At 36.8% G+C, this 144001-nt stretch overlaps 4 protein-coding genes across 5 annotated transcripts; 1 reads left to right on the forward strand and 3 right to left on the reverse strand.

Moving 5' to 3' along the window:
* Positions 1-268: 268 nt before the first annotated feature.
* On the forward strand, positions 269-50002 carry rims4 (regulating synaptic membrane exocytosis 4). 2 transcript variants are annotated; one of them, XM_084128386.1, is made up of 7 exons: positions 269-316; positions 9562-9663; positions 33250-33388; positions 41865-41977; positions 42684-42785; positions 43143-43282; positions 45490-50002. In XM_084128386.1, the coding sequence occupies exons 2-7, from the start codon at positions 9654-9656 to the stop codon at positions 45706-45708; spliced, it is 723 nt and encodes a 240-aa protein (XP_083984512.1). In that variant the 5' UTR covers positions 269-316; positions 9562-9653; the 3' UTR covers positions 45709-50002. The 2 variants fall into 2 exon arrangements, with proteins under 2 accessions (XP_083984512.1, XP_083984511.1); XM_084128385.1 differs by lacking the exons at positions 269-316; positions 9562-9663 and adding an exon at positions 14863-15672.
* Positions 50003-51010: 1008 nt separating this feature from the next.
* abraa (actin binding Rho activating protein a) lies at positions 51011-55655 on the reverse strand. Its single transcript, XM_084128701.1, has 2 exons — positions 54854-55655; positions 51011-52195 (listed from the first exon to the last, which is right to left on the reverse strand). The coding sequence occupies exons 1-2, from the start codon at positions 55454-55456 to the stop codon at positions 51758-51760; spliced, it is 1041 nt and encodes a 346-aa protein (XP_083984827.1). The 5' UTR covers positions 55457-55655; the 3' UTR covers positions 51011-51757.
* A 14394-nt stretch (positions 55656-70049) lies between these two features.
* angpt4 (angiopoietin 4) lies at positions 70050-105824 on the reverse strand. Its single transcript, XM_084129005.1, has 9 exons — positions 105109-105824; positions 82573-82722; positions 81887-82008; positions 78800-79032; positions 74774-74886; positions 74547-74648; positions 73071-73237; positions 72824-72954; positions 70050-70345 (listed from the first exon to the last, which is right to left on the reverse strand). Exons 1-9 carry the CDS (start codon positions 105412-105414, stop codon positions 70185-70187), a joined length of 1485 nt encoding a protein of 494 aa, XP_083985131.1. The 5' UTR covers positions 105415-105824; the 3' UTR covers positions 70050-70184.
* A 24566-nt stretch (positions 105825-130390) lies between these two features.
* On the reverse strand, positions 130391-143624 carry rspo4 (R-spondin 4; the record flags this gene model as incomplete). Its single annotated transcript, XM_084129653.1, has 5 exons — positions 130391-130482; positions 137034-137231; positions 139203-139340; positions 139717-139899; positions 143519-143624. 5 exons carry the CDS (start codon positions 143622-143624, stop codon positions 130391-130393), a joined length of 717 nt encoding a protein of 238 aa, XP_083985779.1.
* Between the last annotated feature and the right edge of the window lie 377 nt (positions 143625-144001).

Genomic DNA, 144001 nt, shown 5'->3' on the forward strand with positions numbered 1-144001 from the left:
AGACCCTTATTCATCGTCTGGTATCGTTTAAAGCCCTTTGAAGCTGCACTTAAACTGTCATTTGGACCTTCTACCGTTTGGGTCCCAATAGAATCCATTACATGGGGGGAAATCCTGGAATGTTTTCATCAAAAACCTTAATTTCTTTGCGACTGAAGAAAGAAAGACATGGACATCTTGGATGACATGGGGGTGAGTAAATTATCAGCAAAAGTTTGTTTGAAAGTGAACTTCTCCTTTAAGCAAGAAGTTGTCATGTGACGAATCTGCATTTTGGCGGATAACAGACCAAGGGATGTCTGTTTTGAAGCAGAGGGTGAGTAATTTTTCACTTTTTTATGTGCTTTATAAAAGCCTACTTTCAAATATCGCGTTTATAAAGCATTTTCAACGTGTTTATTGTAAAGTTTAACGCATAAAAGACCCAGCTCAGCTCAGCCCTAACAATTTGCGTGTGATCTATCCTTTTGCAGTCTATGGATGTATCTCGTTGCCATTGCTGCTCTCTGTAGTCATAGTGTGTGAATATGTAGGTTTACTACATAAAAGTTAAATGTGCTTAATAGAGACTGACCAAAGCCTGACCAAGGTCGGATGTCACGCTTCCTATGCCCATGATGCAAAGCTTCAATGCAAGCGTGGTTTCACGTAACCAACAACTCAACATACGCACTGCATTCTCAGCATTACCTCAAGAGGTGCTATAGCAGGCATGGGCATTACCGGTAGTGCACTTTAAAGTGCAAACTGTCAATTTGTTTTCAGATCAGCTTGTTTCGTTACAGAATAACTACTTGAATCATGCAAAAAAAAAAATTTTTTTATATATCTAGCTAGCTAAATAGTAGCACATCTGGTTAAATGACATTGATCCAAGGAGTGCACACAGTCTATGTATGTTTGTGTACTTGTTTCTGGCCTAAGAAAGAAAGAAGATAGATCGATCGATCAATAGATAATAATCTATATAATATTTAAAAATAAATAATATAATTCTAATAAATTAAATTTAGCAACATTTGTGGAACACAAGAGCACAGAAAGAATAATAATAAATAAATAAAAATCAAATGAATAATAAAAAAAGAGCAGCTTCCGGCTGAAGACGTTTCTAGAGATGTGAAGGGGGAAAGATGGTGCTGATGAGAGTGGTGCTAGAGGAGGTCAGTGGCTCTCAAAGACGAACCATTGTCAAATGAGACCAGACTAAAACATCTGCACCTCAGACAGCAACAAACAAAACCACAGTTTCTCCTCCCTACTTTGCTTTTCACTATCACCAACATGAAGAGCGAGACCAAGAGAGTGCTCGACCTTTACTGTAGACAGCCAGTGTAAGCGCAAATTACACCGGAATGATTTATGTTAGCTCCTCTCCCAAATCCCACAACATCAGCAAGTGCTCAACATCCAGATGCAGCCGTACCTCTCCCTCTCTTTCTCTCGCTTCCTTCTACTGTTCCACCGTTCCACCAAAGATGTCACAAGGACACATCGGCAGAGACATCCTCATTTCGTTCTGCTTGAGAATTGTGTCTCCTGGGTACCTATTTAATTACTTTGCGCTGTTTGATGACAAGAAACACACACACACCAGCTACCTGATTGCAAGGTGATGACCTCTGTAAATGTTGAAGGTAATGGCAGAGAGGGAGGGGAAACAGTTAAAAAACAATGCTCATGTAATTTATCCATCATCAACCCTTTATTAATTGATTATTATTAGGACAGAAAGAACTGTTCCCTCTATTTTTGTGGGCGTTGATCTTCGGGACACACTGTGAGGGTAGAAACTTTGGGAAAGGCTATTCCTTCTCAGTGTTATTTTAGTATTATTTATTATAGTATTTATTAATATTAGGCAACTTTAAGTTAAGTTTTTCCATTTAATAATTTATATTTTTATTTCAGCTTTATTTCAATTACCGAAAAGATTTTTAATAGTTAACAATAATAGGACAGCAATTTCTGCAGTATATAGGTTTACTACAATGTGAGTATATAATACAGGAGACTGCGTGGGATGCTGTATCCCACAATGCAATGCACCCAACTTGACCTTCCCTTTCCATTGTGGCCAATAATATCTGCTAAAGCCAAGTTATTTTTTAGCACATTGTGCAAAATATGACAATCAAAAGGATCAATAATTCAAAATAACCATTTTAGATGCCACTCACAAAATAATCCTGACAGAAATGTAGCAGAATAATGTTTTAAATTTATATCATTGCATAACGCATTCTGTTATGCATACTGTTTAAAAATAAAAAGCAGTCGACCTGCTCCGAGCGGGATCCGTTAAATTTCCCCCTCCAAACTTCACTCCCATCTGTGTCACGCCACCAAATGTAACCGGTCCTACTCGACACGCTCCGAGAGGGATTCGAACTGGCGTCTGCGGCATGGAAGGCGGGCGTGCTAACAAGGACGCTAAAGACCGTAGTAGTCTCTTGCGTCAGTCGCTAGTGCACCTCTTGAGGCCAGGGGAGTGAGGTTTACTAGCTCTTACTAGCTTGCCTCGGTTACACATACAGCAATATGTAGTAAGCAATAGGCAGTTATTTGATTCTGAACATATTACTCTTGCTATTTCTGACATATTAAGATATAGGAGAAATAATTAAGATATAGGAGTGGAATAGTAGTATGCTATTTCAAATTAAGTCATACTATAAAGATTTGAATGGTTTACCAATGCATTTCAGATGTGCGGCCATGTTGTACACACTCAATGTGTAAAATATTTTATTACTCTGTAACAAACCTGAAGAGAGCGATAATTCTGTGCCATTAAACCAGATGTGCTAATCAGGTATATTCTCAATTAAATTGACGAAATTAGGACGAATTTAAGGGCTATGTTCCGCTCCCTCAAATCATTGAAATTCGGCATGCATTTAGAAACCAAACTCAGTTAAACGATAAAAAAAAAGCCTGTTGAGTTGTTCAAAAGTCTTTCAAAGTTAACATTGATCAATTTATTTTCTATAAATAAACACATTTCAATTAATTGAAAATAATTAATATTAATATTTATTTATCAATGTGTCAATGGTCATTTACTAATATTACCATGAAAAGAAAATTTGTTTGGTACTTTCTTGGGTCCAACTTGCATTCTGAGTCCAAAGTTGAAACAGAATGTGAGAGTGAAGTCAGCTCGCTTCACAAATGTGTTATCCACAGGATGTGAAAGCTGCTGCTGCTGTCCTGTGGTGCGGTGTGTCTCAGCAAGTGGCGCACTGATTGCACATGTAAACACACAGGTGGTCTGGGCCTATTTTGGAGCAACTCACATTAGAGCTCGATAAAGACTGATTTTGCTCAACATTATGACAGAACACGCTGTGTCCATTTCTGCACAGATTCACTCATATTACTACATCACACCTGTGCACTTGGGCATAATCAGTGTTGCAATAGTGACTTTTCAGACCCCATTATCGGCTTTTTTCGAATCTAGTGACTTTTTGGTGGTTTGCTGGTTAACACGTCAATCACTCCGTCGCCTGACAGAAAATATGTAAATGAGAACATCTTTATTGGACATTTGCCAATATATTATATTATAATACAGTACGTGAGCATGAATTAGGAGAGAAAACGCATTGCATAATCTAGCAACATTTAGCAAGTTTTTGAGCAGGCTTTAGCTACTTTCCATTGAAAATAGTTGGCGACACTGGACATAATATACATGCTAAACCTTAAAGTGCCCTTATTCAGATATTACCTTTAATGTAGAGTGTAATATAGATGTTTGTAAATGTAAAAATGTCTGCACAGTTTTAAAGATCAAAGTGCACAACAAATAAAGGTATTGTCTCCTAAAAGAAAGAATCAAATCAGAACTGACTGTAACGAGTCGTCAGCGATCCCAGTCTCACTTCCTGTTGCATACCTATGCAACGTAATAAATTTGCATAATCCTAGCCTATTGTCTTCATTGGCTGCCCACGAATGACATCTACTTTGCCCAGCCCTCAAACACTGTAGTTGTAGCTGAGACTGGAAGAGTTTGGTTCATGTTGTCGACATGTCGAGAAGACGATGTTTTCAGCGCTGCGAATCCACTTTGCCTCCACTTCAAAAACATGAGGACTCGTACTGGAATTGATACGAAAAAAATGAAGCCATCGTTACTGTTTGTATCACTGTGTATTAAGTGCTGAGGAAGCCTCCAACACTTGCAGTAAGTGGTAGACCAATCACAACAGACTTGGCCATCTGACCAATCAGAGAAGAGTAGGCTCTCGGTAACGAAGGGTTTAGAACAAAACCGTTTTCGGACTCTTTGAGAAATGTGATGTGCAATATATAATATGAGAAAATTAGTGTTTTTTCTAATTTATTTTTTACCTTTGATGCATGTAAATCTATTAGGAGACCTCCAAAACAAAATGAGGAACCTTTAAAATAGCATAATAGGGCAACTTTAACTTCTGTCATCATTTATTCACCCCAATGTCATTCTAAACCTGTATGACTTTCTTTTTTTGTGTGGATACAAAGTCTTCTTTTTGTCCATACGATGAAAGTCAGTGAGGTATGCAGTCATTGTCTGGCTTCACAATAAGCTGATGTTTCATAGTTATCAGTGTTTTGTTGCACATATATAAACTCACTCATTGACTAATCTCCAGACTGTTGTATAACCCAGTCTGAGTTCAGTGTAGGACGTGTTTAAATAGGCCGACTCGAAGGAGACTCTCTCGTGTGGCAACCAATGTCCTAAAAGTGGGACCGTTTTTAGAGCAGGAGCTGCTACAGTTTTACATAGAGTAAATCAGTGTGTGGCTCTGCAGCTCCTTCCCAGCATTCAGACTATCAGCAGCCTAGGAAACAACACAAATAACAGACACCAGGAGTAAACGGGTGAGATTACATCTGTGCATGTTGCTCAACTCACACAGCCATCAACATAACAAGATTAGAGGATTAGATTATCATAAAAAATCATGGTAAAGCCAACAGGATTCTGAATTAAGCAGTGTTTCAGTAACTGAAATGATGCGGGTCTAAACAAAAAAAGCTGTTGCATAATAAACATCTGGAAAAATAAGGAAGAAAAGGATTTGATGGACTAAGAAATAGAGATAATTGTGGTTTTATAATTAAAAAGAACTATAAATAACAACTTTTTTTCAACTTTTAAATTTGTTCTATATTAAGTCACATTTAAAAAAGAAAAATTATAAACTAAACTAAGATTGAAATAAACATTTCAATATTTATTATAATATTCACATTATTTATAGAATTTATTTAATGAATTATATAAAAAAATAAAAAAAATAAAAATTATGAACTGTCCATCAATCGTAATTTCACAAAAATTAACAAAAATGCAAAAAGACAAACAAACATGGTAATTTTCAGGACAACCAAAATATTTGTCCATAATAAAGTTAGAAATTAGAATACATAAGTTACCAAGAAGTCAGCATGTATCAACGGTGTTATTAAAAAGCTGGAGATGAAACGAGAAAAATAAAATAACTGACAGCCTAAGAGGGTTTTTATCTGTCGAGACATCGGGACGCTGACAACACAGAGAGGATGTTTATTTTAATGGCAGCCCATTTACTGAAGAGGGTGTAATTTTAATGGATCCTGTCAAAATGCATCAGATCTGGTTTGATTTGGATTTTAAGGATATCAGAAAAACATATTTTCTTGACTTTTGCATTAAAAAGCTGGACTTGGTGCGAGCTGTGGTAGGCTAGTATGTTCAGTAGGCAGACTGGCTAAGAATAGCTTTCAATTTGGGATAATTTATTAACCATGAATTGGTTCAGTTTGGCATCTTGGATGAGATGATCTGTGACATTACACCTCCTGCTGTGTGCATATACATTAAACACCTGAAATTACCTAAATGTACAGCTCTAAATGTCACACAGCCTGAGACGGACTATCGATGTTGGTCTCTTGCTTTCACTTCCTGTAGAGAGCACCCGTCTGTTTCTTGTTTACGGGCATCAGTCAGCCATGGTCATGATTGTGGGTTCATGTCTATCAAATCAACAGCTACAGATTACCAAAGTCTTTTTTTAGATAGACACGACTAATGCAAGTTTGGCACTAAAATATTTGGCTAAAATCAATATAAGTTTTAGTAGTTATAATATAGATAATATAGTGATAAAAAAAAAAACTTTTGGGTGAACTATCCCTTTAAGATGCCAAAAGCAGGCTCACCAGGGAATTACATAAATCTGTGGAATTAATCCCAGTTCTTACCTCAGTAGGTTTGCGTGCATGTGTAAATCAGAAATTTTGTGGCGACCCACGTTGCATTACAACAAATATTTGTCATAAACTGAAGTTAAATGCCAAAACGAAAGGGGAAGTCAGCATATTAGGAAAACGAGAGACGGTGAGATAGAAAATGAGAGATAAACGTGTGGCACTATGTTGATATTAAAAGCTGTTAGAGGGATTGGCCCTTGGACACAGCTCTTTGTAAATCCGATAAGTGGATTTTGCAATACTGTGATAGACCGAGTGTTTTTGCTTGGTTGGTAAAATGACGAGATCAAGCAAAGCTTCAATACGACATGCCCCAAAAAAGAACCAGACAATCACTTGGGTTTGTGTGTGTGTGGCACTTTTCACAGCAAGGGCCTCTTTTTTTTTTAATCAAATAACCATATATTTACCGTAATTACCTTTATCGAAGTACTATTAAGTAATTAAAGTTTAAAAAGCTTTGGCAAACCATGGGCGCTCTGGACTGAGATGCTGGTGGCTGACAATGAGTCTGCAAAATTAAAAGTGTTATGGCCCACATCAGCATGACCTGGATGTCAGTTGAGCTCCACTTTTACAAGTTGCCTTCAGAGTAAGACAGTATGTTAATAAAAAATGCAGACAATTGGACCATAAAATATAGGGCATCCACACTGCGGCGCTCCACAGGAAAGAAATACCACAAATGAGATCTCTTTAATATCTCAGTTGTTTCTCCTTGGCAGCAAATATAGTTTTTTTTTTTTACCAATGGCCTGATTTTTCACCTGAGAAAAAGACCCCAGTAATCTCAAATGTGTTTCCAATACAACGGTTCTTTATTGGCATTGGTGGTTCCATGAAGGACCTTTGACATCAATGGAACCTTTCCATTCCACTAAAGGTTCTTTAGAGTGGAAAAAGTTTCTTTAGATTTTTAACATGTTCTTCACACTAAGAAAAAAACTGTTCACTGAAAGGTTCTTTTATGGGGAATCCAAAATGGTTCTTCAATGGCATCACTGCAAAATCCCCCTTTTAGGAACCTTTATTTTTACGAGTGTAGAGTTTCGAAGAGATCTCAAAAATGTGCTCAGCTTCACAAAGATACTAAACTAGTCTGCATTTGAGATAAATAAGGTAAAAGTTTTCTTTCAAATATACATTCTGACAGGATAATAGTGGAGGATGTGTTTGTACAGGAGGCCAGTGTGCTGAAAAATGAAAAAATAAATAAAGATCCCATATGTTGTGTGCTCTCCTAGCAGGAAAAAGCTATTGCTTCCAGAGGAAGGCATCAACTGAACAAAATGAATAAAGGGAAATATAATACCCTATCGTGATCATGACATCATATATCATGAATTGGCTCTTAAACAATATGACTGACCAGAAAGAAACCACCAATAATCACCAATAGAGGCTGCAGCTGTAGTCACAAAAATCAAATCATTATGTCAAAATTGATCCTATTCGCTTCATTTGTTGATAAATTATATGATAAACATCCATAGGCTGTTATATTCTATAACTAGAAGTAATAACACTCTGATTCGGTTGATTTAGTAACCGCTCATGGATTCAGTGAAGGATTCGTAACACTGATTCAAACAGTGACTCCTGAGTTCAAGTGTCTACTAAGTTATTGGCTGCATCCAAAATCGCATACTCTCTTGAGTAGGTACTTATTTTGAACAAGTATTTACTTCACGACTGCTAAAAAAGTACATTCTATATAGTATGAATGAGTGTGTGTAGTAGCCTACGAATGTAATCCAGACATATTACATTCGCCATGTTGTCATTATCATGTGACCAACCAGCGCCCGTTGTGTTACTTCACTGTCGATCACAAATCCTCTCCTGTGGCCTCATGGGATTGTAAAGTGTCCATCGTATACGAACTTCAGAATCTCGCTGGAAGTAGGTCATCTTGATACTCTTTTATTAGTACTTTGAATTCAGACATACTTTTATCACATACTGTTTCTCGCCTACTATAGTAGGGAAGTATACGATTTTGGATGCAGCCATTCAATAACAAGTTAAAATAACCGGTTCATAAGAGTCATTTGTTCTTGAATCAGACTCGAACCAATTGAACTGAATGCTTCTCAAAATGATTCACTGTTTCGAAGCTCTCGAAACGCTGTGGACATCTGCTGGTTAAAGCAGTGTAAATGCAACGAGAACACCGCAAAAAATGTCATGTTCAACAAAACAATAGTAAGTGTTTTCATTAAAGTGCTATCTATAATATCAGTAAAAATCAAATCTTTAAATCATTTTTATAATATAGTCCTTTATTGATCTGACGACAGAAAAAAGTTTTGCTGATTTTTTTACAAATCTTGATCCAAAACAAAAGATTCGCAAAGGACTTGAAGCTTCATGGCGCCGTTTTTTCACTAGTATAAAATCGTTCTTGGGATTTTAGGAATCTATATCGATTAAGTTCAAATGAAGTTCACAATTGCCATGTTACTGTACAGTATTTTGTAAGTGTATTATTTGGAATAGCCACCCTTATATCTGGAGTGCACCTTAAAATGCTGTTCAGGTTGGCTCTTTGAGTTACAATAGTCTAAAATGAGGAAAATTGGTAAATTTTTTTTGGGGGGGGGTTGATGAACTTGTACAGATCTTCAATAATATCTATAATATGTGACCCTGGATCACAAAACCAGTCACATGTCGCATGGGTATATTTGTGGCAATAGCCAACAATACATTGTATGGGTCAAAATTATCGATTTTTCTTTTATACCAAAAATCCTTAGGATATTAAGTAAAGATCGTGTTCCATGAAGATATTTAGTAAATTTCCTACCGTAAATAAATAAAACATTTATTTTTGCGAGTGAATGCAGCACAATCGTGAACATAAATGGACAACTTTAAAGGCGATTTTATCAATGTTTTGATTTTTTTGCACCCTCAGATTCCAGATATTCAAATAATTGTATCTCGGCCAAATACTTTCCTATCCTAACAAACCATACATCAACGGAAAGCTTATTTATTCAGCTTTCAGATGACGTATAAATATCAATTTTAAAAAATTGACCAATGTGACTGGTTTTGTGGTCCAGGGTCACATATAATAGAGCAAGAGGGTTTCCGGGCATCACAGAAACACATTACAATGGTAATTCTCTTTTGGAATATCACACCATGATAATGGGTTTCTGCAGAAGGGGCTTTGAACAGAAGGGGTGTCAACTGTTTCAAGTACATGTTGTTTGTTTCTTGGAGGGAGAGAACAATCCTCTTCCTCCCGTATGTTGTCTCCTTCTAACACGAACTTGTGTTCACTTTTACTCCCAGCATCTGTCAGGTTTCATTGATGTCTCGCACTTAAGATGTCATCACCGTGAGACGGCCCCTTTCCCCTGGGTCCTGCTGGTAGGAGGAACAACATGGTAAAAGGTCAGTGAAGCACTGAACAAGAACCAACTCAACTGCCATTGGCTACGATACGAGACCACTCTTAATACACACACACACACGTAATGGTTTTTATACTGTCTATTCTATCCCCTTACACTAACCCTACCCATCACAGAAAACTTCAACTTGAATTTCAATTAATTTTAAGCCATTTGGTTTAAACCATGTTTATGTTCTAATACCCATGTCATTATACACATTTGTGTTCTCATAAACCATATATACAAGAACGCACACACACACACACAGCAAACTTCAGGGATGTGATTCTTCCGGATTAATCCGGAACTCCGGTTATTTCGGCCTAAAATCATGACCCACATGAATCATGCAGATCAGTAATAAAAACAAATAATTTCAAGTAATGCATGTTTGTGCAATTTTGTTACACTGTTTCAGGCCTCTTGTGGGATCAGGTTCAAGTTCATGGACCAAAACCGTTCTCTGTAATGATTTGTAGAAGTTTGAGTGGAGTTTTATTTACTGAATGAGATTGATCGGTATTGGAAGCACAGCTGTTTTATTTACAGAACTACAGAATAGCACTTATCGCTCTTACATTTTTCCCAGAGATGTTAAGACTTAATGTTAAGTTTTGTATTACTAGAAATAAATTATAGCTGTTAAACATATTTCCATTTGTCACGCTTCACAGTTCCTGGTAGTTCATGCAGTAAATGGCTGATTCAGGTGTTTGAAAAAACTAAAAGTGCTTCACACTGGGTCTTATAAAAATTCCTGCCTTTTTCACTCGCACAATAACATCCCTGAAACTTGCACTATTCAGAATATCTTTTTTTTTTTTTTCATTTATTTATGTATTCTCTTTTCATGGTAATGCAACACGAAATGCCACAACAACAATCCAACAAACACAACAAAAATACATTCCATGACAAGAACTCCTTATAAACTCCTACCCCATTCTTATATTAAGAAAGTTACAAATTAGATGGCCTCACCGACATGACAAAAAAATAACAACGCCAAAAAAGAACAAAATAGCCCAGACCAGATGTAATCTACTTTCAATTTTAACAATTTTAACAATTTTATTTATTTTTATTTTATTTTTTATTATTAATTCTGCTTACACAACACTAAACAAACAAAAACAACAATGATGCAGTGATGACAACTCTGGCAACGAAAACAACGACGAGACCATCATAGTTGTTATAGTTTTAACAATTTTCACATTCATCTTTGTACAAGTTAAGTATCTTCTGTTTATACTTATATTTAAATTGAAGTATATTTGAACAACATTTTAAATCATTTTCTAGAAACGTCCATTTTTCACACCAGAAACTGAAACACACATTTGTTTGAGGGTATTTCCAGCAAAAGGTTGTTTAAAGTCATTATTTCTTCTGCTTGTCTCACTATTTACAATAAAAAGGGTTTGCAGTCCATGCGATAACAGGCAGTGTTTTGCTTTATGAACAACTAATAAAGTTTGTAAAGCAACCAAGTCCTTCAATTTGAGTAGTCCTGATCTCAGAAACAGTCCTGTAGTATGTTCTCTTGGAGCAACTCCATTAATTGTTCTTATAGCCCTTTTCTGCAAAATAAATAAGGGCATTAAATTAGTGAAATAAGAATTACCCCATACCTCCAAACAATACATCAAATATGGCAAAATAAAGGAACAATATAGGATTCTCATTGCCTTATAATTTAACATAAACTTTACTTTACTCAAAACGGCAATGTTTTTACAAATTTTATTTCTTACATAAGCTATGTGTGACTTCCATTAAAATTTTTCATCAATGAGTACTCCTAAAAACCTAAATTCTGACACTCTCTCAATAGTTATTCCATTTAAAGTCAAACGAACATTATCAGGGCATTTTTGATTTGTAAACAACATAAATTTTGTTTTACTTAAGTTTAACGACAGTTTATTTTTATTAATCCATTTCTGAAGTAGGACCAATTCTTGTTCAATAGTTTTCATTAATATTTTTAAGTTCTTCCCCGATACAAAAAAATTAGTATCGTCCGCAAAAAGAACAAAACGTAAAATCTTTGATTCATCACAGAGATCATTAATATATAAAGTAAATAATTTAGGCCCCAGCACAGAGCCTTGAGGGACTCCACACTGTATTGTTTCCAACTTAGATTCATGGCCTATATACTCTACATATTGTTGTCTATTTTCTAAGTAACTAATAATCCAGTTTAATACTACACCTCTAATTCCATATGTCTGTAATCTAGATAAAAATATACCATGATCAAGAGTGTCGAAGGCCTCATACATAATAAATTACTTCATAATATCTCATACAATAAATTACTTTATTAGTCTCTGGTTCAGTGATGGTATCAGATGGAGGTTCCTTGATACTCCAAGGCAATGTTATGTTAGCATGATTTATTATTAATATTATAATTTTTAGAATTAGCTTTTATTTTACATTTTTGGTAATTTTGTTATGTGCTTTTGTCACTTTTTTTTTAGCTTTAAGTTATTTTTATTTCAATTTTAGTAATTTTAGTATTACAACTTATTTTTTAGTTAGCTGTCAAAACAACATTAAATTTTTTCATCTAATATTTATATTTATATTTTATTTTATTTCAGCTTTATCACTGCTCCAAGATACTTCCAAGATTACTATGGTACATGTTCAAAGCTAATGGCAGTATCATGTTACTTTTTGGTACTTTGTTTTGTGTAGTGACTAAATAATTACCTTTGTAAAACCTTACTGTGACAGTACCATGGTACAGTGTGATAATACTGTGGTACTCATTGTACATCATTGTAATCTGTGGTATTTGTTAAGTCAAACATCTACCCAAAACACCTTAGCAACATCTCCCTTGCAACTGCATAGCAGTGTGCTGACAGACACTCAGACAACCTTAGAAACACCCAGAACAATCCAGCAACCACAAAGCAACATGAACTACAAATCTGTCTTAAAATTTTAAAATATAGTAAATAAATGAGGGTTATCATACAATCTGATGAACTTTGGCAACCCTGCTGAGGCTAAACCATACATAAATCTATTCAAAAACTGACAGGATGCACTTTGAGAGAGGCAGAGATTGTCAGCATTGGTTATGAGGCGTTCATAACTATGAGTGATGCTTCTGCGTTTATTATTTGCAGTAGAGCTGTGATTGTTCATTGAGGTGGCACAGGTGACATTTTCAGCCCTTGCACACACACACACACACACACACACACACACACACACACACACTTAGCCTCTCTTGCCAGACACACAGAAGAAAAAATGCGTCTTTAACAGAAGATGACTGTTCTCAGCTAGCAGTGTCATTCTTTTATTCCGCTTCTTAAAGGTACAATACAATACAGCGGAAGCCCACGGGTGCTGTCAATGGCTATGTTTAAATTACCAATCATCAGAGGTTATTCTCTAACAAATGTAGTGGTTTCACTGTCATTTTGTTGCTATTTACTTCAATCCACAACATACAATGATTGAGTCAAATGCAACAGGCCTGTTCATGGATGCGGTTTCTACCATTCCTCAGTTTATAAAAACAAATAAAAGGTAGCCTACAAATAAAACAGGTAAACCTGGTAAATTTCACATAGAGCATAATGAAGATATTTCACTGGAACTTGGCCTTTATTTCATTGTTTTTTTCTTTTCTTTATGCATATATTCATTTTCAGTGTCAATTACCATTTTTTTGTGTATTCAGCTAATAACTGTTGTTTTAGCACTTAGCGTCATTTAGTCATTTTTTATGTAAAACCATAATAGAGGCTACTAGTTATTATACCATGGTCTGGGTGAATACTCGATTCTGATTGGCTGCAGGGTGTCCATTAAAAAGTGATAGAGGACACCTAGTAAATAAACAGTCAGGCGTAACCAGGGAAACCAAGTTATTGTTTGTAAAAACTTTAGATTTCGATTGTAAAACTAATTAAAATATAAACTAATATTTTAAAAATGTGTTATTTGGCAAGTGACCATGGTATAAGCGGGTTAATGCCCTTCGAGGTGTCCATTGTCAGGTATTAATGGACTTCGGCAGAGGCAACGCCGTCGTCCATAATACCTGACAAAGGACACCTCGAAGGGCATTAACCCTTACTTATAAGACCATGAAGATAGAGGGGTAGCAAGCATAATATTAACTAAATTTAACAAAAATAATTATTAATGAAAATAAACCATTATTTTTTATAACCTTTATAACACCATTAAGGTTCTTTATTGCACTTACAAAGCATGATTCTTTATGGAACCTTATAAAAAGGGTTCTGCTATTGTTACAAGCCGAAGAACCCTAATCTGGTTCTGTTTAGAACCATTTTTCTTAAGTCTATTCACATCAAACATACTAGGAATGGATGTTAATATAAATAACTCACAACACATAATTTCAAACCTAGAAAAGAAGTCTCACTAAAGTAGATGGTTTAGAAAAATATACAGCTCAAATAACCAGTAATTTTTGTTATTTTATTATTGATATAAAATTATAGTATTTATTAATAGTTTGAATTAGCTTTAATATTAAAATGATGTGCTTTCATCAGTTTTATTAGTTTCTGTTTTTCTATTTAGCTTTGATTTATTTTATTTTTAATTTTAGCTTTAGTAATGTTGGTACTTCAACTTATTTTATTTCAGCTACTTGCCTAGGCAAGTTTTTCATCAAATATTTTTTCTTACTTAATTGAAATTAAGCTTAAATAAACTAAAATGAATAGTTTTAAAACTAGTTAGCAAATAACATTGTGTGTGTGTGTAAGAATTAAGTGCAGAAATAAAATAAAAAATTTACAAACTGGTGGATGAGTAAAAATGTTGTATTAACAATTTATTATTTAAATGTATTATTGTCAATAAAAACATTTACATGAATTATTCAGGAAAAAATATATACTCTTTGATCTGTGAATTTTTTTTTTGGGGGGGTGGGGGTGGTGTTAGAGTACTTATTTAGACATTCATATTCAAAACATTATTGATTTGATACATCTTAATAAATAGCCAACTGTTGCAGTTTTTTGTGAATGCGTGTGATTTACTCTTGCAAAAACATTTGGCAATCAAACCATGTCTGAAATCTTCCAGCTTTCAGTTCACCGTGTTAGCTAAAGAGAGAGCAAGCCGGTCGATGTCTGTGAACGGATGAAAGATATTCACAGTTATTGTGCCTGTAGACTGTGGCCACGCCCATATCCAGGCATCTGGCCTGTGATTGGCCAGTATCCTGAATCCCAGCAGCAGCTCTTGGGTGCCTCCTCCCCCTTTTTGTCTCCACAAAGAGCTCAGCGCTGAATGAAGTGAATCAGCCTCAGACTGCTAGAATAGTAAGAACCTTTTCTCCCTGTCTGTCTCTCTCTCTCTCTCCGTCTGTCTCTTCAATCCCATCTCTCCTCTCTCTCTCTCTCTCTCTCTCTCTCTCTGTCCATTTGTCCACCTCTCTCTCTCTCTCACACACGGCATTATATGCTATCCATCCATCCATCCATCTATCCAGTGCACAGCCCGGTGAGGGATCAGCTAGACAGAAAAGCAACAGATCATGTTCTCTGAAGCAGATCCAGGACAGCTCTGATACATCAGCTTCTGAGATGAGACTCCATCCGTCCTAATTCTCTGTCCTGAAGACCTGGACAGAAACAAAACAAAACAAGGACTTTGCAGACACCAAAAGAAGTCTGGACATTATATCTTCACAGGATTCTTGAACCCAAACCAGGTCCACAGGGACGTACGAGGGTGCTTTGGGGTTTGTTTTTCTCTCTTGTTCGTGGCTGGCGAAGGGGCCGGTGAAAGTTAGCCAAGACGCCGCGTGCCGTGCTCCGCGTGAAGAATGCCCAGGCACGCCTGCCCAAGCCTGCGGACACGGCGCCGGCACCCACGTCGGGCCTTTACATGGAGCGCTCACAGAGTCGCATCAGCCTGTCCGCATCCTTTGAGGCCCTGGCCATCTACTTCCCCTGCATGAACTCCTTCGATGAGGACGATGGCGGTGAGTGGATGTATATGTGTGTCCGAGGATGTGGGTTTGCTTTTTTCCAAACTGTGACACCTGGAAGTTAGGGTTAGGGTCGAGAGTTTGAGGTTATCGGTTGGCTACTGGTTAAGAAAATGTGGCTTTGTGGTTCAAGATCTGAGCTGGAAGCGAAATGAGGTTATGGGTTCGAACCCCACAAGACTTTTATGTGGGATAGTTCCAGACTGATCTCTTGAGAAAATTTTACTATTTTACAAGGTGCCGATTTCGTATATGAATTTGATTTATATGGAAACATACAAGTTTTAGAAAAATGTAAGCATGAAGGTCCACCCCTAAACATAACCGTCAGTGGGGCGTAGGCAGGTCGTTAAAAAACATATGAATAAAACTGTATGAATTATCCACCAATTCACCAAAATGTACAGTAGTTACAAATTGCCATGAGCTTGTGTTTGATAGTTCATTCAGAAATGCACATTATTTCATCATTTCAAACCTGTATGAATTATAAGCTATTTTAAAGAGTGTTTCAGCTGTTTTTCTCTATACAATCAAAGATCCATTTGGGTCCAAAACAACATGGGACCCTATTGACTTTCATTCTATGGACAAGAAAAAAACAGATACATTTTGAAAATATCTTCTTTTGTGTTCAACAGAACAAATGAGGTCATACGGGTTTGAAATGACATGAGGGTGAGTAAATGATAGTTAAACTAACTCTTTAAGCAACACACCACATACTCCAGATAGTACGCTTTGGATAAAAGTGTCTTAAATCACAAGTTGGGTGTCTTCAACCCATATATCCTAGATAATAATGGTTATTCTGTGGTTTTGTGAATCATTTGGGTCATTAATGCAGCATTTAATTTTGTACAAAATGACGCTCAGTTTCTTTGCCAGTCTTGGGTTGTTTGCAAGCCCCCAAACTTTTGAAAAATGTGGCCACATGCGTGGTTTGGGTGTATGGCCGTGTCAACTTGCTCATTTTGCATATGCAATAAAGAAAACGGTGTGGTTGCTTATTTGAGTGGCGTTTGAAATCCGAATCTTAAATCTGAAATGGTAAAAAAAAAAAAAATTATACTTATGCTGAATACATGCATATGCACACACAAAACGCTTCCTTCAGCCGGCATTCTAATCAGAGGTTTTTTATTAATGAAGACATTTAATCACTGCGTTGAAACTCAAATGCTAATATAGCTCTGATCTTCTCTGGGTACGGCTGTGGCTCATTTCAAAGAACGTCTGATTGCAGGTTAATGTCTGTCTCAAATCCATCACCAGACATCATGGTGTTTAATTTAGCTCTCATTAGAAATGTTCCGACTGCTCGGTGTGCTACTTACTGAGTGTTTTAGGTTTGCAATTTTGCATAATTTCCCAAGTGCTTTTAGTCTAGGCATGCTATAAATCTCTCTCGCTGCCCCTGTGTGCTCTCCTCCTTTCTTGATCACCCTCATTTCCTTGTTTGCTGTCCACTCACCCAAAAAACCTTTTACATAGCCGCCGTCTATCCGAGACATCCACACACCCACCCATGCTCACTTTCTCTCTCTACCCTCGCCCTGATTACAGATTACTCTGCAGGAGAGAGACTAGTATTGACATGAAAAGATTGTGCCTAGATGATCATCTTCTTCGTTCAACATGTGCGCATCACACTCAAACAAACACACGCACGCTACAAAAACAGTGCACACTTATAGCACTAGTAACATGCACTCATATGTATCTTCAATTTTCACTTTACTCTAAGGGTGTGTTCACACTTGGCATGTTTGGTTGGATTAAAACGAACCCTGGTGCGATTTCTCTGTTAGTGCGGTTCAGTTTAATAAGTGTGAACGCTGCCATCCGAACCCTGTTGTGCACTAAACAAGCGGACCGAGAACACTGAAAAGATGAGTCTCACTCCGCTTACAAACGAACTCTGGTGCGGTTCGAATTAAATATGAACGCAATACGGACCAAAGACATGTAAACAAACCAAAAACAGGACATGATGTCACAAGATGCGACCCTAAAAAGGACAGAATGCTCAGGTATACCTGTTTTTTTCTCATCATAGTCTTGATGTTGCCCATCACATTTCAGCACAGACATCAGAACCGCATCTCATCACAGCAGATCTGTGTTTGTGTGTGTGACGGAGGGATTCCTGCCACTGTTTTGACTCCTTTACACATTTTATAAGCTCCTCACGAGTTCTCAGCAGGTCTAAATACCATCATATGTAGCTACACACATACAACGAGCCCTGAACACAGCATTGTTTTTAATGTTCAGTAAGTTCCGTCGCTAAATACACGTAATATAAGCCGACCAATCAGGTTCCTGTGCCTTTAAGATCGGTATCTTTAGGTTAGGTGTTAAAATGCTAATGTGAACGCTAATCGGTCCAGAACTAAATATTTTTTACGTTTTTTTGGTTTGGACCAACGAAACAAAGCGAACCGAACTACAAGAGTGGAAATATTAGTCTATAAAATATTGCATACATGATAATTGAGATCAATTTAGGTTGAATTATACGCATCAAATTATACACTGTACTGTACATTCGTATGACCTCTGCTGTCTTGCGTTTGAATTATTAGCGTATTCTATTGGTTTTAGACATATAGGCCTGTCATTTAACTAATCAGCTCACCACATCTCCTTTTTATGCTGATACATTCTTGCCTAAATCAACTTAATCAATGCAAATCGCACTAATGAATATGCTAATTACTGGAACACAAACGACACATTGCAAGTGCTTTAGTTTAACACCTATTGCTGAATGTCAGATGACTGCAAATGCAGTGGTGATTTGTAACAAACAAGACTGGTTTTCTTTGATTTTTGATATTTGAAACACCATTTGGGTCTGTTTGCCATCATTTAAATCTGTTGTTTATGAACATGGAGATTGACAAGTTTTCTTCAAAAGGAGGAGAAAATGCTGAACAAATGCAGTAACAAATGAACTCGCCAGTGATTTCGTAATAACACCCATTACTCACTGCTCAAACCCCGGGACATTTCTGACCACAAATATAGAAGCTAAATTATCTAGTGGAAAAAAATGAACTACCGCATGATATTAATGCTCTTCAGACGGATACATTTATCAGAAGAATGAGGGGAGTTAATGATGTCTTTGTGAGTCCATGTCAGAGAACTGCTGAAGGGTCCTTTGGTTGTGTTGTTTTCACATCTCAAGTTCTGCAACTGATCTGATACTTTAGAAATTCAAGGGTGATATTGCAATAAATGAACATGATGCTTTCTCAAAAGGCTCATACTGAAACAGATGTATAAAACCGAAGCTATCAGAGAGGCGACTGCTGGAGTCTGCAGGCTAATAGATCTTTTAAATAATGAGCCATTAATGACTACAATTCACTCTTTAACTAGACAGCTGTGTTCTCATCTTTGTTCTATCATTATGCACCCAAACTAACACATGTCCTAACCAGGCACAACACAAGATAGACTAAAGCAATAAGAGTAATTTACAATGGTTTATACCACAGGGCTGTTGAATCCTTGAATCTGATCGGTTGATAAACGTTCTAAGGTGTGCAATTATTATCAGGGAAATGCACGGCTAAAGTAGTTCCTGGCAGGTCTTGACCGCATTACAGTTCCATATCACTTCACCAAATGATTTCAGATATTTCAAGGTCCTTACAGACTACAACAGCGAAAGAACCAAAACTCACAACGACACTGACCAAGCAAATAAATATATTTAACAATAGGATAAAAACTGCCACAAAATTAAGTTTTTTTTATGTACGGAAAGCACACTCTCTCCCACTCAAACACTCACACATACAGTACAGACACAGAAACGTGTTGTCAGCACTGCTCTGACAATTTTGTCAATAAAATAGTTTAACAGCTTAAAAGCAACACAAAGCTACGTGTTGTTCTTGGAGAAGATAAACTTACAGTTTCGCTATTATTAGAGACGCTGCTGCCGAACATTGTTGACATGCACAGACTCGGGTAATTCACACACACTCTCTCTCTCTCTCTGTATAACTGCATTAATATGCTATTAGTGGCTCAAGTCTCTGTTACTAGCTCTCAAATTATGTTTTGGAATTAGCACTGGAGGCTTGGGAATAGATGTGCAATAAATTATTCCTACACACAAGAGCGATTCGTCATCATCAATTATTCTTTACTTTGAATGCGGCTCAACCAATCAGAATTAAGGACCGGAACTATCCGTTTTATAAAGTTTTTTTTTTTTTTTGCAATGTAGTATTTGCCTGTTCTTACTAAAAGTGAAAATGTGACTGAATTTTTTTTATTCTATTTTTTTTATTATTTATATTTATTTAATTTTATTGTAAGTTTTTACTAAAACCCTCTAGGCTTTTTGGTATTTGTATAGTTGCATTTTGTGGTATTCTATCTAATACGCTAATAAAAAATAGACCACTATTAAATGTAATTCAATAAAAGGCACATAGGTGGCATTGAACAGGGGAGTCATTACGTGACAAATGTGTTACCCTACAGTTATGTGGATTTCACGTATTTTTTGCATTTTTGCTTTCAGTGAGGGTGAAAAAAAAAATTGCTGGAAACTTTTGTTGCATCCCATCTGGTCATGAAATGGCATCAAACTGCACATATCGTGAAGAAATCACCTAGAAAAACCTGCATAGAAAAAAAAGATTTTTCAAGGAAAAATACAAATGTAAGTTCTGTGTGATCACAGACATAATTGAACTACGACTTCTGGGACACTTATTTTGCATATAATATTTTTGATATGGGTTATCCTACAGTTTCGTGGACTTCTAAGCATTTTTGCGTTCAGTGTGGGTAAAAAAAAAAACATGCTGGAATCTTTTTGCATCAAACTGCACGCATCTTGAAGAAATGATCTAGAATAACCTGCCTAAGCAAAAGAAACATACAACATACAAAATAAAGGCTAAAAAGACATTTTTGGGTATTTTTCGTGGTAAAATACAAATATATGTGCTGTGTGATCATGGAAATAATTGCGATATTACTTAATCGGGTACGTTTATTTTGCATATAATATTTTTGATTAGTGTCCTTTCAAACTTAAACCACTCAAAGTAAAAGTTTCAGTGGTCAGTCTGACCTCACCCTATGCTTTTTTCTTCATTCTGTGTTCAGATTTAATCTAACAGCCACACAAGGGGGATCAACACCTATATAACACACTCGCTCTCCAGCCACGTCGACACGAAGGGCCCGAAGCCTTTGCGACACACATCAGACCCAACGTTGCCTCCCACCGCTTGTCTTGGCGCATTCAGACTTCATCTTTCATATCCTGTTTGCTGTTAACGCTGTTTGATGCAATGTGTACCAAAAATCCCAAAGCACAACATGTCTCGCTCCCCCCTCCACCAGCACAGGAACAAATCTCAACCGAGGAAAAGCGAAACGCCTTGAAGTCTCGAGGCTTATTAACCCTCCTACACTGACAGGTCTTGCATTGATGCTGCTGCTCAAAATAACTCGCAAACAAACACACACGCCATCAGCGAGATGTCATATGGCGGCAGGCGCACATTCTGTTGCATAAGAGCGTAGTGAATCAAGGACAGAGGAAAAGATAGGAGGAGGTCAGGATGATTGATACTCGTAGCATCCGTCTCCAATGTGCATGTGTGTCCGTGTTTATGAGATTTAATGGTGACATTGATTATCAGCATGTCTTTGGTTTTAAAACCAGGTGAAGGATGATGGGTGAAGATATATATATATTTTAAAATCCGAGTCACACATGTGCGTCAGAGAAACAAGCGCTGTTTGAACTTATATTATTGCGGTAGCTCTTTATATTTCTATGGCATCATTGTCGAAGAGTAATTAGCTGGTGAAGTGGGTTTACTTATTGGAGAGTTAATGAAAGATATCATGAGCATTGTAAAGTTTGAGGCGGATGTCATAACAAATGTCAGTAGACCGGGAAGATTTTAAAACGAGCGGTTCATTCATAAATCCGTAAGATCTTACCTTCATGCTGAGGGAATATAAACAGGTTGCATAAACTGCTTAGACTATTCTTACAAGTGAGTCATCAAAATAATTTTTTTAAGACACTTCATAACTTTCATAACACTTCATAAAGTCAGTTACATAAAAACGTAGATTGGTGCGTCTCAATCAGTGCACAAATTCAGGCACTGGAAAGGACAGTAAGGACCCTGGCTCACTACACATTGGGACACTAGCTCCCTGGTTTTCACAGTGCATTGTGGGACAAAGTTTCAGTGCACTGGAAGGATTTTCCGATTGAGACAGCCCTTAAAATGTCAGACTCCCTGATCAGTGCCCTGACTACTAAACTTGGGAGCTGATTGAGACGCACCCCAGGTGTTGTGCCGAATCCTGTGAACCACCGAATTATGTGACCTTAGTAGGCACTGTATTGAGCTAATCCAACCTACACCTAATCCCAATCCTAATCCTAACTCTACCATCACTACAGTGCTTACTAGGGTAGGTCACTTAATTCAGTCACACTACACCGGCAAAAACGTCCCGAGTCCTTCACATACAAATCAGTCTACAGTCTTTCATAGACAAGTCAGGAAAGGTCTCGTTTTTGAAGTTTCGTTACAAGCTGTTCACACATTGGCAATAAAAAAAGCGATTAATACATGACAATTCTTATATACAGCCCCTTTAAATAACTGTTTTCTGTTAGATTTTAAAATGTTATTTCAACTAAAGTTGGATTTTCAACATCCAGTCTTCATTGTGCAATGTGTTGCCAAATCTAAATCTTATAACAGACAAAAATAATAATAAATGGTTAAACAAAACAAAAAATGCATGTTTACTTGGAGTAACTTGTTTAAAACTACACAAATTTTGGTGTATTATATATTTTTAAGCTCCAAAACATGTACTACTACAAATTACACAGCTTATTTAAGGTAGGGTAAGCTATTTCAGAGAGGCTAGCAATAGCGAGCTAGCTTTGAAAACATGAGATCCCACCCTCCCTTCAGAGCGTCTCCAAAGCCGCGTCTCCTTCAAAACACTTGAACGTGCACAGCAGAGTCTGCAAAGCGGCACGAGATGAGAGACGGTGTTAAATTACCTCATGCCTCAAAGCACATAACATAATAATGAACGTAAACAACTTACAGATCTCTTACTTGTACCACCTGATTTATTTCGGCATTAATAGTGTTGACATAGAAACGCATAAATCCGAGTCTGAAGTAGAACGTCTCAAGTTGTCATCTCGTAATTACGGTCACAACATGGAGTGAGCGCAGCATAAACTGGTTGTTTTGGTTCAGGAGGAACTGTAAAAGCAACCCTATATTTTCTGGCAAATTTACTATAGACTTGCATTGAAGGAGCCATATTTAGATTAGAAACCAGAATATTTCTGGAAGCACAGAGACTTGTGCTTGGGTTGTTTGACTTGAGCCTGTGAGCAACACTCTAGCAACCACCTAACAAGGCACCAAAAACCACCTTAAACATCTTAGCATCAAGGTTTGCATGATAAAGAACTACTCACGTTTCTTCAGAAAATGTAAAAATGTAGTTTCATTTCTTACTTTTTAACAGCCTTTTATTTATTTATTTTTTATGCAATAATATCTCAATCGGGTCTCATTCAAGTGGGTCTGGTTAAAGACAATCTGAAGTGGCATCACTTTATTAAATGTTATGCGCTTTTGAAAATGTCACGAAACAATTTTTTATGGTAGAGATTGCATGTCTGTTTCCAATGCACAAGTTCAATTATTTAGAAAATGTCAGTGTGATAAGTGTGCAGTAGTGGATTCACATCAGTCCATATGCGCTGGTGTGTGTCTGTGTAGCGGACTTAAATCAATGGCTGCTGAAGTAATATTCGATTCCCAGCAATCATGCACAGGTGAGAAAGCAATCTGTTGTTTTTTCCCAAGTGTAAAAGAGAAAAAAGTCAGCCAGGATGAAAAATCTATCACATGATGTCAATGTGAAGACAACAGTCTGTCCAATCAGATAATCAAATTCCCTGTTTCACACTGATGCCTATTCTGACTCATAATATAATCATCATTCATTGTTCCTGTTAAAAGCATCTCATATACGAAATATTCTTTGTTCTAATTCTGACGCATATACATAAAAATATGTAAAATGAAATGCTTTCAGCATATAATCAGATGCCTTTTCTAAGGTTTTAATAAGGTCACTACTGTAGCATTTTATCACAATGTGTTTAAAAGTTAAATTACTTTGATTACAAGCATACAAGGTACATACAAGCTTTAAGAATTTAATGCTGACATTTCTACAAAGATCAAGTTTCAATCATCAGTCGACATTTTAAGATCGTACACAAAAAGCTATAAAATATTTTAAAAAGAAATATAATAATAATTTAGTGAGGCTTATGCTTAAATATTAATTGTATAATTTCTGTGTTATTTTAGTGTCATTGAGATAATGTTATAGTTTTTATTATATTTTGAATCAGTTTTGCAGAAAAGGGTTATTACTAAAACTGAAACTAAAACCACAAAAAAAAAAAAGTCACTTGACATTAATTAAACTTTAACTGAAAAAATATAAAATAAACATATTTGCGATGGCAACGTTTCTCATTTTCATTTAGTTTAACCATGTGCTAAAAAAAACTAAAACTGACATTAAAAACTATATAGACATTTTAAAAAACAAAAACTATTATAAATGACAAAAACACAACAAAATTTCCTAAAACTTTAACTAAAATGAAAAAGAAAGCAGAAAATATAATCACTACACACTTAAAGGCAAAAAAAAAAAAAAAGTGCACGCACTTGCAAGTGTACTTGCACTTCATTCTCTAAATGAAAAATAAATTATGCATTATGCTTTGCAGGTAAATTGATTTCATTTTAAGGATGTAACATTTATTAGATTTCTTCTCACACAAGCCTTGCAGCAGCACTGATTGATCTCTCTTTTGACCTCTGATGGTGTAGCGTACAGGTGCATTTGCTCTGCACCCTTTGTGCTGGCATATGCAGTCGGAAAGCACAGCGATACACTGACGCGCGGGAGCAACAACAGATGGTTGTGCACAAATGCTCAGATTTACCTGCTGTCATGTCCTTTACTACAGCCTGGAAGTACGAATCATGTTACGGACTTATATTTTGATCATCAATAATCATTATGGTTGTGAGTGAATCTCACAAAAAAAGGTCCAGGCCACATTTCACCTCAAAATAAAAAGAAAAAAAGAAAATTAAAGCCTATTAAGACATATTCTTGACATTATGACTATTATTCTGAATAGTAAATCTAATTAGAACCTCATTACTGTAATACAGCATGTTTATGCTTAATATTCTTTATGCAAACTATAACATAAAATAATGCAAATATAATATAAAACATAACTTATATTTTATCACTTTTTTAATGAAATAATGAACGGTACAGAGCAGGATTATTATCGTTAACTAAAACTATTAAAACATTTCTGTTAACTGAAATAAAATAAAACTTAAACTAAATGAAAATTAGAAATGTTGTCTTAAAATGTTAACTGGAAATAAGTAAAAACTAAAACTGAAATAAAAACAAATTAAACCTAAATAGCAATATTTAAACAACAACAAAAAAACTAATAAAATGACAAAAGCACAAAACAACATTAAACTAAAATTAACAGTAAAATAAAAATATAAAAATAAAATCTATTCCAAAATATTAATAAAACTACAATAAGAATGCAACGGATGCTAACAAAAAGGCCAAAAATGAAATAAAGAAATTAATACTCTTTTTTTGGATTGTGACATTATTATTATTGTTTTGACATTATAACTATTATTCTGAATAGGAAGTCCTATTAGAATCTGTGATACAGAATTTTTAGGCTAAATTTTCTTTATGCAAAATATAACTTACTATATAAATAATATAGGATTTAAAACATAACTTATATTTTATCTTTTTTTTGGGAGGTGGGGGGTCCAGTATGTTCTTGACAGGCTTGCGTGAGATTCACCATCATAGACGTACTAGCAGGGAGTTCGTCCTTCACAATCAATTCATTTAAAATTAGAGTCAATATAATACCGTAATGACAATTATATCTGCATAATGATGGAATAATGAAATAACAGGTGTGCACCCAATGTTACAAATGAAGATCATAATTGAAAATCCTAACCAAACATGCATTTGTTTTTAATACACCGCTTGGCAGAAGCGTTCAGAGAGCACATCAGTTTAAGAGGCTGTTGACTTGTGTAGTAAATCACAGCGTGGTACGTCTGTTTTGCAGCATTAAGTCTCTCTGCAGAACGAGCCTGTTTGAAGCTTCACACAATGTCGACACTCACTTGCTCAGTTATGCCGCCTACATGTTATTATGACTGAAGTATCTGAAACAGCATCCGGTGGCCTACATTCTGAATGAACATGCTGTTCTGAAAGTCAATTAAGTCTTGAGCTGTGACTTAGTGGTAGTGGTGCTCATGCAGGCAAAATGAGTTTGAGTCCGGCTTTTGTGTCACAGCTTGGATCTTGTTTACCTCCTGTTATCGTTACACTCAATTTCAAAAGCACTTTATTGTCATGGTATTGTTCTGCCAAATAATTAATACTAATGCAACACAAAACAAATGGTGGCAGAAAAAAGTCCAGAGATGCAACGTATGCTCAAAAGGGCAAAAAATGTAATAATAAAAGGCTATTTTAAAATAGAATAAGGAAGTATTTTTTAAGAAATTAATACACTGACATTAAAGGCAGTATCAGTAGACTTTCTGCTTCAAATACCTTCATTAGCACAAGTCTAACGGAATTAAATAAACTCCAATAGAATTATTATTCTGTACATACACGTCCTCAAACTAAACACAAGTGGCACTCTTCACTACACAACGGTAACCTCCAGAACTCCAACAAACTAATTTAAAACTTAACTCAACAGAACTTCAAATAAGACATCACATTTGCATCTTGCCCAAGAACATAAATATTAACACTTAATTTCAACATTTAATCTCCCCATCCAGTCGTCCAGTCCAATTTTTTGAGTGTATTAAAGTGCCTCTATTATGCTTTTTCAGATATTACCTTTAATGTAGAGTATAATATAGCTGTTTGTAAATGTAAAAGGTCTGAAAAGTTTAAAGTACAAAGTGCACGACAAATAGTGCAACAAAAGTTGTCTTCTAAAAGAAAGAATCGATTCTGAACTGACTGTAACGAGTCGTCAGCGATTCCAGTCTCACTTCCTGCAACATAAATGCGTAACAATGTAACAAACAAATTTGCATAATGCCCGCCTATTGTCTTCATTGGCTGCCCACAAACAACATCTACTTTACCCCGCCCTCAAACACTGTAGTTGTAGCTGAGACTGGAAGAGTTTGGTTCATGTTGTCGACATGTCGAGAAGGCGCTGTTTTCAGCGCAGCAAATCCACTTTGCCTCCACTTCAAAAAGATGAGGACTCGTACTGGAATTGATACGGAAAAATCACAACGCCATTGTTACTGTTCGTACCACTGTGTATCAAGTGCTGAGGAAGCCTCTGGAGCTGAAATTCAGATATGGTAATGGACGTTTAGTTTCCAACACACGCTGTAAGCTGTTGACCAATCACAACAGACTGAGCCATCTGACCAATCAGAGCAGAGAAGCTCTCAGAAAGGAGGGGTTTAAAATCTTCAAACAAACCGTTTTCAGACTCTTTGAGAAATGAGGTGATGCGCAATGTATATTATGAGAAAATTCAAGTATTTTCTTTTACTTTTGATGCATATAAAATAAATTAGGAACCTTTAAAAAACCTTACTTTATTTTTCAGTTCAATGCTAATCAAATAATGAAAATATATAAATTATATAAATATAGATCGATTTAAACCATCAACAATGATAAAATACTCAAATTATAAAACACAAGACAAATGTTTTAATCTAATGTCTGTCGTGAACAGACTCTTGTGTCTGGTCTGCAGTTACTGAAGCTCCAGTATGAAAAATCAAACTCATAAAATCCCAGAAATATCTCAGGTATATTAATATAACTCTCATATATTTGCTTCTGATAAATGACCTTCTGAGGTCATTTTCCCCCCTTGTATCCATTTATAGCTCGGATCACTGTCTCCTGACTCCTGAAGCTCACTTCTCTTTTAGCCGGTATGGAAAACGTCAGAGCTGAATTATGCCAGTATATGAGTAAATATTTGGCATAATTTTTGGCTAAGACGGACGCATCTGTGTATGATCCGACCCTCCACTGAGATTAAACAGATGGGCTCTCATACCAGCACATGCTTAATACTTGTGTATTTGGGGCTTTTAAAATGATTTTAACACATTCATAAATGGAGCATTAAAAAAATGACTTCAGAGTTAATATTTAGAAGATAAGGGAGCCTTTTATTCATTTTCATTTGATTGAAACTTTTGCATTCTGATCTCAATGTTTTGCCCCATTTTCCATAATGCATAGATTTCCCATAATGCATCTGGAAGTTATTTTTGTATTTTGTAATTCCAATTATTCTCAATTCTGGTTCTGTAATATAGTGAAATATTTTTGTTGACAGGGAATTGAACATAAAAACTCAAAATGAGAACCTTGTAAGGTAAAAATATGTCCTGAAAATAAAATAAATATAAATGTTAAAATAAGGGAAATAATATGAAATGCCTTTGCATTACAGTAATAAATAAGACGTAATTGACAGGTTTTGTGAGAATCAACCACTTCCATTAACAAGTACTTGTATAAAAAAAACAGTGCTTTGGACTGAAAAGCTTTGAAAGAAAGAAAGAAAGAAAGAAAGAAAGAAAGAAAGAAAGAAAGAAAGAAAGAAAGAAAGAAAGAAAGAAAGAAAGAAAGAAAGAAAGGTCTGGATATCCCTCTTTACTACAACAGTAGTAGTGTTAGATTTTGCATCTGATTAGAAAGCACAGAGGTTATAGCCTCCAACCAGGCATCTATCAACATCACTGTAGATCAATAGGCCTCTAGTGCTACTGATTTATCAAAGAGTTAATAGGTAATTAAGGCAGGCTGAGGTAACGAGAGGTAATGGCATGATCGATAGCATGGACAAACTAGAAAACTGACATGCTCATTTAGATGACAGTCAATGAGTGCCTTAATGATCTTCAACAAGCTATGTTGAAATCAAACCGAAGTTAAGAGCATCCTATTCCTGTTCATCTGAATCTGGGAAGTGTGCAGTCCATTAGTGACGCATCAACACAATGTGCTCTTAAAGAGACAGTTCACCCAAATATTAAAATTATGTCGTTATTTTTTTTTGCTGTGCAACAAAAGGAAACTTTCTTGATGCTCTTTTCCAGCTCCAAAACGCCATAAAAGTATCCATATACAGTGCTATGCATAAGTTTAGACACCCATGCTAAAGTTGACTAAAAAGAGGAATAAAAAATCATCTTTTGGAAATTGAACTTAATGCCTTAATTTAAAAAAATTAGGAAAAATCCAACCTTTAAGGACACCAATTTTCTTTGTGAATGAATAATGTATCGTAAATAAATAAATGTTCTTCCTTAAAATACAGGGTGCATAAGTCTGGACACCCCTATGTTAAATTCCCATAGAGGCAGGCAGATTTTTATTTTTAAAGGCCAGTTACTTCATGGATCCAGGATACTATGCATCCTGATAAAGTTCCCCTACCTAGAGATTGGCATGGAGTACTTTCCATAAGATCATCTCTCAATGCAAATCAAAGCAGCTATTAGGCTAACTGAAATAAAACCATGCCAATCTCTAGGTATGGTGAAGGCTATGTGATGATGTGGGGCTATTTTAATTCCAAAGGCCAAGGGAACTTTATCAGGATGCATAGTATCCTGGATCCATGAAGTAACTGGCCTTTAAAAATAAAAATCTGCCTGCCTCTATAGGAATTTAACATAGGGGTGTCCAGACTTATGCACCCTGTATTTTAAGGAAGAACATGTATTTATTTACGATACATTATTCATTCACAAAGAAAATTGGTGTCCTTAAAGGTTGGATTTTTCCTAATTTTTTTAATTAAGGCATTAAGTTCAATTTCCAAAAGATGATTTTTTATTCCTCTTTTTAGTCAACTTTAGCATGGGTGTCTAGTGATGAGAACTATACTTTTATGGTGCTTTTGTGTCCTTTTTGGAGCTTGAAAGCTCTTGTTGAAAAAAAAAAAAAAAGGTTTAGAATGACATGAAGCTGAGTAAATGACATAAATGAACTATTCCTTTAATCAAGCAAACAATGCAACTATTTGCATTTTAATTCACATATCACTCTGCTTTAGCAGTAGGTCTTAAGTCTGATAATAGGTTTTCTATAAGCCTCTTTGTCCTTTTAATCAAATTATAAATCTGAACACTGTCAACTGACAAGTGTGGGCCATAAACCACAAGCAAGATGAGATAGCAACTAAAAGGGCTTGTTAGAAAAGCCTCTTATTTATTTATTTTTTGCAGTAAATTCATGAATGCCACTTTGATTAATGGCTGTTGGCCATACTGATGAAATGAGATACTTTATCTGTTGTTGTCAGTGAGACCTTCTTGTAATTGCAAGTGTTGGTGAGAGATGTCCAGGGATCAGAAACATCACACTTAAACAAGATATAATTAATGTCAAAATTAAGTGTTTTATAGCCAATTCATTTTTTCTCATAATGTGAAAAATCACCAAACAACGCCCTGGCGATCCACTTGGAACTCCCTAGACACCAACAAACAAATCCCTAGCAACCACCCAGAACATTCTAGAAATCACTTAACAACACCCTGGAATCCACCAAACTCCCTAGCAACCATTTAGATCTCCCTAAACACCAGCATGCAAATCCCTGAACATTCTAGAAACCACTTAACAGCTGCCCTGAAAACCACCAATCAACTCCCAGGCAGCCACATAACAGCATGTTCAAACCGATCAGAACACCCTAGCAACACCCTAGCAACACCCTGGAGGCCACACTGAAGACCCTTAGGATTGTGGTGGCAATTGCATGTACAATGCACATCTAAAAATCAAGTTTTTGCCCACACACTTCCTGAAATTTGACTTTTTTTGTGAAAAGATTAAATCATTGTTTCAAGCATGTTCACTAAATAAACACTGCAAGAGAGAAAGAGAGAGTGAGAAATCCATTGAAGCACACTGCTCTTGTCTCCCATAGCAACCCTGGCATTTCTAGTGCGTTTCCTGATACACGATGTTCTGTTTTGGAAGGTTACGATGACATGCTAGTTAGCATGTGCCGAACGCACCAGAAACGCAGGATGAGACAAAAGAGGACTGTATTTTTAGGAACCGCCTAACTAGGTCATGTGCTTCACGGCCAGGAAAAAGCTGTGAAAATGGCTGGATTCCCATCACTACAGAGTGAGCGTGTCCATGCAGATAGAACACGTTTCAATGGATAACGTGTTTTCAGTGATGACTATATATATTATATTTATATCTTACTTTCTGTTACATTATAACAGACATTTATAATGTTACAAAACATTTATATTTCTAATAAATGCTGTTCTTTTGAACTTTCTAGTCGTCAGAGAATCCTGAAAAAAGTATCACGTTTTGTTTCCTCAAAAATAGAAAGTCGCTTTGGATAAAAGCGTCTGCTAAATGAATAAATGTAAATGTAGTAAGCAACTGCTTTCTACATTGGTAATCTCTTTTTCTTTTCTTTTTTTACTTGAACAGATAATCAGCATATTAGAATGATTTTTACTTTTTGATGATTTTTACAATATTACTTTTTACGGTTTTTTATAAAATAATAAACTTCTTTCAAAAACATAAAAAAATTGTGTACTCACCTTGAATGTTTTAACAGTAGTGTGCGTGTGTATGTATTTATGTATAAAATAAAATTTTGACATCAAACATCCCTCTTTTGAGGGATTCAACCTCATTGAATATTCATACAGGTCACAGTGATTTTGCCAAGACAGACAGACATGTTCCTGGATCAACATATTCTGTTGATCCTGGAACAACATTTCTGTCTGAAAATTAAATCTTAACCCTATCAATACCCCTAAACCTAACCCTACCCATATGTTTTCCCTAAAATCAATGGGAAATGATAGGTAAATAACACTGATGTAGAAACATCTAACCCTGGTTGTAAGCCTAAACTTGACATAAACTGTAAGCTTGTTCCTCAAATCTGATTGGTTGATTGGAATGTTGTTTCAGGATCAACAAGGATGTTGTACTTGTTGCACTTGGTGAAATCAGGTTCACCATCCATACCACTCATAAATGGGTTAGTCTACGGAAGTAAAATGGGTCATGTTTTATGTTGATGTATATGGGGAATAGGGAAAAACCCCATTATGAAATGACATCCAGCTTTGAAATTACTCTGAAAATCATTCTCTGAATAGAAATATATTCATGAGGTCATGGGCTAGTAAAGCGATCAGTCTGCGGCTGATCCCCTTCACCTTTACTAGGAAAAGTTCAGGCTTTGTGAATCTGTCCTCTAAGCTATCTGAGTTCAATAAGGCACCACTACACACTTGCATTATACAAGAAGATTATATTTTCTAAAGGATTTATTTTTATTACAACCGGTGCTCTACCTGGCAGCAATGTTATCACAACATTTCATTCGCTATGATATGGAGAGGATTTGATATAACTTGCTTTTTCCAGTGCCTTACTGCTCAGACAGAAATAGCCTACAAGAATATCAGAGATATTTCACAATCATTTGTGGTGCTTGCTAAGGAAAAAATGCATAACCATACATATTAGAGCATTTTACACACGACCTCATTCCTAAATGACAATGATTCGAAACCTTTGACAAATCCGATCACAGAGAACATTCAGATCTGCGTTGGCGCTGCCGCTGACCAGAGAGAGCAGTTATCATGTTTAGGCATGAAACAGTTTCCCAAACAGTCTTTTCGGCCACGCGGTTTTGTTATTTCTGTGTTGCAAATATTCATATTATCACAGACGTACTGGGATGAAAGTTTATTGTTCGGATATAAACACTGATTTCTACGGAAGCGATCAAAATAGAGTAAATCACCTTTTGTAAGAAACTTGACGTTCAAATAAAGACTGTTTTAATTACATCGTGACAATTGACTGCTCATTGAATCATTCATTCAAGGCATTCAAAAACACCAATAAATCCAGTAATGAAACAAATGAAGTTTTTATGTCTATTTTTTAAATGAACTGCAGCAATTTACATTTTGCCAGAACCTCCAGTAAATTACATTAAATTGTTTATTTGTCTTCTCTGAACTGAAGGAGAATCGTGATCTCTATTTTAAACAAACAAACTTTGATTCTCAAATTATCCAGAATCATGAAGCTCTAATACAATTTGTCCTACATACATGAATGATGCCTTAAATCATGTAGCTTGATGAAGAGAGGTGTGATGAAATTCACAATTTTTACCTGGAACAGGCATAAAAATCCCACAAACTTACATTGAAGGAAGGACTAAAAATCAAAGAGACTTAAGCCAGTAGGCAACAAGCTAAAAATATAAAGAAAAACATCTTATGAATTAAACGTTGGTTTGGTGAACTTACCTTTCTTTCCTTGTTTCAGACCCCGAGGGCCGCAGGTTAAAGAGCATTCAGAGGAGTACAGAGACAGGGCTGGCTGTAGAGATGCCCAGTCGGACGGTCCGGCAGGCGAGCCACGAGTCCATCGAGGACAGCATGAACAGCTACGGCTCAGAGGGAAAGTGAGTATTCGAAATCAATGTACCTTTATAGTCCCATCAGTAAGGCCAGACACACAACCAACAGCACATGTATACAAACTCTTAGAATAGAAAGTTCGATATACTTAAAGGGTTCCGTCATGCGCTTCATATGTAGAACTTTTTAGGGATTTTAGTTTTAATTCATTTTTAACTTTTCATTAAATGTTATTAATTAAGCAGCTCGTAAACATACTTCATCACTAGAAAAACATATGCAATCATTTGAGACATTTCTCCTTATATAGAACCTTTTTGTCATTAAGCATTCTTGAAAATCGAGTCAAGAACCCTAAGGTTTTCGCTGCAATGCCATAGAGGAACCATTTCTGGATCCCCAAAGAACCTTTTAATAACCTAAAAAAAAACTTTTCCCACTTTGTGCAATGGAAAGGTTCCATGGATGTTAAAATGGAAATCAGTTTACTAAATAATGTAAACTTAACTGACTGATTCCTTTCCACTTTAAAAGTTCTTCATGGAACCATCGATGCCAATAAAGAGCCTTGATTTTTAGGAGTGTACTTATGTGCGGCGTGAAACAAGCTTTCATCCACAACAAACCAGAAATGAGTTAATTTCAACTTATTATACTTAGCATTATCATTAATATCGTAAAAAAATAACCATATCACAATGACTCACTTTTAAACTACAATTAATACTGAGGGTAAAAAACACCCACAAAGAAAATGCTTCCTCTCAAACTGAACAAATATAGAATCTGTTATTTTGCAACCGCATTCAGTTTGTTATCGGTTTGATTGGCTGATACATTTGATGGGATAAAATTAGGAAGGACTGTTGTATAAAATTGTGGAAAAGTGCAGGTGAGATGAGTAAAGAAAAAAACATCTACCTCTTTACACAGCCTTTTGTTTATATTCAGCTACAGACAAAATCTTTCTTTTTTTTCCAGCTAAAAAAAAAAAAATGAGATACTATATAATACGTTTCTGTTTTATCAGTTTAACAAATCAAAATCAGAATCATTACATGTACCCTCTGGACCTAAATGCCCCTAGATTGGAATCACTGTTATACAGGAATCAAAAGTCTCACGTTCCCATTTTATTGATTTGGGATACACTGCATGTGTTATTGCATTACATTCTTCTAGAAACAGGGATGCTCATCCAATAACACAAGAAAAACATTAAAAGTGTCTTTACCGTCAAGAGATTGTGCTTGTATCTGCTATATCAAGCAATAAATAAAACGTGTTTGAGGTATTCCCGTAAGTTACATAACAAACCATATAAACCCCTTTCTCGGTAATAAACCTTTTCTCTGCTGGCTCCATTTCTGAATGAAATCCAGAATTCTGTGTAGACGTACTGTAAACTCATTTCAGATCTGGACATCGTCTGGTGTGTCACATCAAAACCACAGGTTTTGGGTTTTGCGCAATGTAGTCTTATTTTAGCTCTGTGGAGGACAATAGCTGTTTAACTTCAGTTCCAATGTGCCAGAAAGTTTGGATACATAAATGGAGAAGATATTTGCAGGTTTGGCCTAGTTCAGACAAATATGCTTTGCTGCCTAGATGAGCTACAGTTTTGTCATTTTATTTCATTAAACAAACTGATTATCAACCAGGACTGCACGGTAAAGAGATTTTTCAAATAAATCAAAGATTATTAGTGTACGTTTTACAAGGAAATATATTTCATTCTTTCTACTTCAAAATTTCACATTTAATATGCATTACTTGCCAATTCTTTGTAATTATCGGTAATTATAAATAATTTTGAGTGAAAATTGTTTTTACACAATTTCTTTTCTTTTTTTTCAGTGTAGGGTAGACACACCAGGGCCAAAAAAGTAAGACATGCATGATTGTCATTGCATTAGATCAGGGTTCACCAATCTCAGTCCTGGAGGGCCGCTGTCCTGCAGAGTTTAGCTCCAACCCCAATTAAACACACCTGAACCAGCTAATCAAGGTCTCACTAGACATACTAGAAACTTTCAAACAGGTGTGTTGGAGCTGGTTGGAGCTAAACTCTGCAGGACAGCGGCCCTCCAGGACCGAGATTGGTGAACACTGCATTAGATAACAAAAGTGTCATTTTATTTTAGTTTTCAAACAAAACATGATGATTAAGCAATAGATATTTGGTTCAAAATGAAGACTAAAAAAGTATTTGGACACTTTGTGGTTGTCAAATGCTAAAGTGGATGACATGATGTTTCAGGCAAAACAATTAAAAAAAGAACCACTCATTTATGACAAAAACTTCTGAAATGTGCTTGTGTAGTTCACTTCAAAACAGTATGTTCAGTTACATAAAAATAGCAATATGTTGTGCTCAACCGACGGTCGATTTTGCATAAATTTCCCCTCAAACTCCATGTTCAATACCCAGAGATCTATTAGAAATTCACAAACAGACAAAAACTCCCCATAAACCTTACATAATGCAGTTGAACACTCTTCTTGTGCAGGTCCATCATGGGAGTAAAATCCAGCCCAATTCAGATGGATTACTGCACAGTTTATGGAGCATGGGGATTACAGTTTTGGCTGCCACTGCTGAGGATATTTTACCATATTACATGGCATCTTATGGTTCTCATGAATACATAATGGAGTAAAACATATTTGAAATAAACATGCGCTGTCAGTCTGAGGTCTGACAAACAACAGTGATGGAAAAATCATTGCGCAAGGCTGATTTGATTCAATGGTATTTTTTGATAGACTTCTGTGGAAGTTTCTGCAATATCTATTCAGTATCTAGTGTCTATTTTATGCTGTTTCCATTAGATATTATTTGTATCTTGCATTTTAAGCCAGATAAAGTTGGGCTTTTTGCCCTTAAACACATTAAATGTTATAAAACATGATATAAAGTTATTAAACATTATGAAGAGTACATTTATAAAAACATTGACAATATTACAATTTTACAGAGCATTAATAAATGAATAAATCAGAGTTGTAGGCCTCAGGGTTCTGAAAAATAGAAAGGACAAAATTGATGCACTGCAGCCAGTCATGCATTTACTATTATTGTATTATTTATTGTATTGTGACGTATTAATTGATGTGGAAGTGGATTGATGTGGATTAATGTAAACGCTGTGGGAATGCGAGACAATTTTTTTGTAGAACTTCCAACAATAAAGTGAAATTGAAAGTGAATTGAATTACAAAAAGTAAAAAAAGAAATATAGTGTTCTATAATCTCGCTGCAGCTGTTATACAGATGTAGAAGCATAGTTTCTTGTGCTTTTGTGTTATTAAAACAAAAATAGTATGCATCTAAATTAAAGACATGTAATTACAAATTATGTAATTATGTATATAAAGCATTAAATTAAATTGTAAATGCACTTTCTCAGTTACATTTACAAAGATCAGAATATCTTGCCTGAACTCCCACTTTTATCAGTAAAGTTATCTTTTGGGGAGCAGGAAGTTTGAAAGAGGTCACATGAGTGACATTTATGTAATGGACTTGTCAAAATGCCCTAGAAAGCAGAAAGTGCTCTAATTATAACTCCAAAAGCAGAACTGCTCATGGTGCATGGACCAAAAATATGATCATATTAGATGTCCTGAATAAAATCATATTTGATACACACTGCATTTTGTCAGAAACTATCAGTGTGAATGCACAGGTGTTTTAACAAAGTTACCACAGGTTTGACGTCTGACAACCAAAAAGTGTCAAAATACTTAATTATGAACCGTATTGTTTTATCATTTAAAAATGTTTTGCTTGAAAAATGTGTGCTAAATGCCACATATATATTTCATATGCAATGACATTCATGCATTTTTAAGCGTGACTTAAAGGTACAGTAATCGATTTCTGAAAAACGGTGTTGAAAGGGGATCGGACCGAGCACCAGAACACACTTGTAGCCAATCAGCAGTAGGGGGTGTGTCCACCCATGATGGAGGAGGAGAGAGCGTGAGCCAATCAGCAGTAGGGGGCGTGTCCACCCATGATGGAGGAGGAGAGAGCGTGAGCCAATCAATAGTAGGGGGCATGTCCACCAATGATGGAGGAGGAGAGAGTGTGAGCCAATCAGCAGTAGGGGGCGTGTCCACCCATGATGTGGGAGGAGAGTGAGAGAGAAAGAGGGACATTTGAAGAAAGACTGTAGAAAGAGAGATGCTGAGAGACATTACAAAAGAGAAAAGGTCAGAGGAATATCACTGGAAATAGAAGGGTTATGATCAGGCAAGAGCTTTAGGAATGACGTTAATATTAGAAAAGCTTTCCAGTGCTGGAGAGACCCAAGCGGGAAGGCCTGAAAACGGACGCAGAGGTTGAGTTGTTTCTGCTCGGAGTAATATTGGTTTTGCTATGTTTCACAGAACCAATATATACTGTTGTGTAATGTTAGCTGTAGTAACAGGACAGTTTTTAGTGTCATTGTTTTTCTGAAGCTGTTGGTGACTAACAACCAGCTCTTGCTTACATATACTCTTGTGTACTGTTTGTTCATTTTTTGTCCTCCTTTGTCGTTCGTTCGTCATCTTGGCTTTATTTTTCGCTAAGCATTTATTTGCTTGGCTTCAGCTATGATAAAGGGACATCCACTCTTGCATTGCACGTTTATGCATTTTGGGGGCGGAGCAATAAAGAGAGGGGTGTGTTTGTTTGGGTTGATTTCAAATATCAACATTGTTTCTCAGAAATCACTTACTGCACTTTTAAGTGTCCAAATTCTTTTTGGGGCCACTGTATAATTAGCAAGGACTGTGATGTCGAGTTCTACATTCTATAAACTCTCAAAATGCAGGTAAAAAGAACCAGCTAAACTGAGAGAAATAACTGTAATTGAACAGAAGATCATCTCCATTCTCCACCACATTCAAAGATAAGCTGTCACCTCTGCGCTCTATTTTAGATGCATAAACATTCCCTACATACTTTTCACCTTCTTCGTCAGCACTAACTCTTGTACATACTCATGCATGCAAGAATGGAGCATCTGTTTAAAAAGTTTGCATACAATGAGTGCCAGAAGAACAGTGCAGAGACAGTGATATATAAAGCAATTGAAAGCAGTGCGCTGAGACGCCATGATTAACACATAACACAGACAAATGTTTATTCGAGTGACATCAAGAATGCGGCGTGTAATATGTGGAGCGGTGATAGGTGTATTTGTCACTCTCCGAAGCGTTTGTAGTAATGTATGTGTGTTTACTGATGACTGCTGCTGACGCCAGTGCACACAGGGACCAGTGAGTAATAATGACTCTCCTTTTGCAAGATAGAATGATGAAATGTCACATGAGAGAGAGGAGAGGGGGAAAGGAATAGTTTGTCCAAAAATGAACATTCTGTCATCATTTACTCACCATCATGTTATCCCAAACCTGTATGAATGTCTTTCTTCTGTGAAACACAAAATATGTTTTGAAGAATCTTCATGAAGCCTATTCCACACATTTCTGTCAATTTTTTTGTTTCTAAAAAGAATGAAACACCACAAGAAAGTAGTCAGATTTATGTGCTTTATTCCAAGCCTTCCAAGTTGTTTTTAAAATCAGTTCACTTGGCTGCCATCTTTCTGCCATTTCCAGTACAAGTACAGATCCTGTCTACTTGAATGGGAAAATCAAAGCTTATGTCAAGATTGTTTAAATAACACATTTTAAATCATTTTAAAATATGACAACAATGGCATCATAGATTTGCTTCTTTAGCTTTTTTAGCTTAGTTGTTTTTGAGGCTATGATGCACTTAAACACGTTTGGTCTGTTATCATATGGCTTCAACACTGCATAAATACTAGTTTTTTATTTATACATTTTTGTCTTGTCCAGAAATGTTTTCTTTATTAGATCAAAAATACAGTAAAAACAGTAATACTGTGAAATATTATTAAAATTTGAAATAATATACATTTTTCAGGGTTCTTTGATACATAGTGTTCAAACATTGTTTTTTAACAATTTAACACGTCCTTACAGAATAGAAGTAAATTTTTTCAAAATAAAATCTTACTGACCCCAAAACTTTGGAATGACAGTGTAAATCAACCAATATTTAAAACACACTGAACTGACTTGAGACGCAGCATTGCATAAAATCTTAAGTCTTGTTTAAGTGTATTTTGTCTGCACTGGCAGATTTAAAGTTGAAAAGTGTTGCTTCTCAAGTTACATTATTTGTTCATATTTTAATTGGAAAATTATACTAATAAATACTTATTTTGTATTTAATATGAAATATTGTTATAGTGAAAATAAGTTGTTTGAAATACTGATTCTCCAATGGTTGGTGTGGTTATATGAAGATTCTTCAAAAATTCTCAGTGTGTGTTCCAAAAGGTTCTGGTACGACATCAGGGGGAGTAAATGATGACTATTCCTTAAAGAACAGAGAGACGAGCGGATAGAAACAGCAGACGAGAGACTAAATGATGAACTAGATATTGACATGGGACAAAGAGACAGGATAGAGTGAAAAATGAGCAAGAGAACGAAGAGCGGATGAAAATGGGGTCTCTTGGGATGACCAGTCTGAGTACTAGGCATTAGGATCGTCTGTACCCTCCCAAAAGCATTTTAAAAATAGACCTGTGCGGACATGGCAAGCAAAAGAGACAGAGCGCCGGAGAGAATCGAGGTCAAACCGCAGAAAGAAAATTAATTATGAATCCGTCCACATTAGTGTGGAGGATTATTGAGAACAAACACTGAGCAATGGGAATGGAGAAAGGAGGGAGAGACGGGTTTGAAAGGAGGCTTGAAGGAGAATGTGATATAAGACCACCAAGGACAGCTTTTAAAAATGCATATCAATTAATTTTTTTAATTGATATAATTACAGATGAAATGTGTGTAATTTCTTGCAGAACTACAAAAATAATGACTATTTTCAAACAGGTTTCCTGAACATTGTTGCTGTGTCGGACAGTTTAAATAAAAAGGAAAGTGTTTTAATAGTGCCACAGTATTTTCAGGAGAATTAATCTAATGGCTCGGATTTAGTGAGAAGTCACAACAACAGCCACAACAAATTTGCCCAATTTCAACTTCTATGTGGTATTACATCTTCACACAGAATGTAAAAACACCTGATGTCAGCAGAGATGTACAGAAGCAGGGTGGTTACATTGGGCTCAAATAAGCACACCTTTCTCCTCTTTGCCCAAGTGACCTTTTTTTCCTGCAGAAGAAAAACACTTTTTTCACCACCATCTGTTTCAAAATGGATCTCTTGTTACAAAAATTGGACCTAATTAATCTCATCCATGCACAAGCGGCTACCTTCTGTTAGCTGAAAAAACATGAAAAAGCTACGATAAGCAAATATGAGCCTCTTCACTTGTGTAGATAGCTGAAATTATGTCAATTTTAACTGAAAAGTAAAAAGAAAATAAGAGGCTTGCCAAAGGAGAAACATTTTATAAATGAGACAAGCAGGTACATGGCCATTTCTTTGATAGTATATTAATAATTAATAATATTATATATACTGTCCAAGTATATATACTTTACTTTGTGTGTGTGTGTATATATATATACACACATGTATAATAGTATAGTATAATGGTATAGTATAATATATACAAAGTATATACAGTTTATACTTGTATATGCAAGACTAGTTTATTCAATCATAAAATACATCAAGTACACATTAGTCTTGTGCTGTACCTTTGTATTTTTGCTTTAAATTTTGTACAGTTTATTCGTATTGGAGCTTTTTTTTTTTTTTTAACGCTTAGAATTATTTATGGAAGAATTTTTGGGGGTAAAAGTAATCAGAAAAACATTTCCGGAAACCAAGGCTGATGAAAAAGAGTCCAGTCACTGTCGTGCTATTAGATGAAGGCCAGGCCTCCTATTTCAAGGGGTCACGAGGGTGAATATGACATGGAGCATCGGCCTCATCTCCTACAAACACACATATACTGTTAGTAATTAATTTTTTTGGCCACATACATCTCAAATAGGAGCAGTACAGCAGTGTGATTATATGTGTCTGTGTTGGCTTTGCTCCAGTGGAGCACTCTCACTATCACTGTCAGGCTTAAAGGCCGTCTATCTTCATTACATAAAAGAGAAGTACCTTCCGTCCACCGATCCCGTCCCATCACAGAGCCATGCCATTATCGGTCTAGCCACCATAGAATAAAGCAAAACTCTTAATGTCCTGTCATACATGTTCGGCTAATGTGAAGATTTCATTAGCATCTTCAAAGCCATCACAAGAAGCAACACAGATAAATTTGATCAATTCTGAAAGCCAGATATTTTTGACTTTAAAGAGAGTGCAAGCTGAATATAAAATGAACAAATTGCACTGAAAAATGTCTGCACTGAGCTTCTTAACATTATTTTAACACGGCAGGATATATATTCTATCCAGCAAAATATGTGGCCGACAAAACACAGCACTCATTAAATGGTATACATAAACCTTTAAATAGAATGAATACAGATGTTCACAGTAACACTGCCCTGTTTTCTTCCCTTTAGTCTGAACTACAGTGGAATGTGTTTGGCATCAGATGCTCAGTTTAGTGACTTTCTGGATGGGATGGGACCGGCTCAGTTTGTGGGGAGACAGACACTAGCTACAACTTCATTAGGTGAGTGCATTTACACATCAGACAATTGATGCTACCTCACTTCACTTCACTACTACTCCCTTTTCTTTTATGCAAAAATCGACAAATGCTCAAGTGGCTGGTAATTGTCAGAGCTTCTTGTCAAAAGGTTGTTTGTTAAAATATTCAATTAAATACTTGGAAATTAGGATGCATAAAAATAAATATTCTTTTCCATCTTGATGCTTCTAAGAAATTATAATGAAAAAATAACTGAGAAAAACAGTTTATTAAAGAAGCTAAATCTGAAATTGAAACAGAATGTAATATCGATTGTGCAGGATGTAATTACAAGAAATGGTCACTGAAAGCTAACCAATGCTTATTTCGTTCTCAAATGTGATGTAAAATGATAGAAATCAATTATGATTACCGATTTTGTACGAGTAGTGTAAATAATAAGAAAACGTGTTCTTTGGGTGGGTGCTGAGCATCTGTGTTACTATATACTGTAGCAGCCATTTAGCCAAAATGCTGTATTGACCGATTCCAGCATCCAAGACTGGAACTATCAGTTCAAAATCAATAAATAAGATTGCAAAAGATTTTTTTGTGTAATTGTCAATAAAATATTTAAATTGCTAAGATCAACACAATGCTATTGAAAAAGGAAGAAATAAAGTAACTTTACCTGTATTCCCCCACGTATCACTTGACACTGTTTAATGTGTGTATTGATGTTTTGCAGGAGATGTAGAGATCGGACTGATGGAGAGGAACGGGCAGCTGGAGGTGGAGATCATTCAGGCTCGAGGACTCATCATGAAGCCTGGATCTAAGGGCCCTCCAGGTGATTCTTCATCAGACAGAACCTGACGTACTGAGGGATGAGTCTGAAAGAACCGTTAGATTCATTTAGCCAGAGGACAAACTGACTGAAAATGTTTATAGATGGGTTCTAAAATACACAAATTTCTCTTAGATCCAATCTGTGATTGTTCTCTTCTTATTTGAGCATTCATTATCCAGAAGAGAGAGAGTGTGTGTGCGTGTGTGTGCGTGTGTGTGCGTGTTGAAAAAAGAAGGGAAACTGAAAAGTCTCTAAATTGGTTTCTCTTCAGGGTTTTCAAAGTGATTTTCATTGTCTTCCAGATTTCAAGGATGCAGTTTGAACTATCATATTTTTTGTTTCCTTCTTCCTTTTCAGCGGCCTACATTAAAGTGTATCTTCTGGAAAATGGCATCTGCATTGCCAAAAAGAAGACAAAGTCTGTTCGGAAATCGCTAGATCCCCTTTACAATCAAGTCCTTGTTTTTTCAGAGAGTCCGCAGGGAAAGGTTGTACAGGTAAACAAGATTTCTACCTTTTCTTAAAGGAACACTCCACCGTTTTTTGAAATAGGGCTTATTCACTTTCTTTCCTACATTTAGATAGGTGGGCAAATGCATTTTTGTCTCAGTGCATGCATTGTTTTAGTTTGACAGGGTCGGCGCTAGCTTAGCTTAGCATAATGAATGGAATCCTTTGTTGCCAGCTAGCATGTCCTGAGTAAAAGTGATATAAATTTTTTTAAAAACCCACCTAATTACTTCTTGTGGTCTGCGTATTCACAACAAGTACAAATAGTGATGCAGATTAACACTAGGCGATTTCCTAGGCAGATATTGACTTATATATTAAGGACTATATTAGGGGGAAGCACAGGCGAAGCACTGCTACTTGGGCGTGATATCTCTGCGCCCAAGCAGCAGTGCTTCGCCTGTGCTTCCCCCTAATATAGTCCCAAGTCAATATCTGCCTAGGAAATCGCCTAGTGTTAATCTGCATCGCTATTTGTACTTGTTGTGAATACGCAGGCCACAAGAAGTAATTAGGTGGGTTTTTAAAAAAAATTATCACTTTTACTCAGGCCATGCTAGCTGGCAACAAAGGATTCCATTCATTATGCTAAGCTAAGCTAGCGCCGACCCTGTCAAACTAAAACAATGCATGCACTGAGACAAAAATGCATTTGCCCACCTATCTAAATGTAGGAAAGAAAGTGAATAAGCCCTATTTCAAAAAACGGTGGAGTGTTCCTTTAAGGTTGCTTGTGCAAAAATGACCGCAATAATACTATACATAGGGTTTTTTACAAAAGTAATATTTAGGGTTAGGGGATGTTCAAATCTCAAACTCTTAGTATGAGCAATAGATGTAGTGTTACTTACCTTATAGAACTGCAACATTAAACCAGCAAACTAACCCTAGAATACTTGAATTTCTTAATGCATTGAACATTAGGCTGTCAAGCACTATTTAAATGACAAAGAAAGAAGCAATTATAGGCTCTAATTTACAGCAAAGTTTACCCACGTCTTTTCCAATTTGGTATAATTTCTCTACAGGTGATGCTGACATCAGTGAATGATAATTTCTTGTACATTCTCTCCATCACTTGTGAAGAGAACTGGCAGAGAAAAAGCAATGTAGTGAATGCTTTATTTTTAGCAGTGGAGAAGGAATAGGGGGAAACATTTCATATCTCTTCTAATTATACATTTTTCCAAGGACAACATTTATGAAATCCTGTCACAGCAAACACTAAAGGTTAGAACAGACTGCAGGATGTTCAGGCACATCGTGCGGCGGGAAAAACATCATTTGCATGTGTTTATTCACTGATGTATGGCGTCCTCCGTTATTATGTAATGAATCTAAGGGAACTTTCAGATTGATGTAGGCCACTTGCTTCCCTTTTTTGAGATTATTCTTTAAAAATGTTCACACATTCATTATCATATTTGGGAATTGTTATTCAGTTTTGTGCTATTGAAGATGAATGAATCACACAAAACCTATTAAAACCATGCCTGCATTATATTACACCACAAAAATCTAAAGAAAGAACTAAGAAATCTTGTTTTGCTTAAAGAAAATGTAGCCTACTTTAAGGAACTTTTGCGATGTGACATTATTTTCATGACAATACAGCAATTTTCATTAAAAAAAAAAAACTCAATGTTTCTAAAATATGCAAAATATAATTGCTTTTAATTTTAGGGTGATCTGGACATGTATTTCTGGACATAAGATTAATGAAACTAACACATTTTGAATAATTCAACATTTTGAATGATTAATTTATGAATTATGAGGAGTATATACATTTCAAACTTATGAATTACAAAGATATTATACATTTCAAATTGTGAGATTAACTCAGATTCATGGAACAAACTAAAAATCCATATGAATCATGATCAATTCAAAATTGAGAATTATAAATTTATGAATTATGAGGATTACATACGTCTCAAATTGTGAGTCACCCAGAAAAAAGAAAACACATTATGAATTATGATCAATTCAAAATGGAGACTTATGAGTTAAGAGGATTATATACATTTCAAATGGCGAGATTTACACAGATTAATGGAACTAACAAAAAAACGAGAATTATGAAATTATATATTATATTTAAATATAATAATTAAGTTTTATATTTATAAATGTTAAATTAACAATATTATAGTCAAAAGTGTTGCTTAATACTTCCATCTCTCATGAACAGGTCATTGTTTGGGGAAACTACGGCCGGATGGATCGTAAATGCTTCATGGGCGTGGCACGCATCCTATTGGAGGAGCTGGATTTGACAAACATGGTGATTGGCTGGTACAAGCTTTTCCCCACCTCTTCTATGGTGGATCCCACAATGGCGCCGCTGATCCGACACTCCTCACAGCTCTCTCTGGAGAGCACCGTGGGCCCGTGCTGTGAACGCTCCTAAGACCAACAACTCAACTAGATTTATTTTTCTCTGGAAGGGCTCTCACAGCCCCTGCCCTAAAAGTGCCGGATGTGCATGACTGCGGCACTGGAACCCTCTGGAATGTTCTAGAATTTCTTCAGAACTAATAGCCTTTCTGGAATATTCCAGAATCCAAAACAGAGGAAACGCTCTTTTTCAGCCTCTGAGAAAAAGACTTCAGGACGGTCACAGAATGCAGAGCAAACGTCTGGGCTTTATTTTAGCTTTCAACACATTAGCTTGTGATGGTCCGTATGTCTTTCAGAGGAAATGTCCTCAATTTTGAATTGATTTCCAGAAAACAGGCCAATGTTTGTGGGTGCTGCAATGGATTGATTCCTATTAGATGAAACGGATGGGTTTGTGCAATATGACATCCAATAGAAAGAAGAATGTATCGGTAAAAAAGTGCGGGTTTGCATTCATTATCTTGCGTAATTAACAATACAGGAATAGATACATGTCTTAAAAAGATCCAATATGTGTAGTTTGAAACGAGTCTTTTTTGCTTCATGATTTGGTTTGCACACGGATCTTTTTTCTGTTCGTGTCTCTTCTGTTTCGTCTTTCTCATTACTGAACAGTGCCAATGTTACCAGCAAGTGGCTTTATTTGTGGTTATCTGTGTCTATATTCAGTGACTAGATGCTTTGTGAATCAATAATCTAGGCAGACACACATTTAAAAAGACAGATGCTAATTGTCCACAATATTTTCCCGAGGTAACAGTGACATATTCCAGTCGAGGAATATTTGATGTCACTGTACATTTTTCCACTCTAGGCCTAATAGTGTGGGTGCAAGTCACTTAAGTAACATAGGATTATAGAGTGCTTATGGAATAAATGTCAATTATAACTGCAGTAGCGTCCAAGAGGTTTTTAATGGCTGATATCTAGAGAGCAGGGTGATAGAAAGCAGACATGATATGCACATATATAATACAATTGTATAATAACAAATGACATGTACACAAAATGACAAATATTTGAAAAAGAAAATTTACAACAAAGTTCTATTAATCGGCCAATCGGACAAAAACTTTGCCAAATTTCTGTCAAATTAATCGGTCTGGGGCGCGTTTCCCGTACAACGACGTAACAGTCAAGACTGTTTCCCGAAACCGTATCGTCGCAAATTTGTCATTTAACCGGTAAATGATGTCACGCACGTGGTAGAGTAATAACTACTTTTAATGAATCCGTTTGAGATCGAATTAACGCTAGATGTTTTGCTATGAATTACAGACATGACATCTGAGGACTAATTCTCATCTTTCTTTTGCTTTATTTCCAGCTTCAATCATAGGCTTGTTCTTATGCACTAGGGCATGTACGCAGTACTCTTCAAAAACTGTGCTTTAAAACTCTTGACAAACTAAAAGACGTAAATGACATTTGTATGTATTCAAAAAAAAAAATAGAGAGATTGTACCGAATGTCAGCATACTTATTTTCCTCAAGACAGGGATTTAAGTCCACGTCATGCATGTTCACATCGTGTTCGTTGGAACTGTGGTTTCGGGAAACACCGACTCGTTGAACTATGCTGATAACAACGAAACTTGCAACCATAGTTGGCTAACAATGCTTTCGGGAAACGCACCCCTGGTCGATCGATGTTTAACAGTCTGTCACAAATTATAAAAAGATCATTTCTTTTTGCACTTTGTAATCTTAAATGTCTTTCTTACAAGCAATCGCTAGTTTGGCATAAGCCATTTTCTTCTTTATATTATTATATTATTTGTGACTTCAGGATGCAGAATCTTTAGTAGCAATGATAAGGTTGTAGCATTAGATAGTAGCATTCGCATGAAAGGCATCTTAGTTTGCCACGATCTAATGAGATTTTGCATGGAATTGGATTATAGAGCGTTTTCGCTGGCAGTCGAGCAAACATGTAGCAGCGAATGATCAAACAAATACTGTTACACTGCACAGAGAAATACTGTGTGACATCTTTATTAATAAATAATACTGATACAATTTCTTTTCATATGTCCTGAAATGATGAAAAGCAAAACATTTATAGGCCTACATAGCACAGAAAACTAAAGGGAAGAAAACAGCATTCTGCATAGAGAAGAATTTTTACGTCCAGCATAAAAATAGGACTTTTTGTGAAGAAAATACACGATTTACCACTAGACAAAAGGATTTTTTAAAAAGATTTATTCCTCTCTGAGAATCTCGGGAGTGATTATTTAAATTACCGCTGAAAAACATACCTCAAACACCCTCAACATAATCATGTTGTTAAGGCCATATAAAAGCACTGCCACATTCTTTCTGAAGAATTAAATGTTCATCGTCTTAAAAAGCAAATCAATTTTTGCTCACTTTGTTTGTTACAGGGAGTAAAGCCAGATTTTCTCTGCATTACATTAGAAACTTCTGCATCCATGTAGCAATATAGAAAATGCTCAATTTTAGACGAAGCGCTGAATGTCTGAGATCCTCAAGAATTTAGTGCCAAAAAATGTGCATTTCAAAGATGTGTTGATGATGGGCTGAAAGAAATGAATATGAGAAATGAACGCTTAAATGTGATTAGCACTATATTACAGGTACACTATGTAACTTTTGGGCCTCTACTGGTTAAAAAACAAAACTGAATGCATTTTGTGGAAGAACATTGTTTTGGTTGTGCTTCGGCTCTGTGTGACTGTGCGATGAATATGGTTATCCTACTGTTCATAAAACATTCACTACTAGGCGTAAAAGGGATATAACCAGTTCAGATGGAAAGTATCTCAAGCTGACTAGCTGAAGACAGTAGCTTTACCCATTAATTATTTATGCTACTTCCTTAAAAAATTAATTCCAGCAAAGCACTACAACAACCATAATGAAATGAGCCTTCACTATAGATAATGCTTTACAACGAAGAGCTACATATGATATTTTATCTGTTCAATAAAATACCTTACTCACCTGTTGAGTAATAAACATGCCATCTCCGCATCGCTTTTACGACATTTCAGAACCCTCAGTTCTCGCCATCTCCGACAAGCCAAGCCAGTGTTGATTCTGGTTTTATCACAAGCTCTGTTGCGTTCCCTTTTTGCCAGCAGACTCTCCTCTGTTCGGCGTTTGTTTAAAACGGGTGATTCCCTGGAGGTTCGAGATTTATATGCTCCGTGTAAACCTTCTTCTTCTGTTGTTTAAATGGCGGTTAGAAAATTTCAACCTTTCTCGCTTGTTGTGAAAACTAACACCAGACACGCGTCAAAGTTGGCGGAGCAACTTTTCTTACGGATATGACGAGACACACTCGTGAGTGACGTATGTATGCGATTTCCCTCGAAAACCATCCCGCTAGATCTAAAATATAAATAGGCTTGCCATAGTGAATCAGGGTAAGACAAAAACACGTTCTTTTGGAAGACGCATTCATGATGTATTGACTCATTATGATATACATTTTGTTAATTTTGAACAACAAAAAAGTTACAAAGTGTACTTTTCATATAAACCATACCATTGATATGCATCGATTTAATATAGCAAAAAACTACATGTTCCATTTTATTGGTTTGTTTATTGTAAATAGACACCTTGGATTTAGTGGGCAAAACAACATTTAATCATCAAAAGGATTTCAATATTGACATTTTAGTTTTTTAGGCTGTAACCTTGGTTAAGCAACATAATTCTCCTGTTTCTATCAGCATGATGGTCTTGCTGATACTGTAAACTGGATTGGAAATATTTACATAATAGCTTTAAACTGCAAATACACTCCAGATGTTTAAAAGAATGTGATTTATAGAGTATAAAAATTAATTCCATTCCACATGTTGAATTAATAGGAATACCTTTTGTAAAGCCTTAACTTGTAAACCAGAGGTCTTAACACAATTCAATTGTACGGCGGAGAAACGAGCATGCAAGAATGTCATTCTGTTTTTATGTGTATTGCAACTCTAATTTTCTGTCTTTCTCTTTCTTTTTGTAATTCATTTTATTTTAATCTGGTAAATAGTCATGGCCTTTCGTCATCACATTTTTCACCACATATTTTTGTTACTAATTAACGATTTACCATATCAAATATACTTGAAGTTGATGTGGCAAAATAATCGACATATTCCTAAATTGGATGCTGTGATATTTTTCTTTGTGGAGATACTTGTTTATTCCTTATTATTATTTATTATATGTAAAATAATGAATTTGAATTCGTAATAATGTCACTGTTAATTAATGCACAATTTAGTGTATTGTTACTCTGTTGCAAATGGTTATAAAGAATAAATAGCTCACTCTGATTTACAAAACATGCGTGTGTGTGATGACTGCATGAGCTCCCTGAAGCACTGTGGTTTAGAGAAGACTTACTCTGAAAACATCTGATAACCTTTGACAACTGACAGATAAAGATGAGCTTATTGAGCACGTCAGAGAGAATCAGATATTTCTGACTGCTTGAGTGTTATAGTTACCCAGTCTGTCTGTTTCACTCAAGACTTTATCAGGAGAAGAAATGGCTTTTTAAGAGTTAGATCAAGGAAAAATTAGATCAAGCACTCTTGATTTGGGAATTGAGCTGGATGTTGGTATTTAGGGGATACGGCGGTTTCATTATTCTCTGTGTGTGTGTGTGTGTGTGTGTGTGTTTAGCCACTATTTGTCACTAACAAAGGGACATGAATAATCTCGTCCCTGTTTGATGTAATTACAAAGGATTTATTTATACACATCCCACACACGTCCCCACAAGGACAAGATTTTCAATTATTGCCACCACTGTGGGGCATTTTGTCCCCATAACTTGGGGAATATCTGAAACACACACACACACACACACACACACACACACACACACACACACACACACACACACACACACAATCTAGCATGTCCTCATTAGATTTAGCTAACTGAAATTACAAGACTAACTCAAATCTCAACCCTAAACCTAAAATATTTTTTTTTTCGCATTTTTATACAAATAATAATCATTATTATTGTTAATATCATATAATAATTATAATCATATAATAATTAAACATTATAAATCATATGTATTAATCTAATATATTAATAAGACATTATATATATATAAATCTTGTTTATTAATATATTTATTTATTAATATAGCATATTAATATATTAACATTCTATATATATATATATATATATATATATATATATATATATATATATATATTACAACTAATTTGAAGCATGAAGTAAACAAAAATATGTACAAATATTTAAGCAAATTCAAACCTACAAATAATGAAAAATTAGACTCTCAGAAGGTCAATGTTTTTCTGTGGTTTTATTTCATCCTTAACTGGCAGAAGAATAATTCCACATCAAATAAATAATTTTCTATGCTGCATAATCAAATATTTATAACAAATCCTTCTGTAAGAAGACAATCATGCTTTCATTTTGAAAGAGGTTATTAATATGAGTGACAAACAGTGCACAATAAAACAACAGGAGATGTTTGAAAATAGACGCAAATGAACAAAATATTCAGATGGGAATTGTGCAAAAACATAAAAGAAACCCTAACTCTGCTCTCACAGGGCCAACATGAGATTATTACCAAAACATGTCTGGACATCAAGGCTGGTGTGCTGAGCATTCAGAGGATGCCTGATGTTTGATGAACCGTCCATTCTCTCGTGTAAACTGTGTCACCGTCTCACCACTAAAACTAAACCCTGACCCCTCATGCACCAAAAGAGCACGTTCATCTCAGAGAGTTCATCAGATTTCTGGAACGTTCTCAAGGTTCTGCCATTTCATCCTGCTAAATAAAATTATAAATAGTGTAAGAGAGGCTAATTTGAAACTAGATAGCTTCTTAAAGTAGTTCAACTACACTCAAGCTATCCTTTTGAAAGTTTTTATCTGGTGCAAAAAATAAAATAAAATAGCATCAAAACAATCTTTGTTTGAATCTGCGCAGCTTTTGCAATGTATTTTGAAAAGAATTGAGACACTGTCACGCTACTGGAAAAAAAATAAGTTACTATTAGTTAGTTACTCCCCAACTTTCCAGAACATTAAACCAGTAACTTGATTATAACATCATCATCCTGGCCCTTCCAGAGCATCTCGCCCTCAAAGTCCACCATCTTGTGTTTGCGACAGCGCAACAAAATTCCCACAACTTTATCAGAGATTTTAACGTATCGGTCAAACAGGCGGCCGAATGAGATGCAGAGAAATCCCTCCTCATCTCTTTGGCCCATGTCGCGAATGATAAAGCACATCTCATCCATCTCACGATGGATGTGTTTCTGGGCTCGATCGGCACGCAGGGCCGTCTTGGATCCCTCTTTGGGCCGGCCGTATCCCGTGTCGCCCTTGTGGAGTCGAATAGCCATGGCATGATCAAAGTCAAACTCCTCACTGAAAGGGTTGAGCTTCTGACCCTCAATGTGTTCTTTAGCGAACTGCTGCCACCTGCTCTTCAGGTCATTCATCGTGGCTATTTTAATCTGAAAGGACCAGAAATGACACTGTTATTGAGAACCACATAGTCAATGGTATGTTTTAAAGAATTATACACAAAAAAGAGAGGTGCTGCAAAATAAAATGGATGAGTTTGGATAATAAAAGTCAATACTGAAAATTAAATGCTAAAAAAAGATTCAAATCTTTAATAATCTTTACTAATTTGCATTAGATTTTTACGGAGCCCCTAAAGGGACATGGTTATGGACATAAATATGAGATGGGATCAATGTCAATGCTTTTGCGTTCTCTCACAAATGTTTTGCGTTCCCCCGAGAAATGTTGTGTTCGCTCGCAAAACTTTTAATTTCACAAAGTTTCTCATGGGAACGAAAATGTTTCGTGAGCGAACGCAGGGATTATTTCAAGTTATTAATTTAAAGCAGAATTCCAAGGACAAACTTTAGTTTTAAAGTATACTTGGGGTTTCAGGCGGGCGCCTAAACGATAATATACACAAAATGTATACCAAAATGTCCGTCTTGCCGAATATTTACATAAAGACTAGACTCAGTTATGTCTTCGGATGAAGACATAGAAATCGGATGTGTGTCATTATATTAGATCCATAGACAAAGACAAAATCACACTGCTCTTAACTGAATAACTTTAGTAGTTTTAATAAGAATCAATGTATACTTAATTCATACAGTGAAGACTATGCAGTTTTTTAAAGTTTAACTCTAGGTTTAATGATGATTTTGACAACTGATTTTTTTAATGCAATACTGTGTTTTACATATTCCATAGGCTTGTTCCAGTCTGGATATTCTAGTTAGTAGGCGATTCAGATCGTGATTGTTTGTCATAAGATCGTGATATGAAATTTTGGGAAGATCGTCCACCCCTAGTACATACTGATTTCTTGTTGACTGTAAACGCATCTCTTGACAATAATATATTATTCAGGTCTTGTTTGAGGTGTAGACACCTGGCTTATCACCAGACAGTCACATAACACCTCCGTGTGACATGCCTGAGCATTACTGCGAAATATTTGCCATGATATCTCCAAGGGCCACTTATTTCACAAGTGCACCGTTTGAACCAGTGCAAATGCGTCTTGTGAAACGCAAGATGGTGAATCAAATACCACGGTGACACAGCTGTGATGGATCTCACTCGTCAAGTTGAGGGTGAGCATGCTGCTTTTTGAAGGTCAGATGTAAATGATCCATCACTGTTTTTATTTACATATATTCCATTGCAGCAGAACATATCTGAGTTTATGATGGAACATTGTGCTGAAATTACAGTATATATAGACTGTGACTATTATTTACAGGCTAAATATATTGTTTAAAACAATGCTGAGTTAACTTTAATTGTTTTGATTAAAGCCTTGAATGAATAGTCTGTTCACTTCTGCAGTGATTCACATCTTTTCAAACAAGAAACTCTTATTTGACAATTTAAAGATTCATTCAAAAACATCAAAACATTTTGGTCATGTATAAACTGCAAATTTGTGTCAACTGCATTTAGATTAATCTGAATCATTTTTTAAAAAATTATTGTTTTAGTCTTTCTGAAATCAAACTTTTAAGTGATAACCAAAGTAATGTTTTGCAGTCCAAAAGAGAGTAGCATAATATTACAACTAGTTGTTCAGTTTGGTTCAGTACACACTTATTCTTTTCTCTGATTGTACTATATTTTAGTTTGATAATATTTTCTATTTTGTATTTTTAGGGTATTTTATGGTACTAAATCATATTTATGCATTAGTTATAATCCATTTATTCACTTTTTGAGCATGGACCTGGAAATGAAATTTCCAACTGTCATAAATCTTTAATGCTTTGGAGCATTTATGTTTGGTCTCTTTATAAAGACGACACTTGGCAGATTATTGCTGAAGTGAAAAAAAGTTCAAATTAAAACATTTTTATGTGAAATATATATTTTCCAAAACACGTTGTACTCTAAATCTGTGATAAAATCAAAGTCATAAATCTAAACAAGCTATGCTTCAAATTTGAGGCCAATATCTCAAAAAATGAGCTTTCAGTAAGACTTGGTTTGGGCGCAGTACCAAACGTTTCCAGATTAAATTCTTCTCCCATTAATTTCCATTGCGGTCATTTTTCAGGATCATTTAACCTTTTTTTGAATCATGTTTTTGTGTGCTCACACAGCAAGTGCCAAAACCTTTACCAAGTTTTATACCATTCCAATGAAGTAAAAAATTAATAAAAATAAAAATAAACATAGTATTTTTTAGAATGTAGTAATAACATGTGACTAATACAACGATGCGATTTATGTTTTTTCTCTCAAAAAAGCAATATTGAACCAGTGCAACATATAGTCAGCTGCGACTTATTTTCTGGAAAATACGGTAGTGTTACGATTGTGGACTCTTATTTTGATATTCTTTAGTTCCTGTTTCCCTGCTCTGTTTAGTTTCGGTTTCCTCGGTTTCTAATTATGTCCCTGTTTGTTTCTGCAATTAATTATCATCAGCTGTATCTTATTTAGTTCCTGGTTGTATAAAAATATCAAACATTTCACTACGTGAATCAGAAGTAGTAATGTTATTTGTACTAAAGCTAAAATTGTGGGCAGGGTTAGTGGTTATTTGCCTCTAACTGCCAAAACACACCCCATAATCATAGCTTGATTCATACAGATAAACCTACCTTGTGTCTGGTGACATGTTTCTTCGGTTCATTCTCATTCTGATCACTGGTGTCGCTCAGAGACGCTTCCTCCCCAAGACCACTGTCTTCTGCATCTAAACTGCTACTTCGGGATCCCATTGTCTTTTCCTCCTTCTGTCCGAGTGCCTTCGCAAAGGTTCCAGCTTTCCAACCACAGTAACGTCTCCTGGTGGGAGATTCGTTGCCAAGGAAGTTTTTGGTGTCCTCTGAGGTTAGCTGATTGGTGTTGATCTTGTCCTTGATGATGCTCACTTGGTCTTTTCCGTATTCGTTACATTTTGGTGTGATGGCTTTAGTCACGGATACAGTCTTGATCTGGTCATCCGAACAGTCGTCGCTGTTCACCGATACCACACGAGGAGTGACCAAGAGTTTCATCTCACTCTTCTCCTTCTGCTTTTCTTTCTCGTCCTCGATGATAGTGTCAGGCATCCAGCCGCTTGGGATCGTGTCTTGTTGGTCGGTGTGTTTATTCGCCCAGCTTTGCCAGCTTTTGGCAAGGCTGTTCACCGCTGAAGCCACCTTGATCTTTCTGACGGCTCTGCTTAAAGGCTGGTTTTGTTGAACGGCAGCCGTACTCATGGTTCTTCTTCTTCTTGTGTTTTACTGGTCTGGTAAGCTGTCGAGGTTCAGATCTCAGGGCATATAATCCGTTTGGGCTCTACTGGTGGTCACCAGTCTTTTATATGAATGGGAAGAGGAAGTGTCCTCTAAGGTGGGTGGTGTGACATGCACACGGTGATCACCATGACCCTAAACATGCTAATGGAATTTCCCCAATGGAATAACAGGTGGCCACGTTATGACCGACCAAAAACACTTCTGTCCAACTGTGCAACCATGCAAAAATCACTGACATCCCACCTGACTGTGTCTCTTGTTTTAGATGCACCCATGACCTCATCAAACACTAAAACTGCTCAAAGACATCTACAGATCCTGATGAAATAGCTACAAATGCTTGCTCTTCTCCACTGCCATGGCATATTTTTGTACAACGTGCCAGCACTCAGTGTGATGATCTATTTTTGCAGACCGGGTGTTGAATTGTGCATGTGCGCGCTTCTGTTGATTGATACACAGGCCTGTTCTTAAACCGCAAGCCAAGCTATTTAAAGCAGGAGTCGTGCTGAGGGAAAATTTAGGATGAGCCTTGGATTTGCACATCCTCTGTTTCATTTATGCTGCTTCTCTGATAAAATGGTGATTAGGAGTATTAATCTGTTAGACATTTTCATAAGGTTAACCATTAAACAACTAGATTACTGCTGAACTGCAGAAATAATGTGTAACGCAGTGGTTCATAACTGGTGTGCTCCAACCCAAAAAATGGGCAGCAGATCTGTTCTGATAAGGTCACGGAGAGCTAATTTTAAATTATAACACGCAGCTGGCCATATAATTATACATCGTTAGGATGGTAAAATAGACCAATTGTGGAGAAACACTTCCTATATATATAATGCATTTAATCAAACTGCATATTTTGCAGCAAATTCAACTGTCACGTGGTAAAAGTTATACAGACTGCTTGATCATCAAATTAACTTTTCTATGCCAGATTTTTTTTTTAAAAGACCCAGACTACATTAAATACACATAGGTTCATCTGCAGCCAGGGTAAACAATGTTTGTAATAATTTGTATTTGAGATATATTTAGAAAAACTAAATTAAAAATGTTCTTGTTCAGTCTGGGTCATGTCACGTTAATCATTTTGCATACTGTTAGGCACATGTGACGCAAAACCAGAAGAGAAAACCACTGAATTTGTTATCCCTGCGGGTTTGAATGAGTTTTTAAAAAAAGACAAAAGTTTGACCCAGACCCTGACCCAGACCCAGTTTACACTGTTTTATACAACATGCTAATGTAAAAGCTGCTGAACCTCACAGTCAGGGTAAACTGGTAGTTCTCGACTGGTGTGCTGCAAAGTTAAAATATAAATATAAATATTCTAAAAAAATATTCTAAAATCGATAATCCAGAGACAATTATATTTTGCCACCTTAGTCATGATAATAATTTTACATAGTTCATGGTAATAATACATTTCAATGTCTGAGTGTAAAGACATGGTGAATTCAGCTTGAATAGGACACTTTTCCCCAGTCACCTCAATGGCAAAAAGTGTCCCATCAACCTTTATTCGCCCAACTTCTGCACGATAATATTGGTGCTTTGTCACTATTTGTAAAATAAACAGCATAGTAAACTAAACAGATTTATTAACGTTTAGACATAAATGTTAACATTAAAATCGATATTCGAGAGACATTCACAAAGCACAGTTTTCTTATTTTGCACAGTTCATAATATTAATGGATTTTTTACTTTGGTAAGATATTTTTTTCATTTGTAAAATGTAATGTAAAATCTTGGTTGTGAAGCAAAACCAGTTGAGAACCAGTTTAAGACTCAGTTTGCACTGCCTGTTAACGTGAAAGCTGCTGAACTGCACTGAAAAAAATTATTCATTGAAATTAATCAATGTTTTTATCGTAAGTGGTTGTGTTCAATTGATTTTATCTACATTTAAACAAATGCAACTAAAATTGATTTAGTTCAACTTAATGCATTTGTTTAAATATAGATAAAATCAATTGAACGCAACCACTTACGATAAAAACATTGATTAATTTCAATGAATAATTTTTTTCAGCAGGGGGAAGAATGTGTAGACTAGTTGTGTTGTGCTACAGTAATAAAATGCAACAAGCCATTTAATCATGCATACTGTAGTTAGGATAGTAAAATAAATAGGCTTAATAACAACAAAGTATAAATAATGTCTCTAATATAGATATTCAAGAGATATTTACAAACCAAAATTGACTTTTTTTCTCATTCAGCCTTGATCATTATAACTTTTCACAGCTTATGCATGGTAATAACAGAATGCATGGCCCCATAACTCAAAGTGATTCTAAACCTTAATTGCTCATGGATTTTAAGAAATCTATGTGCGATACATTTCCTCCTCATAAATGTCTTTGCCTGTTTTTAGCTCCCACACAAGATTCCTGAGTCTTTGGGGACAAAAATAAAACGACTGTCATTTTGGGTGTTGTTCTCGTCTCTTCCTGCTTCCTCTGGCTTTTGGTGACTCACATACTGAGGAGGAGTGTACCGTGGAAAGAAACCGTCACTTATATCACCGCTAACACCACCAGCTGGATGCACTTACTGGCTCACAATGCAGCTCAACATACTCACATTAATGCTTATTAAAAGCTTCACTGACTCCTCAGTGTAGCATCTCATAAAGTATCTGTAAAATCAAGACATTCACAACCTCAGACAATTCACATTTATCTCTTTCGGAGACATAAATGGCTTTCCTTGGGAAGAAAATAACAAAGGAGGTATATTGCTATCTCAGTAATAGCTTTAATATTGCAACTGTTAATCTCGACAATAAGGTTATATGAAGAACAAATGGAGTCTTACTGTTTCAAGATCAAATCCAAAATATGTAAATCTCAATATGAACTCAAACATTTCTTATTGGGCTCTTCCAAGACCAAATAATCCGCAATCATCATGAAATTTCGGAAATGTATTCATTATTTAAAGAAAATCTTGCCTTCCACCCCAACTCTCACATCTCATTTGTACCTCTGCATTTACATATTGAAATGATAACTGAGAACTCTATTAAGACTCTGTTGTCCTAGACGTAAACAATTCACAGTGACTTAAATGATAAAGCTATTAGCATCGAAAAACACATTACGATAAATGTGCTTTATAATAAATACAACGAGCCGACATTCAACTCAATAACCTGAATGCATGTCTAATCTCACTTGGGCATTAGCACAAAGATTGAACTGCATATAAAATCATTTCTTCTTTAACACAGTCGTCTCATTAACAGACCATGAGAAATGGGCTAATCAACACTGTGCTACACACTGACGTTAGCTCTGCACAGTAGTCAGTCTTTTCATTGGCAGCACTACATGTCAGCGCAACTAGCTTTAGCGCACGCAGCAGTCGTGGTTTGACAGCTTGGGTATCATTAGAAACCAGCTTGGATGAGACAATTAGTGTCCTCACACTCCGCGTAAACAAGCCAACCCTGCATTTTAGCTCAGAGTTAGCACACAGCTGTATCGCTAATTGTCTCTGCTTATGCTAACCAGCAAAAACATGGTGGATTTTGTAATTTTTTTATACTAAATAATGCTTTGAATGTATAGGAAAGCCAAGTTTAATGTTATTTATTGTGGTTAGCCAATGCTAGCAAAAAAGTATTATGATATTACCACATGTTTTTAGACATGGTCACATCATGAGAAATCCCTCAGGATAAAGTTAAGACTGCAGAACTTTTTTTTTTTTTTTTTTTGCTAAACATGATGAATGGACTCTATTAATAGTGAGTTACCGGACCGGGTAGCAATAATATTAGAATGACATAAGCTAGTTGAAGTCACTTTGTATTTCTGTCTTTGTTCTATTAACAGACAACCTGACCTACAAAATGTACCCTTGAACTATATATTCACCACAATATTTTTACTGTGCTTTGTAAGCAGCTTTGGTATGACAAGCTTGTCGTGCTGTCACTAATATAGCTGCATTACTTTCTTTTACACCAATTCTACTTTTTTTTTTGGTATGACATAGATGAACTGAATATATCAATTCACAAGTCAGATTAATTCTAGTTTAACTAACAAAAAGTACCAGAGAGTACCATAGAATTATCATGAATTTATGGGATATAGTACAACGTAAAAAAAAAAGAAAAATTGTATCATGATAATATGCTATTCTTTGAAGAACCGTATAAATCCATGATAATATTTTAAACTAAATATTAAACACTCACTTTTATAACCCCAAGATTGTCCAGAAATGATCATGGTTGTACTATGGTACATGTCCAAATAAAACAAAAACAAAAAACATCCGTGCATTTGACACCATGGTATTTTTGTAAGGGCATGGTGTGTTGGATTTGTAAAATGGTAGGCTAATACTTTAGTATGAAATAATTTTATGGCAATGGGTTTCCTCACTTTTTTTTTTTAAGTTAAGTCAACTGATCACTTTTTACAGTGTAATATTAAAATGCAACTGTATGAAATATGTCACAGTCCAAATTTGACATTATCATCTGATACGATTACTGTACCATGGAACATTTTGTAAGGCTTAGCGCTTGGAACTGCAGTTATTTACTTGAAAGAGCTTCAGCATTCTCAGAGCGCTCTTGAAGTAGATGCCATTTTACCACAAGGGCCAAGTTTAGCCATCCAATGAGTCTGAATTAACAAACCAGAAATACAAAGCTTACATAAGGGACTGTCACCAGGTACTGCAAAAGGTGTTAAAAGACACCCAGACGTCCCCCCCCCCCCCCTCTCTCTCTCTCTCTCTCTCTCTCTATGTTAATAAGGGCTGGTGTGTTTTGTGAGTCATATCTGAGTATGACTCAGATCAGATACTCAAACTGTCCTCAGACACTCTCAGCACGCAGCAGCACCTGCTCAAGATGCACATGCTCGAAAATAAACCGTCTCTCCACTTTTCCTTCTCACCTCCCCATCTTCCCCCCTCACTTTTTGAATCTTGATTCCCTTTTTTGTCAACTGCTTTCCTGCTTTTCTTTCTCCCGTTCTTACTCATATCAATAGATGCAATCAGGTCTGCTTCGGGAGCGTGTCGCGACCCCCGACCGCATGCACACTAAAGTCACTGATTGTGCTTTGTTGAACACGTCTGATGAGATTTGACAGATTATCACGCTTGCGATTTTTCTTTTACAAACAGATTTTTGCCTTTCACAACCATTTCTCCATGTGCAAAACTAAACAGATTCTTTTCTGTATGTTCAATGTTCAATGATCAATATGAATCTACTGGAAAGAGCTACAAGTAATACAAAAGCCTCTAATGTCATGCTGCATTTTGAACATTGTTATTTAAATTTTCCTGAAATTATCTGCAACAACACATCCATCTTAACTGCACAGACATCTGAAGGTACCTCTATCGCCACCTTGAGGACGGAGGTTTGTTTTCTAGGCATAAAATAACTGTTTCTCCTTCTCCTGCTATTGTTAATTCAAAACTGCAAATGCAAAACAATGTTCAAACCTGTATAAACAAGCATATAGCCTACCAATTTGTACAAGGAGGTCTGTAATACCAGGAGAAAGATATCTGCTGGCCTTTTTAAAATGTCAATTTCAGTACCTCGGCTGCTGCATACACCCTTCAAAATCCACGATCTGCATGCTGTCATCTTTTTATGGACAATGCTGATTGGTTGATGACACCATATGAACAAAAACAGTCCCACCAGTGACTATCCTGAGCTGTGAAATGAAAGCAGAAAAGGAAAAATGTCAATATAAATATACATTCAAATATAAGTTCATTGCACACAGTTAAGAACCCTTTAAAAGTGTAGAAGAGTAAAACATTTTATAATATAACAATAAAATATTTGCAATTATTTGACACACACGCACAAGCACGCACACACACACACACACAAATATAATGAAACAAAACAAATACAATAGACCTGACCTACTACTACACATTTAAATAAAACATGGTTTAAACAATCTCTTTTGCATTACAGTAATGACTATGGAATATTTTCACAATGCATAAAAATAATAATTGTCCTGAAAAATATTTATTCATATATATTAATAACTTTCTTTTCTTTATGTAAAATATATTTTCTTATTTCTTTCTTTTGATCAAGCATGTTCTTGACAGACATGAGATTCACTTGAATGTGAGATCACGATCTGTGTTTGTGTTAGACACAGTGTGAGTCTGTCACGTCGCCCCTAGAGAGGCCTCTGCATAATTTGAATGATTTATCGATTTGCCTGTAATAGCCCCTGCGTATATTTACCTTATAACCTCTTGGACAGCAGATTGGAAACATGTAATGAAAGGTGAGGGGGACAAATGCTAAATTTAAAAACAGAGTCATGTCTAGTATTACCTAATAAGATGTACAAACACTAATAGAAACATACAGCACAGCATGAAATAATTTAATATAAAAATATGCCCATAACATATGTTGAGTTAATTATATGTGTGCTCTACTTTGCTTTTTATATGATCAAACAGTAGATACCAAGGTTTTAACATTACCAAGTACACAGTGTTTCAAGTAAACAGTCAGCCATTATGCTGAGCCATGTGAAAACAAACAAACATGCATGTACACACGTTTCTTCGCCCCACTGTTGACAAAGGCAAATATAGTGCACAGCAGTATCTCTGTAATGTACACATCATTCTGTCACTGTCATGCGGTTTTGATGCTTTGGTGTCACACATGAACATCAGCGCTATTTCAATATACCATCCATTTATTCACTCTTACACGTCATATATATTCATTAGCAAACAATCCAGATTTTCCTATTCAGTTCTGAAGAAATAAAGAAATGTAGATATTGGCAAAAATATATTAAAAAATAGTGAGATATCCAACATTTTCATTATGACATTCGCCTAATATGGTTCATGTATAATTCAACCCTAATAATGAATCAGTTTTTCAGCGGTGAAGTGCTAATAAGTTATTGATGATAGAGTGAAATCACATTTCTAAATACACTCTGATGCTTCAATAACATTCATTTAGAAGAAACTTCAGTAATAAAATAGTATGCTACTACTGGACATGTACCATGATAATATATGTGTGTGTGTGTGTGTATCCATCCAAACTAATAATATAAAAACATGGTAAAACCATGGTACTTCAAAGAATATTAGACATGTTATCATGTCTAAATAACATAAATTTGAAACATTTTTGCCATTTTTTTACTTTTATAAGTCTGACATGATATTGCAAGCAAGATAAAAATATATAAATATATGTACAAGTGAAATACTCGAATGAATGTCCTTACATAAGCAGACAATATAAAAGACTTCATTATCCAGCTCTAAAATTATGCATCAGCAAGTGTGTAAGAATGCATGAAAACAGACGAACATCAAAGCAGCAGTGATACATTAAACCACACAAAAATAGATTCAAACTGCACCATAGTCTCAGTATCCTCAGCCCCCCTGAGCTAGAATGTTTACGATCAATCTAGAATAGCTGAAGCCGAGTGCATGCGCAGACCCCCTGCTTAAAGAATGATGGGACGGGACAGCTGCATTACCAACCACTGTTTTGGAAAAGTGTTTAACATGCCAACATTGCAGGCAAATTTTCCATGTTAATGGCACATGAGACATCAGTGACACGGTGAATTCTGCTTACGTTCATTTAGTTGCTATCTGACTAAATTAAGGTTGACTAAATTAACCCAAAATTTTTATTATGTAATCATTCCCTCACCCTCATGTCATTCCAAACCCGTAAGACTTTCGTTCATCTTCGAAACACAAATGAAGATATTTTTAATGAAATCTGAGAGATTTCTGTCCCTCCATTGACAGATACACAACTACCACTTTGACACTTCAAAAAGTTCATAAAGAGATCATAAAACTAATCCATATGAATTGAGCTGTTTAGTCTAAAATTTCTGAAGAGATGCTATCGCTTTTATATGATAACAGATTTAAGTTAGGATTTTATTCACATATAAACATTTATCAACTCACACATCAGTTGTAGTAAACAGAAGCTCAGGCATGTTCGCTTGACGTGCGAAAAACAATGAGGTTCATTCTTGTGTTACGCATCACGTTTGAGCTTCTGCAAGAACCAATGAGGTTCATTCTTGTGTCACGCATCACGTTTGAGCTTCTGCAAGAACCAATGAGGTTCATTCTTGTGTTACGCATCACGTTTGAGCTTCTGCAAGAACCAATGAGGTTCATTCTTGTGTCACGCATCACGTTTGAGCTTCTGCAAGAACCAATGAGGTTCATTCTTGTGTCACGCATCACGTTTGAGCTTCTGCAAGAACCAATGAGCTTCATTCTTGTGTCACGCATCACGTTTGAGCTTCTGCAAGAACCAATGAGCTTCATTCTTGTGTCACGCATCACGTTTGAGCTTCTGCAAGAACCAATGAGCTTCATGCTTGTGTCACGCAGCACGTTTGAGCTTCAGCAAGAACCAATGAGCTTCATTCTTGTGTTACGCATCACGTTTGAGCTTCAGCAAGAACCAATGAGGTTCATTCTCGTGTTACGCATCACGTTTGAGCTTCAGCAAGAACCAATGAGCTTCATTCTTGTGTTACGCATCACGTTTGAGCTTCTGCAAGAAGAATGTGATTAAAAGTCTAAATTTAATCTGTTCCTCATATAAAGCGATCGAGTCTCTTCAGTAAATTTGGACTAAACCGCTCAATTCATATGGATTAGTTTTACGATCTCTTTATGAACTTTTTGAAGCGTCACAGTGGTAGTTGCGTAGCTGACAATGGAGGAAAAGAAAGCTCTCAGATTTAATTAAAAAGATTTCGATTTTGTGTTCTGAAGATGAACGAAAGTCTTACGGGTTTGGAATGACATGAGGGTGAGTAAATGATTACAGAATATACATTTTTGGGGAAACTGACCCTTTAAAGAAATGTTCCCCACTCAATACAAGTTAAGCTCTACTGACAGCAGGAAATACTTTTGACAAACAAGCAAGAATCACATTTACAGTAATGCATTTACAATCGAAGCCTATACATGTTAAAATACACAATATTTTGAGTGCAATCAGGAAAATTCAAACATACATGTGTTTGACAAGACTAGTGAGATAATTAAAATTGTTTGTGCAAGGTTACATGCAATATTTCAACCCCATTATTAACCTGTAAACTCAAATAACACAATTTTGCATGGCAGAATTAATATAAGCATTTTAACAAGTAGGCCTACATATTTGAGTTGCACAACCCCATCATAAAGCTTTGCCCCACACACTCTTAAAAACAAAGGTTCTTGATCCATGCAGATCCATTAACATCCATGGAAACTTTCCATTCCACTAAAGGTTCTTTATAGTGGAAACAGTTCTTCAGATTATTTAGATGTTCTTCACACAAAGAAAAAAAGTTTATTTTAAGGATTGTTTATCGATTTTCGAACCTTTATTTTTTTTAAGAGTGTAGATGTGAATTGTAAGTTTCAAGTTTACTTTATTTATAAAGCACATTTAAAACAACCTTGGTTGACCAAAGTGCTGTACAAGATATATCTAGATCCATCCCAAAAAATTAAAATCACAAGACATCACTAAAATCACTTTCACAAGACATTAAACGCACAAGAGTACAAATAGGTTTTTAAAAGACTTCTAAACTCAGACACTGTGGAAGCTGTTTTGATGTGTAAGTGCTTTACTGTACATTTTCAGATGCTATTGTACACTCTGATCAAGCGTTATCAATCATAACTTGATTATTTGCACAATAGCAAGACAATTCAACTTATTTAATTTAACTTGAATTAGGATGTCGACTTTAAAATGATCAAGCTGATATCTGTAACTTTATCAGACAGCATGGTATACAGTATTAGAGTGAGAAAAAACTAACATCACATAACTCATAAAATCAAACCACTTATACTCACTAATGTTTGCACTGCACTGTTTTCCCTCCAAAATGATGTCACTTCCTGTAGATGATGTCATTAGGAAATAGCTTTTGTCATTTAAAGCGATATTACAAAATAGACTATTAAAGCAATATTCTCAGTAAAACATGTTTTGCTTGAAACAGTTTGCGTAATGAGAGAAGCAAATGAAGAAACTTCTGTTATATTGTAAATATTGAAATATTTCTTTAAAGGGGTGGTTGATTATGATTTCACTTTTCTAACTTTAGTTAGTGTGTAATGTTACTGTTTGAGCATAAACAACATCTGCAAAGTTACAATGCTCAAAGTTCAAAGCAAAGGGAGATATTTTCTTTTTAAAAAATTGCTTTTTAAGCACTACAGCAAACGACATTCCTCCCGGGTTAGTGACATCACTAACCCTAAAATTGACATAAGCCCCGCCCCCGGAACACAATTTATAGATTATCAAGACTACTGACTAAAAGATAACTATACATAAGCTACAGTACATAAATTCATCAACTAACCATTCAGAAATGTTGTCTACATGTTGTTCTTCTTCTTGAGGCTCTCCATCTTTGTCTGACTCCGGTTTGAACATAAAAGGCTAAAAAGCTGTGTGAGGTAAAAGGACACGAGCTCTTGAAGCTCCGCCCTCTGTGCTGGGAGCAGGAGCTCATTTGCATTTAAAGGGACAGACACAAAAACTGTGTGTTTTTGCTCACCCTCAAAAAGTGACAATTTTAACATGCTATATACAAATATCTGTGGGGTATTTTGAGCTAAAACTTCACATACACACTCTGAAGACATCAGAGACTTATTTTACATCTTGTGAAAAGGGCATTTAACCACCCCTTTAAAAATTGCCAGCTTTTCGAGTTAGAAATGCAGCTATGAGAAAATTACAGTAGTCTATCAACTCAAACCAGGATAAAAAAAAACACAATTATTTAAAACTCACATCTATGTTCACTTAATTGTTAGACATGATTTCCATCTTAAATATTTGTATGCTTATGCATATTTTATGCAATTTATTAAGATGAAAACAAATGAAAACATACTGCACAACACCAGTGACCCTGGTCATCTTTGGTCATTTCACCATACTAATAAACCACTGTCACCATCTGCCCCCTACTGGTGAAGTCTGACCTTCTGATTTCTCAAGAACATCATTATGGCACTTCACAATGATGATCTCTTGTATCTCGGTATCTTGTTAAATATATGGATTATAAAGATAAATATTAGTCAAACAGAAATCAACTGCAACACGCTTCATGCAATTGCCTAAGAGGATTTTCATCATAACCTAGATTTCCCTCTAGCTTCTCCAGAGGAACAAGAGCTGGAGGGGCAGAGCAAAAAAAGAAAAAAGAGAGAGACAGAATTGAGGTCGGAGGAGGAAGGAAGGGAGGGAGGGAGAGAAGGGGAGAGAGAAGGAACAAGAAAGAATGAATGATATAAAAGAGCCAAATTCAGTTGTCATGCAGTACTGCTCTGACCTGAATGTGCAACCTACAGTCTTCGTCCAGACCTGAAAAACTGTTGATAGTAAACTGGTATAGATATACAGTAGATAAATATTTCATAAACATTTAGAATGATCATTTATAGAGGTCATGCTGTAGACCTGAAGCATAAGGTGTGCTAAATTGATATCATAGAGTTGATGTGACTGGGCTGGTCAGCAGATGGAGCTAGAGAATAACTGCATGAAAACAATAACCATTTTTTCTACTGAATGGTGTTGAATGTTGACTAGTCTAACATTTCCTATCTTTGTTTTGGTTATAGTTTCTTGAATTTCTATAGGCTTCTGTTTGCACGCAAATGAGATTCACAGTCTAGGTCATTTTTGTGGCACGTATATCTATTAAGACTTGTCTCAAGCATCTTACACTTCTTGTGCACAGGTGACCAAACATCTTAAATGCGCATTATTGGCTTTTTTGCCCCATGACATCATCACCACAACACAGCACCATGGAATGCACATGAACAGATTGTGTAGTTGTAGTGCAAGGTAGTGTTGTAGTACTCGACACTCGGTCTTGAGACTGGTATTGAGACCATTTTTTGAAGGTCTTGGTCTTGTCTCGATCTCAACACACACTGATCATGGTCTGGACTTGACCGCGGTTTAGGTTGACTACAACACTAGTGCAGTGCTCACAAGAAGAATCTCATTCTCTCTACTTGTCGTGTTGTATAAAAGCAGTAAAATCCTGTAAATAATTGTAAAACAATTGGTTAAAATATATAGGCTAATTGTCCTTGTTTGCGTGGCTCAGTTTGCCCCGTTGGCAGATGTTGTAACTGCACCATGTTTCCATAAAGCATCTTTCTTCATTGCCATTTAGAGGTATCCTTGTATTATGACAAGCTTATATCCAAGCATCATATATAATTTGCTAATATTTCATAGATGATCTACTGGCACTCAATTATTTTTGGAGGCTCTTTAAAATGTGACAGGGATTTTTCCCAGTCTGTTTCCCTTCATGAATCTTGTTGCAAGAATAGTGAAGAATTTGACATTTGACACGTTCTTGTCATGCCATTATAACGCAATCAGCACTTCTATGCAGTTTGATTATCAATTAAAGATCAATCAATACTGTATATAATTCAATAAATATACTATAAATATCATGCATGAAATATTAGATCATTAAATACAGTACATGTGACCAAAGAATGCACCAAACATCTATATAAGAAGCAGTTTATTGCTCATGTAGACCTCTTAAAAAACAAAATTAAACAAAAAAATGAATATCTGACATGACAAATTGACATTTTGACACAGCGAATGAAGAATGATCAAGGGGGAATGTCTTCCATATGCTCCTGCTGTTCTTGGCAGAAAAATTGAATTTTATTTAAATGAAAACACAAAGCCTGAACCACAAAAAGACAGGAAAGCCTTTGGCGTCTTCAACTTCTTGTACAGGATAGTAAAATAAACCCGACCTGTTGAAAAGCTGTTATCCAGTTTGACTCCAGAACTGATCTGAAGGGTTTATTATCAAACAGTATTGATATGTGATGAAAGGTTCGTGGTCAGAAGGTAATAATGCATGTTGAAAGGTTTATGCTCAGAATGTGTTCATGTATATACCACAGCAGCAATTAATAGTGTTGTTCATATTGTACAGTTGTAGGAACAGTCAACTCCTATCAGCGGATCTGTTGTTTAACCCTTGTACTTTGCTCCTTAAAGTGCATCCTCCTAAAAAAAACACATTATATTTTTTAAATGGAAACGACAGGTCACACAGAACATCAGTAAACAAAATATAGTATCTTTCTCTTACATACAAAACAAATCACAAATCACACAGGTACAACAATTATAAGGCCAGATACACCCTTTATGCAAGTACACAAATGCAACACCTTGATTTTGCATTGCTGTAACAAACTTCTGAACTCAACAGGGCAATAGAGTTACCTTCAGTAGCTAAAAACATGGCAACTTGCAGAGCAAGTTTTTCTTCAAACTGTTGCTCCGCCAAGACAGTAAGCAAGGCTGTTTACGCTAATGCCCGCTAAAGTGGCCCTTACAACAATGCTAAGAATGTGATGCATATTAAATTGTGTTCTGACACATTTCAGAATGCAACGACAGCCGGATCTTGTGCAGCCAGAAGCGTTTGTGTTCACATACCTGTGTAGAGTATGTTTCGGGCCTAATGAGCACAAAAAAGAAAGATGCAAAATATAATAAAATATCCAGTTATTAAAAATACACACAAAATGATGCAATGTGTCAATCTATCTATCGTACTAGTTGTCTTACTACTTAGCTACACTACCATTCAAAAGTTTGGGGTCAGTAAAAAAAAAAAAAAAAAAAAAAAAAATATATATATATATATATATATATAGTTAAAAAATGCAGTTCGAATGAACTTCAGAAATCATTCTATCATAGAATTCTATTCATAGAATTCTATGAATTAAAGAATCCTGAAAAAATGTATCATGGTTTCCACAAAAATATGAACTGTTTTCAACATTGGTAATAATACAAAACGCTTCTTAAACAACAAATCAGCATATTAGAATGATTTCTGAAGGATCATGTGACACTGAAGACTGGATTAATGATGCTGAAAATTCAGCTTTGCATCACAGGAATAAATTATATTTTCAATTTTATTCAAACAGAAAACAGCTATTTAAAATTGAAATAATATTTCAAAATATAACTGTGTTTAGTATTTTTGTTATCAAATAAATGCAGACCTGGTGGGCCCCAAACTTTTAACAGTAGTCTACCTACTTAGTCAGCTGCCTCGCTAAGTAGTTACCAGCTATTATCTTTTACAAAAAACCTCTCAGACATGAAGGAGCCTCTGGTATTCCTCTGGAACATCCAGAACAGTTCCGGAATCTAGTGAGGCTCGTGAACCTTTAGTCTCGTTAAGTTCGAAAGGTATTCCTTTGGAATTTTTTCATGCCATAAATGATGTTCTGACACCAACGAAAGTCGCCATGGCCATCATTGAGAATGTTTTAGGTTATGAGCGACACGGGAATTCAGCTGTGAAGGTGAAGCATGTTTGCATGTGTAAAAGGTGAACTGTGGCATGAATTTTGGAATGAAGCTGAATTTTCAGTCCGATCGCTTTTTTTTGTCCGCTCCAGCTCCATTCATCACTGTTCATCCATTAAATGACATTTTTATCTGTCTCCACCTCGTTGCTTCTACGTCCCAAAGCAAGCTGCTCGAAGTCCTGTCATTCAGACAACATGACAAGCTTCATTCACGTCAGAAATCAGCTGGTCGGATCATCATGGAAGTAGACTGGAGTGAATAGCTGGGTCCTCGGAAGTGATGCCACTTAATGCCATTGAGCTTGCGGATGTTGTGACCCACGGTGTAGTAGATCCCATTAAGGTTGGACAGACCACAAGCATCAAACCACCAGCCTGAATGAATGACAAATGAGAAGAGATAGAGATAAATACTTTAAAAAAATAGAATTTAATGCTTAGACCACTTTGGGTCTTAATCAGGGTTATTATTGGTATTGAAATTAAGCCTATTCAAATTTTTTAACTAAATGAAAATGACATGTTTAGTTTAGTAAAAAAAAATCTCAAAAGCACACAAAAAATGACTAAATATTATAATAAAAAAAAACCTAAAAAAAATAAAATCTAATAAAACAATTTAATAAAAACTTTACAAATATTTAAATAATACTAAAATATCAGGGGTCTTAATTTTACATCCATGTTTAATTCTTCTGGGAATTTTGCTTATGAAGTCTATACATTTTTTAATATTTAAAAACTGTTTTTGTTATAATTTTCACATTAATCAAATCTTCAGACTATTTTTATAGTACTTTTACGCTGCTTTTTGGAGCTTGACAGACTTACATTTTTTAATATTTAAAAACTGTTTTTGTTATAATTTTCACATTAATCAAATCTTCAGACTATTTTTATAGTACTTTTATGCTGCTTTTTGGAGCTTGACAGACTTACAATACTTAATGAAAAAAGCAACCGTTTGATAATACAAAATATTTTATTTTGCATTCCACAGAAGAAAGAAAGTCATACAGGAATGGCATGAGGGTGAACAAATGAGGATAAATATTTCATCTCAAAACAACCAAACCCTTTGACCCATCCCTCTCCTCTATATTACGTCTTTTTATTTTTCTCTCTGCAGTCTGTCAGTGTTTCAAAGAGTATGTTATTCCCATTGTGCGGTTGATGTCTCAGCAAGACTTGTCAAAGCAAACTGTGATTCTTCAATAAAAACCAGACTTTCACTCTTCAGAGAGGACACTGTCTATCTAACCCTGATTAAATCAGTATCACCTCCCTCAACGCGTGTTTAGTTTGGACGATCCGCACAGATGGATCCATCTTTCGATCTTTTGATTATCATTTGAAATGCAAACATAAAGGGCACTCCAAGGTCTCCAGCCGGTTCGACTGTAATTAACTCCAACAACTTTCAAAATCAATCGCAATGCATGCTATTAAAAAGCTGTTTATCTTGGAGCTCAGAGGTGTGGGATCTGTAGTCGAGTGCAGCCATAGAGTAAATTGTTTGGATAGCGGGCGCTGAAAGCAGGTCTGAACTCTGGACGTGTTCTACATAATTCTGTGACGGGGTTGCGTTTTCTTCGATTAGCAGAGGATCAGAGGGGTTTTGCATGACCGTTTCGGCTTCAGATCCAGGCCACAATTGAAGAAATGTGAGAAGTGAGAAGATATGAATGTAGATGGCTTGCATTCAGAAAGCGCTGGTGAGTGCCCATCTACAATCAGATTAGTCTTTATGTGACAAGTATTTTAAGTCAAATGAGATCAAGATCAAGGTCATAATGATCATAATCTAAGATCAAGGTCTTTGTTCAATTTTGGGGATGTTTTCATCATATGGATGAATGAAAATTAACTCTTTCCTCGCCATTGATGAGTTTTTCCGTTGAAGAAGAATATCTGCGTTAACCAGAATTTGTAAGCTAACGTGATCATCAAACATTCAGCAGCATAATCAAAACTGTCTGGGAAAAATGTCAAACCCACAAAGAGGTATATGACTGAGGAAGCTTTTGGGGTGTTAATGACTCGATCTACTGAATGATCATCGTTCTGAATCTGATTCGGACAAAGGCTGCATCCAAAATCGCATACTTCCCTACAGTATGTGACAGTATGTGACAAAAAGTGTAGACAAAATTACCCGGATGACCTACTTCTTCCAGTGAGATTCTGAAGTGTGCAGCATACAATGCACACTTTACTTTCCCATGAGGCCACGGGAGAGGATTAGTGAATGGCAGTGAAGCGACATAACTGACGCTGGTTGGTCACATGATAATGACAACATGGCGAATGTAGTACGTCTGGATTACATTCATACTACACACACTCATGCTATATAGAATGTGCTTTTTTAGCAGTTGCGAAGTCAATACTTATTCAAAATAAGTACCTACTCAAGAGAGTATGCGATTTTGGACACAGTCAGCGTCAGACAAAAACATATTTTCTCAACTTTTTGTTTGAAATGTTGCTAACCCACATTCAAGTGTTGATAAAAAAGAATGCATGTTTTTGTTGTTGTTATTGTTGTTAAAAAGCAGAGGCTCTGTTCTTTTTATAAATTTATACTGAACGTTCTAAGGCGTGCAATTATTTTCAGGGAAACGCACGGCTAAAGTAGTTCCAGGCAAGTCTTGACCGCATTACAGTTCCATATCACCTCGCCAAATTATTTCAGTTATTTCGAAGGTCCTTACAGCCTGGTAGCCGGTTAATTATCAATTATCTACATCTTGATAAGTACTCCTCAAAATTGCATCAGTGCATTCAATAATGCTGTTCATATTTAATATTTTAAATGTATGTTTTTGAATGAGATAATGTGCAGTAGTTCACCTCCGGTCATCATGAGGGCGCACTTGCAAACGCACTTGTCATTGTCAGCGTCACGAGTGCTGAAGCCTGTGCCGTTTGACGCTAAGCTGCTTTGATGTCCTGATGTTCCGCTGTAGCCCCCTAGCAAGAGTCTGGAGAAAGAGAAAAACGTTCAAGATTACGATTAAGACATGTTGCCGAACATTATCACATTATCTGAAATATCTCATTAAAATTAGTCTTAATTGTGACAGTATTCAGGTGATACCTGTACTGCTGTTTTTCACTGGCCAGCTGAAATTTGTCATACAGTGCATAGGCACCGTTCTCCTCCCAGTCCTTAAGTTCCACTCGGAGGGAATACTGGGCTTGACTGGTGATCAGGTGAACAGCCTCATTACCCAACCAGTGCTCTCCGTTAGGATCACCAAATCCCTGTGGGAACAACATATAACCAAACTTATGCTGTGTTCCATTTATCTTGTAAAGTTGGGATTTCAAACTTCCTATTTGGGAAAGGAATAAAACTGCACTTGAAGTTGAGTGGAAAATTTCCAACATATGATTAGTAGTTAATGATAAACACTTTAAGCAAGTAAAATGCTTAAATCAAAGAGTTAAAGTTTCTTGTGCAAAGCAAAGTAAATAATCATCTCTGTTGCCATTTTTCTTATTTGTACTTCATCTTCTTATCATTGGACAACACTTTATGGTTAGATATCAAGTAGTATCACATATCCATCTTTGAATCAAACACAACATTAGACACAAGTCAGCAGTTTTGTTTTCTAGAAATAAATCAGTACACTGTCAGTCTGTCTGTTATTATTACGTGCTTCCCAGAAAAGGGACTTATCATTTTCAGGACATTTGGCACAAGATTAACAATAAAGATAGAAAATTGCTGTATTGATTTCCACTGCTGTGGTCTCACAGACCTGCCAGTTTTAAATCCATTTCAGCATATTTAAGCACTTAAAATATCAGCAAAATGTGCCGCTATTAAATACACAATGCACCAAACATTAAGGCTACTGCCAATGACGCCAATCTGTCACGTACAATTTTAGACTTTGTGCTTCATTGTGCTTTGGCCAGTTTTTGAGTCTGTGTCATCAGAATTATGTCAAGCTTTTAATCAAGTCTTCTCAGCACAGGCAGAAAAACATTTCTGAAATGTCACCATATTCTTTAAACATTATCAATAAAGATTTTCCTCATTGTCTACAAATGTAATGAGTAACATTTGTCTGTACCCAGCAAGCAATAGCCGTCATTTCACTATCTAGGTTAACTATAGACCTGATATAGTCCGGCTATGAGTAACCCATTTCTAGTCAAAATAAACTTGAATTTGGTTACATGTCTTTTTTTGCCAAAATAACTCGCGAGATGTATGATATTCCATCATGTAAGCAAAGTCAACAGTGATTACAAGGTATTTGGTTTCATTTCTTTGACGTGTTCTATGCTTAGCCTGTGCGTCTATTCTTGGGCTATGGTTAGACTATTAGACTATGGTTGGGCTATTAAATTTTCACTGACAGCCTACATTTTGCCTTGTTTTAGCCTAGACGTCAGGGCTGCGTTTGGACGGCTATTAGACATCTTTTATACGCAAAATTGCTTGCTGGGTACTGGCATGATGCTAAAGTGTTCTGGTGGTTGCTAATGTATGGTTGCTTGACAGTTTTTTACAGTCACATGTAAACGTTATGTGACTTTTGGCTGTATGTCCACTCACCAGTTTGTACTCTTTCCAGTTTTTCTGGAAGTTCACACTTCCATTAGCTCTGTGTTGGAATACTGTCCAGCCACCTCCACTTGTCACCATATCACAAAAGACCTGTCAGAAGCATATGATACATCTCAGTATCACTCTCTTACATGTGCATTGTTCCTCGTTCTGTATGTCACAGCCAAGATATATCACACTGATTCCCCATACTTGTGAAAGAACGCATCCCACACCTTGGTTGGCTCCGTCATGTCTCCGATGTAAATGTTGTAGACTCCGCTGGCGTTGTGACCGGATTTATAGGCCTCGGCACAGTCTCGGAAGCGCTGCTTGTTTGGCGAGAGGCCTGTAAAGGAAAAATACAGTGACACTGGGGTTCAGAATTTGATTTGAAGGTAGAAAAGATAATCATCCAACAAAAGGCCATTAGTGCGTAGCCATTCTAGACAAAATGTTAAAGTCTAGTGTAAATCCAGCATGTGTCATCTATACATTATGTAGTATAATAAACTAAAATATTTACTGTTGTGCCCCATAAAACAGTTTTCAATGTTATTATCGTTAACTAAAACTAAAAATGTATTTTTTTTTAAAAATGTTGTGTGTGTTTTGCACTTAAGGTGACTGAAACAAAATAAACGTTAAAGGGATAGTTCACCCAAAAATGAATATTTAATAATATGTCAAAACCCGTAAGACTTTCGTTCATCTTCGAAACACAAATTAAGATCTTTTTGATGAAATCTGAGAGCTTTACAGTATGTCACTCCTTTGACAGATACACAACTACCACTTTGACACTTCAAAAAGTTCATAAAGAGATCGTAAAACTAATTCACATGAATTTAGCAGTTTAGTCCAAATTTTCTGAAGATACTCGATCGGTGTATATCAGGGATAGGCAGCTCCGGTCCTGGAGGGCCACTGTCCTGCAGAGTTCAGCTTCAGCCCTAATTAAACACACCTGAACAAGGCAATCAGTGTTTTCAGGATTACTAGATAGATACAGGCAGGTGAGTTTTTATCTGGGCTGAAGCTAAACTCTGCAGGACAGTGGCCCTCCAGGACCGGAGTTGCCTATCCCTGGTGTATATGATGAACGTATTTCATTTAAGCTTTTATTCACATATAAACATTGATCAACTCACACATCAGTTGTAGTAAACAGAAGCTCAAGCATGTTCGCTTGACTTGCGAGAACCAATGAGATTCATTCTCACGCGTCAGGTTCGGTTGAGCTTCTGTTTATGTCCACTGATCAATGTTTAAATGTGAACAAAAGTCTAAATTAAATCTCTTCATCATATAAAGCGATCGAGTGTCTTCGGAAAAATTTGTACTAAACTGCTCAATTCATATGGATTAGTTTTATGATCTCTTTATGAACTTTTTAAAGCATCAAAGTGGTAGTTACAATGGAGGGACAGAAATCTCTCAGATTACAACAAAAAAAAAAAAAAATCTTTATTTGTGTTCCAAAGATGAACGAAAGTCTTACGGGTTTGGAACGACACGAGGGTGAGTAAATAATGACAGAATTTTCATTTTGGGTGAAATAACCCTTTAACTGAAATAACTTATTTTATTGCAGTTAGTTGCAAAGACAACTTTTTACATTTCTGTTCAGTTTAAGTGGAAGTACTAAAACTTAAACTGAAATAAACATGAATAGAAATGTATAAAAAACTAATAAAAATGAAACAAACTAATTTAATTTAATTTAAACTAAATTAATGATAAAATATAAAAAAAACACTGATTTGAAATTGGCCTCATTAGCATAGAAAGAGGGTGGCTATAACTTTAAATAACATTAAATCTGTGTAGTGCTGCGTTAAACCAGCACATTTACTGTAGCGCCTGGTCAAGTTGAACTACTGATGATTAGTAGTCATACAGTATGATGCCGGTTTTGGTGCTGAAACATCACATGCCAAAGTTGTTTTGTGGATTCGCCACACAGCGTGACACAACAAAACGATGTGGTTTCTCTTGTCAAAAGAACAAGATTTAAATTCATTACATGACCTCAACTTTTCAAATAGAAAGTCCATTGTGGTCAAGTTTTGGGATGAGTCAGTTAAACATTAAACGCAATGTGTTTGTTCATCTGAGAGAGTTTATTTTTAAAATCCGGTACATTTGGTTCTTCGAGTGAACCTCCACACAGACATTTATAAACTGACATGTATTCTGTCCGTATAAAATGCTGCAGTCTTGATTTAGCTTATCAGTACGTGTTGTGACGCATGTGAGCTTCATCCAAGACATGAGAGAGCGCTGCCAAAGACATCACTAGCGAGAGCTTATCCCCTCTCTCTCCATGAATCACGGCTGCTCGATTTGTCATTAGTGTCTCAGTTAATTAACCAGAACTTTCAGGTCATGTTAAGAATCTGCCACCAGATTTAAAAGCTGTTGTAAGCCCAAGATTCAGACATGACCATCATTCTCAGACAACTAACCTTACATTAGAGCTGCATGATTAATCGTTAAAAGATCGCGATCTCAATTCAAACACCCACGCAATCTCATTCCTAAATGACATCGATCCGCCCGTGTCTATTAAACCTTTGACAAAATCACAAAAAACATTCAGATCTGCGTTGGCGCTGCCACTGACCAGAGAGAGCAGTGGTCATGTATCTGAAACAGTTTCCCAAACAGTCTTTTCAGCCACACGGTATCATTATTTCTGTGTTACAAAATATTCATATTATCACAGAAGTACTGGGATAAAAGTTTATAGTTCAGATATAAACACTGATGTCTACGGAAGCGATCAAAATAGAGCATCCCTTATCTGAAAGTAACTTGATGCTTAAAATAAAGATTGTTAACATGCTACGTAACATGTTACGTAAGCTACGTAAGCTAGACTAGATTACTGTAATGCTTTATTAGCCGGTTGTCCTGCATCCTCAATAAACAAGCTACAGTTAGTCCAAAATGCCGCCGCTAGAGTTCTTACTAGATCAAGAAAATATGATCATATAACACCAATTTTATCATCACTGCATTGGTTACCTATAAAGTTCCGTATTAATTATAAGGTATTGCTACTGACTTATAAAGCCCTAAACGGCTTAGCTCCAGTCTATTTAACGGATCTTCTATCGCCCTATAATACATCGCGCGCTTTAAGATCAATAAATTCGAGGCTTTTGGTCATACCTAGGATATCCAGATCAACCAAAGGAGGGAGAGCATTTTCACATTTATCTCCAAAACTCTGGAATAGTCTTCCTGATACTGTTCGTTGCTCAGACTCGCTCTCCCAGTTTAAAACTAGATTAAAGACGCATCTCTTCAGCCAGGCATTCATATAATACTTTTAATCTTACAGTTAAATCCGACCTCTAGTTCATAAACGCCAGAGGAGAACTGGCCCCCGACTGAGCCTGGGTTCTCCCAAGGTTTTTTTCTCCCAAGGAGTTTTTCGGTTCCTTGCCACTGTTGCCTTTGGCTTGCTCAGTTGGGGATATTTGGGGATATTTAATTGAATTAATCAATCAACAATACTATTGATCAGCATTACCAAACGTGGACGTTTTCCACTAGAAACAAACATTGATGTATTATTTTAATTTAATACTGTGAAGCTGCTTTGATACAATCTGTATTGTGAAAAGCGCTATATAAATAAACTTGACTTGACTTGATTGTATTGATTACATCGTTACAGCAGTAGGTGGCGAAAAGTGACTGCTACAAAATGTACTTGTCATTGAATCATTCACTCAACAGATTTGTTCAAAAACGCTGATTCATCAATGAAACAAGTAAAGTATTAATTTTCAGTCATTGGATCATTCATTCAAACCATTTAAATAAAAAAGAATTCATTCAGATTGATTAAACATATTAAATAAACTGCAGCAATTAACATTTTGTCAGAACTTCTAGTAAATTATATGTTATTTTGTTTAGTTGTCCGTTCAGAATCGTGATCTCTGTTTGAAGCAAAAAAATTGTGATTCTCAATTTATCCAGAATTTATCCAGAAAACTAGCTAATCAAAACATTAAAATCGACATGAAATGGTTTTCGAAATGCATTTTAGCTTCCGTATGATGACATACTTTCAAGTGAAACAGGCCTACTACCAACCAACAGCACTTCTCTGGACAATCTAGGTTGCTGTAGACTAATATACTGAGATAATATTCCACAATTTATGATGACAATCAAATACAAACATGAAAGTTACAGTATAAGTGTAGAGATGTGTCAAAGTATCATTAAAGGTGTATTCTTACCTGTCCCAGAAGACACCATGCCAATAAGTGTGTGTACGGACTTCATGAGCTGCTGATGCTGTCTTTGCAGGGCTGAGTTGTTGCTGCTGGACGCTCTCAGCTGTCTCTCCAGAGCTGTAATGGCGGCTGTCTGTCTCTTCACCAGGTCCTGCAGTCGCTCTTTCTCCTCCCTTATGTCCTCCAACTCTGTCCTCTGCAGCGACTCCAGGACTAAGACCTTACTCTCCAAACGACTGATCGAAACAATAATGTATTCATTAAAAAAACCTTAAGTCAAAATAGAAACCTTTTTAAAGTATCTCCAGATGTTTCTGAGAAATTCCTAGAGAGAACAGGAATGAATGCCTTGGACATTTCTGAATTAATTAATGGTGTTTGCAACCATTAGGGGTTTGTTTGAAACATTTACATTTAATTATTACACTTTGGCCCTTAACCCGTCCCTCACCATTTACTACAGACATGAATTTGACCATAAAACCCTTGCTTTGTTGAGAAGAAGTGTACAATTACTTTTAGAATACCCTAGCAAAATGGCTGGAAAACCCTTGTAACCACCCAGAACACCCTAGAAATGTAAAAATGTACTTAATTCTGCAGTTTATTTTTATGCAAACATTTACAGATTATATAAACTATTATATTATATATTATGATATCATAAGTGTGATATTATCATCTTGAAATGGCCAACTATTGTTAGATTGTTACTCTAGCGGTTTGCTTGCCACTGTCTAGCGGATTGCAGTGTCATGTGAAATAACTCTACTGAACTCTGGGCCTTTAGGAAATGGAGATACAGATTTCCATCAGTGCTTAGCTGAGCTTTATGTAGATTCATGATTTAGTGTCTGGATCAGAGGAGATAGCATGAATCGATCAAGCCTGCTGTCAAAACAATTTACAGCGGCACAACAATGAGCCACTGCTACAAAAACGCCGCAAAATCCTGCCGACTTCAATCTGTGAGTGATTTAGTGAGTGAGTGTGTGAACGCTGAAAAAAAAACCCACATCACCCGAGGGTTTGAGGCCGAAAATAACTGGAAAGCAAATCAAAACTCCATCGAGCCATGTAACTGAACGCTTGCTTTGTTAAATTACGGTAGATATAGTCATTAAACATGCTTTTGTTGCTAGTGGTTCTCGATGCTTATATGTTTATAAATTGTTCATGATTGATTACACAAATAGTTTTCGCACAATCGATTGGCAAGGACTGTTGAAATCCCTTGCCAGGGTTTGTAATGTGTACACAATGCTGAGCAATTGTTTGCTGCTATTATACTATGAAGCTGACCCTCGCTAAACCCACATCAATTCTGGGAGCAATTATGAACACTTTCACTTGCACAGTTGTAAGTCGCTTTGGAAAGGTCGAAAACTCTCTGTTCTCACTCATCCTGGCAAACATGAAAAATGTAATAGCTCTGGCTCGTCTGTAACGTAGTGGTCCACTATAATTACGTCTGATGCCCCCATGCAGCTACCAAAACATCACTCGCAACACAGTTCAATTGGTCGTCAAAGTTGAATGACAACAAGCGTTATCTGTTTAATCTAGCGAGAGCTAAGTACAAAGCTTTCTGGGAAAACCCTTTGTCCCGCTCTGGAAGTGTGCAGAGGAAACTTGCCTGGGGTCTGCTTTGTGTGCTGTGCTTACTCCGTAGTTATTAAACATTACAAACAATCAATTAAGTGGCTGATTATTTCCTTTTACAAAGCCTTTCCCCCTGCTGTGCATTCAGAGCTGGCCGACTATGGGAAAATATAGTTTTGAGAACAACAAGAGAGACAAAAGTTGCTCTACGCTGCGAACGTGCAGTTGCAGATGCGATCTGACCCTTAAAAATGACTTGCAATCTTATTGCTCTGTGGTTGTTTAGATTTGTAATGAGCACAATTACATAATGGAGTCCTCAGTTATGATTCATTCAAGGATTTTTTCTTTGATGTTTCTCCTATTACAATATCACAGGAGAAATAAAATAGTGTCTAATTGTTGACATAGAGTAGGAGTATAGAGCTAAATGAATTTCTCTTCATCTCATTTTTTTTAGGAGCAACAACTGACATACAGTATATTGTTTAGGTTGAAACAGTCACATTAAAGCTGCAGTCCGGAGTTTTTCCTCTTTGTCGCCATCTCTGTTCGAAATCTGCAATTGCAGTTATTCGCGGAATTATCAACTTTACGTGGGTTGTGCCTCGGCACAGCACAGCGCGGATGAATCCAATGTTTTGAGGAGAATGTGCGGCTGTCAATCGCCGCCGGTGTGGATACTGTCATTCGCAATCACAGATTCTACTTTTTGGAAGTATGACCAACATAAGAATATTCACCGGAAAATGTCGTCCACTTTTGTTCTGACTATAAGGGAAAAGAAGCATTGCAGTAAATCGCGCTGATTAAATCTATCGATCGCTTATCATGTCACGTCAAACCGTGCAAATTATACTTTGTTCTCAAATTGTTAATGATAACAACATCAGCATTGCGTGACTACATTCAAAGCCCTTCCGATATTTATCCTTGTTTTCGCACGGGCCGGTTGCAGTCTCTTTTTTTCTGTAGCCACTCCGAAGTCAGAAGTCTTTTGCGTTTTACAACGGGTGAATCTCCAGTTGTCACTTGTCGTTTGAACCTTTCTGGATCCGCCATCAAATTGATAAGTTTAATTATATCAAGTGCTCTGAGAAAAGGCTATAAATCTCCACCTCCAACATCCTCACACTCATAGCCTACTAGCCGAGACTCTTCTTTATGTGGACAGATGTGACGTAATGACATGCAAAGACACGCTCGAATTTCCCGCGGAAATCCACCAGTACTGCTGGAATTAAAAACATTATTATAAGCTTACCGTTTAGAATCGAGCCAAGGCAAGACTTGCTCAAACATTTATTTTGGATCATTTTTAACCCCAAAAAGTTACGGAATACAGCTTTAAATAATCTCTTTAACTCGACTAAAATATTTAATTTACAGTTTTTAGTGTAGATTGCTCTTGGGCTTTGTTAAACAGAAAGAAAGAAATAAGAGAAATAAACAAATATATTCATTAAATTATACTCATTAAAGTCTTACCTGTTCTTGTCTCGAAGTTTTGAGATTTCTGAAATCTGCATTAAGAGCTCCTTCTCCAGTTTGTTTGTTGACAATGAATTCTCTAATAACTGAATTGCAATTCTTGAAGTCTGGTTCATAACCTGGAATACAATGAAAATAATAATGGGAAATAACAGAAAAGTATATATACTATATAATATATATATATAAATTCTGTATATCTCCTTTATACACCTGTGATATATTGGGAAATTTTAGTACAATTTAAAACTGTTTTCTGTTTGAATATATTTATTAAAATGTAATTTATTCCTGTGATGCAAAGCTGAATTTTCAGCATCATTACTCCAGTCTTCAGTGTCACATGATCCTTCAGAAATCATTCTTAATTGATTATTATCAATGAGTTATTAACAGTTGTGCTGCTTCATATTTTTGTGGAATCCGTTTTACAGTTTTCTTCAAGATTCTTTGACGATGAATAGAAATTTCAAAAGAAAAGCATTAGTTTGAAATGGAAAACTTTTGTAACTTTGTAAATGTCTTAACTGTCGCTGTTTAATTCATTCTTGCTCAATACTACTAATCCTACTGACTCCAAACCTTTGAATGTTAGTTGTATGTATATGTACATGCACTCATTGTATTTAATGACACTGGAGAAGTATGCATCACTGCATTTCTCCGATGTGAAATGCGGTTACCTTGGCCTCAACCACAGTGAGTTTTCTGGTTTGCTCAGCAGTCTGGGTGAGCAGATTGGTGCCGATCTCCAGCATAGTGGCCGTCTGGTTATGGACAGCATCAGCTTGAATATGCACCATCCCCGTCTTCTGCTGGATGTAGTTTTCTAACTGTTGAGCAAAGTAAAAAAATTATGATGTTGTTCTTTGTTTAAAGAAAATACATGTCAGAAGTTCTTGACAGAATGAGGAGGAAAACATGCATAAACTTCATCGGTTCCCATGTGTATGGTGAATATGTAGAAGAATGAACAAGATTTGCTGCATATAGTCACACTGTATCATGTGGATTTCCAGTGTCATGGCCTTCGTTTGCATGTAACTATAAAGTTGCATTTGTCATTTCATGATTGAGAAGGGTGCGTACGAGGGCCCCTTTTGTGGCTGTGATGTGTCCTTGATGCTCCCTTTTGTGAAGCACTCAACAGTGTGGACTCAAGAGCTGGAGTTGATCAAACACAGTGTTTTTTCCCCTAGCCAGTGGGTTTTAATTCCTCGGGGGAGAAGATCCAGTGCCAGGCAAAGGTGCGGTTATAGTGACCCTCTTAGTCCCAAAAGACTCTGAGCTCTGCAAAAATAAATATGGAATCACCAAGACCGCATGGACCCTGAAAGAAGGACTAATGAAGGATAATTTTATCACAATGGAAATAAACAGGTTAAACCCTGAGGGAAAGTCATGTGCTTGATGTGGTCTATTAGAATAAAGATGTAGACTGTCTGTTAGAAATAGTGATATTTCAATTTCAAGCGCTCCAAAGCACACTCAATGCCCTGGCATTTATGCTTCTGTTTGTTATAGTCATAATTAAGACATGATGGTTGGTTTAGAAAAATGAATTAACGTAAACAAGAATGCAAAAGGTTGGGTTTTCTTCTGTTGCTGTTGACTCCCCAAAGACGCAGTGTGCCCTGACCGATTAATTGACCCGAGCTTCCTGCCTTGGATTAAAATCACATAGGACAAGTCCAGCTTGGGAACGCTGATCTGGATTCAGTTGGATCAGCTTTACAAGCATTAACCAAAACCAGATGTTTCATCTCATTTTGACTGGAGCTTCCTGGGATGTTCTGTAAGTCACCACCAATGTGAAGGTAAAGTGTTTTGGAGATGCTTTCTGCTGACTAGCATTTGAGTCATGACAATCTGCATGAAGTCCCGACACGGACGATCATTCATGCACCGCAAATGTTTACAAGTGATCATTTCAGAAAGACTGTGTTGGGTTGTTTGCTTCATAAAGATTCATGTAGATTACATCATTTTCAAAAGCAACAGCATGAATTCCAGTAAGCGTTTCGTGATGGCCTCTCACAATGACAATGAATCATCGTTTTGCTTTAAAACTAGTAACTATTTTGTCATTTAGCTGACAAAGTGATTTAGAGTACACTTACGGAGCAACCTGGGGTTAAGTGTTTTGCTCAAGGGAACATTGGTAATAGTTCATGGATCAACCCTTGGGGGGGTTGACTTTGAACCTATAACTTTTCTGTTAACAGACCAGATTTTGAGCCACTATAGAATATATTATGGGTTACACAAGGACAATGTATGAATTACGTTCATACATTGGACAAATATTCAGGACAAATACTTGATTTGACCAAACTGTTTCAGAATGACAGAAATGACTACTTGATGTCTGTTTTATAACCTTTAAATAAAATGCTAATAAATTAAAAAACTAAAAATTACAAAGGATTATCATATGATATTGCATGATTTGATGTATTATAAAGATTTGTACAGACTGCACCATTTCCAAAAAAATAAATTACAGCATAAATTCCTGTAAGTATTTACTCACAGCCTCTTATAATGGAAATAAGTAATTTTGTTTGACTGTTTTGTCATTTAGGTGATTTACAGTTCACCTATAAATAAAGAAAGAAAATATATCGTTAAATTATTATTACATTATTAAATAATTGAATGAATAACAAATAATAAATGATACATTCCATCAATATCTGTTTTATAAGCAAAATAAACATCCTTCAGAATCCCTTTTCACCAACAGAATAAGAGACGCTACACTCTTAGGTCAACATGAAGTCAAAATAAACTCTATATTTACTTTCTTAAACATGTTCCTGGCCTTATTGCATAAGATTCATCAGTGCACGTTATTTTAAAGAAAAAAACTGTTTGTCTTTGTAATCTTTCATCAAAATGTAATAACTTGCTCTGCCTCTGAAACAACTTTCCTTTTCGGGTGATGTCAAAGTCCTCGGCAATCACATTCAGGTCTGCCACCACTTTTCATGATGCAATCCATTCCCAATGGACAAAATAAAGTCTTATCATTAAGAAGTCAAATGTGTTGTGAAGGCTGGTTTCTGTTGTCTTTCTAAAACAAAGAACCAGTTTAACGCACAATCTCTACCACCAGAACATCTCAGAAAGTGAGAATGACAGCAACACAGAGAGATTAACCTTCTCATTAAACCAGTAGCAAAGCAAACATGTGAGCATGTAGATCTCTCCCTGCAGGACGTCTGCACCCCCACATCCACTAAATCTCCTCTAATCCTGACTCCGTCTCAAGGGTCCTCTGCCATCTCGGACCCCTCATCAAACTCACCAACCTACAAAACAATCAGCAGCTTCCTTACACCTTCCTTTCTTCTGATTCTGTTTAGTTTGGTTTTCAATCTTCTCTTTTTTCATCCCGTATGGGTATTTCTATAGACACACTTACTCAGCAAAGCCTCACAGCCAGGACACGAGCGACAGAATTTATTTATGGCTGGCTGGTGGAATGCAGTGGATTATTGTAAGGTATTCATTTCCTAACGAGGATTATTGAGCATAACAGACAGGAGGATTCTCAAATCTCTTTCTAAACAGAGGACATGGAAATGTTTGGTTAAAACTAATGGACCATACAAATTTGCTGTAGTTCAAAAGATACTGTAGAAATGCTCAAAAGCCAAGATGTGATTAAAAGTAAGAAATGTATATTTCTAAATAGGTTAGTTCAGCCAAAAAGGAAGATTTTCGTCATCATCTACTCACTATAATGTCAATTTCAAACCTTTCTTTCTTCTGTGGAACATGAAAGAAAATGTTTTGAAGAATGTTCACACTGCTCTTTACACAATGCAAGTGAATGACCACTTCAAAAAGTGAATGACAAACTTCAAAAAGCATCATAAAAACATCCATACACTCTTAGAAAAAAGGTCATATATTAGTACCTCAAATGTTGGTACCAAAAGTGTACATTTTAGTAGCGTCTTGGTTACGTATGTAACCCTCGTTCCCTGAAGGACGTGACGTCGAACGTGAGCGACTGATAGGGAACTAAATGGTACATATTAGAACCTTTTTAGAGGGTACAATTCCAGTGACAGCTTTTACACCATTTTTTCCTGAGGGTGTATGATGTGTGTGAACTATATTTCAGGTCTTCTGAAGTCATACGACAGCTTTGTGTGAGGAATAGACATATTTTTCAGTGAAAATTTAGCTTGACACTGTGGTCACCCTTCACTTTCACCAGCTGAACATTGAGCAATAAATTTCTCCTTTTTTCAAGACATGCGGTTTTGGAACGACATGGGGGTGAGTAAATGATGACATAATTTTCATCAGAAGTGTCCCTTTCATGTAACTGTAACAGACTAAAACAACAGAAATACACTGGAAAATTGCTGTCAATGTTTAGCCTTTTTAACACATTTGATTGCGTTCACTCATCAAACGATCTTGGAATCCGAGATTTACCATGTTTACACTGCAAGAAAGTGGTCTGTAGTGCAGACAGCCTCATGAATTATAATGGGAATGTTCTAGTTTTATTGTGTCATGTTTCTTGCTGTCATTATAAAAGGGTTTAAGACTGTCAGAAACAGCCAGTGTCATTCTGCATTCTGCATGTCAATCAGATTTTAGTCTGATCCTGTCAGGATTCGCTTGGACATCCACTACTATAGGCCTGAAAAGCCCAAAGATTGTTTTTAATCCAAAAGACTTTATCCTTAAAGGGTTAGTTCACCCAAACATGATAATTATGCCATAATTTACTCACCGTCAAGCCATCCTAGGTGTAGGCTTTATGACTTTCTTCTTTCAGCCAAACACATAGGGCTGGGCAACAAACTCAAGCTCCTCCCACATTTCTCTATGAAAATTCTCGTTTTAGACTTCTAATTTGTGACCGGTGTTTTGTTTTGTTCTGTCCTCCGGATTCCACATGTCTCGCATTCCGCGTTCGTCAATACGTCGGGTCAGAGGTCGCTCTTCCGCTGGAACTCGACTCACGCATGGCCGTTACCGGAAGCCAGTGATTCGTTTATAAAGTTATGAATGGATATTTTTCTTCTAAAACACATCACAGTGCACGAAACACATAACTTCACAGTGCAAGAAATCCCTTTAATAACCTCCTGGAGCCGTACGGATTACTTTTATGATGGATGGATGTGCTTTTTTGGGCTTTAAAAACTCAGGCTCTATTAACTCCCATTATAAAGCTTAGAAGAGCCAGGATATTATTTAATATAACTCCGATTGTGTTTGGCTGAAAGAAGAAAGTCATGTACACCTAGAATGGATTGAGGGTAAATTATGAGATAATTTTAATTATTTTTTGGGTGAACTAACCCTTAAAGTTCTGTAAAAATGATCAAATATGGAGATACATTACTGACAGGATTCTAATCACAGAGCTGCGAAGAAGTGTTGGCTCCAGTTCAGTGTTTTGCTCAGGAAGTCAAGAATTCATCATCTACTGAAGCGTCAATCAATATTAATTTTGTCTGGGGGGGGGGGGGATTTACTTTACTTGAGAAGCAACACTGTATAAAATATTAAAACTTGTTTTCATAGAATGTAGCTATCTTTAATTAATTTAATATGTGCATTTTGTTTCCAATGCATTGAAAACACAACAATGAAGAAAATGAGCAGTGCATTGCTCCAACTCTATACTAAAGTGTTGAGGCTGGTTACCAGGGTGTTTCTAGGCTGTTGTTTTAGCTAGACGATTGCATACTGGTCCAAGTCAAAAGAGTATGTGATATTGCTCAAGTGCCATCTTGAATGTATAGGTCTGCAAGATATTTTCATGCAGTTTGTCATCTGCCAGGCAAAAATACTAGACCTGCATGGTCACTTTGAAAAGAAACAAGAAGTCACACAATTTGAGGAATCATTCACAAATGGTGCAGGATGAGTTACACAGTGAATTTTGCTTTATTAATTTTGGCAGAGGTTTTCAAAAAGGAAGAGCCTTTGTTCACCCTTAACTGTAGTGCATACTGTTCACTTTAGTGCTTTTAGGGGTCACCGCACCAGATTTGACAACAAATCATGTCAAATTAGGTCTGACAGTGTAGACGACCTGCAGAGGGAAACTGTTTTTCTTTGTGAGGGTGAACGGGAATGTGAATCTTGATTATTTTCATCTTTTATATAATAATAGTGATACTGATCTTCTGTATGCATTTTAGCAGGATATTCGGTGGAACACTGTATATAGAAACATTTTGACAGGCCGTGTCGAGAAAAGTGCCGGTTCTGTCAAGGGTCCTTTTGGAATCTTTTCCATATAATCTTTGTGGTCTATACAAGAAGGGTTTTCCGCCCTTATATATATAAAAAATGTCTGTTTTGACAGGCAGAAAACCCCAGATTCAAGCACAGGTGGTCAAGGGTCTGTCTTCAGCTGTGACGTTATTATACATATTTACTGTTAGCTACTTTTGCAATAGATATATTGTGCACAGTATGCAAATTTTCGGAATGCATATACCTCATATACATACATACAGGCTACATTTAATGTGGAATGCAGTGTTCACTTACACACACAGCACACTGTATACTGCCTACTGTAAAAAGTATGTAAAACTAAATGCAGTATCCAATAATACATTAAATTGAATGAATCAAATTAATTTTTAATGAAATAAACGAATGAATCAAATTAATTTAATGAATAAATTAAAATCAAATAAATTAAATCAAATCATTTTAGCTTGTGGAATCTAGATATCACCTTGAAAATAAATATGGTTCCTTTGTATTTTAATAAAAAAAATTTTTTTTAAGATGGTAACACTTTACAATAAGGTCTCATTTGTTGACATTAGTTAACTAACATGAACTTAAAATGGAAATACATTTGTTACAGTGTTTGTTAATCTTTGTTAATGTTAGTTCAATTCAGCTGTTCATTGTTTGTTCATGTTAGTTCACAGTGCATTAACTAATGTAAACAAATACATTTGATTTTAATTAGTAGATGTTGAAATTAACATTAATTAAGATGAATCAATGCTGTAGAAGTATCGTTCATTCTTAGTTCATAACTAAAGTAGTTTACTAATGTTAACTAATGAAACCTTATAAGTGTTATCCTAAAAACTTTTGAAAGCCCAATCAAATAATGAGTCAAGAAAAAATATATTAAAATGGCTGATATCCATTCCAGTTCAATCAAAAGATGGAAAGAAGAATTGCACTGTGGGATACAGTATATTTTGCCAAATTTAATTAAGATACTCTATACATTTGCATACTATAGTATACAGACACCGTAAGATTGGTGTGTATATGCAATTCAAAACATTGTTCAAAAATTACATCCAAAAGTTGCATCTAAAAATGCTAAATTATTTACAAGATGATAATTAGAGGCCTTTCACTGAATTAACTACAACTAAATCAGACCATGTGACAACAATTTACAGAAGCATATTAATAATACCATAATCATTATGCCAGTATTCCTTACTGGAACTTAGCTAACGTGTTTCTGTATTCATTACAAATAATACATGACACTTTCTAAGCTTTAATATCCGCCATTGTTTTAACATTGCTCAACATCCCATCCATAAAAAATAATTAAATCCTGCACCATTGCGAAGTCTTCACAAATACAGCATCATTCTAAAAACATTTATTACATTTAAGCACTGTTTATAATTTACTGTTCAATGTCTGCAAACAAAGCCTTCTAGGTTTTATTGGGGAAAAACTGAAAATATTCCAGTTACAGAGTTTTTTTCCCTTCCATTTATTAATATTCCGGGATACAGAGTTTTGAACATCCTTTTATGGATCTGATTTTGTAAATCTGTAGGTGTGAGAAATATTGCTCGGAAGAGGAGATATTTATACAGACCCCTGTGTGCTGCCTGGTTCAATTTTTATCATGTTATCTTTCTACTTTAAGACCCCAGCATGCCTCACTGCTCTCAAACATGACTGGACAAACGTGACCTTTCATGCCTTAGTGTGACATTGTGTGTTAAGACAGAAACTCAGGGTCAAAGAGCACAACAAATAACATGACTAACATGATTAGCATGACTAGATTTGAGCTCAATTTAGCAGGACTGCTTTAGTCACAAGGACTTCCGGAGCTGAAGGTTTGTGTTAATACTTGGACCAAGTGAACTAAATTGTGGCTTGAACGAGGCCACAACGAGCAGAACAGGGCTGACCCGCAGGGACTAATTCCTGCAACAATCCTCAAACACACCTCGCTTTTAAACTAAAAACAGATGAACAAAGTCTGTGCTGTTGAGCCTTTACTCGCTCTTCACATTTTGCCTCTTCAGTAAAAAGGCATATTGATTTTTCCACCCAATCACACCATACAAAAGCTAAATAATGTCACAAATGTCAGTCATTGATCATTTAAACTGATACAGACATGGCACGTGAATTCGGGCCTCATTCCTCATTCACTATACTGCATGTATCTGTGTGGAAAACCTTTACAGCATGTGAAGTTTTGTCTAAATTTAAAATAAAATGTAGGATCAACTCATATACTTCTGAATGCTAGTGACAAATTCAAACAAAAATGATGCATGTTATAGAGTAACTCGCTCTGAGATAGGCTCGAAACATGATGGTGTAGTTTAGGTCAAGGGGTTTCAATCTTTTAAATGCCATTGATACTCACATTTAAAGGGCAGCTACATAATTATTTTCATGTACAAAGACCAAATTTAATAATATTCTAAATATGCATATACTGGTATTTGGAAAATAGTTTCTACACACACACACACAAAAAAAGATTTAAAGATTTAAATCTTTTTAAAGATTTACAAATTCCAATTGTATAGTAAAATTCCATTAAATTGAATTGAATAATCCTTTTCATATTATTCATATTATGAATAATCCTTTCAATATTTTTTATATTATCTTTTAATCTTTTAATCTTATCTTCATTATTATTATCTTTTATTATTTTAATCACTCTGCAGAAGTAGCAGTGCTTCGCCTTCTGAGAATATAGTTCTCAGTATGTATACGGTTAGAAGATGGCTGTGTCTCATGTGACCTTGTTATTTGTACACGCTGTGACTATACAAATCACAACATGTAAATAGGAAAATGTTGGCGTTATTTTGTCGCTTATTGTGAGCAGAATGCTAGCTGGAGCCGTTTACCTCCAGTCTTTGTGCTAAGCTAGGCTAGCGGTGGATGCGTCAGACAGAGTTACGGCACACATGGAGATGAGAAGGGTATGTATGGACTTATCTAACTCTGGGGGATACGGTGAATAAGCTAAAGTCCCAAAAAGTCGGCATGTTCCTTTAATACTTTTTTTCCGCAAAGACACATTAAATTGATCAAAAGTGACAGTAAAGACTTGTCTATTTCAAATAAAAGCTGTTTATCTTTCTATTCATCAAAAAAATCCTGAAAAAATATATCAAAGCTTCCACAAAACTATTAAGCAGCACAACTGTTTTCAACATTGATAATAAATCAGAAATGTTTCTTGAGCAGCAAATCAGCATATTAGAATAATTTCTGAAGGATCATGTGACACTAAAGACTGGAGTAATGATGCTGAAAATTCAGCTTTGCACCACTGGAATAAATTATATTTTCAAATACATTCAAATAGAAAATTGTTTTAACTTGTAATAATATTTCACAATTTTTAATCAAATCAATGTCGTCATTTACACACCCATTTTAGGTTGAACTAACACTTTACTAATAGTATACTGTAAAGTTTGTAGAGTTTATAAAAAATGCATTGGAAGCTAACTTTTAAAATCCTAAAAGATTGTTTTTTAATGTTTTACAGGGGTATTTTATCCTATTTACAATGTAATACTCCTATTGGGAACTATGTGTCCTAAATGACCTAGTTTTGTTATGTGCGACATTGAAATTCAACAAGACAGATCCCTTTAGGATTGGTTCCAAATTATGATAGAAATTCCAATAGGCATCTTTGACGAGAACTTTTCAAAAGGGTCTCAAGAGTGTCAGTTTATTGTAAATGGGGAATTAACAGTGCATAAGAATGACTGTGTTGACGGTCGGGCTGTGTGTGGTGGCATTGAGCCACTAATCCATTATGACAGTGTGCTGTGACGGGACAGGAATGTGCACATAGGAAACAGACTGGACAGGGATATTTCTAGCTTGTCCTTCTGACAGCTAAATATGCTCAGTTCATTTGTGAACAGTATTAACATACTCTCAAAATCATGTGATGATGTGACAACAAGTTGTTTCCTCAGACAGCAATTAGATACTCATTTATCATTAATAATGCACCGTATGTTTTTGTACTATGTATGGATTATGATTCACATTCATCACACAGGCAGCGTCCAGAGAGAGGCCGGATACTCAGAAAAGGAAAGAGTGGGATGTTATGTGTCCCTCAATGGCTAAAAGGGTTTGGCTTAGTGTCAAAGGGGAACCCTGTTGAGTTTGTGTGTGTGTGTATGTTCATATACATATGTGTGGAGTCTGGAAAATCTCCAATTTTCCCTTTACACTACAACCCAATTCCACAAACAGAAAACACAGAGAGGCTTTTAAAGAACACAAAGATCCTGCCTCTATTCTCCAGTACTGAATGCTCCAAAAATAGCCCCGGGTCTGAGAACATCCTATTGCTAATTCAATCAGCATGGCTACAGAGAGCCGCCCCACTGTCACAGCCACTGGAGACTTCGACAACACTGACGTTTGCACAGATTCTTCCCACTGACACATACTCGACCTGAGTCTATGATGACTGAACAATATTTCCAAATTGATACTGCATAAAGAGGCGGGCTAGTTGTCACATGGAGAAGGACAAACTAGGCCTATAGGTTTTAAATCAAAAGTCTAATTGCATAAATCCTTTTTTATTTTTACAGATAGTAAAGTTTGGAGTAATTGAGTACATATTACACACAATATCGGCAGTTATTTTGTCTGTTTTTGCTCTGCCTACACTAATAGTTTCAAATAAACCTGAATCGTTACACATCTATAAGCAAGTAAGTGGTAGCGGCACTCTGTTCCTGAATCATTTTTAACGAATCAGTTGAAAGAATGATTCAATGACTTACTCATGAAGTGAGTCAGTCACAGAATAAAGATGTGTTTGAAATCGCCCCCTATTCACTGTTTTCTCCACTACTCCACTAATATAGTTCACTTGAAGCAGTGAATAATAAAGAGTGAGTGAATTCGGACACTGAGTGCGCTGGGAAGCCTGCCACTTTTGCATAGTTTGTGCTTGCTGTTTAATAATCATTTGAAATTTAGCAAACTGTCCACTCCTGTAGTAGTGAAAAGATTTATCTTGAACTCTGTTATGGAAACTAGCATGTACAAAACATTTTAATAATCAATTAAAAAAAACTGTATACCTTATATTGCAACACATTCTCACCCCAAAGCGTCACTTTCAACCATGCTTCAATATCCGACGCACAAAGCACCCTTTAGCGTCCATATGTGACGCTTCGGTTATGGGTAGGTTTAGGCGTCATGTAACTGACGGTTTCGAAAGTTCGTCAATATCCGACGCACAAAGCACCCTTAGCGTCAATATGAGACGCTTCGGTTATGGGTAGGTTTAGGTATGTGGTAGGGTTATGCGTCTCATATGGACGCTAAAGGGTGCTTTGTGCGTCGGATATTGACAAATGTCAGAAAGTGACGAAAAAGTGACGCTTTGGGTATGAGAACGGGCTGTATATTACGCTGTACCCACATTGGATCAGCGGTTTGGAAACTGGATGGATGATTCAGCTGTGGGCGACATCTTCTGGCGAAATTGATTTGACACGACCCTCAGAGTGCATTATGGGTATTTTCTAGCCAATGAGTGTACATCACTTGTACACTCGTTATTGTGGTGCATTATGGGATTGAATGAGTGTACTCGATAACAGTCACTATGGTTTCAGACACCACTACAAAAATAGTGCCCTATTTAAGGATATAGGGGGCGATTTCTGGCACAGCCTAAATGTGCTTTGAATATTGAAATTTATTATTGATGTATGATGAGTCACTGAAAAAGAATCCCCACCACACAGATTATGTGATATATGTTGTGGAAGATGATGTAGCTTTTTGATGATTTTTTTCTTTTCACATTTCCTACCCCCTATAGCGAAATTGTTCCCTCTCGGATTAAACACCAGAATTACCTTCCGCTTTCGGACTATAATTCATAAATAAGACAAAAAAGTGCTTGTGTTAAGCCAAATTTACGATTACAGGGATTTGGTTATGGCTTTATTATCTGTAAACCCATCACAGATGGTGAGGCTTTAAAGATTATGGAAAGCAAATGCAAAGTCCAGAGTTGTGCTAAAAGATGTGAAATATATGATTTCCCTGTCAAAGTTAATGTATATTTAACAACACAGTCTGATAATGCAATTTGCCAAGGAGACCTTTAGGGAAGAAAGCAATCCATCATACTCACTAGAATACAAGAAAGGGAAATAGAGGATATCATATCATGTCATATTTTACACTTTTATTGTATAGTCACCATTTCTGGTAATGCAATCAGATAAGGTTGAAAACCATTTGCAACTGGCAGCACGGATAACATCAACAGAATTATTTATATCCGAGAACCGCTGATTTGAATGAATCATTAATTTTTCTTAACTGAATCAACTGATTCATTGAAACGATTCATTAAGAAATTGGACTGTGGCAGTGGATTATGATGCAATAAATTCTTAGTTCATTGTTAATGCTTGTTATCAGACGGTTGAGCAATTGTTTCTGTTATATTCAGGGAAAAGTGTATTTTCAGTTTACGGTTGTTTGTGTAATGTTATTGAAATGTTAGTGTTTGAATCGTTAAAGTTAGTTACTATTGATGAGAACTTGTTACTATTGATGTTCAGCTAAACAAATGAAGCTCTGTTTGAGCAAAAGCCGACTTCGCATCATCATGAACCCACAAATTGCCACAGCACAATGGACCAGTGTTACTTTAATTAATATTGTAGTTTTTAATGATATAAAGTATTAGCTTCTATTTTTCATTTTTAAATTTTCATTTTATTGGAGTTTAATTTGTAGTATTTATTTATTATTTTTTATTTATGACCGGTTGGTAATTGTAGTGCTTCAGCTTAAAGTTATTTCAGTTAGATGCCAGGGCAATATTTCACATTTTTATTTAGTTATATTAATTCATGCAATGGGCACATATTCAAACTAACATTTAAATCAATATATCTCACCATGAAACACACTTTGGGAAATGATTGCAAAATTTGTGCTGTCCATTTAACACATTAATTTACTGGAATTATTTAACAAAAAAAATAATACAATTAATCACACCTTCAGATCTGAGCATAAATTATCTGACCATCTGACTATGGAAAATGGATCGCTTGATTCATGTTTAGTGATATGAAAATAAAACAAACAATAGTTTAACATTTAAAAGCTACTTTTCATCTATTTCATGCCAGAATAATGCCTCTAAACATTTCTCCCATTTCTTGTCAAATAATGATATGATTTAATACAATTATTTAATGGCAGAGGCTATTTACACTAAGTGAAAATAGCACCATTTTCTTATCAATTTGCTATTTACACTAAGAAAAAATACCAATAGATTCTGTAACAAATAGCAGTATTTTCTTTGCAATAAGTGTAAATAGTAATTAGATGATATTATAAATAGTGGCAGATACTATTTGCACCTCAGTATTGTTGTACATTAAACGGTGTGCAATAATAACATCTAAATGATGGTATTTATTAAAAAAAATTAATAGATGGCGCCTTATTGGGACAATAAAGCACTCCCTACACCTACCCCTATCCGATAAACACTTTATTATTAAACAGAAATTTCCACTTTTCGAATATTTTCTTCATTTTTATTGAAAATAAATGCCTTTCCGATCTGATATGTTCAGATAAGTTCGGAAAAAGGCGAATTCGACTCGGGTTGATTTGCGTCAAAACTTTCTTGATGATCCAGCATCTTCCGTAATTTTGTCTGTCCCAACCAGACGTCAGTGGGTGGAGTTAGTGTATATAGCCTCTGTTGCAATTAGTGTAAATAGACACGCCGTTAATTTAATCAGCATATCATGCAATTCTATTCAAATTTCTAATGCTATAAACAAGCCACTCCAAAAACTGCTGCTTAATTTGTATTTTCTAATCTTGGGCCTATGATTACTCTGAGGTGGAAGGGTTAAGACTATATTTGATTGAGCCAGACTCTATCATCAATTATGATTATCAAAGTAAATGCTCATCTGGAAGACAACCGTGTTTTCTTTGCAATTCAGATGGAGCTGCAGCCAATCAGAGAGCGTCTGTTGACCCTGTGGCAGACGGGAGTGCAGCTGTGCAGCGAGAACTGTGGTTCCTCTTTCTCTGAGCTAACATCAACAAACAAACGAAGGGCTAATGCTCAGGGCCGAGGAACATCCACATGGACGACACGAGACTGAAGGCCGATGGGTAAATGGCTGAGAAATGTGCGTCATTTGGTCTGAACATCTAGACCAACTGGATTTATTCAAGGATGGAATTGAAGAGATAAAGGGATCAACAATTATCTTCTATTATGATGGTAGCTTGAAGGTAATGTTTTGACATTTTGATATTTTTTAAACTGATTTCTGAATTGAAACAAGCGAGGCTTTTATTTTAGAGTGGCACACACAAACCATTTAATATATCACAAAACATCACAGGATTTATCGGATCCAATACTTACTAAGTTTGTGCTTTTTGCTGTGCTGATTTCCCTCTAACTGTTATAAAAAAAAACTAATATGATTTAAAAATATATATATGTAAGTATATATGTTTTCCAGTATAATTAAATCATTCATTTCAAGGTTTAAAGTAGATTTTGATTTCCAGATGTTCATTGTGGTCTTGTACGTTTGCAATATATGTAACCAAATATATGACATCAAAATGTACTTTTTATTGTAATGGACAGACAGACAGACAGACAGACAGACAGACAGATAGACAGATAGACAGATAGACAGATAGATAGATAGATAGATAGATAGATAGATAGATAGATAGATAGATAGATAGATAGATAGATAGATAGAAAAGCCATCTACACATTTGTTTCTTATTGATGTGCAGCCATGGAAACGCATTTTTTTTTTCTTCTTTTTTTTACTATATTTGGAGAAAGTAATGGTATAAGAGTCCCATCTGTAGCATCTCTTGTAAAAGCATCAATTTTATTCCATATAATGGATTATTGCAATTGTGTAATGTGCCGTTGGAAATTCTGGCTGAACTTGCAAAAACTGAAATTTTATACGAAAGTCCTTCACATCGACAAGAAAAAAAAAAACAGAAGTGCAACAAGACAGTGTAAAAGAACAGAGCTGAAACTCAGCACAAGGAAAAGCGCAACAGATGGTCCAGTACTTGAGAGGTTTTCTTTTTTTTGTGCTTGTTGAGGGTTGCAACACTAATGGGTTCTCAAGTGGGGACAGAATAGGTTGAAAGCATCTATTTCCATGTGATCTCCATGTTTGACCCTAAAACAGGATGCACATTTATTATCTTGTGCTTTTGTTAGTATTAGTATGCCTTTTTAGGTTTTTAAAGGAAAATGAGGAAGACGGTTATCACAGTTTTAGTCTACTGCATATGCAGTGGTGGTGGGGGTAAATTGCTGCTACCAGTTAGTATGAGTTGACTTAGAAAAAATGCCTTTGATCAACCCAAGACAAAACCCTGTGCCACATAAGAACAAACAGCAAACCACAAGACTCTAATCACTCATCTGTAATCTGCAGAACTCAACTGAAAGAAGACCAATGAGCCTCTGGTCTGGAATTAGAGTCAGCTAAAGTTCCAGGTGTGGGATGGAAATTGGTCTTACTGGAAAGCCTTTAACTTTAACAGGTTAAAATGAAAGAATGCATTAGTTCTAATTCACAACATGTTACTTTATATGTAACATATTTACTTTTAATGTAGTGTCAGGCTTTTTTACATTGCTTGCACATCTTAAGCCAGGTGTACACTGTGCGAGTTTAGGCACTTTTTAGGCCTTTGCACACGTTACAAGTTCTCCTGAGCTACAACAGTGTTACCAAACAAAACTGCAAAAATAGGGTTGTTTTTTAGCTTTTACACGAGTAGCGTGATGTTGAATCTAGATGAATACACAAGAGCAAAGAATGAGAAGTGCTGACTCAAGAACCCATAACCTCATGTCTCAGGACACTTGCGATGCTAGACAAAGAACAACATGCTTACTTCAACAATGTTTGCTTTTGGTCCCTTATCATTACTGAGACAAACTCCAGGATATAAGCGTGATTAGGGCCTAAGATTATGATATTATAGCATGATTGTGTAATTAAATCACATAGCAAAATCAATGAGATACCACATTTATCAAAGTATGTTGAGGAAATAATTGCTGTATGTTTTAATTATCACTGTACCATGGTTTTGCCTTCAAAATGTAATAGAATATAATCGATTAAGAAGGTGTTTTAGAAGATTAACAGGCCAAAAGATGATTTATAGTTTAAACATGTGTTTTTTATTTGATGAAGGGCTTGTTTTGCATTGAAAGGCATCTGCTGTGCAAAAGGGAATATTAAAGCTACATTCAAGGACTGACAAATGAAATTCTTTTGGCCAAGCCAAGAACTGTTTCTCACTTATGCTGTTGTTTGCTTCCATATTCCCTAATTGAGCCTAAAATCCTATTTTGCGACGGGAGACTCGCACTAGTTCAAACCACACACAAACTTACAAATGCAACACAAAACACATTTAGTTACAAGTTACATGTTACTTTTAGAATTGTCATCATAAAACCATGAGTTACTTTTTTGAATAACATGCTATTTGTCCTGTTTACTTACAGACAATTGAACCCTGTGGAAGCTCAAAATAAAAAAAAGTTAATTGTGACCTTTTTTTAATTGTTTCACGTCTCATAATTGCAAGTTTATTTCTTATAAATGTCACTATATTTTCCAGTGTTACTGTTATGATAAAAATACTATAATAACTGCATAGCAACTCCCTATGAATCACAAGCAAACACCACTCACAATTTCATAGAAGCTGCAAACATCCACTTAGTTACTTCAATTAGGGAGCAAAACAGCAATCTAAGGTTTCCAATCATAGCAGCATGTCACTGATACTGACAGCTGAATGTGTTCAGTAGATGGACTGCATACAATGCCACTGCCAAAGCAGCTGTAAAGTTAAAGTTCAGCGCTATCAGCAAGGCTGTTGTCGCTCTGTAGGAGTTCTGGCTCCAGGGGAGATCTCTTAATGTTGACTGATGTCAGTGAAAGCAACACAAGCGAGCCAACGTCCAGCTCTTCTCCAAGCCCGGCATCTCTCTTTGCTCTCAAAGACACTTCCCCAAGAATGATAAACACGAGCACAATGTTTGTTTAACAAAGCGAAGCCTTCTGCTGTGATCTGAGCCAAACTCAATATACAAGCATGCATAAACAGAGACGACATTTATAAGAGACAAGAACACACACATTTAACACATCACTCCCACTGTGCGTATTATCCAAACTCAATGTCTTGCTGTGCCACTGGACTTCTGCAGAGATCCAAAACGTTTAGAGTTCAAAGAGGATATTAAAATACTTATATGCAATTTGAAGGCATTTGGCTTGAGGAATCATTCATAGCTGTCAAAAATGTTCATAGATTTTTGCAGCAGACTCGAGTGAACGTACAACTAATCGAAAATGGCATTAAATTCAGTCTGGACTAAAAGTTAGGTCACAATCAATGCAACAATCAGACTCCCTAACATATCTGTGAGTCTCCCGCAATGGGTAAGACTTTCATTTCGAGCTATCCGAGAACATTCTTCGCAGGATAATGTGTGCTGAGGGAGCGTTTGATGTGTACGGCTCAGATTCGGCACGTTGATAGAGGGAGTAATCACCAGTCCAGCCCTCGCTCGACTCCCAAGGAAGCCCAGCAACCGTGTTTTACGGGATCATTAAAGACAGTGCCCAGACATTATAAACTCAGCAGGATTTGTGTTTTCCCATCCTCTCCTCCAGCGATCCTTCACTCCGTCGATCTCTCTCAGTTCTCCATAGAGGAATGATGTGCACAATAGGCCAGAGAACCAAAAAAAAAAACATTAGCCAAGACGCTGGAGGCTTGTTAATGTGGTGTTGCATTAGGAGGAACAACACGTACTAAAACCAGTCACATGCTGAGAAGTTTTACTGTTGTTGACTTCTTTTAGTATTTACTTTCTAACTTTCATTTTCTAAGTGGCTCTTTTTACAAAGTAATAATTGAGCCACCTTTGCTCAAACAGTTTAAAGTACTTTTGGCTCTAAATGTTGTTTTTTCAGCGTCCTTGGAAAAGAGCATTGATTGCAGAGTGATGAATGCACAGCCGTTACCAAATTGCAGGTCTTGTTTCAGTTCTGAGGCCTGCTGACCATTGGCATTGTGTTGTATTGCCAATAATTAGGCAATCATCATAATTATTATTGCTCAAACTTAGGGTTATGGATTTGAACAAACCCCTAACAATAAGTATTAAACTTTGGTGCGTACTTGTCCTGCACAATTTGCGCTACAGACATGAATGATACCTCAAATCGGGCAGATCATTGAGGAGAGTTGGGAGCATTTGATTTAAGCATAAAACTATATATACTGTATATACACACACACACACACACACACACACACACACACAAACACACTAGTGTTCAAAAGTTACAGTAAAACAGTAATATTGTAAAATATTATTACAATTTTATATTTTAAAATGTAACTTATTCCTGTGATGCAAAGCTGAATTTTTCAGCATCATTACCCCCGTCTTCAGTGTCACATGATCCTTCAGAAATCATTATAATGATGATTTGCTGCTCAAGAAACATTTCTTATTATCAAAAATGAACTTGATCAATTTAATGCATCCTTACCGAAATAAAGTACTAATTTCAGTAGTATATTAATTTATTTTTTCTCCTCCAACGAATATAGTTCTATACAAAGCAGCAGAAGAAAGCGTCTTAGCAACACACAGCAGTGTTACGTTGCTAAAAGAAGAATCCGTGTTTTTGAACGAATTAGTTGGGTCTCTCATGGGCTTAAAATGGCTGCCTTCAGAGGATGCATTCCAAGGTAGAAAGGCATCAAGGCACGTCCGAATCCAATGTTAGCTAAGCTTCACTTCCTGTCTCCTGAGATACCTTCATCTGATTGATTTTTAAAGGCAGCATGAATCCTTCGCTTCGTATCCTTCAAGCTAAATAAATAAAGATGGAGTCTGAAAGTTGCGGTTGGTGGTCAGTTTGTGTGTAGACGTAAATTTTTGACCAATGTTTTCCACTTCTGATGTCATTTCCAGCGAGAAATTACATTTACATTTAGTCATTTAGCAGACACTTTTGTCCAAAGCGACTTACAATTTAGGACTAAATTAAGCGAGTCATCGTGAAGAGGCAAAAACAACGCAAGAAGTGCTCAAAATACGAAGTTCAGGCATTGTTCAGAGTAGCATAAGACCGATAAGGGAGGATTAAAGGAAAAGGAAAGATATCTTTTTATAAAAAATTTTTAATTACTAGTATAGTTGCTTAGTTATCACCAAATCTTGCTCTATTTTGCTGTAGATCATTCTACCGTTACGCTGTCTGAAATCAGTTTCCTGAGGTACCTTTTTGCACAAACGCTGCCCATAGACAGTATAAGAGGTGGACAGAGCCATCTCATTGGAACTCAATTGAGACAAGTGAAGCCCATTTTTAGTGCTTTTTTTTAACCCTTTTTTAGCACTTCCGTTCCTGACGCGCAGACTCAAACCGACTCAAACTAAGCTTGATGACGTGAGCAACCTGTCTGACAGATGTAAATCTTCTAGTAGCTATGCGTGCAAACTGCCAACGTTAATCTTGCAGAGACGGCGAGCTTGAGCAAAGAGTTCTTTGGCGTGAGTGAGCAGGAGTAAGTATTCTGATTAATTATTTTGACAGTATAATATATCTATGGGCTTCTCCCTTGACGTCCCCCCGATTGCCTGCGAGCTTCTCCTCCTGTCTGTACAGTAATTTCTCTACTGTGCGACAGAGAGTCGAGTGGTTATGACGCAATCGTTAGCCTATTTTTACAAAAAATGTTTCTACAGGGCCATAATGTAACATAGAAGGTAATGGAGCCCTTTATACATTGTCGTGTTTCTTTAGAAATAAATAATGGACAAATGGAGTCTTTAAACGCCTCAGATGTAAAATTATTCGCTGTCAAAGTGACGCCAAAATGAATGGGAGTCAATGGAATGCTAACGCAAGTGAAGATCTGCTACAAGATGTGCACGTGGCCGGCTTCAACTTCCGGTCGATGGATTACACGCCTGACGCTGCCTACAAAGTCATTGCCTGATAGGGCAGAAAGGCAACAAGTCAGCTTGTCGCCACCTACTGGTATAGCGATGTAACATGCAGAAAAAGTCACTCCAAAATCTCCACGCCTAAAGAATTAGATAAAATAAACAAGTGCATATGATTTTAAAAATGTTGTTATATGAAGATGTTTTTCTCAGCTTCACATTAACAATTTCTTTTACAACTTTTTTCCTTCTTCTATACCAATCAAAGCATTAAGCCAAAACGTTGTGAATTGAAGTTGAGAAGGTTCTTTTCTTGTTATTCTGCATCCAGAGAGGCTCCCACTCACAGGGGTCTGGGGTTTTGCCATATCTCAAGCTGCTCTAAATGGGACGTACTATCGCTAATCCCTTGGCCTTTGAAGAACTCTTTTCCAGGGAGATCTTTGGTCCACGGCCATTACACAAAAAATAAGCAAAGACTTCAAATGGCTCCTCATGCTTTCCATATACTCCTATAGTCTATATACCACCCCTCCCCTCTCCTTCTAGTTAATGGAGTCAAATACATGGCATGTCTCCCATTGCTTGTGAATGCAGTTATCAGGTAAGGGGTGAGCAGCAAGAGCAATCTAAGAGAGCATATCCGTTTAGTTTCGGTCATTTGCCTGTAAACTAAACACTCCTCCTCCATAAACATTTTGCCCAATTATACAGCCAGAGCAACACATGTACCAGGCCCTCAAAGGATTTTAATAAGCTTGCAGAATACCTAACACTCAAGTCTGCACATTGAGGGGCCTGTTTAAATAGACAGTTTACAAAGAGTTTTAAGTATTCATATTTACATGTGTGCACATTTCTATATTAAAATTTAAGTTATATACAGTGGGGGTCAAAAATCTTCTTTTGCATATTTCTGTTTGAATCCTTTTCTCCATTACATATTACAGTGAAAAATTAACATGAATTTCACAGCTTTCATAATTATCTAAATTTTTCTGCTTAATGTGGTCACTTACTTTTGGACCTCACTGTGTGTAAATGCATAATTTGCAAATTTGGTTATAATTTTTTACTCGCATCTTGAGAGAATTAAAAGAGAGCTTTATTGAGCTGATTATATAGGCCTGCTTTTAAGCATTTCATGCTCCTTGTTATTTACCACCAATTTAATTCATAAAGGCTTGAATGCAATGAAAGCAGCAAGTGTTTATAATTAAATGACTTATCGCAATCTGACCTCTTCTTAAACAGAGTCAAGGGTCGCGTCTCTTTCCTGTAGAGGTGCAAGCTGTCTTCCTTTGAGCCGTATTGATTGTCAACTTGGGTGGTGGACTGAACACATAGACACAGATGCAAAACATGCACACACTTGGCAAACTTTCACTCTACATCGCAGCACTTCATCTATTCATTAGCTCAATTAATGTCACTGAGCAAAGTTCCCTTGAAGTGCCAATCAAGACTTGCATTCTTCACATTTGAATGGAGTAATACATCATCGCCACTTATGCAGATCAAATGCTTTTCTGATTTTGTCATCTGGCTCCTGTTTAATTGCCACTTCTCTATTATTAGCGAAATGAGTGTTTCATCTATTTATTCAGATGTGAAAGTTCTTGCAAGCTCACTTTGATGTTTGAAATGGTGCTTAGTCAATGCACTTAGCTGAAATTACAAATAGAGTTCTGTTAATGGAAATCACACATGACAGTTCCAAAAGCAATGGAGGTCTTGGAATCAAATGGCTGAGTCGCTTTCAACAGGTTGTGTTTTTGGAAACGGCACAGTATTGAGTATTCAAGCAGATCTTTCTTTCCGTTCTATTTTGATGAATGTATTTGCATCGCTCAGCTTCTCAAACCAACTCAGCCAACATCTACATCTGGCCATTTGGCCAGCATCTGCACCCTAACAGTTCACCCATCTGAATATAAATGAGCTTCAGGTTTTTACATCTGAAGAAGGGATGTAAATGTTTGCTCTGATCGGTATTCATTTTGATTATGATCATTTATTAAATGACGCAATGAATCATGAAATCTGCACCTTGGTCAGTATTTCATTTTGCTGAAGATACACATTCAACTAAGGGGATAATTGACTTTTACCTTTTTAAATGTACTTTTCAAACAATTTTATTTAGACAATTAATTTTTCATTTTAAACAATAAATTATAGGCTCAGTAATTGTATTTTGTATAAGAAATGAATGCAGAATTCATTGCATATTGTTATAGTAATTATAATCAATCATTGCATTCTGATGCATTGAATTTTCCTTGTCAGATTGCAATGCATCAATGCAGCTTTTTTATGCAGCCTTTAAGTTCTCCAGGAAGCTCCTACTTATGAGTTTAAAAATCATAATAATGATGTTCAAAGTCTAAAAAGATGTATAATATTGGTCTACTTCATATTTGTTTTTGCCTTTTCCTCAAAGACAGGAATTTTTTTGGCACTAGTCCAGCAGAGGTGTGAAATTTATGTATTATCTTGAATTTTAGTGTTCTAGTGCTGCCACAGAGAATGATGGGATTGGGAAGTGTAGTTTTGTTGCACAAGCCTGTCGCTTCAAACATTTCTGGCAAGGTTTTACACTATTCTATATCGTCAGAATGCCAAATTGTGAACTAAACTGCACAATGAACATTACAAACATTAACATTAACAAACTTAATTATGATGAATACCGACTGCTTCTGCCATGATTTTGTAATCAGCATGCTTCACCTGAGGCTTTAAAAAATGTGTGCAACTCGTAAATACAACCATTCCCAAAATGACTTGAATTACACCTCTACTGAAACACTGCCAGGTTTGAGGAAGTAAAGGACGTAATGACGGCAGTGTCTCATTATAAAGTCATTCTCACCTTCTGCAGCCACTGCGTGTTGTTTTCCATGGCCGTCTCCAGATGCTGCAGCTTCTGAGAGGACCATTCGCCATCCGCCGGTGGAGAGTCCCGCTGAACCACGCTCGTCTGGTCCGCTCCACCCTGACAGCTCTCCATCTCTGGAAGGATAAAGGTGTAGCTGCACTGGCCGTGCTGCACGCGGTGAAGCTTTCTTTTCCTCTCGCCTCCTCCACGTCTCCCCTGACCGTTCCCGTTTCCGGAACTCACCAGGCCAATCGACGCCAGCAGCAGAGCCAAATGCCAACCACCTCTGGCAAGCCTCATGGCAGCGAGAGCAAAAGGAAAGGCCACCTGCGGTCAAGAGAAAGCGCCAACTCAGTAGTTCACGCTCTTTTGATGAAGGAAAACATGGTTGGATGGAGATGAAGAGGCTTTCTGACTCTTTTCTCTTCTTTTCTTCAAAGTTGGACTTTGTTCTTTGCTGCAGGACCTTTAATGCTGGAGAAGTTCCTGGTTTCCACGAGGTTTCCCAGAGGAACTGGGCACAGGCACTGACCCTTGAGTAACTACAACAGACTCTCACAGATAGATAAGAAGGCAGTGAAAGAATTCAAGGAGAAAAGGAGACAGCCCGTCTAAATGAGCCTCCCAATCTGTAGGCTCTTCACACGAGAGAAAAGTAAACAAAAGAGGAGAACTTTCCTTCCTATCCCAGAGCGGTGTGTGAAATGACCGGAGTGAGAGAGTTCTGTCCTCTTATCTGGGAGCGAGGGAGTGTGTAGAGGAGCGGGGGGAGGCTGAGGGAGGTCTATTAACACGCGTTCTGTCTCTCGTCTCCTCCACAGAGCATTTTCTCACCCCCGTGGCCTGAAGGATATAGAGATTTTCTCCCTGTTCTAAAACTGATTATAGGTCAGATTTTGCTCATTAACAACAACAAAATTCTTTCTAAAGAATTATTTTGTGGTCTAGTTGTGCACCATTCAGAATTTGGAATGCCTTTTGGAATTCAAATTCAATTCCGGAATTTGAACTGAGGTAGAAAAATAGATGCAGATGTGCAATTAAAATCTAAATATAGATTAGTAGAATTAAAAAGAAGTGAATTTCAAAGAAATTCATATAACTTTTAATTAGATAAGTATTGTTTGTAATGACAGAAACTTTGAATGAAAGTTTAAAGCTGACAGACAGGCAGGCAGGCAGGCAGGCAGGCAGGCAGGCAGGCAGGCAGGCAGGCAGACAGACAGACAGACAGACAGACAGACAGACAGACAGACAGACAGACAGACAGACAGACAGATAGATAGATAGATAGATAGATAGATAGATAGATAGATAGATAGATAGATAGATAGATAGATAGATAGATAGATAGATAGATCGATAGAATGTAACTTTCTGTGGGGTGTGACCAGTTAAATCCAAAATCACACTCATGAATTAAAAGGGATCCAGTTCTTTAAATCTGAATTTTGCACAACCCTGCTTTGAAGATGAGTGATGCACACGTTTAAAAAGGTTCACAGTTAAGCCAAAATCTTTAACAGTAAGTTGATCTGCAGTCATTCAGAATAACATTTTAAATATTTAAAGATGGGATTCTGAAGCAGAAACGGCAATTTGTCATTTTAAGTGGTTGTACAAGTACAGCTTCATTTTTTGATTACATACAAATGTTTTGCAAGCTTTTTTTCAGTCTGCAGATTGATGTTACTTTTCATGAGACTTTTTAATGCACTATGCCCCTTACCCACTTGTTTATTTTTACATAATTCTTATTTTGGTTCAGTTTGTGGTGAGGCAGTGCTCTTGGGGATAGAGGTCAAACTGAGTGACTCTTTGCCCCGACTGAAATCATTCTCATGGGAAACACACGAGAGAGAGGGCCAATGCCAAAATGCTCCTCACAATTACTGAAACTTAAGGGCCCTTTTCTGAAGGTGAAACTTTACACGGAGCTATTCACCTTTCCTTTGGGAATTCCACAGCCGGATTGATCTGATGTTTGTTTTCACACATTGTGCATAGCTCTCCTTCAGTCAAGGATAGCTGTGTTTTATTGAGCCTCCAACTCAGTTTTATGTGAGGTGCTTGGCAAGACTGACACGGCGCTTTTAAGGTACGGATCAGGGTTTTTGTACAATTTCCAGCATGTAATCCTGACCTTTTGTAATTGCGATGGATTGACTACATTTTAATCTCCTTTAAATGCTATGTAGTTTAATAAAAGTAAACTGGGTGGTTGGCATGCCGAGTAACATGATATATGCCATCTAAAACTATTAACAAGATTTTGTTTAAATAGTTTTATAATTTTATGCATGCAGCTTTTAGATCATGCTGTATTGACTGAGAGTCTACACAGTGTACTTAGTCAATGTATTTGTTACAGCACAGGAATATTTAGGTAAACTGAAAAAAGTTTGAAGGGTTATTCACAGTAAACATGCTAGAAAATTTAAGGACAATTATTTTATTATTATTATCAATCATCGAAAATTGGCTTTTCAGTGTCATATAAGAAAGTTTGACCATGTGGTTATAGCCATATACACACTAAAAGCATAGCATTTTAATTTGCAAGTGCAAAATTGTCCGGTAAGCCAATGAAAAACAAACATTTAAAATAAGGTTACGTTAACAGAAAAGTTTTTGCTTTTTTACAGGCGACAATGTTGTCAAAACGATCACACAGATTCGCGAAAACGATTAAAGACACTGTATTATTCATGCCAGGCCAGTAGTTGGCGATGTCACTATGTAAAGTAAAACCAGGTGTCTACACACTGAACAAGTAATAAGCATGCACACGACGTCACCGTTTTTACAAAATCGTGTTTTTGTAGTTTACACAGAAACAATACCGGTATCGTTTTCAAAAACGTGTACTTTTAAACCCGTTTTCAAAAGTTTCCATTTTCAGGCCCCGAAAATGCCGTTGTTGTGTAAATGAACGGCCAAAACACATAAAAGGTTTTCCATTTTCCATTTATGGTGTCGCCATAAATCTCTTGACATAAAGGATTTTTTGTTTAGCCTTTCACACTAAACTGTCAATAATCAAATAATGCGAGTAAGTTCAGTGTCCTGTTGATTGTATAGACACACAGCACAAATGGCACATGTGAACAACCTGATTACAAATCATCCCTTACACATTCAAATGACTTTTACCTAAAATCTTGATGTTGAACAAAAGTTCATGTTATTTGTCAGCCGCCCACTTACCCTTCAATCAGGAAATGTCACATTAAACATAACAACAGCATTGCTTTGGCTGTCGGCCTGATTCGGTCAAGGCCGCTGGGTTTGAAAGGGCCAGACTGGATTTAGTTACCTAATGTAGAATTTTTGTTTTACAACAAAAGAAAGTGACTAATTCAGACCAGAAATGACCAGGAGAGAGAAAAATAGCTCCCTGTCAGAAATCATCTGCCCTGAAAATTCACTCAAGGTCATCTTTCTGGACAGTTCCAGTGTTGTCCTTTTATGGAGCCCCTGTCATCCCTCAAACTGTATGATTTAATTGCATTAATTGTGTAAATGGTTTGTGATTTACAGAGTGGTTATATAAGGTGTAAATTAAACAGAGACCAGATTTTTTTTTAGAAATAAACCTTATATGGTGTTTCACACCCAGAAAATATATTCAAGTCAATTCAATTAAGTCAATTAAAAGGGTTGATGTAGAGGTCAACAATGTGATGAAATGTCTCAAATGCAATTTGTCAGACAATGATCAAGCCCTGTGATTGGTTGGCGTCTCTGCTGACTGAAGGATCTCTGGCCCTGCATTGTTCAGATGGTGACGTAAGCTGTTCTGCTTTATAAAGTTCTTTTCAAAGGATTAACAACTTTACATTTGGCATTTTAAAAAATATTGATTACTGAGATAATTGAATGGTTAAGAAATTCCCCATTTGAAATGTATGATTTAAAACTGCACGTACTGCAGTTATATGAATTAAATTGAATTTCATTCTATTTTATTAAAAAAAATTGCAATTTAATTAATTTATTTAATAAATTAAACAAAAATTATTCATTTAAATCTAAAATCTTAAGACATATGTAACATATGCGATTTTTGCCTTTAGATAGGATACTTATTGCCTACTCTTTTATGAGTACTGTGAATTTGGACATTTTTCTTTTGTCCCCTATACGGTTTTTTGCCTACTATATAGCAGGGAAGTATGCGATTTTGGATGCAGCCACTAACACTGTTAAAACTAGACCAGGAACTGAGGAAAACCAAGGGCTTAAAGACTAAAGGGAAACTAATCAACAGAAAAGGGAACAGGTGCGAACTAATTAGAAACCATGGAAACTAACTAGTGGCATGAAAATGAGAACAAAGGAAACAGGAACTAGAACTAAAACAAACCAAAACACAATGAAACCAACATACAGTACATGTAGGGATGGGAACCGGTTCCAAAGAATAGATTCACTGGGCACCGGTTCTGAAGAAGAACCGGTGCCCAGTGAATCTATTCTTTGGAAACGTTAGCTTGCCTGCTTAACGATTCCGCTTATCGGTTCCACTCGTTCAAATGTGACACGACATCACACACGTGCTGCGTTGTTTTGGTTCAGAACGTAGCAAACACTATGAGCAAACATGGCATCGAGGCAGAAGCGCTCTGACCGCGTCCTAACTACATGCAACGCGACGGCGCGACGCGATAAAAAGTATCATTTTCCATGTTAATCAAAGTTTAACCAGCCGCGACACGCGACGATTCTATTTGAAACGGATCCTATTTTACTGCGACGTCGGGCTGGAACAACAATCTCAAAGTGTGGCAATGATAATATCAGGTACTATTTTTGTGCTTTATTTAATGTTAAAAGCGTTTATAATGTGACTGAATATCATTTAGTGCTCCCAGCTTTGTAGCTGTAAAAACAACAATGGATAAGTCACATCAGATCTTGAAATTAAACAAATGGAAACAAAAACGTTCAAAATGTGAAGAAAACACGTGTATTATTTGACAAAGATTGTTTTAGTAACTCAATAGCCTAATCCAAATGAGCACTGTTAATATTCCAAAAGGCACAAGCTCTTCCTAAACTGTTTTAAGTCTGTGTTTTTAGTTTTTATGGCACATAAATGGCAGTTTTTTTTTTTTTGTCCGGACCAATGAATGTGAAAATTATCAATTTCCTAATCCTAAGGCACTCTTCTTGATAATCTTTCAAGGCACACACTAGTGTGCCGTGGCATACTGGTTGAGAAACACTGCCCTAGGCTATAGGTCCCTGGACTTTACTTTGAGAAGTAGCTTACCTACTTTAAGGTTTGTTCTGAGGTTGCTACACATAATTTGTGTATACTCTGTGCTGTCTTCTGATCAGATATTAAAGCGAGTTAATACAAACAAATTTGTACTTATTCCCCCACCCAATAAGAATCGATAAGAGAATCGATAAGGAATCGGATCGATAAGCAATATCGATAATGGAATCGGAATCGTTAAATTCTTATCAATTCCCATCCCTAAGTACATGTGACAACATTTTATAGGGTAGTTTTTATTGTATTCTCTTATGCAGGTCTATTCTTGTTTTCATCATTTTCAAATACTTATTATTTTTTAAAATACATTCTAATTTAATTTCTGAATGGCAAACATAACCTTGCTAGTCCGTCGCATAAGGCAAACTTTGAAGCATGAGCAAAACTACTCCCACCCAAGGTAATTGTTGGGGGAAATGTTATGTTGTGTTTTTTGGGGGTCTGACGTCTGACACTGCAGTATTAACACTGCTGGTCCTCATAATGAAAGCTCTTATCATGCCTAAAGGGACCGCTAGCTTCCAGCTAGCAATTGGCTGCATAATTTATCAGTAAACCGCTGATTTATCATGCATGCGTTCGTGGTTCCAAGTTACGACATTGTTTATAGTACAGATGTTGATAATAGTTAATGATCCTAAAGGTTAATTTCAGTCTTTCAGCCTCTGTTGAATCAAAGCGTGGTTTGTTGAAATACAACAGTGATTTTAAAGCACATTTGACATTTAGGTCATGCATGCATGTCGAGGTTTGTTGTACCGATACTGGTTTCAAAGGAATTACCTCACAAATACGGCTAAAATGTTTGAGAAACTCCTAAAATTGCCACCATGTGTCATTCAAACACACATTTTTTTTTTTTTGGACTCCAAAGGTGATAAATGGTGAAACTTGAAAACTAATTAAGTAGATATTTGCTTACATATTGGCCATTTCTCCTACATAAAAATCAGTCTTTGAGAGATCAAACATGTGTGAAGATTTATTCGGACAGCATTTATGTCTGAAAGATTAGATGAACTGAAAATAATACTGATGTATAAGCCATAATTATACATTTTTTGGCACTCCATGCTTTCTTTTTTGCTCTTGTTCTCTCTCATTTTCAAAGATTAGGTCAAGACGTGCCTCACTCTCTCAGTAATGTTCTCCACCTGCACAAATACACACACACTCACTCTTGAACCCTTACAAAAATAAAACCATCAGAACAGTATGACAGCCTCTCAGTTTGGGCTGTCTGAGTGTGATGATAAGGATGATTAATTCACTTCCCCCTGCGATGATTCAGTAGCCTTTATGATTGCCCATGGAAATGCATTAAAGACCTCATAAAACCCTTCATTAGGCTGAACAGAAACATTTTGCTGAGCAGGCTTTAAAAAGAGATCTTATTAAAGTGCTAGAATTACAATGCTCAATAAATAGATGAATCATAATATACCCCCCCCCCCCCCCAACTCTAATATAACATAGTGATAAACGGTAACATAAATATGAATAAATGGTGATAATAAAAAACAACTCACAAATCTGGAAAAAGGAATCACACATGAATTACATAAACTACAAATCAACGGAAAAGTGCAATAAACTAGTCTCTTGCCTGTCGTTTTTGAGCATACACTGGAAAATGACATTCTTAAAGGGATACTTCACCGATTAGCATTAAGCTTTGTATCAGTAGAAACCCAGTAGAATTTTTGAATGACCGTGCTTCCCTCCCTCATGTCCCCCTGAGACGAGAGATTTCTGTATTGTGTGTCTGGAAAAAAAACTCAGATTGACGCAAAGAAGGCTTTTTTGGCCAGAGGCGAGAGACTACAGCCAGTAGTAGGAGCTCGCTCTGCATGTCTTCAACCCGCCCATAGGGGGATCTCACGATAAAACGGCGTCTTTTCAGTTTCGAGTCAACTAGTAGCGTAGTTGTATCATTTCTTCCGATACTGCCCTCTGTAACCGGTAGGCGTGGGTTGGGAGTGGCCTCATAGGGCAGCGAAGCAAGTGCATTCTGGGAGTTGTTGTCTTTTATCCACATGAGCCAAAAATACATTTTCTGGCTTTTCTCAGTCTAGAAGGCACCAACTTCTAAAATAATTTTACATTTCTACTACATAAATGACCCGATTTAAATACACATTCATCTTTCCAGCGGTGAAATATCCCTTTAAAGGCCCAGTGAAGTGCCTTGGAACGCGCAGCTTTTTATTATGCGTTGACGTGTGACGTGAAGCTAAAGCGGGACATATTGAATCGCTCCTCCTCATTTTCAAATAGCCAATAGCGTTTAGTTTACTTCACAGACTGCAAGATGTACTTGACAGCACCATGGAAGCAAATCCGAGCGCTGATGATACATTGGATTCAATAGTAGAGATGTGAATAATTCTAGCCATTTCATTCTTAACCAACAGTTGGAAAACGGAAAAACACTCGAGCGTTTGAGCAACCAAACACACATCTCAAACCCATATTGCTCTGTGACGCGTCAACGGTCGCTTTGGCCAGGTGGTATTTATAGCTGAGTATTTATATTTATAGGCTGGACGCTTTACATTCTAGAGAGCATTTGATTGGACAGAAGATGTGATGAGAGGCGGAAGTCCGCGGTGATGTCATAAAAATCTGTGATCTATTTTAGCGGAAGTGAGAGACGGTAAATTTTGACTGCTTATATCTCCTAAATGTGAATTTTGTCATTGTTTTGGAACACACCAGCTTATTCATAACCGTAAGGCTAACACATTCATACTAAAAGCTAAAAAACTTACATTTTGATTTCAGGGGGCCTTTAAATGATTGCAATGCATGAATACTTTACAGTCCAGGTCATGGTTTCTTTTTAAAAGAAGACACTTTGGAGTTTTTTCGGTCAAGTACAAGCAAGTAGCAATATAACTGAAATAATAATAAAGAAGCTTTATTATTTTAACGGCGAATGCTAATGGCAAAACTAATACCTATGGTAACTGTGCTGCCATGCATAATTAACAAGTTATTGTGATGTATTATAATTGCGTCATGATGCAGGCCGTTTAAATTAGAAAATAACATGTTGTCAACTATTAAATTTTTTTTGTTGATATCAACAATGTTATTGTAAACATATTGTAATCTTCTAAAGTACTAAAAGGATATTACTTGGAATAAACACGCTCAATTTAAAATCACTAAAAAGCTGTCACTCATCTCAGTTCATAGCGATCCCACAAAGTTCCATTATAATCAATGAAGCAGTCTACAGTGTACAATGAATCTCTTACTTACATCGTGTCTGCACTTCGCTTGATATAATGAGAGGATTCGCAAGCATGCAGAACTCAGAGTCAGCACTGAACAAAAACTCCGGCTTTGAGCGGTGAGTGGATTCTGACAAACTTAAACACCTCTGATTGGCCATTGATCCACAGACATGTCTGTGATTGGCTTCATTGCTCAACTCTGCAAAATCACGTTGTAAATAGATGCACTCCAGAGCGCAAACACAAATATGCACTGGAGCATTTGTCAAATCAGTTTCATCAATATTATATTATTACAGTATCAACTGAGGATGCTCTTGCTTTCGTTTGAGGGTGCTTAGCCCCTGTAGAACAGGGCATGCCTCTCGTGCGGCGCCCCCTTTTTTGCACCCTAGAAAACCGCCTAAGTCGCCTATGCTGCGTTCTGGCCATGTAGCTCTCATTTCATCTGTCATCATTTACTCACCTTAATGTCATTTCAAATCCGCATGTTTAGCACAATTTTCACACTGTTCTTTTCATACCACCATACCATATGTTTCATACCAGACTCTGAAAAAGACAAAACGCAACATAATAGTAATTAAAAAGTAGGTCCTTTCAGCATGTGCACGGCATTCAAAGACTTCTAAAATCCCATATGATCCCAATTTGTTAAAAAACACGAGAACCAATGAGCTTGAAATCATCAGGTCAAACCGAGTGTGATGCATCTTCATGCACTCTGAATATAAACACATTTAGGTTTGGCAGTTAAAGAACAGCTGTAAACTGTAAAAAGTTTAAGTAGAACAAGCCCAAAATGTGTAAAAAGAGGTCAAAAAGCTGATCGCTACCTTGTGATCGCATATTGTTATGCAAGTCCAATTGCATTGCCTGCGGAAACCCCAACAATTAGTTATATCTCAGTTCCCAGAAAGTTCAATCAACTGGACGCTATTTGGCCCAATCATTCAGATATGATGAAATCTTGACAAATTGGCTGATATATTTTGAAACCGAGTAGCTATATGGCAAATTGCTTTGGATTGCTTTTTAATCATTATCCTCAGCTTGAAGCAAGTCAAGGTGATGACTGCAGCCAGAGAGCTAGACCGTGCTTTCAATCACATTTTCAAGCTTGTTTAATCATGTACGTGATCTACAGTGGTCTAATACTCCTGGGGAAGCCTTAGCTTCAGATTTGACCTAAACTTCTTAGGGGGCTTGGTTGCATTGCAATTAGGTTGTTTTTAGGCAGGTTTCCACAGATATGTGACAACATAAAGGTGAGCTATGAAATACAAGAGCAGCCTAATAGTAAAACGCCTCGGTTACGACTGTAACCTCGGTTCCCTGAAGAGGGAACGAGCGTTGCGTCGAGTTTGACGCTATGGGAACGCTTTGCGTGATGACGTCTTGAAGCACATGTAAAATCAGTCCAATGGTGTGGCGGAACGTCAGAGGCGGGTGACGTCACGTACCAGGAAGCTATAAAAGCCGGCCCGAAACAGAAAACGAAAGCTTCGTAAAGTCTGAAGTCGTGTTGACAGGCATGAAGGAGATATGGCAAGGTGACGCAACGCTCGTTCCCTCTTCAGGGAACCGAGGTTACAGTCGTAACCGAGGCGTTCCCTTTCAAGGGAACTCGCGTTGCGTCGAGTTTGACGCTATGGGAACGTCTATACCAACGCCTCCATAGCTACAAATGTCTGTCCTGTGTGAAATCTGGTGAGCAGCACTAGGAAGACAAAACATGAGACCCTGGAGCAGAGTCTAGATCCAGAGAGTAGAACCTGACGAAAGTGTGCGGTGAGGACCAGCCTGCCGCATCACAAACGTCCTGTAACGAAACTCCTGATATAAGGGCCTTAGAGGCCGCCATACTCCTCGTAGAGTGCGACCGGACAGCCAAAGGAGAAGGCTGTCCAGCCGCCTCATAAGCAAGTGAGATAGTCTCAACCACCCACTGCTCATCCTTTGCTTAGACACTGGACCTCCCTTGTTAGGGGAGCAAATGTCACTTTTACGCCACAGGGCAGCTCTGTGGACATACGCGTCTAACGCCCGAACAGGGCAAAGCAAATTATTAGCCTCCTGGTCCGATTTCGAAAGGGAGGAGGACCTCCAAGTGCCACGAGGGAAACGAGATACCAAAGGGGTCTTTCCCCACAGACATTCCACCCAAAGGACTGTGGTAAGCACCTACGGCCGCCACATAAACCTTTAAAGTGGACGGGGTCAGACCTGCAGTGAACCGGTCCTGCAGGAACTCCAGAACTGTACCAATTGGGCAGTTGACTGGATCCAACCGACGGTCACTACACAAAGAGGTGAATACTCTCCAGTTCAGGGCATAAAGTTTCCTCGTGGAGGGAGCTCTGGACTGTAGAATGGTCTCAACAACCTCAGTTGAGAGACCTGACTCTATGAGCTGGGCCCCCTCAGAGGCCAAGCCCACAGGTTCCACAGTTCTGGGCGGGGGTGAAATATCGAGCCCTCCGCCTGGGACAGAAGGTCCCTCCTGACGGGTAGCTCCAGAGGAGGCCCGTCGAGGAGCGACACAAGATCGGGAAACCATACTCTGCCCGGCCAGCGCGGGGCTATAAGAAGCAGGCAAACCCGGTCCCTGCGAACTCTCTCCAGAACTCCCGGGAGCAGAGCAACTGGGGGAAAAGCGTACAGACGTAGCCTCGGCCACGTCTGCACCATAGCATCCAGTCCAAAGGAGCTGGATGCGTGAGGGAGAACCAAAGTGGACAGTGAGACGTCTCTCGAGACGCAAACAGACCCACTTATAATTTCCATATCAGCTCCACCACCTCGGGGGTGGAGCCACCATTCCCCGGGCCTCGGCCCCTGTCTCGACAGAGTGTCTGCTCCTATATTCTGGACCCCGGGGATGTAGGCTGCCTTGAGTGACAGCAACTTCCCCTGGGACCACAAGAGGATATGGCGTGTCAGCGCAAACCCCCTTGATATAGGCGACTACCGACGTGTTGTCCGTATGTACTACACATGGTGTCCCCTGAGACCTGTGATAAAGCTCCTCAGAGCCCGGAAGACAGCTAACATCTCTAGGCTATAGAATGCCAGGAACGATGATGGTCTTCCCACAGACCTTGAGATGAGCGACCCTCAGGATCGCTCCCCAACCCGTGAGGGAAGCATCCGTCGTTAGCAGTTTGCGACGACAAGGAGCTCCCAGCACTGGGCCCTGGGACAGGAACCAAGGTTTCTTCCACATAACCAAGGCACGTAGGCATCACCGCGTGACCTTGATTGTGCGAAATGGGTTGCCCCTCGGGGAAAAACCCTCTGGTCCTGAGCCACCACTGCAGGGGCCTCATGTGCAGCAGTCCAAAAGGTATCCCGTTGGAAGCTGCTGCCATGAGACCCAACAGTCTCTGGAACTGTTTGACAGTGAGTAGCTGGCCTAGCTTTACACTTCTCACAGCTGCCAGGATCGAAGCGTGGCGATGACAGGCGCGCCTGCATCGACACTGAATCCCAAACCACGCCTAAAAAAAAAAAAGTGGTCCTCTAAAATAGAGAAGCACACTTTTCTTGGCGTTCAGCCGTAACCCCAACTCTTTCATATGGGCGAGAACAACATCTCGATGTTGAACCGCCATCTAATGCGACTGAGCTAAAATCAACCAATCGTCGATGTAGTTCGTGATGCGAATACCCCGGAGGCGCAGAGGCGCCAGAGCTGCATCCACGCATTTGGTGAAAGTGCGGGGTGATAAAGCCAGGCCGAATGGAAGAACTCGATATTGGTATGCTTTGCCCCCGAAAGCAAACCTCAGGAACTTCCAATGACACGGACGGATGGAAATATGCGTCCTTGAGGTCTATCGTGACAAACCAGTCCTCGGACTAATCTGTGGCACGATTGTCTCAATGTTAACATTTTGAACTTGAGCTGCATGACAACTCGAAGACCTAAAATGGGACGCAATCCCCCGTCCTACTTTGGAACTATGAAGTACCGGCTGTAAAACCCGGTTTCCCTGTTGGAGGGAGGTACATATTCTATGGCCCCTTTCTCTAACAGAGTGTTTACTTCCTGTTCCATAACCAGAACCTGCTCGGGGCCCACCATTGTGGGCAGGACCCCCATAAACCGCGGTGGGCGTTACTAGAATTGTATCTAATACCCTTTTTCCACGGTCTGCAGGACCCAACGAGAAACATTTGACAGTAGCTTCCACGCTGTCAAAGATTCTACTAGAGGTACCAGTCTCTCGAGACTGGTTTCTGGATTTTGTTGCTGTTGAGTAGTCGGTTCGTCGCCCTGTAACGGCGCACCGGCAGGGAACGACCAAACAGACTGCTCTAGCACCCTCCTCAGAGGGGGCGGGCATCCCGAGGCCACTACGTTTCCGGGTGGACCTTGAGATATGTGCTCGCCGGAGACCGCTGCGCCCTGTAACACCGGAGGCGGCAGGGTTAGCAGAACGGTCCCCTGAGGGCACCGAAGAGAGACGGCACCGTATTTTTCTCCTGCTGTTGAGCAGTCGGTTCGTCGCCCTGTAACGGCGCACCGGCAGGGAACGACCAAACAGACTGCTCTAGCACCCTCCTCAGAGGGGGCGGGCATCCCGAGGCCACTACGTTTCCGGGTGGACCTTGAGATATGTGCTCGCCGGAGACCGCTGCGCCCTGTAACGCCGGAGGCGGCAGGGTTGGCAGAACGGTCCCCTGAGGGCACCGAAGAGAGACGGGCACCGTGAAAAGAGGTGTTAACCGCTCTGCTTCGGGGGGACTACCCTCATTTGTCCTGAGCCCTCAGACATCAGGACTTTTTCCCAGCAGCCTTCTTGGCGGTAATAACGGTCCGCAGATCCGTTTTACCCCTCGAAGACTGCTGGGTTTGAGAGCGCCCTCCGTGTCCCCGAGATTTTTGTGGGGGAGCACGGGAGGAAACGCTCTGTTTCTGAGTGGCGCGGTGCTCAGCGCTCTTTCTAGAGGAGTGAGGCTGCTCCCGCTCAGCAGCCTCATAGAAAGAACGGCGGGGGAGAAGTTTCTGGAGAGCAGCAGCTTGCTTAGCGGCTTCTTGTGATTTTGCTACCGCAACACTAACTGCATCACCAAACAGACCAACAGTGGAGACCGGAGCATCTAAGAGAACATGCTTTTCTTTATCCTTGATATCACTTAGATTGAGCCACAGATGCCTCTCAGTGGCCACCAGGGCTGCCATAGACCGCCCGATAGATTTAGCGGTCTCCTTGGTGGCCCTGAGAGACAAATCTGTGGCTCTGCGAAGTTCGGCCACAGTGTCAGGTCCAATTCCCCCGCCCTCCTCCAAATCCCCCAATAATTCAGCCTGATAGGCTTGTAAAATGGACATCGTATGCAGACACGCTGCAGCTTGACCAGCGGCTGCATACGATTTATGAACCAGGGAAGATGTTACTTTAACTAGCTTAGAGGGAAGTGTAGGAGCTTTCAGAGAAGATGCCGTTGCTGGAGAGAGATAGCCCGCAAGCGTCTCTTCCACCTTCGGCATCTCCCCATAACCATACTCTTTATATTTAGATATTGAGGAGTAGTGAGATGTTTGTGGTGTATAAACTCTGTGAGACACTGGTTTCGCCCACGATCTCGACACCTCGGTGTGGAGATCGGGGAAAAACGGCAGGCTCCTGCGCTGGGGCTGCGCACGAGATGGCAGGAAGCGTTCGTCGAGCTTACTTTTCGAACGAACGTCCTGCCTATCTTCTGGCCACTCAATAGACAGTCTGTCAACAGCTCTAGTAATGACATCGAGCAGTTCCTCAAACGCATGAGACTGAGGTGGCGAATCCTCAGACTCAGCTTCAATACTCACAACATCCAACTCCTCAGAGCTGGATAGTTGCAGTACTGGTGCCTCTATCGGGGGGGAAGAAACCGCCGCGCGTGCTTCCACACCCTGATGAGAGGCACTGGATCTGTCAGTAAGAGGCTGAGATAAGGCAGAGCCCGTCTCAACATCCACTGACAGATCCATTTGCGAACCCCAGGTCTGAGATCGCCGCCGAGCCTCAGCCGCGGCGGGACCCGAGCCCTGGGGAACGTGGTCGGGATTGAACCGAGCCAAGCGGGATCGGAGCGTCCGCAATGGAAGCGCACAGCAATGCACACAGTCACCACCCTCGAGTGCTGACTGGGCATGCTCCTCTCCCAAACAAACAACACAAAGAGTGTGTGTGTCACCTCCCGTTAAATAACGCGGGCAGGGATGGACACACACTCTAAACTGCTGCTCGCTCGCCATACTGAATATATATATATATGATATAGACAGACAACACCAAATATACCGACAGATTTCACACAGAGCGCAACTGAAGACTCAGAAAGCTTTCGTTTTCTGTTTCGGGCCGGCTTTTATAGCTTCCTGGTACGTGACGTCACCCGCCTCTGACGTTCCGCCACACCATTGGACTGATTTTACATGTGCTTCAAGACGTCATCACGCAAAGCGTTCCCATAGCGTCAAACTCGACGCAACGCGAGTTCCCTTGAAAGGGAACTTAAAGGTGCTCTAAGCGATGTCACGTTTTTTAGGCCGAAACATTTTTTGTCACATACAGCAAACATCTCACTATCCGCTAGCTGCCTGTCCCCTGAACACACTGTAAAAAAACACTGTTTCTGTAGACAGCCCAGGCTCCACAAACGGCAACAAAAACAAACTGGCCCAACCTGGACCACGAAACATAACAAACAGTGCTCCAGCCAATAACCAACAAGAATGATTTGGGGGTGGGGGTTGAGGGGTTAGTGCGCGTGCACATAAAGGGGGGTGTGAAGGAAGGAGAGAGAAGCATGAAGAGGGAAGTTAGCTAGAGGAGAGATGTCCTAGACAACGACTAATGTTAGAATTACATTCTCTTGAATTTTGATATGGCCGACACACGACCAAAGAGACGATGTTCCGATGAACAAATAGCAAAGAAGAGGGAAAAAGGAGAAGGAACGCGCAAAGTCACGAATTTACATCGGAAAAACACGGAAAGGAGGGGAGGGGACGGGATGAGGAGGAGGGAGGGTCGAGCTAGCCTCCGTTTTGTTTGACAATATTTCGAACATCAACAAGAAGTGACATCACCCAACATCGCTTAGAGCACTTTTAAGAAACGTGTTGACTTTTCTTGTCCTTGGAAATGATTTTTTGATATAACTCATAATCATCTCATTAACTTGAACTTGTTAACTTGAAAGAATATGCTTGTGTTATTATAGTATAAAGGTACACTATGGAGGACTTCTCTGGTATAGTGATCACAGGTAACTGGGTACCTAAACCCATCAGATTCATGTACTATAAGAAGAGCAAACTGACAAAAACATGTCTCTGCGAATAAACTTGCAAAAACCATAGATGGCATTAGAGAGCCCAGAATTTCATAGTGTAACAGAGGCGCGCTAGTGACTGATGCTAGAGGCTGTGGTCTTTAGCCTTGTTATAGCGTGCTTGCCTCCCATGCCGGAGACCCCGGTTTGATATCTGCTTGGAGTGGGTTGAGTAGGACCGGTTATAATAAAGTCCTCATAAAAAGGAAGTTGTGATTCTTCGACGTTGTGACATATATCTGAGTGAAACGGCTTCTCCAAAAAGAAAAAATGTAGGGTGGGACTTGATATTGTCCATGGGGAATTGATTGGATAGTTGTGGTTTCCTATTGGTGGATCTATATGCCCTATTCTCAATCTTGATATGATAACATCCTTCCTTCTATTTCCATAAATGAATCTCTCAGCACCAACACACTCCTGAAACTGATATAAATGTCTTCCTTTTTTTGCTTAATGATGTTTAAACTGTATTTCCAACTAAAATTATGCCACTTCTTAAGGATGATGTCATTAGGTTTGTGTTAAAGGGAATTTACAAAAGAATGAGGAGACAGAAAGTAAAGCTGAATTATTTCCAAGAAAACATGTTTTCATTAACATACAACTCAAAGTTTTTTTGTTTTCATGACAGTCAGAATAGCAGCATTCGCTTAAATCAAGTTATTTAAAATGTAACACTGTATCCCTTAATACAGTGTTAACCCTATAAAGCCTACTGTATCATATTTGATACGCACGTTTATAAGACCTCTCATGATATCTGCACTCAATCTCCTCCAGTCCTTCTGTGTCTGATAGTTTAGTCTGTTTTATCCAGTAAAAGTCTTTTAGTATTATTGTACAATTGTCCTTCAGCTCGAGCTTCACGAGTCTTTCTGCTGTCAAATGTGATTTTTATCAAGTAAACGCAAGAATAACTTTGATATTGTTAGTAATATTTCAGCTGGACTGAAGCAGGTTTACTTGATTATCCAGACATCATTTATTAAAAAAATCATGAGTATCAAATATGATCATCAGGCTTTTGAGGAAGGGTTATTTGTTCATCCGTCAATCATTGTTGTATTACATTGCATTATATGTTTTAAAACTACAGATCATAAAACTAAGCATTAAATATAATCTTAATAAGATTATTGGGAGATATTGAGATCATTTTATAAGTATCTGCTATAGTGTTATCAAGATCTCATTGATTTACATTACAAGCATCCATATAAATCCATATGAATATCAGCATTTATAGCATATTTCTGCTCAGTTTGAGTCTCTGAATAAAACTGAGCAGTTTTTCCTCCATATTCTCATCATATCAGACTATATGAGCCTGATTTATCAAACCTGATACTCAACAAAAACACACATGCAAACTTTTTTTGTTTCATTAAACTGTTCCAATTCAAACAATTAAATATTATTTCATAAGTCAGGCTTTACAGGGTTAAAAGGAAAATAATTGATCTTTTCAAATGTTAATTTAATGTTTATCCTATATATTAAGGCATACAGTAGGCTATATGATAATGACCCATGTATAATGCAAGACAATATAACAGAAATAAGATGCTAACACCTGATGTTTTTATATCGTTATTTCACTAGCTTTTGTACTTTGCCTGTCTCTCTCATCGTTCATTGTGTTTATTGGACCAGGTCTTCATAAAACATGCATATGGATAAAGTGACTGTGAATAGCTTGGACGTCTTGTTTTCTGGCAAAAGCTGGACATTTTAACGGGAGCAACTTCAGAAGGTCACAAGCAAATGCCTGTATTGGTTGACAATTTTAGAGTCTTCACATAAACACAGCGCTCAGTTCCCAAGACAACATGAACCCACTGAAATTTAATTGCAGTCTCAGGCTTGTCTTCTTAATAACTCTTTTTGATTATTCTGTTTATTTTAGCCTCTGGTGCCGTTTTATCAACCAGTAGGTACTTGATTGTGAATCGCAATTATCTCCCGAAAGCCAACAATCAACATGTTACTGCTGCGATTCCATCAGGTCCTCTTAAACAAATTAAGGCTGGGGTGTTTAAACTACTTGTTGAGTGTTGCCATTTGGATTTCTGGCTGTGTTCAAGCTCTGCGTAAATCCTATCTTATCTCTGTTTTTCTTAAGAGATTGGAGTACGTTTCTACGAAATCAGAACCACTCGTAAACACGTTCCCTACATGCTTTGTTTCCTTTGGAGTGACCACTGGAGCTGGCAACATGGACCAGATTTGCAATCTCAAAAACCGAGCCAGCGAGAAATGTGTTTAAGCTTTAAGGAATGACCTTCTAAATATACCAAAAGAGAAAATATAAACAGTTTCAAAGAAAAAGCAATCAATCTTATCTGGAGGAGTGCAGTATCAGCGATTTAAATGTGATGTTGTACACACTATATATGTCCTTTAATATATCATTCAGCAAATCATTAATTTTATGTGGAAAAGCTACACTTACATGTGCACTGCTGATCTGAAAACAATGAACAATGTCATAGTAATCAACATCTGAGATAAAAGTTTTCGGGAATGGCAGGATATGCTTAATATCTCTCAACTTCTGTTCAGCTTAAATTGTGCAACTGGAGCGGCATTTCAATTCGTGTGCTTAGATTTATACGAACATTTTATTAGAGTTTTCCCTGATATTTAGTACAGATGCTGATTGTACATGAATATGATAATAAATAGAACATCTAAAATCACCTCAGATGTCTCAAATCACACTTTTATTTTTATTTCCAGAACTGAAAATTGTCTGGCAGAAAAATGTATGTATTCAAACTAAGCTGCAAGAATGGCCAGGAAATTTTCATGGATGCCATTTCAGAAATTTTCAGTGATTCATCAATTTTATACATCATTATCAGCTTTGAAAAAGGGGCTGAAGGATGGAGCATTGCAAACTACACTGGATCTGACAGAAACCCCCTAACCTGTAAGTAATCATCGTTGCTCATTTCACATTCAAAGGGGTTAGCCAACGTTTGCTGATACAAAAGCAAAAACAGCTTTATTTAATGCAATGGCTCAAAAAGAGGGTGTAAAATGCATGAGAAAACTAAATTATGACTTCTTCCGTCGCAAGGAAGCTTGACTATAGCACTATAAATAGACTTCAGGGAAAAATAAGATCATTAAAAAGAAAGATGTAATCATATGTGATTTACAAAGAATGCAATGTTTGTATCATACATTACGGTTTTCATTGTACTATCAACAGTATCATGCAAAACCTATTCATTCAAATGAAACAAAATGTGCTGTTTGCGATGACAGTTTAAACATGGTACTGAAGTAATTCCCAGGACCAGGGAGGTATTTGTTTAGTTTTATTTGGTTTAGTTTGGTTTGCTTTTGCTCTATTGTGGCAGTGTCTAAATGCATATAAAATTGTCAATCAAATGATATCAACCAATGAACACTGAAAGGTCACTCAAGGTGACAATGTCTTGTCTCAAACTGCTATAGCAATGATATTTAAGAAACACTAAAGTTTGATTTATTTTTATTGATATTTATGAATTTTTTGCCTTTCAAAAAGATTAAGAAAAAAAAAAAAGAATTGCACTAAACCTGGCAATATAGGCCTACAGTATGTCAAGAAAAGTCTGCTAAATGACTGTTTAGAAACTGAATCTGCATCAGCCTCCTCCTCCTCCTCAGAGAGAGCATGCAAGGTTTAAGGGGGCATGTTTAACTACGGTCAGAGTTTCAGAGGGTCTGGGGTCTGTGCAGTGTTCAAACTTCCCTCATTAATCCTCCTTTGAGTAGGAAACTTCCTGCAGCTAAGAGCACTGCTCCCTAGAGAGATGTAATTTACAGACTGCAGAACAATTGGTTCATGATCACTGTCCTCAGCATTCTCTCTTTCACATGTGCACACAAACATAACGTCCAATCCCCAAGACCGCGATTGATGCCTTGTCAGGTCAAAGCTGACAATGTCCCAGAGGGGTTGTTTCGCACTTTGCAGTTTGACAATGAGAAAACATTTTCTAGAATGTGGCCCTAAAAGCAACACAAGGGTAAACAATGATAATAATTTGTTAATGTCTGTATTCCCATAGTTGAATAGATGTTTTGAATTAGTCTGTGTATGAGTGTGTTCATGGAGCCTATGTGTGCATGCATTTGCGCAATCTTCCAAATGCCAAAGTTATATGTAATCTAAGTTTATACTGTAAATATATTTTAACGATTTACATTTTCTTCATTTGCCATAAGTACTTCAGAGCTACATAAATCTTAAACTCTCTCTCTCTCTCTCTCTCTCTATATATATATATATATACACACACACACATATACACACACAGTACTGTTCAAAAGTTCAAAAGTAAGGCTGCATTTATTTGATAAAAATACAGTAAAAATAGTAATACTGTGAAATATTATTACAATTTAGCCTAATAGAAATGTTTTCTTTTAAAATATATTTTAAAATGTAATTTATTCCTGTGATCAAAGCTGAATTTTCAGCATCATTACTCCAGTCTTCAGTCAAGTCAAGTCAACTTTATTTATATAGCGCTTTTTACAGTACAGAGAGTTTTCAAAACAGCTTTACAGTGATAACAGGAAAATAATGCAACAAAGTTTGTTTCGGCTGTACAGTAGATTTATAATAAGTGAGCGTCACAAGATCCTTTAGGAATCATTTTAATATGCTGATTTGCAGCTCAAGAAACATTTCTTATTATTATCAGTGTTGAAAACAGTTTTTGCTTAATATTTTTGTGGAAACTGTGATTAACTACTGTTCAAAGTTTGAGGTATAAGTACGTTTTTCTGTTTTAAAAGAAACAAATACTTTTTATTCAGCAAGGACACAATAAATTGATCAAATATGACAGTAGGCCTATAGGCTAAAGACTATAAAGACTTTTATAATGCTACAGATTTATATTTCAAATAAATGCTGTTCCTATGAACTTTCTATTCTTCAAAAAGAAAGGTTTATAAAGACCAGTTCTGAGTTTTCTCAGAATTGCGAGTTTATATCTCACAATTCTGACTTTATGACTAGCAATTGCGAGTTTAGCCTGTATCACGCAATTCAGAGGAATAAAAAGTCAGAATTGCGAGAAAAGTCAGAATTGCGAGATATAAACTCGCATTGCAAGAAAAAAAAGCCAGAATTGTGAGGGGGGAAAAAATCGCAATTCGCAATTATCTTTGTTTATTTTTTATTCTGTGGCGGAAAAAAGGTTCCATACCATTTTCAACATTGATAATAATAAGAAATATTTCTTGAGCACAAAATCTATAAATGCAGCTTAAGTGAGCATAAGACACTTATTTCAAAAACATCTAACGCTAAAAGATTCCAAACATTTGATTGCTAACTAACTACTTTCTCGGAAATTTCAACGGCCTATAATCTCCTATTTCCTTCATTGAATAAGTTAAGTAGGCCTACCTATGGTAATTTAGCGTTACCTACCTTCACTTTAACTGTGGAAAACAATAAATCTCTCAAGAAATGCTCTGTGGGTATAAAGCAGTATTGTTTCGTCCGTGAACGAATCTGTGCTTTTGAACGAACCATTTAAGTAAACGAATCATTCCTTCTTGTATTGTTCATATTGTTTGTTCGCAGAGGTCTCTCCCTTTTTGAACAATATAAAAAATAAAACACTAAAAAAGATAAAAAAAATAAAAAAAAAAGATTATTTGTTTACCTGCATGTCATGTGACCTTTAACCTACACCAGAGAACCGTGAACATGTGAATAGGTCTTGCAATATTAAAATCTGGTGGATAATAAAATTAATAATAATAAACAACTAAAAAAATGCAGGTCATATCTATAGACATCTAGGAAATTTTGAGACATTGAGCAACAATGACCTAATAACCATCCAGAACTCCCTACCAACTACCCAATTTAAACATATGTATTAAATGAGGGTGTTTATTAATAGCAGAGTTTGTTGACAATTAACAGATGGTGGGTGTGTGCATGTGTGTGTAAGGGTTAAGGTTACAGGCATCTGAGCAATTTGGAGACAGCTGAATAAACGCAGAGAGACCGTATCATAAATTGTTGCAGCATATATTGTTAGAGCAATAACATAACCCTATAAGCAATGCTTCTCTTATAGAAAACACCACTGATAACAGTTCAACCAGAGGCACTTTAATCATAAGGACTCATAAATCTTAGAAAAAAGAGGGTGTTTGCATTCTTAAGACGACACGTGTCAGGTTTGATGCTGTTCGCTCAGCATCAAGCTCACAGCACATCATATAATGTGTCACTTCACGTTGTATTTGGCATGTTTTCTCTGAAACTCCCACAGAGATGTTTAAGGTTTGTTGTGAACTTTCATTGGGAGCTGGTGACCCTGAGCTGAGCAGATGACCTCTGAACTTAGTGCTTCCAGTATGATGTTCATTTCCAACAGAAGGACCGACTTTAATGTATATGTATTTTTTTCAGGTGAACCCTGCCATCTAGTGCATGAGTATGGAACAACGACACTCTGAGAGCAAGGCCTGGTAAATGGTTGTTTCTACTCATTTGTGGAACAATAAAAAAATCAATGTTTTTTAAGCTTTTCACTTAAATTGAATGTGGGTTAATGCTCTGAGCATTGCCCTTTAAAAAAATCAGGACCCTAAAAGCAGATCTATGCTATTCAATCCTAGTTTAATGCTAAAAAGAATAGTTTTTTTTTTCAAAGTTATACAGTTACCAGGGTTGATTTGGATTATTATAAATCACCAAACAATTTAGAAATTGGCTGAAACATACACACTAATGGTTATTGACAAGTATAAGGGGAGGCCGGGGTTAGTTTTTACTCCAGCGAATATTTCTCTTTTATAAAAGTCAGTTTTTATGTAGTATTTCCTGAAATTGCAGAGGAAATGCACATTGACTTTATATGTTGAGATGCCACTATAAGAAGCTGCTGTTTATTGACACTAACATGAGAAAAATACTCTTTTTGAAATATAAAACTCTATCTAAAAAAATAAATAAATAAAAAAACAGCTAACAAAAAATCACTATGTGTGTATTTAAAACGCATTATTGGTTCTTCAACAACAATTAATTAAACAATTATGAAACAAAACGATTCATGAATCAGCAAAAACTAATAAGGCGACTTAAAACAGGCATTATAATTAATTAGTTGTAAATGTATATAACAAAAATACAAATTAGTTAAAATACAAAAGTCAAAGTTAACAGCTGCAATCCTCTTCAGAAAAGGATTATTCTTTTATTCTCAAATAACTTGGCTCATAATACAAGTCTCATAATACAATACAATATCCCATTTTTATCAGTATCATTTTCATAAAATCTTCCTTTGGGGCTAATAGCTTTAGAGAGCAAAACTGTGATTTTTCCAGTAAATACAATTCAACAGTTGAGAGAGTAGGTGAAAGTGCAAATAAATCATATTCATTTCAGCACATTCCCATCCATCTCAAATCAAAAGCAGCATGTTGTACAACATTTCAGTTTTCACAGGGGGACGACAATCAGTTACGAAAGGGAAAATAAAAATATACAATGAGTTTAATGGTACAGTTGAGGCTCTAAGAAAATAATGCAGTATTTCATTTCAGACAATATTTTATTTCAGTCTTTAGACAAAGAATGCACACAGGTGGCAAGTTATCATAGGAATTTACATGAAAATAATTAATCACTTTTATTAAAGGGGTGGTTTATTATGATTTCACTTTTCTAACTTTAGTTAGTGTGTAATGCCTAACCCTAACCCTAACATCTGCAAAGTTACAATGCTCAAATTTCAAAGCAAAGAGAGATATTTGCTTTTAAAGAAATCGTTTTTAAGGACTACAACAAATGGCTGGTAGGAACTACACAACATTCCTCCCGGGTTAGTGACATCACCAACCCTAAAATTTACATAAACCCCGCCCCCGGAACCCGATTTATAGATTATCAAGACAGAATATGCCAATCAATGACTAGAAGATAACTACACATAAATTCATCAACTAACCATTCAGAAATGTTGTCTACATGTTGTCACTTCTTCTCGAGTCTCTCCATCATTGTCTGACTCCGTTTTTAACATAAAAGGCTAAAAGGTTTTGAAATTTTCAGTGCATGTCGGTGTGAGGTAAAAGGACACAAGCTCTTGTAGCTCCGCCCTCTGTGCCGGGAGCAGCAGCTCATTTGCATTTAAAGGAACAGACACAAAACGGTGTGTTTTTGCTCACCCTCAAAAATTGTCAATTTTAACATGCTATATAAAAATATCTGTGGGGTATTTTGAGCTAAAACTTCACATACACACTCTGGGGACATCAGAGACTTATTTTACATCTTGTGAAAAGGGCATTATACCACCCCTTAAGAATAAACCTGTCCCACACATTAGGTCACATGACATCTCCAGAGCCAATCACATGGCTCAATTCCAATGTGACATGGCACTTGTATCTTGTTGTATTGTTTTAGTTTAGCAAAATCATCTGCTGAAGTCTATTTCATATATAGATATTCATAAATGAGTCTAACTATGGTTGCAGATGCTCAGTTAATTTGCTCTCGAATTTTCACACACCTTTGACCATTCCAATATGGCGGACAGCTTACGTATAGAGGCCCATAGAAACAGCTATCAATGAGGAATCTATGTATAAATGTCTATGGGAATGATGCTGCGTTCACCCCATGTTGTACTTACCACAACTATGAGATGACAACGTAATGTTTTGTTCACGTTATCAGAATGGGAAGTATACATTTCTTTGGCAGCACTATCAATGCCTAAATTAATCAGCAGCAGTCAGGTGATACAGCGGTCATGTGGTACAAGTAGCTAGAAATTCCCAGCTTACAAGTTGTAATTACGAGCTCTACGAGGACACTTTTTACAAGTTGAAATCACGTAATTACAACATGCCGTGAATGCACCTTGAATTAATGGAGCACAAGTTCATGATCTTGGCATCTCTTTACGTTGTTCCATGTCTCTTTTTTTTTTTTTTACTCTAATACAATTATAGTAAAGAAGTGCAAATATAGGGAGAGTATGTGGTTGGAAAACACAGAACAGCCCGAGGCATGTACAGAAATCTGTGGAGATACAGCTCAAACCACATGAAGCTGTTCGTCTGTTATTCATCAGATGGAAATGTACAGTGTCATAGTCCAACATGGATCTAGTCTTTGTCAAACCGCTTACGGGTTTAAGCCACCCTCCCCGACTTGTCAATAAAATAAATGCATAAATACAGGTTAGGATCTGCCGTAATAATGTACTAAACAAATACATCTGCATTAAAAAAGATGTGCAATATCAGATTGTCTGATGATTAAAGTAGCAATATTACAATTAAAACATTTATACAAAAATATATTGTTTATAAAAAACTGTTTACATATATTACTAAGAAAAGGAATAAAAGTGTCTTCCGTTCCAGAATTTTACATTCCCCATGGAGGTTCTGTGACGGATGAGAGCTTCAAATGTTTCTGTGCCTTTCTTCTTTCTTCTATCCTTTCATTTTTCCTTTTATCTGTCAAGATAAAACCATATCATAGTGAATCATATTCAAGTTCAGTAATGTAGGAACCATATAAGTCAAAATCTGCTAATGGAACAACAGTTTTAAAAAGTGATTATTCACCATTATTTACAACAGGATCTGCATTTTCATGGGTTTAAAAGATTTTTGTTATAAGAGGCAAAGCCTACTTTGTGCATCAAAACCACTACTTTCCTGGTAAAAAAAAAAAAAAAAAAAAAGTCCTGTTTTTTAAAAAGTCAACAAATTTGCGACAGCTGATTGTAACACTTTTCAGTCTCTGAGTGATGTAATTTTTTCAAGCCACGAAATAAACTTCATTCCATAAAATAAGTATAATGACCTACGCAAAAAGCATCTCAAACGTCTCCATTCTCCAGCACGTTGCATAATTACCCAAAAATCAAAGAAAGTTCACCCCTCATGCAGGTTATCACGTCCGTCAAAAACTAGGCTGGCTTTCGGTTGGAATATTAGAGCTAAAAACATTGATATAAACACACTCATGGGCATGAATCACTTCACTGAATACTTGCCAGCTAAGAAATAAATAATTATTCCATTACTGTTTTCAAATCCACATCATTTGAATATCACAACATCGATGTCTGTCAAAAAATTACGTGCACAATACACAATAGTGTTTACAAGAAGCAGAGGTCCAGCGAGCCACGCATTTCCTGGAAAACACACACCGGACGTTTTTACTCTCATCGCTTTTCAAGAAAATGGCAGAATGAGCAGCTTCAACACACTGTCTGTCAGAGATGATAACATACGTGATGCATAATGCATGGGAGTATAAATTTGTTCTTCACTCGCTGAAATTGAATCGGAAGGATCAGGGAACTGAGTGAAATACTTCACACTGCATGCTAAAGGGAATAAATCCCAATCCAACTGAAAAACTTTGCTGGGTTGTTGAACATCGTTCAACGTGTTGGTTTTGACAAATATTTTTATGCACAAACTACACACTCTGATTCTAACATTGACAGATCTGACATGATCTTTTTTCATAATTTTAGTAATAGATGAGCTGTTAAACGAGTAATCTTGAGATGAGTCCCTGTAGTCGTCCAATTTGACTCATGCTGATCTAATATTATAAACTTGACAGGGGATTTTTATCAAATGGAGCTCATTCGTTTAAAAGTTTGATAAAATTGTTCAATTTTCCAATAAAAGACGATACATTTTTTAATGATTTGTTACATTTAATTGCCCCTTAGCAGATTTTGAGTCATATATGTTCATTACTGATGTAAAGCATTAAGAATTCAGTTTGGCGATGTCCGTCAAGTCCAAAATCTAGCCTGAGTGACATTTTTATTACATCAGCACTTATAGAAATTACTTTTTTAAAATCATGTTGAAATGACATTTCGCTGTCTTCAAAGAAAAAGGACGCATTTTTTTTTCTTTTAAATTAATTTGGACAGCAAGAACACAAATTGTCAATAATTTTTTTTAAATTGCCTCTACATTTAAAAAAAAAAAAGAATTCAATTAAAATATGAAAATTATGAAAATCTTCAACTGTGAAATATGTGAAACATGTCAAAATGAACAATGTTTTAAATATATTAGCATTATCTAATAGGGCACTATTTTTAAAAATGACTTGCTGTAAATTTACACAAGAATGTCTCAAAATACTAATTTGTCACCAATTATTGAGTCCTGTGGAGTGACTCACAAAATCTATTTTTAATTGGGCAATCCCTAGAGAGATTTTCCGAATTAATAAGCAAAATGAACTTCTGTTTACTGATTTGTGTGGATGTATGTAGCATATGGGAATCTAAAGGTTAGAAACAATATGACAAATACCTGAATACCTTGAGTTTATTAAAAAGCAGAAATGATGATCAGTTACAGCATCTAAACACATTTTCCCATATACAAATATATACAAGTCAGCCTACAAGCATGCACACATTTTTTTTTATTTTTGCAATAACATCTTTTACCTAAAAAAAAAATATATATATATATTTTTTAAATGCAGTATTCACATAAATGCCTTATCATCATAATATTATTATTATTATATTCTTTATACAAATTATATATTTATATTGACTTTCATTGCCTTAGTTTTAATTCTACATCCTAAAAGCAAGGATTCATTCACTTTTGTGTTAGTGGTCAGTTTCTGTCTGACAGCTCATAACCTGAGAATGGCACGTCAAGTTTCTAACAGTGCTTCAAATGTTCATGTCTGGTTTGACTAAGATTCAAAATCAACAACAGAGGAGCTTCAGGGTGGTATGTACTGTCATTCTCAGAGAAGAGCTGAAGAATTACACTGGAGCCAAAGCGGAACAAATAGTCTGCAGAGGTGGGTGCTTACGAGCATTTATTCAACATGTTCGTTTGCTAAACCAAATTATAATCCATGTTTGTCTTTTTAAAGGGGACATAATAAAGGCATCATAAAACTGGAGTAAACAGTTATTATGGCTTAAGGAATGGGGTCTGTGGTCTGGAAAACACCACGGCCTGGCAAGAACATCACATTCTCCGTCATTTTTCTTGTTTTCTCCTCTTGGTTCTCTTTCAGTCTTTTGTTATTCAATATTGGCCAACTTTGCCCTGCTTTTTACTTGTTATGATTAAAGCTTCCTATCTTTTTAATTTTCCCCACTTATGCGCAGACAAAGCACTAAAAGCTGATATTTACTGCCCTGCATCATCTGGTTTAGACCCACAGCGGCCCCACCCCACCCTTTAATCCCAAAACCAACATAAATCTCCAGGTTAAGATCAGAGGTTTGTGCTTTATGGTTTCGGCAGGTAATTTTGGGTCACCTGTAGGGTCCTGAAAGAAAACACTGGCAAATCTTCTGCTGTGATCCGTTCTGAGATGTGCAGCCTGCCTTTCATTAGCTCTCAGGGTTACACAAGAAAAGGAAACTTGAGAAGAAAGGAAATGATCTTCTGTTAATCTAGAGGACACCCTAGGACTAAATTAATTCATCGGGTTCTCATTGGTCACACCATGAGTAAGTCTTTGAGGTGACAACTTCAGAGATAAACCACAATGGCACTGATGGAGAACATCTGGGGTGGATAATAACAGTAAAATACTTGTTACTGTATTTGAGTAAACTTTCTGTTGAATTCTGCTTCACTAATGTTTATCTCGTATATTATATTATATTATTCAAAAGTGGTCTTTAGATTTTTTAAATGTTTTTGAAAGAAGTCTCTTATGCTCACCAAGGCTGCATTTATTTAATCAAAATAGTAATAACACTAATATTGTGAAATATGTATTGTATTGTTTTCTATGTGAATATATAGTTAAGTGTAATTTATTCCTGTGATCTAATATGATGATGTGATGCTCAAGAAACATTTCTGATTATTATCAATGTTAAAAACAGTTGTGCTGCTTAACATGTTTTGTTTTTTTTATCAGGATTTTTTGATGAATAGAACATTCAAAAAGAACAGCATTTATTTGAAATTAAAATCTTTTAAAACATTGTAAATGCCTTTAATGTACATTTTTATCAATTTAACACATCCATGCTGGATGGCAGTATTAATTTCTTTTAAAAAAAAAGTACTGACCCCAAACATTTGAATGGCAGTGTATGCAAATATTATTTAATATTATAATATAATTTACAATAATATAAAATGTAATTAATATAATATAAATTAATATAAAAAGTATAATTTTGCATATATCATTTTTAAAAAATATTATTAAAATGTTATTTTGCATTACACTACTATATATAATGTTAATAATATGTTATTTTTCATTATTAATCCAATTAAAATGTTTTCGTCTGCCCAGTGAGTCAAGGACAGCATGATTTTTTTCCCATCAAACTAGAAATTTAGTATCAAGTTGAGCGCATTGCATTGTAGGACACAGTATTATTCTCCTCAAAATAGTATGTAGTATGAAAACAACAGCCAATGAAATTATGATGACAGAAATAGAATGAAATGTCATGAAGTCTTTCCATCACACATGCCTGCCATTAAGGGCGGCTGAAGGTGACAGAGGGAAAATATCACGTCTCGTTTTCCAAATGCCACCAGACATCCAGTGATAATGATGATTGCTGCAAACAAATCATTTCCAGTAGAGCATCAAATGGAAATGAAGTGACATAAATAACCATTTAGGCGTCACTCAGACGCATGAGATCCAAACAAGAAACGCTTCGATTCCAGTACTGCTTTTATCAACTTTATTTATCACAAAGCCTGTTATAAGGTCCTCTTAAAGGGTTAGTTCACCCAAAAATGAAAATTCTGTCAGTAATTACTCACCCTCATGTTGTTCCAACCGCGTAAGACCTTCGTTCATCTTCAGAACACAAATTAAGATATTTTTGATGAAATCTGAGAGCTGATCACTCCTCCATAGGCTGCTAGGTGGCCGAAACTTGCTGGCCCAGAAAAGTTATTAAAGAGATCGTTAATATAGTCCAAGTGACTACAGTGGCTCAATCTTAAGTATATCAAGCGACGAAAATACTTTTTGTGCGCAAAAACAAAAAAATAACGACTTTATTCCACTATTCATTTCCTTCTCTCTGGGCCTCGTAGTGTTTTTGCGCAGCGCGTCTGTGTTACACGTCATCACGCATCACACACATGACCAGTGTCGGCCAATTGTGAGCCTACGTGGTGACGTGTAACACAGACGCGCTGCGCAAAAACACTACGTGAACCAACTAGAGGCCCAGAGAGAAGGAAATGAATAGTGGAATAAAGTCGTTATTTTTGTTTGTTTTTGCGCACAAAAAGTATTTTCGTCGCTTGATATACTTAAGATTGAGCCACTGTAGTCACTTGGACTATATTAACGATCTCTTTAATAACTTTTCTGGGCCAGCAAGTTTCGGCCACCTAGCAGCCTATGGAGAAGTGATCCAGCACTCAGATTTCATCAAAAATATCTTAATTTATGTTCCGAAGATGAACGAAGGTCTTACGCGGTTGGAACAACATGAGGGTGAGTAATTACTGACAGAATTTCCATTTTTGGGTGAACTAACCCTTTAAACTCACAGTTCCGATGCACAAAAACATAGTAAATCCCACAAGCTTGCTTCCACCTGCTCATGTCCTGACATGGGCTGTGTTCAAAATCGCAAAAAAAAAAAGCGGTGTCCAAATTTGGTGTCCAAATTGAAACCATAGTGGACGTTATAAAGTGCACTAATTCAATCCCATAATGCACCACAATAAAGAGTGTACAACCCATAAACATATATATCTATGGTACAACTAGCGTATGCGCAATGGCTAGAGAATACCCATAATGCACTGTGAGACACGCGTGCCGAATGAATTGCCAAGTCTTGCCAGAAGATGGCGCTCTCAGCTGAATCATCCATCCCTCCATTTTCCAAACCGCTGGTCCAATGTGGGTACAGCGTAATATTATTCAGGTATAAATTCCTTTTTGATTGATTATTAAATAGATCAATAAGGTTTATACATCAGTTTCTATGACAGAATTCAAGATAAATATTTTCAGTACTACTGAAGCTGCCAGTTTGCTATTATTAGCCTATTAAATAGCAGTGGCATGCCTTCCGGAGCACTCAGTGTCCAAATTCACTCCCTCATTTTCAATCACTCCTTAAAGTGAATTATATTAGTAGACTAATGTAGGGAATAGTGAAGAGGGTATAGGAGGCAATTTCGAACACAACCATGGTCAAAAATGGTTGTGCTTCCCTCCATTACGCCTGACTTCTCTTACTTTCTGGCTACCTATATACTAATTAGACTCACACTGGGTCTGGGTCCATGGACCTTTATTTTGATATTCTTTTGTCTTACTTTGCCTGTGCTTAGTTCCTGTTTCCCTTGGTTGCAGCTGTCATTCATTGTTTCATTGTCTAATTGAGTCTCAACTGTCTCCCACTTCCACTATGTATTAGCTTCTGGTCTTTGTCTTGTGTTAACATTGCTACCTGGATATTATCTTTGTTTGTTTACTAGATTATCCCTGTTTGTTTCTTGGTTTCTATTAAAATACTAAAAGGTAGTCTGGCTATCACCAGACTAAGCTCAATCTTTTAAGATTGAACACTGGTCTGGGGAGTCTGCTATGTATTTTCTACTTTCTAAGAGGCGTGATCAACGGGCATAGTTCAAATGACTCTGTACGCAATTGGATAGTCCTTCAACCAATCAGACCAACGATCCAGGTGACGTACTTTGCAGAGCTACACGAAAACTCCAGGCAGTAAATGTGTAACCAAACGTGTTGATCAGCCTTTTGCAGACGCAGCAATGGAATTGAGCGATTTTTGCAGGCTATTGAGCGATTTGTCTGCTAAAAAGAAGCCATTGAGCATCATCGAGAGGTTAAAAGGAATTGGACAGAGCCGTAACGGCTTTGGAATTGGATTGAATTAAACCCGCCAATAGCGCGCCAGGTGGATAAGCCAGTTTGTGATTGGTTCCCACAAATTTGTAAAGGAAGCAGCAGAGATAAATGTACAGGTTTCCAGCCTGAGCTGCAGGGCGAAATCAAATCAAAAAATATTATTTACCTTTTGGACACCTTTTCTTCATCCGGCACTTTCTGCTCTCAGTCTGAGGTGGACAAAGCACTTCTGTCTCTTCAGGCGTTTTGCTGGACAGCTCACGGGTCCTGATCTGCTGCCCCCATCTGACGCCACAGCTCAGGCCATTGTGCTGACACAGGCTCCATTCACTCCAGACGCCAAAGACATGGAACACACACCCTTCTGGAGTCCAAAGATATTAATAATACTGAATCATAAAAGCAAACTGCATTACCAATCTTTACTTACTCTGCAAAACATGAGCTATTCCTGATCTGATGAGGTCTGCAACATCGACATTGTTATTGAACTGAAGTGGTTACTTATAATTTGCACCTGTCTTTCATTATTTTCGCCTTGTCGTTAGCGTCTAATCTAAGTGAGTTCCTGTGTTTGTTGGATTAAAATAAAGACTGGGCTATTGAATCTTCATCTTCGCGAGAGCTTACCACAACAATACCATTATTCTGTCATTCATTACTCATCCTCATGTCGTTCCAAACCCGTAAGACTTTCATTCATCTTCGGAACACAAATGAAGATCTTTTTGATGAAATCTGATGAAAGCTTTCTGTCCCTCCATTGACAGATATGCAACTACCACTTTAACGCTTCAAAAAGTTCATGAAGAGATCGTAAAACTAATCCATATGAATTGAGCGATTTAGTCAAAATTTTCTGAAGAGACACGATTGCTTTATATGATGCAAAGATTTAACTATTATTCACATAAACATTCATGAACTCATGCATCAGTTATGATAAACGGAAGCTTAAGCATGTTTGCTTGATGTCCGAGAACCAATAAGATTCATTCTCGTGTTACGCATCACGTTTGAGCTTTAGCAAGAACCAATGAGGTTTGTTCCCGCATGTCAAGCAGGTTCGGTTGAGCTTCTGTTTATGTTTGCTGATCAATGTTTATATGTGAATAAAAACCGAAATGAAATCTGTTCATCATACAAAGCGATCGGGTCTCATCAGAAAATTTGGAGTAAACCGCTCCATTCATATGGATTAGTTTTACGATCTCTTTATGAACTTTTTGAAGCGTCAAAGTGGTAGTTCCGTAGCTGTCAATGGAGGGACAGAAACTCTCAGATTTCATAAAAAAGATCTTCATTGTGTTCCGAATATAGTCTTATTTAATCTTACGGGTTTGGAACGGCATGAGGGCGAGTAATCAATGACACAATTTTTATTTTTGGGTGAACTAACCCTTTAAGCTTGCTTCATAATTTGATGAACTTTGCACTATTATGGAACTAAACTAAAAGATGCTGTATGTAAAAAAATTGTTTTACTGTACAAAAGCACAAAAATACCATAATATGTTTGCAGAGATATTTAGGAAACATGCTAAGTTCACATACTTGTTTCTCCGAAAAACAATGCTACAGACAGTTATTCTACTTTGAAATGTGGTTCCGTTTCGGAATGTCTGTTTTTGTTTGGATCTGTGTGATCCCGCCCACTGCCGATTTACCCAATAGTAATTCGACGCCACGGGTTGCCATTTGGCAGAAAACACTGGCAACCAGCGTGAGTGTCAAGTCGGAGGAGTGGGCGGGAGAAACAACTCTCCCCGATATTTTGAATTTGGACTGCAGTACCCATTTCAACCACTAGCTGTCAATATTACATACTGCACCTTGAAACAACACTGAACTGACAGAATAATGACACTATTATCTTCGGTAGAACTGCTTCATAGAGTTTGCTTCAAAATCAATGAACTTTGCAGCACAGACATGGTTATTAAACTGAATTGAATCAACATTGAACTAAATTGAGCTGAATAATGATACTAAAGTCTTTTTTTCAGCTTAAATTGCATTTGTTTCATAATTAGCGAACATTGCAACATTAATACTATTTTTTCATGTTTATTACTGTAAAGCTGCTTTGAAACAATCTGTATTTTATAAAGTGCTATATAATGAAATGCGACTTGACATGATATTTTTTATCAAAGCTACTGTGTCATTAAGCTATGTTTTTGCACAACAGAGCAAAAGAGAAAACCACACAGAGAAAACATCTTGATGTAATTGTTCCACGTAAAACTTGACTGACAGGTTTCTTTCAGTATGGTAAAGAGAGTTTAATGGCATCGACCCATAAAGAAGGTCTGTAAATGAGTAAAGCTCTTACCCACACAGTCTGTGGACTGAGGAAATGTGCCCTCTGGACAGCTTTTGAAGCATTTGCCTTTAAAGAGCAGAAATCCTCCTTTGCACTTGGTGCAAAAGTCCCTGTTGAAGCACCTCTCGCACTCTGGAGCTTTGCATTCTGGGAGATATATGAGGATTGCAGTCATGGTATTGTTACAGGCTTTCTCCAGAAATTAAATTCAGAGATTAAGTTGAATGGCACCAAAAAAAGAAACAGGTTTTTGGAAGGAAGGAAGGAAATAAAAAAAAATAAAAAAAATACATACATAACTATATGATTGAATATTAAGGACATTTAAATTTAAAAAACATTATTATTATTATTATTTTCAGCACCATGACACATTTCACTGTTTAAATTCATCCCACATATATATATATATATATATATATATATATATATTTTAAATATTATAATTTTAAATAAATATAAATAATAAAGAAATTAAAACTTTTGGACTTCTAGATATTACTGTGCACTGATTTGGCCTCACTCATGCAGCGGTTGAGATCTGTGGCGCGGAGGCCGAAGTGTCCAGCGGGGCAGGAGTGAAGACAGGAGCCGTGGTGACTCATGCCATCTCGGTTCAGGAACAGGAAGAGTCGCTCAGAGCAGCGCAGGCAGCCATTTTCCTTCGAACACTCCAGACAGCTCCTGCACTCCTGTCGCCAGCTCTCTGAAAAACAGTTCAAATGATTAGTAAACAGGCAAGGGGACGTGTCTCGGACTGTGCACTGGGATTTAGGTGCAATATTCTCTGACACATTACACCTTCTGCGCTGACATTTGGGGCTTTGAGGTGATGTTCTAAACTAAAGGCCATAAACACGCATGTCATCTCTTTGCCTGCTTGCTAAACTCAAAAAAGTATTTTGCAGCTTGCATTTATATATATATATATACATACATATCAACTGTCATTGAAATCAAAAGTCATTTTCAATTTATTTATTGGAACAAAATGTATTGGATTTTAAATGGATGTATTTTAAATGCATTTATGTAAACACATTTTAGCAATATATTTTTGGCCACTTTTTAGATTGTTCTATCATTAAAACCATGGTTAAACCCATTATGAGCAACAACAATTGGCCTATAGTGGTCAAAGGTTGTGGCCAGTAAACAAACTTACTGGTTCAATCCCTTTAAAGAAGGTGATATATGCTTTCACCATTGTACCCTAGAGCAAAGCACTTAACCCTGCACTGCTCCAAGAGTTTGTCACTGTAGTAATTCAACTGTTTAAAAGCATCTGCTATAACCATTTACCCTCTCTCAGTCTCTCTTTTTCTTTTCGCAAAATGTGTTCTTAATGTACAGAGTGCATGTATGTTCACATCCGACTAATGCCAAAGCCAGAGACTGGAGATTGAAGGCTCTTGTCTGTGTGATGTGTCACACTGAGCCACTAGAGAGGGTTCACAGGGGGGAGATGTGAGGAAAGTGGCAGATGGTTCTTATCTTCATGTCCTTCATTAGGTAAATAAAGAGAGACACCACTGTCTAAAAAGATGTTGGTGAGCCAAGCCGAGATGCATCTGCTGCATTCTCATCATTATATCCTTCTATATTTTGTACATGGATGTCAATCAAATGAAATTGAGAAAATATGGGAGAAAATACAAGTAAGAAATGAAGGCCAGATACTTCTACAATGCTTATGGAGAAGTGAATGTGCTCTTTAATGGTTGAGCCTGAAAGGTTTATGTGCAATGGATAATGTAGAGGCTCATCTAAAGCTTTGCGACTATTCTGGAAAATCAGTGGTAAATCAGATGATAGATATTACTGCTGTATATCACCGTTTATTACCAAATGGTCTATATTTCAATCATGTTCTGCTGAAAATAAGCACATAAATATGAAGCAACATCATGGATAAGACAGCAGCAGCAAAACGATTTGTGCTATATAGAATACTATATAAAACAATACCGGGCTAAATTAAATATAGTCAGATAGAAATGTTCTTTTTGTTTAAAGATCAAGTTTCAGACTTTCACTGTAACACTGTTCATGCTGGGAAATTCATGGATGTTTAATTCTAACACTTGGAAAAGTGGATTATTTACAGTACAGTCACATCAAAAATCCACAATATCAGCTCTATAGGAAAAATATTTAACAAAGATATACAGTCCTATACAATTGAACCATTGGGTGCCTAAATGAACCTTTGGAAACAAAGTTTTCATGCAGGACAAACCGAAGCCTCACTAACATACACACACACACACACAAAAAAAAAGGTTTTTGTTTTTTTTAGCAATGTTGCAGATTTATGTATAATGACTAGCATGCTTTATCAAAAGTATTTTCATATGGTGAAGTTTGCGCAATCACTCACTATTGTCATGGCTCTAAACATCTTTTCTTTTTGCACACAATAGGGTTGCACTCTTAATATTAAATAAAACCTATTTTGAATTGTTATACTGTATACTTAGGGATCATTAAAATCAGATACTAGCAATTGTTTAAATAAAGATTCTGATTAGCTGGAAAATCTATATTTTTACCCAGCACAATGAGAGACATTTCATAGAAACAAGGGTGTCTTTTAAGGGAAGTAAGCAACCACCCTGAACTCTTTAACAACATAATAGCAACCATCCAGAACTTTTTTACAGGCATGCACAGTCATTTTCTTCAGCAAAAAGTACTTGTGGCAAGTAGGGCGGGGCCGAGAGCTGTGGGAATGGAGCCAGTGTTAATGAGTGTCACCTGCCCAACACCGGCCTTGAGTCCCACAGAGGAGCTCCGGAAGGATAAAAGAACGAGTGACGACAGTGAAGGATGAGAGAAGACCAGACCTGGACTTTATGTTTGTTTTGTTTTTTAAATTTATGCAGCAGTGCATGGGCTGCTGCTTTACTTTCATTTTGTTGTTTATGTTTCTTGTATGTTTAATGTTCGCTGGTTCCAGCCACCTTTTCCCCCTCATCACACATCCCATATAAATGAAGGATTTAAAACCACTCACAAAGCGTCATTTTTAATTTTATCTCAGTGAGTTCTAAAGCTAATCTATAATGCTTATTCAGTAGGTTATTCAGTTATTTCTTTCAACAGGATGTCAAAACACAACAACAAGAATACAATACAGACATCCAGCATTTCATATTAAAAGGCCCAGCTAGGGAATCACTGCAACACAGTAATTTACAAATTAGCAATTCCTCACATTAATATAAAATTCAACATATAATCATTCACCTATGAAATCACATTTTCAGCTATTTAAACATCTTTGAATCTGGCTCATCTAATCGGATTTGGGAGACGGAACTATACTTTTCATAAAATAAAATAAAAACATTTGTCTAAATAAAAATGCAATATTTGTGTATTGGTGCATACATTGAAATTACTGTTACAAAAAAGTACCATGGCACATGAATTGCACTACCATTGTGCATATAAAAGTACTCCAACACTGAAAAAAATAGTTAAATTTACTTAATTTTTCTTTTGAAAGATTTTGCACGCATATTTAAGTAAATTTCACATATTGCATTAAGTTAAATCTACTTACTAACTACTTACTTAACTAAGTTAAGTACAATTAACAAAGAAAATAAGTAACTTTAACTTGGCCAGTTAAAGTTTGAGCAATTTCTACTTAGTGGAAGTTTACAAGTTTATGTTTCAAGTACATTTATATAACACTAGTTTAAGCCATGCTTTGAATATGTATGCTTTACTTAGAACATCAAAACAGTAAACAACATATCTACATAATAGAAGTAATGTGGTACCCACCAGAACACAGAGATTACAATTACAATTACACAATAACGGTAACATTCGTTAGATCATTTTTAAGTATGAATGTGTCATTTTGAGTAGAAAATGAACTCCAGATGGCACAAAACAGTAAGTTACTAAACCTAACAACAAAAGCAATGATAAAACAGTGTAAATATAGCTGGAAAACAGTGAAAAGTGCAACCTTGTTAATTATTAATGCCCCAGTGCATGATGGGAACACCAGTATCAGAAAGTTGAGTTGGTTTTACTTAATTTTTTAACGTTGAAATTTACGCTTTAATTTCTACAAGATTAAATTGAGTGCTGCTAATATAGAATTTACTTTGTTGTTTTTTTTTATTCTTTCCTGAACTAACTTTGTCAGATAGATTTTTTTTTTTTTATTTATTTTTTTTTTTGTAGTATATTTACTTCACCACATAATCATTTTTAGCAGTGAAGGTACTACCAAGAATGCTATTTTGCATTCTTTTATAAGCAGATATGAAATAGAAATTATCAATTGATAAAAGTTGCCTTACCACTTCTGTTTCCCGCAGTTACCGGCAGTATAAGCGTCTGACAAAACAGCGAGACGAGAGCCAAATGTTGCCAATGCATCTCGACAAGAAACAGGTTCCGTAACATCTGCCTGAAAGACTGCCTCTGAAAGAGAGCCGGCCTCATGGAAACTCATCGCTAACAGCATGATGCTCACCCTGCCCACATCACCTGATCTCCACAAACATCTGTCCAATTTACTTTTCAGCTGTTGAGTAATTGTGCTCGTTTCAGGATGTTGTTTCGCGTGTATTCCACCTTTAATTTCGCATCCCTGAGGCAAGACTCAACTTTTGACCTTTCCGTCAAACCATAGTAGGCTACTTAGCCTAACTATTTCATCCCTCTATATTTAGACGGTTTAGAGGTTTTAGGTTTATATTTCCAAACACATTGGGAGACATATTGCAGTTTGCTGTGGTTGTGGAGTGAGTTTATATAGGCTATAAATTAAATACGTTTTG

Source organism: Abramis brama, assembly GCF_963993115.1.
Source record: "Abramis brama genome assembly, chromosome: 11".
In the NCBI taxonomy this organism is placed as follows: Eukaryota; Metazoa; Chordata; class Actinopteri; order Cypriniformes; family Leuciscidae; genus Abramis; species Abramis brama.

Bases quoted from the DNA above. Each gene is read 5' to 3' on its own strand.
- rims4 (XM_084128385.1), top strand. From the start codon at position 15,576: ATGGAGCGCTCACAGAGTCGCATCAGCCTGTCCGCATCCTTTGAGGCC. The intron at 15,673-33,249 runs GTGAGTGGATGT...TCCTTGTTTCAG, and splicing joins CTTCGATGAGGACGATGGCG to ACCCCGAGGGCCGCAGGTTA. The intron at 41,978-42,683 runs GTGAGTGCATTT...GATGTTTTGCAG, and splicing joins ACTAGCTACAACTTCATTAG to GAGATGTAGAGATCGGACTG.
- abraa (XM_084128701.1), bottom strand. From the start codon at position 55,456: ATGAGTACGGCTGCCGTTCAACAAAACCAGCCTTTAAGCAGAGCCGTC. The intron at 52,196-54,853 runs GTAGGTTTATCT...TGGTCCTTTCAG, and splicing joins AACATGTCACCAGACACAAG to ATTAAAATAGCCACGATGAA.
- angpt4 (XM_084129005.1), bottom strand. From the start codon at position 105,414: ATGAGGCTTGCCAGAGGTGGTTGGCATTTGGCTCTGCTGCTGGCGTCG. The intron at 82,723-105,108 runs GTGAGAATGACT...TTTGCTCAACAG, and splicing joins ACACGCAGTGGCTGCAGAAG to TTAGAAAACTACATCCAGCA. The intron at 82,009-82,572 runs GTAACCGCATTT...ATTGTATTCCAG, and splicing joins TCACTGTGGTTGAGGCCAAG to GTTATGAACCAGACTTCAAG.